Here is a 144,179-nt window from a genome sequence, read left to right as displayed (position 1 = left end):
TTCAACCTGGAACTTGCCTTCACTCCCTTCCCCTCACAATGAAAGAACCATTAACACAAGTACACTTATGCTCACCAAGCACGCGAACCTCACTTCTCAAAGACAAAGCAGACCACTCTCCTATGCTGACAAGCAAGAGTTGAGGAAAATCCTTAAGAAAATGGGAACTGGGCCATCATACCAGATGGGACTCCCACACCAAACGGTGTGAGGTCTAGTTGGGATTTCATACCGAGGTGATCCCCTGAATGTTGACAAGTCCAACACCATCAACACAGTATTTAGTTCATATTTATTTATAACCATATGAATCTAAATCTTTTACAAGTGTCCTATTAGCACTTAGTAATTCCTCCAGGTTGAGGATAGGAACCAAAAGGTAACCACAAACCAATATTTAGGTCTGGAAGCTAGCCCTTTCAAAGCTAGAGAGGGATCTATCTTATGACATAGTCTATATCTTAGGCTAGGTCTGTAGATTAAGGTAGAATAATTTTAATAGTTTTATGGTAGGGGAGAGGGAAAATGCATTTGTGATGAAGTCAAATTAAGCTAAATATTTTTAGTGTTATGATGAGAAAATGAAGAATCCATAGGCATGGGAAAGGTAGGAAATCCTTTATGGTGTCTCTGTCAAATTTAGTTGTAGATAGGTGAGTAGGGGAATAGTGGAATTGATAATATCTAAAACATATAGCTGAGGATGAATTTTAGATATTATGGTGGAGGAAAAAACATTGAAATGTTTAGTTACTTATAACAAGGCACCTGAACGTGAATTCTAAAATAAATTTGTTTAACTAAATACTAAAGACAAAACATTTAAGCACAACCATAATAGAAAATAAAAAACACAAACATGATATAAACATCATCATAAATGATTCACATAGGAATCCCTAAACAACTAGACTTCGGCCTTCACCATTCACTGAAAATTTTTAAATAGAACTGCACAATGCACAATCTTTTCTCTCTATCACATATCAACTCACTTCTCATCAAAATTTACAAAATATAAAGGAAAAAATATCTCCCAATCTAAGGAGGTCGAGTTCAACAATTTCTCCAAAGATAGAGTTAGTTACATTAAGATTTAGAACTATCTACTAGGAAATAGGGATCAAATTTATGGAAAATAGGGGTAAAATATTAGATCATATCTCTTAAATCATGAATATTGTTACAACACTAAAGGAGGTTTTTGTATAAGTTCTTGTTCTTGAGAAACAATCTCACTCAATTTTATAAATTTCGTCTATATCTCCTCGGAAATTGCACCCAAAGATCATGACTAAAATAGGAAATGACGAAATCTAAAAATTAGGTTGTAGCAATTCATTTGAATCTTCCAATATATGACTCATGTGAAGAAAATGAAGGAGGTTTTTGTTATTTAGCTTGTTTTTTACTAAAACCTCTTTTTTGTTTTCAAAATGTATCTCCATTTGGTAAGAAACCAATATTGAAGTTGACTGCTAAAACAGTAAAAAATGCAACAACACACTTCTTCAGAAAAAACACAACAAAAACGCAGAAAAATTTTCATTTGTGAAATTGATCATTTCCTTTAAATTTAATTGATCCAAATAGATTTTAGATGATTTCTGGAGCTTCATCAACCTCTTTAGGACCTTTAGACCCCTTAGTTTCTTTATGTTCTTTAAACCACCACCTTTTCAGCAGGAACACAACAAATCCCCTACAGTATAAATGCAACAAGCTCTCGTTTGATATCCAAGGCATCTCAAGAGGATGAATAAAGAACTTGATGGATTTTTGAAAGCCAAAACATGTCTTTATAACCCTCCATGCGGTCCAGAACTTTCTTTAAGTGTAATGATGAATTTTCACATTTAAAAATGTCCAAGTGTAGCACAAGGGAGAAGTGTACTTGCAAATGTTGACAAGGAGATAAAAAACAATCCGATTTAACTATGTAACTGACTGAGAAGACACCACTAATTTGTCCCAATGATGAAAAACTAAACCCACTATTACCTTTATCCATGACTTGGATGACACATTAACCCTAGACTTACTAAACCTAGACTTTTCATGAAATCGATGACTTGATGTCTTTCATCACTCAAAAACTTTAATATATCCTGTCCTAAATTGAAACTAAGAATTTAGCTCTATGAGATCATATCAAAACTTCACAAATTGACTACAATAATAAAAAGACCAAACTTCGCTTCAATTACTATAACATAAGACTCTAACATTCACTCCAATGGGGATGGTATCTTCCCTGTGAGGTGCCAAAGAACAACGTAAAATAGTAGCCTAATGCATTGGGTTGCTACAACTTGCAACCTGCAAACTTATCAATGACCAAACCTACTGAAAATAAAATGTGTGCATTGCTGCAAGCTGACGTTCGAAAATAGAGAAGTGCCATACTAAATTTGAAACTAAGAAATGTTTATAATGTCTACTATTGCAATTCAAAAATTGAAACCAAACTACTAAAAAAATGTTGCAAAACCAAACTTAAAGGATGCTTTCCCAACAAGCTTATTGCACACCATACTCTCTTATAATCTATTGAGGATAGCTGCAAAATTATGTGAAATACTCCTTCCAATGTACCCAATCAATCCAATAATTACTTGATTGGATTTTGCCTTCATTCTGCTCATACATAAAGAAAAATATAATAGATGACCTAACACCATGAAATCTGAACCCAAATTCAAATCTTTCAATTTTGAAAATCTAAATCCACTGAATAATTCCAAGAAGACTGCATATTTCTCATTCTCTGATTTTTGCAACAGAAATGAAAAAGAATCCAAAAAATCATGAATATGTCCTTGTTGATGAAAACAAGGAAAAATGGAAGATCCATCCATAACTGTTGGTTTTCCATGTTCTATGTAGTCAGCTTTAAGATCATTCTCAAATGAAATAACAACAATTTGTTTGATAGAATTATTCTCATCATACACAAAAAAGGACTTTGAATATTCTTGAATATTTTTCAAATGCAACAACTACCTCATGTATAACAAGAATGTCAAAAATTGATCCTTTATGTGGCTCAAAAACCATGTCATCTTGATTTTCAAGAGTTTCTGAATTTATAACTTCAAAAGGTGTGTATTCCTGAATAACACTTTCATCTTCAAAAAGATTTAATACAACAACCTCCTTTTGATTATTTTTCAACAATTCTAATTCATAATTTTCATGTATGGGCTCTGTCTTCCAGAAACTTTATGTTACACATTAATTCACTTATACATGTAGCTTTAGAGATTTGATTTTGGCAAGTTTCTTCTTGAAGCAAAGATTCAAAAAATAGATGGTATGAAGAACAGTTTGATTGACTATCTTGATCACATAAATGCTGACAAACTTGTTGCATCTCTTCTTCAATCTCAGGAGAAGGAACATGAATGTCTACATCAATATGCTGATCAGTTTTAGTTAAGGGAGAAATTATACTCTGTTGAAAATCATCCTGAGTGTGACAATTGACCTCTAATTTTTGTTCATGATGCTGAAAAGGGTTCTCATTCAAAGCCTCTAGTATCTCTTCGTCCATGAACTCTTCGTCATCATAAACACTTTCTAGATGTTTAATAAAAATTTCAAAATGATGACAACAGTCTTGAACCAGCAACAATGATGGATAGGATCCCTTAAAATGTTCAAAGAATATTGTGTGAAAATTCTTTAAGGAATATATACTAGTAGTTGGTAATCCTTCATACCAAGATCGTGCATCTTCTTCTAAAGTTCCATAAACATCTTCATTAAACATTGCTCATGAAATTCAACCTTAAATCTACGTACATGCATGTGAAACTTAACCAAATTAAGAGTGGCATCATCTCCTTTCTGATCTCTGAATTTTAGCAAATAAGTTTGTTAATCTACATGAGGCAATTTATTTGGAAAACCTAGAATATGCATATGATTTAAAGGAGCACATTGAAGATATATAACTCATCTTGAGAGAGTAGCGACTCCAGTGGAACATTGAAAGTTGAATTACAGATCTCGTTGAAAATGGAGTTGCCCAGCAAATAATGCATAGCCTTCTTGTGTCTGATCATTGTTCACCATCGGTAATCATATCTGAATCTTGATGGTTCTTTCCCAGGGAAGATGGAACCTTTCACTCCCCGATAGTAGCGCCACTATGTTAGCACTTTGTAATTCCTCTAGGCTAAGGAGAGGAACCCAAAGGTAACCACAAACCAATCTTTAGGGCTGGAAGCTAGCCCTTCCAAACCCAGAGAGGGATCTCTCTTATGAAATATTCTAGATATTAGGCTAGGTATATAGATCAAGGTAGAATAATTTTAATAATTTGATGGCAGGGGAGAGGGAAAATCCATTGGGCATGGATTCAAATTAAGATAAATATTTTTAGTGCTATGATGGGAAAATGAAAAATCCTTAGATAGGGGAAAGGTAGGCAATCCTTTATGGTGCCTTTGTAAAATTTCATTGTATAGATGTGAGTAGAGGAATAATGGAATTGATAATATATAAAACATCTAGTTGAGGATGAATTTTAGTTATAATGTTGGAGGTAAAAACACTGAAATGTTTAGTTACTTATAACAAAGCACCTGAAAGTGAATTCTGAAATAAATTTGTTTAACTAAACACTGAAGACATAACATTTAAGCACAACCATAACAAAAGATAAAAAGCACAAACATGAGATAAAAATCACCATAAATAGTTGACACAGGAATCGCTAAACAAGTAGACTTCATTCTTCATCATTCACTGAAATTTTTTAAATAGAACTACACAATGCACAATGTCTTCTCTCTATCACACACCAACTCACTTCTCATATAAATTTACAAAATATAAAGGAAAAACTATTTCCCAAGCTAAGGAGGTCGATTTCAACCATTTCCCCAAAGATAGAGTCAGTTACATTAAGATTTAGAACTACCTGCTAGGAAATAGGGATCAAATTTCTGGAAAATAGGGGTCAAATATTAGATCATATCTCTTGAATCATGACATCTATTACAAAACTGAAGGAGGTTTTTGTAGAAGATATTTTTCTTGAGAGAAAGCTCATTCTGTTTTTGCAAACTTTTCTCCATATCCTTGGAATATGTGCCCAACAAACATGAATAAAACAAGAAATCACAAAATCTAAAAAATAGGTTGTAAAGGTTCATTTGTATCATCTAATCTATGACACCTATGACGAAAATGAAGGAGGTTTTTTTATTTATATTATTTTTGACAAAAAAAAAAAATTATTTTCAAAATTCATCTTCATTTTTTCAGAAACAAATCTTGATGTTGATTCCTAAAACAGTAAAAAACATAACAACACACTTCTTTAGAAAAAACGCAACAGAAACACAGAAAATTTTTCATTTGTGAATTTGAGCATTTCCTTCAAAATAAGTTGATCCAAATAGATTGTAAATGATTTATGGAGCTTCATCAACCTCTTCAAGACCTTCATACCCCTTAGTGTCTTTATGTTATTTAAACCACCACCTTTTCAATAGGAACGCAACAAATCCCATGTAGTATAAATTCAACAAGCCCTCGTTTGATATCCGATGCATCTCAGGAGGATCAATAAAGAACTCGATGGATTTTTGAAACCAAAAAGATGTATTTATAACCCTCCATCCAGTCCAAAGATTTATTTAAGTGTAATGATGAATTTTCACATTTAAAAATGTCCAAGTGCAGCACATGGTAGAAGCACAACAACAACCTGTTGAAGCCCCGAAAATTGGGTCTACAACAATGGGGATACCCACCCGGTCCGGACCGTGGTTAGAAGCTCCTTTTCCGTTTGGTATAGTGGGTCCGACTGGGGATATGGGACCAATTTCCCAATTTGTGTGTGTGTGTGAAGGAATATTTCTCTTTCTAACAGTTTCTAAATGGAATACTTTTACTCTAACTCTAATATAATAATATAGAAATTGTATTCTAATAAGCAGAAATATCTAAGTCTACACTAACCTAGGGTGTAATCTTTCTTTTATGCGATCTAAAATGATTTCAAATAACAACTGGTAATAAAGATCATTCAACTGTTATGAGAAAAGAATTCAACAAATATGAACCACTTCGTCTAAAAAATTAGACGAAACAGTTGTGAAAAACATATCGCATAATAAGCTACTTATACATCAAGCATAAATAAATAGATATCATCGTACAAAAGTGCCAAATGATAACTCAGGCATTCATGCATCAATATATAAACAACTGAACATGAATATCACTTTAACACAAAGGGAGAAATAGTTAAGAGATAGAAGTACCATTTATAACTAGTCCTACTCATGAGCTTCAAGTGATAATAATTTATCTCTTCTTGATCTAACATCCACTAAGAGTACAAAAGTGCAACATCAATAGCAGATATCAAATGCAAATATCAATAAATCATGTTCCATTCATTCATCAAAACCTCCTGAGAGGGTACAAAAGTGCATGTTCTGGGGATGAGTTTTTGACAAATTTCAGGACCCTTCTCTAAATGCATGACAAGGGTTTAAATACTACTAACTAAATCTAAAAACAACTTATTACAAAAATTTACGATGCGGTTTAAATGACCATCCTCATTTCAGGTAAAATAAAATAAAAATTAAAACTAAAATTAAATCTAAAATTAAAACTACTTCTATATCTGCTCCTTGAAATCGCACGCATTCAGCATCTGTTTGAGAAGAGTCGGCTGGCCGACTTCTGATCTTAGTTGAGCTGAGAAAACAGAATCGGCAAGAGCTGGCACCATCTTTTCGGTCGAATTGATGATACACTTGAGAGTCATCTACTGGCTATGTGGCTTTACTAAATATGCCCAGTAATAATCCCAATTCAACTTGGTTAACCCTTGGATTGCTTCTGCCTTTTCTTGAGCCTTCTGTTTCCAGTATGTCTCTATCATTGCTATCTTGCAATTTTCGGGGCTTGCAGGTGACTGAGAAATTAGAAGCTTTCCTTTTCGAGAAATTTTTCTCAGCGATCGGAAACTACCTCCGTTTCTTGATTCGGGCTTCCTTGATGCATTTTTCGCCTTTTGCGCTTTTTCCTTTTAGCGGATAAAAAGTTCAAATTTTGTGAAAATAATGATTCCGTAAGCTCTTGACCTTGAGTCTTAAACTGTCTATTTCTGTTATCAGCGCTGTCCAGTATCCACTTAACCATGTCCGTGTATGGGAGAATTTTGGGCCTTGCTGCTATCCGGTGCAAGAATGAGCAAGCTAGCTCTGTGATGGATGCCTCAGAAGAACTATGTGAGCCCGCAGTAGCAGTAACTTCCATTACTATGGGATTCTCCTCCTCAAGCAGATTATACATGCCTTCCCTCGTAGAAATACCAGCGTCTCTATTACAGGCTGTGTCTGTATATAAGGGCGCCATTTCTTTCTCTTCAGAGCTCGGAGCTTTGCTTTTCTTTCCCATTTTATCCTGCATATTGCTTTGTATCGTTTTCTGTTCTCTGTTCCTGCAATTCACAAGTGAAGTGAAAATAATGGTAAGGTAGGGTGATGGGAAAGTTTTAAATGCCGAAGACGTATCAAATATACCACCTTACGTGAGATGATTTTTCGATAAGCACGAAACCATATTCCATTAATAACTGGCAACTAACTCATTTATTAGCATTAAAGCGCATAACCAAGTGTCGGTTTATGGAAAATACTTTTTTGAACAATGAGCCCAAAAGATCTGCGATGAAGCGATTTTGCGATTTGCTTCGCAATATCGCAAATCGCAACATCGCAGAATCGCAAGCTCGCTATATCGCATTATCGCATTGTCGCTGTGTTGCGAAATCGAAATATTGCAATATCGCAGATCGCAGGGACGTGATATATGACAATCTTTGTTAATCTATTCTGCGAAATGCGATTTGTGATATGCGTCATCGCATATCGGCAATTTAAGATGTTTCAATGTAAGTTGTGCTTGATGTATGCGATGCGACATTTGTTTATTATCACGTATCGCGATCTCACGATGATAGAATTTGGCTTGTAAGGAGGTATCCTATTATCCTTTTGCGATGTGATATTTCCTAAATAAAGATTTTGTCTTACCTTATCATAGAACTTAGATTTTTAGATTTTTCAAGCGGGTCTTCCTAAGTTTATGATGGTAAGTTTTATTAGGAAAGGAAATTTAAGCACTAATTGATCTTTTAAATTTTTAACTAAGGGTCCCCACTTATTTAGTATTAGGAATAACACTAAATAAGAAGGGGGGTTGTTGCTGGCCACAACAATTGGCGATTCACTTGGAAGAACCAGTTATCTCTGCTGTTCTTTTGAATTTTCAAAACTTCCAAAATAGAAAAATTTTCAGAAAATTGAACTTTATTATAGAAAGATTAAGTACATTATGCTTTTACCTATCATTGATATTTCATTTCTTCTTTTCTCAACTTTGATTATTTACTCCCTCAAGCTAGTCCATTTTATCTACATCAGTCATTACTTGGTTTATAAAGATAAAAACAAAGTCTTCTCTGTAAATCAGTTTTAAATATGCTCATTTGTCGTAGGTAGAGCCTCTACTGCCAGCAAGCGTTTATAGCTTCGACAGGGTTACCTATTATCCAGCAATGATCCTGTATCCTACTTAGAGAAATTTACAACTTTCAAAGGAAAATCCATTTCCACACTTTTCGCTTTCATTTTCTTTTTCTCCTTAAAGAACAATGTCTTGGTTTGGTAGCCAATTCATGACATAGTCATTCACTGATTTATTAACTTTGCTAAACAAGCTGGCTCGTGATGAGACCTCTTGTCTTTTGATTGTAACAATCTTGAGTCATTGCCCTGTTGTGGTATGTAGTATTGGCAAAGTTAGCAAACTATAATATCTATGATCATGAGAAGTCGGCTCGTGATGAGACCTCTTACTCTTTAAGTTAAAGTGTATCTTTGGATCATTCTCTGAATATTGTAGTTTCCTAGGTGGGGAGGAAGTCATTGTTTCCTTAAGACAGCTCTGGACGATAATGATAGAGTTTTTGGAAAGAGCTTTTCTACAGAGAACCTTCATTTTTGTTATTGATACCTTTCACTTGACTGAAATAAAACAATTTCTAATTAAAGGTAGCTTTTCATCAAAATTTATATAGTTGAAACTAATATCATTTCTAGGTCTAGAGTTTTTAACTATATCTTTCAATAGTAATGATTAATTTTTCAGAAGGAATTCTATTTATACAAGTGAAAAAACAAAATCTAAAAGAGAATTTGTGTCTTTTTCGTGAATCTCAAATGTAACCATCTACAACTGGTTTTATTATGAAAAATAAAAACAATTAATCTACAAACATATAAGAATGATCTTCTATGGAAAATATTTTTTGAGGATCTGACCATTAACAAGTAAAGAGTCTCTTTTTCCCTGTTAAATCCTGTAACATGAAAGTAGACAGACCTATGACTTCTATGATTTGAAAAGGACCAAGCCACATTCTTTGAAATTTTGTATGTTTCCCTTTTTCCTCATGAGCCTTTTCCCATTTTAAAACTAGATCTCCCATCTGAAAATCTTTTCTGGATATCATATTGGAATCAAAATAGGCTTTTACTAATGCTTGATGATGAGCATGAGTTATCTTAGCCCGTTCTCGTTGTTCTTCTAATTTAATTAATTCTAGCTACCTTAGTTGTAAGGAAGAAGTTGGTGCTTCATCAATATATTGAACCAAGGCTAAAGAGGGAATTGCCAAATGAGTTGGAAGAACCACTTCTTTCCCATAAACTAAATTAAAGGGAGAAGTGCCAATTGAGGCTTTCTGCGTTATTCGATCTGCCCACAAAGCATATATTAAAGACTTATGCCAATTTTTATGATTTTGGTCAATGGTTCGCTTAATGATTCTAATTAAGTTCTTATTTGTAGATTCAGCTAACCCATTCCCTTGTGGGTAATAATTGGTAGAGTATTTAAGCTTGAAACCCCTTTTGAGTGCAAATTCAGTCATTGCATTACTAGAAAAATATGATGCATTATCAAACATTAAAGCGGAAGGCAACCCAAACCTGGTGATTATGAACTGATCTATGAACTCGATGATATTTTCAGCGTTAGCCATCTTGAGTGGAACTGCTTCTACCCATTTAGTAAAGTAATCTGTTGCTGTAAGGATATATCTATGCTGTTTAGAAGAGTGAGGAACGATCTCACCTATTACGTCCAATCCCCACTGATCGAAAGGTTGTTCAATGGTAACTGGTTGCAGTGGCAAGGATGGTTTCTTTTGTCTCCCAGCAGCGGTTTGACAGACTTGACATTTCCTTACGTAGTTATGTGCATCTTTGAATAATGTGGGCCAATAATAGCCTGCGCATAAAATTTTGTGGGCAGTTGCATCTCCAGCATAGTGTCTGCCTGTTAGCCCATCGTGAAGTTCCTGCAAGAATTTTTCAGCTTCAGATTTCTCAAGACATCTAAGGAGAACAGAAACATAATTTATTCTAAAAAGAACATCGTTCACGAGTTGATATTGTTTGGATTTTGAGCTTAGAGCTCTTTTCTTGGTATGATCGAGGTTTGAAGGAGCATATCCATTCTTTAGATAATAAATAATATCAGCGTATAATGACTCAACATCGTTTAGGCTTACCTCGTACACTTGTACCTCTCCAGATGGATTTTCGGACATTAGCGATGCTCCTGCCAGCATTTTACAAAAGCCTTGAACTTTTACAATACTTGCTGGTTTGATTTCTATGTCATATTCTTGTAAGGCAGTAACCCAATTGGCCCTTTTCTCACCCACATCCTGCTGTACTAGAAGATTTCTTACCGCTGAAAATGGTACTATGATTTTGGTATGTGTTTTGAGTAAAAAAGTTCTGAAATATTTAATTGCTTTGAAAATAGCATAAGCTTGTTTCTCCACATCTGAATAATTCAACTTAGCTCCTTGTAAATTGGAACTAAAAAAAGCAATTGGGGCTTCCGCCTTTTCTTGATTTGCTTGAGTGAGTATCGTAGCATATGATCTATCTGAGGCAAATGTATAAAAAATAAAAGGGTTGGAAAAATTTGGAGTTGCTAAAGATGGAGCATTAATAATTGCTTGTTTGATCAGATTGAATGCCTCATGTTCGTCTTGGCCCCATTTAAAGTTTGCATTCTTTTTAATCATTGCTTGTAAAGGAGACACGATTCTTGAAAAGTCTGGAACAAATCTCTTTACAAAGTTAATCTGGCCAAGGAAAGATTGCATGGCTTTCTTGTTGTGAGGTAGGGGTACTGCAGAAATTTCCTTGATTCTGTCAGGATCAATGTGAATTCCAGATTTTGACACTATGAATCCTAGAAGTTTTCCTTCACTTAATGCGAAAAAGGATTTTTTCGGGTTAAGTGAAATCCCATACCTTAAACAATGTTGGAAGATTTGTTTTAAATCTCTGAGATGGTTGTTTCGTTTCTTGGAATAAACAGTTATATCATCCAAATAGATTACCACTGATTTATTAACTAACCCCTTGAATGCGATGTCCATGGCTCTCTGAAATGTGGCACCCGCATTAATCAATCCAAATGGCATCTTTTGATATGCGTATGTGCCCCATTTAGTTCTAAATGTATTTTTTAATTGATCATCGGGATGTACCAACACTTGATTGTATCCTGAGAATCCATCCAAGAATGACATTAATTATGAGCCCGCGACTACCTGCAGTATTTGTTCCATGGGGGGCAAAGGAAAATTATCCTTTTGGCAGGCCTTGTTAAGGTTTCGAAAGTCAATGCAAATTCTAATATCTCCGTTTTTCTTTCTAACATGTACCATATTGGAGACCCATTTAGAATGTCTCACGGGAAAAATTAATTTGGCTTTCAATAACTTATTGAGTTTAGTTTTGATCTGGTTTTCTAAATTGGGATGGATCTTTCTCAACTTTTGTTGGACAGGTTTTTCATTATCGATCATTGGGATAGAATGTTGGATGATGGAGGTGTCGTGTGTTTTGAGTTCATCGTAATTCCAAGCAAAGACACTTTTGTATTGCTTCAAGAGACGGATATACGCTATTTTTTCTTCAGTGGATAGGCCAAGGCCTAGGTTGATATTCTGCAGTTTGGCATCAGTTCCTAGATTTACTAATTCATAATTCAAAGTTGAACTTTGGAGTTTTGAATTGGTTGATCTTTTGAATCAATCTTTCAAATCATAAAGGTCTTCTAATTTGACTACTGATTTAGGTATAGCATTGTTAGTACTATCCTGTTGCAATTGTTGGTCATGTTGGTCTTCGTTAATTATTTGATTGGTGTACGATCCTTTAGATATGAGGAAGCTCACGATATCAGGATCGTCGTTGAAAATCCTCCAATTGGTAATGTTATCAGGAATAGATGGTCTAAAAATTAACTCAATTGAAAATCGGTTAGGGCTAAAATCTTCTGAAGGAATGAGCTTGGAAGCTACATTGGCTAAGAGGTCTGCACTAGCATTCTGGGGTCTGGGAATTGATGAAATATTAAATGCTATAAAGTGTTCAGTCAGATCTTGAACTAAAGATTGGTAATGCTTTAAATGACCTAATAAACAGTGTATAGTATTACGTATCTGTCTAATTACAATTTTAGAATCTCCGAAAATTTGCAGGTATTTGACGTCTAATCCTATTGCTTTGTATAACCCTTAGATTAAAGCCTCGTATTCTATGGTATTGTTGGTGCACTCAAATTCGAGTCTGCAAGTTAGCATAGTTTTATCTCCATCTGGACTTACTAACACGCATCCTGCTCCTGCTCCTTCGTTAGACTTAGAACCATCAAAAAATAATTTCCAAAACAAAGATTTATTTACAGGACTATCTATAAAATTAATACATTTAGAACTATCTGTTTGAGAGAAATTTTCTACTTGAGATAAAACAGAATGTTCTAAGTAAGGTGAAATATGAGCATTAAAATTTCCTAGGAAAGAATCTACTGAATAGTTGCCTATGATGTTAGAATTATATGCTACTGGTTCATTTTCTCCCTTGAGTTCTGTTACTATGTATTTCTGATGTCGTTCGCGCTCAACTTTTATTTGGTTTGGTTTACCATTGTAAGGGAGCCACATGTGGGACCAGTCAGTTGCAAAGTATCCATGAAGTTTTTCTGACCAATCTCTGCTAAGAATTAAGCCATAAAATTCCGGAATATCAGCAACTAAAATATCAATAACTTGACATACCTTTGGGTTGGATGACAGCCTTATGGTAACCTGATTTAATTCGCCAATCACGTCGACTTGTGACCGATCTAGCTGAACAATGCTTACAGCAGATTTTTGTGGTTGAACGTTCAATTTTGCACATATTGATCTTGGTAAAATATTCGATGAAGCTCCAGAATCCACTAAGCAATTATGCACGTTTTTATTGAAAATTTCATAAGTAAGGAGAAATGGGGGAGTATGAGATCTCGATCTTCCTCCAATTAAGGCGATATCGTTTGGATCAACCTTATTCATCGTATTAGTTGGAGGTCTTCCCATGTCATGGGAAGCTTGAGAGATTACAGCGGCTAGTAAAGGTGCAATTGGTACAGCATGTAATTCTTTCAAAAGTACTTTTTTCTGGTGTTTTAACTTGCTCAATTCGTAAAAAGTGATATTGGCCCTAGTATTTTTCATATCTTCTATGATATTATACTCCATTTCATCTGAAATGATTAGCGTTTTAGATGGAGTTGATGTGTCTATTTGGACTAGGCTGGTTTGAGTCGCTTTGGATGATGTTTTCTTGGCTGCGACTTTATCCTTGGTCATTGAGCTTGCGCTCTTTGGCTTAGGTGTAGGTTGAGGAGGATCAAGTTGATTTCTACTGCGAGTACTAACCGGGAATGCCTCTTGATCCTCTTCATCTGGGAGGATGAAATCCCACATACCTTGTAACTCTACAACTTCTTCTTCATCGGTATGTTCTTCAGTAGCGATTTCCTCCTCTTCTTCTTCTGATTCAGCACTTGTGATTGCGTTAGGCGGTTTAGAATCGGTTGAAGGATTTATTTTAAAAGGCCTGTATGGCTTTTTAGAAGAAGTTTCTACCACTTGTTTCCTAATGTCAACCATCTCATTAGACATGGTCTTCAAAACTTTTTGTAATCCTTCTAAATCGAATGGATCTTTCGATTATTTTTTCTTTGGATCTTCTTTGAAAGAAAACTTCTTAGATTTTCATTCTTCTATGGCGTTTTTCTTTTCTAGGGCCATAATACATTTCTCTACTGCTATTGCTTCTTTCATATTTTCAACTAAGGTTGTTTTGTTAGCCCTATCAACAAAGATTGCTATGTTTGATCGTAAAGCAGTGATGTACCATTCACTTCGCACTTCTTCACTAGGCTGGGAAGCAGTAGGAATTTTGTTTAAGATTTTATTGAAACGTAAATTGAAATCTTTGATAGGTTCTCTCGACTCAGCCCTAAGGTTAGACAAGTCGTTGATCAGTGTCGCCATAGACCTGTCATCATCGAACTTGGTCATGAATTATTCTTGGAAGATGTCCCAACTAGTAATAGATCCAGATGGTAATGAGAAATACCATGATCCAGCTGTTCCTTGCAGAGTATAAGGAAAAAGTTGAACAACAGCGTCTTTGTTGGTAACTCCATTGAGATTTATGGATAACATAAAGTTATTTATATGTTCTTTTGCTAGCATGCCTGCCTCAGGATTAAACTTAGGAAACCATTTTTCAGGATGGGCCGGTAGCTGACTCAAAGGTGCAGGCATTAAGACCGCCCTTGGGTTATTCCATGGAGATTGGGCCATCGTTGAACTAGTAATAGAGGAAAATGCAGAAGATGATCCCTGTAGTTAAGAAGATGAGGATATTATGACTCCAGATGGTTGAGAAGAAGTTGCGGAAGTTCCAGTGGGCTGATGGACAATGATCTGAAGTGGAGGAGTGGATGGTTGACTTTGTGGTGAAGAGGTTGAGATGGATGATGATGATGATGAAAGAGTCTCGCTATCAGAACCTTTAGGAGACTTCCTTGCTCTTTTACTTGTAGGTAGAGGTAACTCGGTTAGCTGAACACCAAAATTTTCGCTCTTTAATCTGGTAAGAGGATGAGCAAGGTTATATTACGAAGTCACGCTACCCTGAGATTTATCAGATTTTTGAGGAGATATAGAAAATCGCTGAAGTTTGTGAATCAAAGATTCAACTTCAGGAGGTTCAATAGTAGATTGTTCTGAAATATCAGGGTTTGTAGCAGCGGCTGTTGCTCCAGCGACTTCTGACTCTGGATTTAAAGATTCTAAATGCAATGGAGAAGTTGGGGGAGATGGTGAGGGTGATTTACTCTCAGAATGGTATTTAGATTTAGATTTGCTTACCATTCACAGTTCGGGCCCTCCTTCTAGCGCCAAATATGTTGAAGCCCCGAAAATCGGGTCTACAACAAGGGGATACCCACCCAGTCCGGACCTTGGTTAGTAGCTCCTTTTCCGTTTGGTATAGTGGGTCCGACTGGGGATATGGGACCAATTTCCCAATTTATGTGTGTGTGTGAAGGATTGATATTTCTCTTTCTAACAGTTTCTAAATGGAATACTTTTACTCTAACTCTAATCTAATAATATAGAAATTGTATTCTAATAAGCAGAAATATTTAAGTCTACACTAACCCGGGGTGTAATCTTTCTTTTATGCGATCTAAAATGATTTCAAATATCAACTGGTAATAAATATCATTCAACTGTTATGAGAAAAGAATTCAACAAATATGAACCACTTCGTATAAAAAGTTAGATGAAACATATGTGAAAAACATATCGCATAATAAGCTACTTATACATCAAGCATAAATAAATAGCTATCATCGTACAAAAGTGCCAAATGATAACTCAGGCATTCATGCATCAATATATAAACAATTGAACATGAATATCACTTTAACACAAAGGCAGAAATAGTTAAGAGATATAAGTACCATTTATAACTAGTCCTACTCATGAGCTTCAAGCGATAATGATTTATCTCTTCTTGATCTAACATCCACTAAGAGTACAAAAGTGCAACATCAGTAGTAGATATCAAATGCAAATATCAATAAATCCTGTTCCATTCATTCATCAAAACCTCCTCAGAGGGTACAAAAGTGCATGTTCTGGGGATGAGTTTTTGACAAATTTCAGGACCCTTCTCTAAATGCATGAGAAGGGTTTAAATACTACTAACTAAATATAAAAATAACTATTACAAAAATGTAGGATGCAATTTAAATGACCGTCCTCATTTTAGGTAAAATAAAACAAAATTAAATCTAAAATTAAAACTACTTCTATATCTGCTCCTTGAAATCGCACGCATTCAGCATCTGTTTGAGAAGAGTCGGCTGGCTGACTTCCGATCTTAGTTGAGTTGAGAAAACAGAATCGGCAAGAGATGGCACCATCTTTTCAGCCGAATTGATGATACACTTGAGAGTCATCCACTGGCTATGTGGCTTTACTAAATATGCCTAGTAATAATCCCAATTCAACTTGGTTAACCCTTGGATTGCTTCTACCTTTCCTTGAGCCTTCTATTTCCAGTGTGTCTCTATTGTTGCTTTCTTTCAATTTTTGGGGCTTGCAGGTGACTGAGCAATTAGAAGCTTTCCTTTTCGAGAAATTTTTCTCAGCGATGCGCAATTAGCGCTAGGCGCTAATCACGCATCAGAAACTGCCTCCGTTTCTTGATCCAGGCTTCCTTGATGCGTTTTTCGCCTTTTGCGCTTTTTCCTTTTAGTGGATATAAAGTTCAAATTTTGTGAAAATAATTATTCCATAAGCTCTTGACCCTGAGTCTTAAACTGTCTATTTCTGTTATCAATGCTATCCAGTATCCACTTAACCATGTCCGTGTATGGGAGAATTTTGGGCCTTGCTGCTATTCGGTGCAAGAATGAGCAAGCAAGCTCTGTGATGGATGCCTCAGAAGAACTATGTGAGCCCGCAGTAGTAGTAGCTTCCATTACTCTGGGATTCTCCTCCTCAAGCAAATTATACATGCCTTCCCATGTAGCAATACCAGTGTCTCTGTTACAGGTTGTGTCTGTAAACAAGGGTGTCATTTCTTTCTCTTCAAAGCTCGGAGCTTTGCTTTTCTTTCCCATTTTACCCTGTGTATTGCTTTGTATCATTTTCTGTTCTCCGTTCCTGCAATTCACAAGTGAAGTGAAAATAATGGTAAGGTAGGGTGATGGGAAAGTTTTAAATTCCGAAGACTTATTAAATATACCACCTTATGTGAGATGATTTTTCGATAAGCACGAAACCATATTCCATTAATAACTGGCAACTAACTCATCTATTAGCATTAAAGCGCATAACTAGGTGTCGGTTTATGGAAAATACTTTTTTGAACAACGAGCCCAAAAGATCTACGATGAAGCGATTTTGTGATTTGCTTTGCAATATCGCAGATCACAACATCGCAAAATCGCAAGCTCGCTATATCGCATTATCGCATTATCGCTGTATCGCAAAATCGCAAAATCGCAATATCGCAGATTGCAGGGACGTGATATATAACAATCTTTGTTAATTTGTTTTCTGTGAAATGCGATTTGCGATATGCGTCATCGCATATTGGCAATTTAAGATGTTTCAATGTAAGTTTTTCTTGATGTATGCGATGTGACATTTGTTTATTATTGTGTATCGCAATCTCGCAATGATAGAATTCGGCTTGTAAGGAGGTATCCTATTATCCTTTTGCAATGCAATATTTCCTAAGGAAAGATTTTGTCTTACCTTATCATAGAACTTAGATTTTTATATTTTTCAAGGGGGTCTTCCTAAGTTTATGATGGTAAGTTTTATTAGGAAAGGAAATTTAAGCACTAATTGATTTTTTAATTTTTTAACTAAGGGTCCCCACTTATTTAGTATTAGGAATAACACTAAATAAGAAGGGGGGTTGTTGCTGGCCACAACACAACCTTACACCTTTGGTACTTGCAAGTGGTGACAAGGATATGACATATAATATGATTTGATTATGTAACTAACTGAGAAGACACCACTAACTTGTCCCAATAATGAAAAAACAAACCCACTATTACCTTTATCCATGACATGGAAGACACGTTAATCCTAGATTTTTCATGAAATCGATGACTTGATGCCTTTCATCACTCAAAAAAATTAATATATCATGTCCTAAATTGAGACTAGGACTTGATCTTTATGAGATAATAGCAACACTTTACAAATTGACCAGAATAATAAAAAGGCCAAACTTGACTTCAATTACTATAACAGAGTACTCTAACATGTCCCAACTTATCTCAGTCTCGGGACACTCAAAATTCTAGAGGAACCTACTTCCCATTTTGTCCCTTGTCGTCCCCCCTTTTCATTACCTAATAAGGTAGTATCTGGTATTATTGTTGAAGTTGGGAACTCTGTAAATCAAATTGATAATCCATTTATCCAACCTACATTTTATCTTCATGGTCAACACTGTATACGAGAAGGCTTGGAATGTCATAATCAATACAAGCAACCTAAGGTGAAGACTAGTCGCTTGATTCCCCCATATCACATTAATGTACATAAACTAAATCTTGAATCTAACATCATTAAAAGTTTTGTTTCTTCAATGGACACTTTTCATCCTCTATCATCTACATATCATGACCCTTTGTACCTTAATCTGTTTGATCAATCTGATCCACTAGCTAGTCCTACGACCCTCTTTATTTTCAATTTGTTGGTACAAATGGTGAGCAGGTGCAAAATGGTCACATTCCATAGGTAGGGGGACAGGAGTATGAATATGATTTTAATATATCTTCACTCTTTCAAAATCCTCTATGTCAAGATGATGTTCCTTCATTCTTCTTTGATTTAGAATCTTGTGATCTTAGTAGTCAATCAAATGAAATCAAGATGCTTAACCAATGTAAAGCCCTGGGAAGCCATCATTTTTATGACGACTCTATTGATATATATGGTGATGGATTCCTAGTTATATCGATAGATTTCTTGATTTCTCAAGAACGTTTCGATTTGAAAGGTTGAAATCTAGAATCTAACCTGGTCAAAGAAGATTATTTTATAGACACTTCTTCTTCAGCTCACTATCTGTTATGTCCTACTACTTGTCATGAATTAACATGTGATGAAGATATGTGATTCTATTTGAATACACAATCCGATGAGCTGAATTTTGAATGGACACAAGACAATGAGGACATCCATGATGAAGAAGAAACTAATTAAATCATCAAGCATCCATCTCATTCTTTGCAAATTCCAGTCTTTCATCGGGATAATTCTTTGGTTCAGGTTTCTCATGAAATTTCTCCAATATGCACATCCTTAGATACGCAATCAGAAGAATCTTTGCTACAACATGAGGGAAAACTACCCGGTCCAGACCTTGGTTACTGGCTCCTTTTCCGTTTGGTGTAGTGGCCCCGATTGGGGATAATGGGACCAGTTTCCCAAAAGAGATTTTGATAGTGTTGATGGGGTGATATATGATGTAACGGAGGAATGATTAAGCTAAGTGTAATCTAATATAAACTATTTAAACACATGCATATATCCTAGTTTGAACACTATTAAACTATAACTATGCCCAGGAATAAAGTAAAGTATGCGATCTCCAATAATGTCCTACAACAATTAGTAATAAAGATCGTTCAATTGCAATAAGAAGTGAAATCGTTTAACAATAATTGTTTTGGATAAATAGTTAGCCAAAACGATTGTGAAAGATATATCACATATGGAATCGTTCATATATTCAGCATAAAGTTAAATCGAACACCATAAGAAAATGAAATAATGCTAACCGTAATTCAAAATTTCATACATAAAACAATTTAAAGAAAAGTTATTGCCTAATACATAAATAAAACATAATCATAAGATAAAAGTACCATATATGATAATTTTTGCTCATGTGTTTCAGCAATATCGACCTAATTCGAATCAATCCAACATCATCTAAGAGTGAAAAAGTGAAATTTCAGAAGAGCATGCCGGATATTCAAAAGAAAATAGATCATGTTCCATTCATTCCATCAGAACCTCCTCAAATGTATAGAAGTGCATGTTTTGAAGAATTTTTCTCTTAAAATTTCTGGACCCCTCTCTAAATGCATGAGAGGGGTTTAAATACTTAAACTATAGGTCCTAAAATAGATTATTACAAAAATAGCTAAGAAGGTTTAAATGACCTTCCTCAAATTATCCTAAAAAAACTAAAATAGAAATAAATCAAAGTGACTAACTCCTTTACATTTGATCCTTAAGATCACAGATATTTGTCATTGGCTTGAGTTGTGTCGGTTGGCTGATTACAGATTTCAACTGTCCAGTAAATATAGCATCCATCATTGCTAGCACCATTTTTTGTGTGGAGGTGGTTAAGAATCACAAGGTCATCCACTAGTTGTATGGTTTGACTAAGAATTGCTAGTATGCTTCCCAGCTCAGCTTGTTCGTTTGTCTGATCACCTCCTCCCTTTCCTTTGCCGCTTGCCTCCACTACTACTCTAGTTGATTGGCATTTGGAAGAAATTGGTATAGATTCTCCAACAAGGTTGGCACCATGTATATTTTCGTTTAACGCTTCAATGATGCTAGTTGTTGCTGCTGTTGCGACCGCCATTGCCCTTTATGCTTTCTTGAGCCAAGAATCCCAGTCTGTAAATAGATTTTTTTTATGTGATTCCTCTAGTTTTGGAAAATCAGCCTTCCTCCCATATTCTAATTTTTTCTAGGTGATAAAGTCATAAATCCTTTGATGGATTTCGTCATACTCAAGTCTCATGTCGATGACTTGGCTTGTTAGCTTATCACTGATCTCGCAATAAGGACTTATTTGCGAGATTTTCTGGCATAGAACTTCCTTTTGTTGCATTAGTTGGGAGTTAAGGTTGAGTGCTTCTTTTACGAACTGATCGATTTGCGAACTGTCTTTATACTTATCTGTCATAGCTTGTATCCATTCATCTCTTGAGTCTTTCTGCTAGGCTAGTTTGATGTTGTATTTGCACCTGTTCAAACTCCTGCTAAAGCTTGGCTACTTATAACTCTACTTGTTAGTTAGATTTTTCTTTCTCTAATTGTTGTTCCAACAGCAGAATTTTTTGTTCCTTTTCTATAAGTAGCTTTTGGACTTCTGTCTCTTTATCAATAGTTTCTATGGCATAGGCTCCTGCAAATCGCGACAGTCTCGTAAGGTTTTTAGATGGGTCCATGGGTGCATCTTTCCAGACAATGTCCATTGGTTCAATGTCGGGAGTGGTAATAGCTGCAACATCTAACTTTATTTTCTTCCTCTACCTTTTTATGATAGCTTTGTGGGTAGGGATATAAAACACATCTAATGGAGGAATTTCCTCAATTCTCAAAATAATTTCAGAAGTGGGGGTGGCAAGAGTGAGCTCCACATCCTGAGTGCTTACAGTTTTCTCCATTGTAATTTCTTGAATTGAGTTGTGATGTGGAGTCTGTATCTCAGATGTTTGTTCCTTTATATGGAGATTCTTATTAAAATTCTCCCATTCTTTTTCTAAATCAACAACTAGGGGTTTTGCCGACTGAGTGGAAGTAGAGTGAATTTCAGCCTGTTTCTTTGGCGAGGTTTGCTTGGCTGCTTTCTCTGTAGTTCTGGCTATTTACCTTTCAGACTCTCTGTTTTTATTGCCACCATTTTGAGGATGTTGTTGTGAGTTCTCTTACTCACGAGTAGACTTCTCCTGGGACTCTACTTCGGAATCTTCTTTGGAATTTTCTCTAGATCTTTCCTCTAATATTACATTGGGAGTTGGCTCCCTTATTGGTTCAATCTGTAGCAGGTCAAATGGGACCTTTGATAATCTCCTCTCCCTGTATTCTCAGAAAGCCTCAATATCATTTGGGGTAAAATGTAGTGATGCCATATACGTCACTTCTGAAAATGTCTCCTTTTGTAGGAAGAGGTCATCGAAGGCATCTTCCTCATGGGTGAATGGTTTCACTTTCACCATAGTAGTGAAGTCTTTTGTGGTGCCATTTGGGTCATACTGTCTTCTTGGGAATGTAGTTAATTTAAGAGATTTCATAATCTTTTCTTCTTTGCATGCATGTCCAAAATCGTGTAGTGCAAACAAACCTCATTGCAATGGAAATGTAGGCCAAATGGCCTTTTTTTGTTCCTTCAATCCTTTACTCAGCCCACCTTCCCCTCCTATTTGGTAGGCTATCTCCCTGGCCATTAAATTGTCTGGGACATAGTATGGGAGGACATGCAGTGAAGAAATGCTCCCAAATACTTTGATATATGTTAATGTCTCCTCCCCAAACCATCTGGCTCTAGGTAGGATATCTACTTTGGTTTCTCTAGAAAACCTAGGGGCATTTCTATTGTAGACTTGTTTATGGATAGGCAGCAAACTCCTTGAAATTTTTTGTAAAAATGGGGGTGAAACTGAGACTCCCACATACTCCTATGATATATATGGATAGGAAGCAGGTTTTGTGCAATCCACTTCCATCCCATGATAGGAAATTTGGAGCCAAAATAGATTGCGTCCATTACATAGGCACTCATGAAAAATGGAGGGTAAACCCTTGAGGAGATACTCCTCTTTCTCCTATACTCCATAATAGCTTTCGCCAAATTATCAGACAAAATTTGTGCCCAATTCATTATTGTTGCATTTACAGTTGCATCTATTAATGGTAGTCGTTCGGGGGAAAATTTGGTACTATCGGTCTTGCCAAACATTCTACATAGCATGGTTGTTGCAAAACTATGAGGGGGAGAGATAGATGTTGTAGATGCATACCTGTCTTACCCTTTTTGATCTTTCCTTCATTTTCTGTCCAAGTCCATGTGACGTCTGCTGGGTCTTCATTCTCCTTAGAAAATTTCTTGAGGAACTATTTATTGTAGAGATTTTGTGGCTCTAGTACATTATACATAAGCCAGATGTTGTTTGGTGAAACAGACCCCATAACATCCTTCCTTCTATTCTTGAATTCTCTATCCACGACATCCACCTGATAAATTATCCACTTAACCATATCTGTATATGGAATTATCTTTGGTCTTGTGGCTATGCGGTGCAGAAATGAGCATGCTTATTGGCTTGTTGGGGCCTGACCCAAGTTTAGAGATGATTTAGCCAAACAAATCCCGGTACTACTCGCTCTTTCGGCAACAGTCTGTGGAGTGCGGACTGAGGACTCACCCGAAGTAGTATGGGAGGGTGCTAGAACCAAGTTTCCACACCCTGGAGATGTCTGATGAGTTCAAGTGGTGCGCAGTTCAACCCTGTGCGCTCGTCGCTACGCGCACTTACCCGTACCTCTCATCCTGAGATGTTGCCTTCGTGCAGCCCTACTCGGGGGCCAAACTCTGTTATTACCCAAGTCCTTACAAGTATTCCACTATTAGTTTATTAACTTAACCTACTTGTATGCGTTAAGTTATTCTTAGCAATATAAATCATTCATACCAGTGCCCGTAGTAAATAAACAGTATAATTGCAATTTATATTAAACAGGTAATAAACCTAGAACAGATACACGGAATTAAGATAAAACTTCTCTTTATTATTATCTTCCTTAGTTACAAACTCAACTCCACCCTACGCACTCAGCTGCAGGGGTCCATACACTCAACTGCAGAATACTAGGCCTCTGCGCACTCAGCTGCAGAGCCTTTTCCTACTCTACGATCCAAGACACACTTTACACTTAGACTCTTGCTCTTCGCTTCTACTTCGCTATCTCATCCTTCATTAATTTTACACTTAGAGCCTCACTCTATTTATACAATCCCGTGGTTCGCGAACCATGGGTAGGCTGACATTACATATACAAGACTAGGGCGGACAACCCTATGACTCTATCATACATTTCGTGCTCCGTGCCCACAATTCGCGGAGACTTTACAACAATATTGGGTCAAAATTTGGGCTTTGAGCCCCAAAACATGCCTTGGGGAGATTCCATGCCCAAAATGCTCCCAAAACAAACATCGTGACTCGCCCTCGAGTCACTCTGTCAGTGCAGTGATCTTGGCACAGAGTTCCTCCAACTGTCCTCGAACCGTGCTGATGTCGACAACGCACTGAGCTGTTTCTTGCTAAATCTATTGCATCCTCTATTCTGAGACCTCCATGTCTAAATTGTTTCCATAAATATGTAGCGGTATCTACAGCATGTGTTTATAGTCTTGCACCTTTGTTCGGCTCCTCAGAGCATGAAGACTATGCTTCGGCCGGCTAGTTAAATAGCCGGCCCACCCATGTAGGGCTTCAAGCGGCTGCCATTCACTTTGCCTAGGAAGGGTTCTCCATTTAGTTTGACTATCCAGACCATGCCTCCATCTGTGACCTCCTTAACCACGTATGGTCCCAGCCAATGCACTTCGAATTTTCCTAGAAAATTTTCAAACTTGTTGTCATAGAACATCACTAAGTCGTTTACCTTGAAGGTGCGCAACTTAATATGGCGATTTTGCCAGGCCTTATCATGCTACTTTTGTACCTACTAATGAAAACCCACCAAGAATCATTCCTCCTCAAGTTATTCCAGTTGCGCGAGCCTTTCTCCAGAGCTTCGTGGTCCATCATTCCTGTGAGCACTGCTATGCACAGACTAGGGACGATATATTCCATTGGCATGACAGCTTCCACATAATAAACTAACTGAAAAGGTGTTTGTCTTGTCAGTTTCTTTCACGTTGTTCTGTAAGCCCATAGCACTGTAGGTATGCGTAGGTCCCCATTTCTTCGTTACGCATTGCACACTTTGGTCAGTGCAGTCTCCAGTATTTTGTTGAATGCTTCTACAGTCCCATTAGCTTGTGGGTGATATGGTGTACTTTTCTGAAGATACACCTGGAATTATTCTGTGAGCATGCTGATGGTTTCATTCAAGAAATGTGTTCCACGATCACTCATTAATATTTTTGGATAGCCAAATCGGGTCAACATGTTTTCAAACAAAAACTTTGCAGCCATAGCAGCCATGTAGTCTTTGACCAACTGCGCTTCTGCCCATCATGTCAGGTACTCCGTCGCGATGATGATGTAGCACGTGCCCGTATTTCCTTGAGGTTTGATAGGTCCCACAAAGTCAATTGCCCATTTCTCGAACGATTGTAGTTTCATTTGTGGATTCAATGACATCTCATCCCTCTGCGATGGTTTTCTAGTCCTTTGACATATATCGCAAGCCTTACAGTGTGATTTTGAATCCTGGTGAAGGGTTGGCCACCACAACCCTACGCGAAGAATCTTTTGTGTTGTCACACATCCTGCATGGTGTCCTCCTGCAATGCCCCCATGTGCTTCCATGAGGATCTGACTTCATTCAAATTCTAGTATGTATCTTAGCAATATCTCATCATTTCCAATTTTGTATAGGTGCCCCATGATGACAAAAAAATCCGCCGCACACACTACCAATTCCTTCTTCTATTGGATGGAGTATTCCTTTGGCGCAATCCCTTTTGTCAGAAAGTGGATTATATCTTCGAAGTGGCCATCTGCAACACGCATCGCAAAGAGTTGTGCATCAGGTAATCCTTCCTCCAAATTAGTAGGTTCCTCGCCCATCTCAATATGTGACAAGTGATCCGGTCCTATGTTCGGAGATCCAGGTTTTACCATGACCTCAAAGTCATATTCTTGGAACAATAAGAGCCACCTACATATGCACCCTCCCAACACAGGCTTATTGACCAAGTACTTTAGCGTGGAATGGTCTGTTTACATTTTGAAATGTCCTCCTAACAAATAATGCTAGTATTTTTGGAGCGCGTAGACCATTTCCAACCACTCGCGCTCAGTTGTGGAATATTTCTTCTTAGCTTTGGACAATCTACGACTTGCAAATGTGATAGGATGATCCAAGCCTTCTCCACCCTCTTGTGTGAGCACTGCTCCCAGCGTGATATACGACGCAGCAACATGGACATGAAACTCCACATCCCATTTTAGGAAGACTAGGATTGGAGTGGAGGCTAGTTTTCCCTTTAGGACATCTAGGCTCTTCATGTAATCATCATTCTAGCAAAATGTGACATCCTTTTTCAATAGTTTCTCCATCAGTGCATTGATTTGGGCATATATTTTGATGAAATTCCTGTAGTACCCTGTGTGTCCCAAGGTAGCACACAGTTATTTAACACGTCGTGGTGCTACCAAATTTAGAATCATGACAATCTTCGTGGGGTCTACCATCAGCCCATGTTTGCAGACCACATGTTCCAACAGGTTCCCAAAGCGAACAAGGAATGTGCACTTCTTAAGGTTTAGCACAATTTGGTGTCGTTGGCAAGTATCCGGCACCAATCATAAGCTTTCTACGTGGTGCTTAACCAATCCGAAGATAGTCCAATCATCTAGGTAGACCTCCAGGAACTTGTGGATGTATTCTTTGAATGTGGCAACAACGATGCGTGAAAAAATGGTTGGCACGTTCTTCAACCAAAACAGCATAACAGTGTATTGAAAGTAGCCCCATTCCGTTGCGAAGGTCATCTTGCTCCTGTATTTCGGCGTGATTTGATCTGGTGGTACCTTGAGAACCCATATGTAAAAAAGTATGCTTCTTGTTTGCCAACATTTTCCAATACTTCATCTGTGAATGGTGTCGGGAATGCGTTGTGTACATAGGTGTCATTCAACTTCCTAAGGTCCACACATATTCTTATTTCGCCCTTCTGCTTTTTCTCCTGCACTACCATAAGGCTCACCTAGTCGGATTCTTCCACTGGCTCAATAATTCTAGCTGCTACCATTTTGTCTAATTCTATGTGGACCTTTTCCTTATACTTCAGATTCAGGTGGTAAGGCCTCTGCTTGACTGGATTTGCGTCAGGTTTTAGGGTGATATTCATCATCCCTAAGTCACCAACAATCCCTTTTAAATCCATAATTTTTTTCGGTAATAAGTCTTGGTATTCACGGAGTAACTCAGTGACTTTATCCACCATGGCATCATCCCAATAATCACTGAGCGTTGCATACTTTGGTTTAGCCTCCATCCCAATGTTTACCTGCTTCATTTTTAGCAGCGCGGTGCTGTCGGGATCTTCAATCAATGGTCCTCGAACCTCATGACAACATTCAATTTTTGGAATGTTAATTTTCCGTAGATCCTCATCATCGTCCTCAATATTTACATTGTAACACTCTAGCGCGCAACTCAACAGGGTCATCCATTTTGGCTGAAGCACTTCCATTGGTTCCTGGGGTATTTTGAAGATAGCTGCTTTTATTGCTTGTAGCGCATCATCAACAGTATCCCACCAATGATCTTCAAACGTGAAAGTTAACAGGAATCCTTCGCACAAGATATCCCATTCTCTCGTGCCATGGTGGAGCTTTGTCTCAGTATACCAATTCATGGGTATGACATCCAGGGTATGACAGAAGAAGTGCACCCATTCAGGTTGTGGCTCTTCCCTATAGTCCTTGGTCCATTTTGCGAGGTGTGCACGTGGATCATCCTGTCTTTCATACTTGTCTGTTAGCTACATCTATGGTTTCCCAAATAGTAGGTGCATCATCCTTCTACATCCTCACCAGTCCTTAAAATTCCGCTGGTGTGTACCCCACCACCTTTCAGGTGTAGCGCACAGTGCCCATTTTAGAGCATCAAAATGCTGTTGTTCTGGTACTTCACTTTCAAATTTGTTTAGGAATTCATCCATCATTGTCAACTCGTCACACATAGACAGATCCCTTACCTCTATTTTCATGTAGCATAGTGATCTTACCATCATGTTGCAATTGAGCGTGGTTACCTCATGTAACCAGTTCTGCCATCGTTCTATTTCTTCATCCAAATCTGATGTGCAAGAGCTTTCACACTCCCACAAAAGCCTGCCATCCACTATAGGATTCACCCAGTCCTACTCCCACACGGTTATCTTATAGATACAGTCTAGATCATCATCACTCTCGTCGTCATGCACTGACTCTATGTAGCACAATCCTTCCATAGGGTCTAAAGGTACCACTACACGGAGTGACGTTTTCTCAAAAATCATTTTTTGCTTATTCAAATTTATCACTATGTTCATATCAATGGCCCAATATATTCCCAGTAGCACGGGATAGGGATTGATGTCATCAGCAATCTCTATCACTTTGAAATATGCAAGCGCGCTCGCACCTTCGATATCTACCATTATTCCCTGTAATATTCCCATCGGTAGGATCTTTTGTTGGTTTGCCAATCACAATTGAATAGGATACCATTACAACGCAGGCCTACCCATGCACTCCCATGTCTACTTTGGCAAGATGTTCACGTCTAATCCTAGATCCAGAATCACTTGATCAATTTCATATTGCCTGATTTTTGCAGTCAATCTCACCTCCCTTCCTGTTCATGTTGTGTGCTTCCCAAGCTTCTAGACTACGTGCAGTTCTCCTGACCTAGTGCACCTAGTGATGAGTTCCTGCAGTCCCTTTATAGCCTTACTGTTGCACAATAGCTTCATGCATGTCTCTAGAAAGGTAGTAAGCATTGATGGCTCCATCTCTAGTTCTAGTTTTCCTTTACTACCTGAAGTGGAGGCCTCCCTGAAGCTCTTGTTAGCTTCCATGAATGTCTCCTTTGCACGCTCCAAATCAAACTCTGGTTCCTTTGTAGGAGACTTGTGAACCCAATAACTCTCTTTGGGTTGCTTGCCCTTTTCATCTCCTGTCATGATACCACTTTAGGACACGATGTTTACATTCAGGTCCTCTTCGTGTGGCTCAAACATCATCATTTGCAGGTTCTAATTCGGGGGAGGTCAGAGTGTTCCTTTATCACACAACCTCGCTATCAATGTGGGGCAGTCCTCCATCTCATGATCAAACTTGGTACAATATAAACGTGATGCTCTCGTCAGATGTGTACAATCATGAGAATAATGCCTTGGCCCTCCGTAATTGTAACAAATCATCTATCTGCGACCCCTTCCTGGTCCCATTCCACCTTGTCTCATCCGTGCCCTTGAAATCTAGTGCGTGCCATCCCTGCATTTTGATCAAGGGCTTGCGTTTCCATCTGAACTCTATAGGTAGGATTCTGATCCATCATCATTTCATAACTTCTACAAGCGCACTCATCATGGCCTACTAATCTGCAAAAGTTACGAAACAACAGCTAGGACGTCTACGTATACTTCTGTAATAGGTGGTAGTTATCTGTAGCATGCTTTCCTCCTATCTGACAAATTGCGCACCATTATGCAGGCGCCATGCTCGGTCCTGCTTGGGCCTCTAGTCTCAATGGCATTGGCCCTCCTCCCGCCATGTAGTTTGCAAAAACTGGACAATGGTCCTCGTCATGTCCCTAGCCTTTGCACTTTATGCACTGTTCCTCCTCGCATGCTTCTAGGCGAGTTGTCCTGTCCTCTTTCAAACTTGCATCTCCAGACACAATTTTTTCAACTACGCGTGGATCTGTTGGACTCGTAGACTAGAATCTTGTATTAGGGTCTCATGCAGTCTCATCGTAATCTCCAAAGCTTCGGCCTGATTGGATAGCTTTTGTTGTGACATCACGGTCCTTAGATGCGGCATTAGTGATGCTACAAACCATATGCTGTGCTGCGCATCTGTTAAGGTCATGTTTGCTTTGCGAATCATACCCTTTAGTCTCTGATCCAACTCCCAAGGGGTCCCACCTGGAAGCATCGCAATTTCCTTAAACCCAATAATCGACTATGTCTCAGATTTTGGCCTGCTAAATTCCCTGTTCAGTGCAGCTTGGATATCTGCGATCCCCGTGTTTGGATTGTCATTAGAATGCTTAATGTACCACGTTAGTGTGCGATCCTGCAACATGCTTACTAGCATTGCCTTCTTTATGTTGTCATCTGTGACTCCTTGTGCTTCCCATACAACCTTTACCATGAACCAGAATTGGTTTGGATCTTCGTTCCCTACCCCTTTGAATACTGAAAACTTTATTGCGCTTGCCATATTGAACTGTGGTGGTGGCGGAGGTGGTGTGGGCGGAGATGGGGGTGAAGGTGGTGAAACTGGTGGTGGTGTAGGTGGAGGTGGTATGCACAGAATTCACTGCCTTATCAGGCCGATCACACTTCTTGGTGAAACTTTTGTGAGCTCTTCCTCACTTTCTCGCCAAGGCGAAATCAAGGGACTAGTTTCTATCTTTGCGCTAACTTCATTTCTATAGATACTCCCACTTCGCGTAGTCCCAAACATCAATTTATTCGCATAACCCACTTTTCACACGTAGCATTTTAATCCAAGAATTCGCCCCGACAATGAAACCATTTGTTGGCTTGTTGGGGCCTGACCCAGGTTTAGAGATGATTTAGCCAAACAAATCCCAGTACTACTAGCCCTTTCGGCAATACTCTACAGAGCGCGGACTAAGATCTCACCTAAAGTAGTATGGGAGGGTGCTAGAACCAGGTTTCCGCATCCTAGAGATTTCTGATGAGTTCATGTGGTCCGCGGTTTGACCCTCTGTGCCCGTCGCTACGCACACTTACCTGTACCTAGCAACCTGAGATGCTGCCTTCACGTAGCCCTACTCAAGGGCCGAACGCTATTATTACCCAAGTCATTACTAGTATTCCACTGTTAGTTGGTTAACTTAGTCTACTTGTATGCACTAAGTTATTCTTAGCAATATAAATCATTCATACCAGTGCGTACAATAAATAAATAGTATAATTGAAATTTATATCAAACAGGTAATAAACCTAGAACAGATACATGGAATTAAGATAGAACTTATCTTTATTATTATCTTCCTTGGTTACAGACTTGACTCCGCCTTGCGCACTCAGCTACAGGGGTCTACTCACTCAGCTGCGGACTACTAGGCCTCTGCGCACTCAGCTGTAAAGCCTTTTCCTACTCTACGACCCAAGACACACTTTACACTTAGACTCTTGCTCTTCACTTCTACTTTTCTATCTCATCCTTCGTTACTTTTACACTTAGAGCCTCACTCTATTTATACAATCCCATGGTCCGCAAACCATGGGTAGGCCGACATTAAATTTACAAGACTAGGGCAGACAACCCTATGACTCTATCATACATTTCACACTCCGCACTCGCAATTCGCGGAGACTTTACAACAATATTGGGTCAAAACTTGGGCTTTGAGCCCCAAAACATGCCTCGGGGAGATTCCATGCCCAACAATGTTGTCTCGAAGAAGGAGGTGTCAGAAGAAACATGACCATCAATTGTGGCCTTTGTTACCAGAGGTCTTGGTTTCTCCTCTTCTAATAAATCATACATGTCCTCCCATGTTGAGGTTCTTCCATCTTTCCTACATGTAGTGTCAGAGAATAGAGGGATCATTTCTGATTTTTCAGACGTGACTGTCTTTCCCCTCTTTGCTATTGCTCCCAACGACTCTTGTTGTGGATTGTTCATGAAAATGGAGCAAAGCAGAAGCTATCGGATAGACACTAGTAAAAATTAACATAAGAATGAATGATACAGATAACCTTGAAAAGGTGACAAGAAAGGATTTTTTGTTAAATGCGAGTGAGAAGATATCGTATCATGTTGAGTGACTTTTCAAACGTAAATGCCATTAACCTGTACTAAATTCCCACTAAGGGTTCCTTATCCCTCAATTTATTTGTCATTAATGTTTTGCATCGTAAGTCAGGAAATAAACTTATTAGGTTGGCAAGCTTTTTAACTGTAAAAATGCCGATTTTGTGATTGTAATGCAATATCGCAAATCACATTATTGTATTTAGTGTGTGCACTTTCTTTAACATTCCTTTGGATTCCGCGAGATTCAAAATGCGGGACATTCTTTATTAGTTTTCAAAGCATAGCTTATTTAATAGGAATTTCTTTGTAAATCTCTTTTCATTGCGCAATGGACTTGAGTGTTTTTTATAACATAGTTGGCAATCGGGTCCGGGCTTCCATCGCATTTCGCAATATCGCATAGTTGGTAAGGTTTCAAACCTTTCCTAAGGGTTTCCAATGCGATGCGATAAGGGTGACTGTGTCATTTCAATATATCATATCGCATGTTAAAGATACTTTGTGAGGGTGCGCCCTTTGTAAGTGGTGATATGTGATGCGAACCTTATTTGAATAAGAAATGCTTTAGGACTTGGTTCAAATGAAAAAAAGCCTAATGGTTCCGAGGTTAAGCGCGGTAATCCCTTTTGATCACTTTTTACGATTTTTGTTCATTATCAGGGATTTTGACACATTTGATTGTGCGATATGCAAAAAGGCGAGCATTTGCTAGCTTTTCAAATGGTTTCATCTTGATATCTTGCTTTATTGCAAAAATAACAAGAAAAATGCCTAAATTCTAAATTTATTTTTTGGCAGGATTTTGTTTAAGGGTCCCCATTTATTAAAACAATATTAGCTATTATTTTAACAGATGGAGGGGTTGTTGAATAGCACAACAATTGATGATTCATTGGAAGAACCAGTTATCTCTGACAATTTTTTGAAATCTCTAAAAACTTCCAAAATGAAGTAGTTTAGAAAATAAAATACATGAAATATAAGATAAGTAACTTTACTCTAAAAATAAAAACAACACCTACCTAACTATCATCCTTTTGATCATTCTTTTCAATATGAAAGTTTCTTTGTCTACATCAGTGATTACTTGGTTTTAAAGATAAAAATAGGGGGACTCTCACAAATCAGCTTTTGGATGTACTCAGTTGTCATTGGTAGAGCCTTTGCTGCCAGCGGGCGTCCATAGCCTCGACAGGGTTACTTTTTAACCAGAAAAGATTCAGTATCCCATATAGATAAGAATGCAATTTTTAAAGATAAGATCAGATTTATATACTTGTTATTATTTTCATTCTTTTCTAAACAATTCTCTTTTCTATAAAATTTTCATTTTACTCCTTAAAGGCCATCATCTTGGTTTGGTGACCAAAATTGACAATGCCATTCACTAGTTGTAAATTAACTGAACAAGCTGACTCTTGATGAGACCTCTTATCCTTTAAGTTTAAGCATATTTTAGAATTACACTCTAAAAAATGAAAACTTACTAGATGGGGAGAATCATTGACTCCTTAAGAGTTTCTGGATGACAAGTGTAGAGTTTAAATATGATTTTTCATGGAGAGACTTTGCTTTGTTACAGATACTTTTCTTGACTGATGGTAGAGCAAAGGTTTCTTTATAAAGTCAAGGTTTAGCAAAGGACAAATAATTTTAGCAGAGAACAAGCAATTTCAAAGTAATAGAACTTAACCCATGTTTCAAATGCGAGAGTCATCTTATTAGCCATCTCTACTTATACAAGCAAAAAGTCAAAATATATAAGAGACTATTATTTGTAAAGCCAAAAGTAAATGCAACTCAACTTATATTTTTCCTAAAAGGTAAAGGCAATAATATACCAGGAACATAAGAGGTTGTCTTCTACGAAAAATATTTCTTGAGGATCTGCCCATTAATAGGTAGAGATTCTCTCTTACCTAATAAATCTTGCAATAAAAAGGTTGATGGGCCTATTTGTTCCACAATCTAAAACAGACCAAGCCACATTCATTGGAACTTGTTCATACCTTTTTCCTCATGTGCTTTATCCCATTTCAATATTAGGTCTCCGAGCTGAAAGGATTTTGAACTTATAGAATTTGCATCAAAGGAAGCTTTGACTAACTGCTGATGATGTGCGTGTGTAATTTTGACATTTTCCCTTTCTTCTTTGAGCTTAAGGCTTTGTAATTGTCTCACTTGCATAGAAGAGGAAGGATTTTCTTCAATAAATTGAACTAGGACTAGAGAGAGAATAACTACATTTGTAGGGAGGACAACTTCTTTCCCATAGACCAAATTAAAAGGAGAACTACCTATGGAGGCCTTTTGTGTTTTTTTATTTGCACATAGAGAAAATATTAAAGACTTATGCTAGTTTTTCTAACTTTGATCAATGGTTCGTTTAATAATCCTAATGATGTTTTGTTTGTAGATTCAGCTAAGCCGTTTCCTTGAGGATAATAGTTAGCCGATTATTTAAGTTTAAAACCTCTTTTAAGAGAAAATTATGTCATAGCATTGGCTGAAAAATAAGATGCATTATCAAACATAAGGGCATATGCAAGACAAAATCTGGTAATAATAAATTGATCGATGAATTCATTGATGTTTTCAGAATTGGTTGCCTTAAGTGGAATGGTTTCCACCCATTTTGTGAAATAATCAGTTGCTATAAGGATATATATATGCTGCTTAGAGGAGTGAGGAAAAATCTCACCTATTATGTCTAGTCCCCATTTTTCAAATGGTTATTCAATGTTGACTGGTTGCAATGGTAATGCAGGTTTCATCTGTCTTCCAGTAGCTATTTGACAAACTTTACATTTCCTTACATAAATGTGTGTATCCTTGAATAAGCTTGGCCAATAATAGCCAACATGTAGGGTTTTATGTGTGGTTGTGTCCCCTCCAAAATGTCCACCAGTTGGTCCATCATGGAGTTCCTACAAAACCTTTTCTATCTCAGATTTTTCAAGACATCTAAGCAAAATAGAATCATAATTTATTCTAAATAACACATTTTTTATGATTTGGTATTGTCTAGCTTTTAACATCAAAGACCTTTTTCTTTGGTAACTTAGTTGTGTAGGGGCATGCCCATTTCTTAAATAAAAGATGATATCAGCATATCTGGATTCAGTGTCATTAAGGCTTACCTTGCATACCTGTATATGATCACCTGAATCTTGTAGCACTAATAATTTGGATGCTCCTGCTAACATTCTACAAAAACATTGACGTTTTATAATTTTAGCTCGTCTGATTTCAATGTCATATTCTTGCAGTGTCGTTACCCAATTTTCCCTCTTCTCACCTACATCCATTTGTATTAATAGATTTCTCACTGCTGAGAATGTGACTACTACCTTGGTGTGCGTTTTGAGGAGAAAGGGTCTAAAATGCTTTATTGATTTGAAAACAGCAAAAGCCTGTTTTTCAACATCTGAATAGTTCAATTCAGCCCCTTGTAAATTGGAGCTAAAGAAAGAAATTGGTGCTTTGGCTTTATCATCATTGACCTGTGTTAATATAGCTGCATATGATTTCTCAGAAGAAAAAGTATATAAAATGAAATGATTAGAAAAATTTGGAGTTGCTAAAGAGGGAGCATTTATGATTGCTTGTTTAATCAGATTAAAGGCTTCATGCTTTTTATGTCCCCATTTAAAAATAAGATTTCTCTTAATCATGGATTGAAGAGGTAAAAACAATTCTTGAAAAGTCACAGACAAATCTTTTGACAAAATTTATCTAGCCTAGGAAAGGTTGCATAGATTTTTTGTTATGAGGTAAAGGAATTTTAGAAATTTCTCTTATTCTATCAGGGTCAATGTGAATCCCTTCTTTGGATACAATGAATCCAAGGAGTTTTCCTTCACTTAAAGCAAAGAAATATTTCTTGGGATTAAGAGAAATTTTGTACCTCTGACAATACTCAAAGATATGTTTTACATCTTTCAGATGATTACTATGCTTTTTGGTGTATACAGTTATATCATCTAAATATATTACCACTAATTTGTTTACCATACCTTTGAAATCTATTTCCATGGCTCTTTGAAACATTGCACCAGCATTGATTAATCCAAATGGAATCTTCTAATAGGTGTAGGTTCCCCATTTGGTTATAAATGTAGTCTTTAGTTGGTCATCTGGATGTACTAGAATCTGATTATAACTTGAAAATCCATCCAGGAAAGACATTAGTTCTAAGCCTGCAACTGATTGCAATATCTGTTCCATAGAAGGCAAAGGAAAGTTGTCCTTCTAACAAGCTTTGTTAAGATTACGGAAGTCTATACATATTCAAATATCACCATTATTTTTTTGATTGGGACAAGGTTGGAGACCCACCTAGAATGTTTGATATGGAAAATAATCTTGGCTTTCAATAGTTTATTCAATTTAGATTTAATTTGGTTTTATAAATTGGGATGGATATTTCTCAATTTCTGCTGCATAGGCTTTTCATCAGATTTCATGGGGATGGTGTGTTGAATTAAAGAAGTGTCATATGTTTTAAGATCTTCATAATTCCATACAAAGACATTCTTATATTTCTTCAACAAATGTATGAAGGCTGATTTTTCATCTGACGTAAGACCAAGGTCTAGATTGATATTTTGAGGTTTAAGGTCAACTCCAAGATTAACTAATTCAAACCTCAAAGTTTAACTCTGAAGTTTTGAGATGGTGGATCTTTTGAATCTTTCCTTAAAGTCATATAAATCTTCCAGCTTAACCACAGACTTAGGTATGGCATTCATAGTTGCTTCTTGCTTAAGCTGGCTATCATGTTTATCTTCATCAATTATCTGGTCATCATAAGATCCTTTTGATGTAAAAAATCTTATGATATTTGGATCATTATTAAAGACTTGCCAATTGGCGACATTTTCGGGAATAGAAGGCCTAAAAATCAATTCAATAGAAAAGCGATCGGGACTGTAATCTTCTGGAGGAATGAGCTTGGAAGCCACATTAGCCAATAGATCAATGCTTGTGTTTTGGAGTCTTGTGATAGAGGAAATAATAAATGTTGTAAATTGAGAAGAAAGGTCTTGGACTAACGATTGATAATGTTTCAAATGTCTAGACAAACAATGTATAGTATTTCTTACCTGTTTTATCACAATTTTTGAATCTCCAAACACTTAAAGATGTTTGATGTTAAGGCTGATGACTTTATACAAACCTTTAACTAATGCTTCATATTTAGCAGTTTTGTTTGTGCAATCAAATTCAAGTCTGCATGCTAACATAGTTTTTCCCCTTCTGGGCTAACTAATATGGATCTTGCTCTTGCTCCATCGTTGGATTTAGATCCGTCAAAAAATAATCTCCAAAATAAATAGCTAGCTATAGGTTTATCTGTAAAATTTATACACTTAGAAGTATTTGTTTGAGAAAAGTTTTCAACTTGTGATACAATAGAATTTTCCAAGAAAGGTGAAGTATTTTCATTAAAATTTCCTAGAAATGAATCGATTGAGTAGTTTCCAATGATATTGCTGCTATATGTGACTGGTTCATTCTCTCCTTCTAGTTTTGTAACAATATACTTTTGATGTTTTTCACAATCAACCCTTATTTGATTTGGTTTTCCATTATAGGGAAGCCACATGTGAGACCAGTCAGTTGCAAAATAACCATGGAGCTTTTCTGACCAGTCTCTACTAAGGATTAAGCCATAGAACTCGGGAATATCAGCTACAAGAATGTCAATGACTTGACACACTTTAGGATTCGATGAAATTCTAATGGTAACTTGATTAAGTTCCCCTATAACTTCGACTTGGGATTGGTCTAACTGCACAATGCGCACCCCAGATTTTTGAGGCTGAAAATTCAATTTCACACAAACTGTTCTTGGTAAAATGTTAGATGAAGCTCCAGAGTCAACTAAACATTTGTGTAGATTTTTATTGAAATTTTCAAAAGTCAACATAAATGGAGGAGTATGGGATTTAGATCTTCCTCCGATTAGAGCAATATCAGTAGGATCGATTCTGTCTAGTGAGGTGTTAGGGGGCCTTCCCATTTCTTGGGCAGCTTACAAGACTACAACAACAGGAAGAGGCGAAGTAGGGACTGCTTTGAGTTCTTTGAGCAGCAAATTCTATTGATGTTTCAACTTGCTAAGCTCATGAAAGGTAATATTTGCCCTAATCTTTTTCATATCATCCACAATGTTATATTTCATTTCATCGGATACTATCAAGGTTTTAGCTAGAGGTGAAGAATTTGATTGAAGAGGAGCAGTATGGGTAGATTTAGATGAAGATTTCTTGTTGTTTTTTCCTTGGGAGTCAGATTTGATGGCTTCTGCTTTGGATTTGTTTGTGGGAAATCAATAGGGCTTCTACTCTAGGTTGCAACAGGTAGTTCGTCTTGTGTATCTTCGTTGGGAATTATAAAATCCCACATTCCTTGTAATTCGACCACTTCTTCGTCATCTGTTTGTTCTTCAGTTATTGAGACTTCATCTTCCTCCACATTGGATTAAACATTTGATATAGTGCTTGGAGGCTTAGGATCAGCGGAGAGATTCCTTTTATATGGTCTCAAAGATTTCATTGAGGAAGTCTCTGCTACTTGTTTCTTGATATCAACCATTTCATTAGACATGGTTTTGAGGACTTTTTCTAAACCTTCAAGATCAAAAGGATCTTTAGGTGGTTTTTTCTTGGATTCATCCCTAAAAGTCACTTTCTTGGATTTTCGTTCTCCAAAAAAAAATTCTTATGTAAGGCTAGAATTCATTTTTCTAAAGCTATTGCTTCTTTCATGTTTTCTTCCAAAGTTGGTTTGGCAGCTCTATCAATGAAAATAGATGTGTTTGAAGGGAGAGCAAAAATGTACCATTCATTTTGGACTTCATCGTTGGGCTTGGATGTCGTTGGTATTTTATTCAATAACTTATTGAAACGAGAATTGAATTCTTTGATCGGTTCTTTAGGTTCGGATTTCAAATTGGAGAGATCATTGAGAAGGGTAGCCATGGATCTATCATCTCCAAATTTGGTTAGGAATTGCTCTTGAAAGGCATCCCAACTATTAATAGAACCTGATGGTAATGAAAAGTACCATGATCCTACTGATCCTTATAAGGTATAAGGAAATAATATTACAACTGCATCTTCTTCTACTACTTCATTTAGGTTAATAGACAACATAAAATTGTTTATATGTTCCTTAGCTGGTAGGCCATTATCAGGATTGAACTTTGGTAGCTACTTTTCGGCATGGGTTGGAAATTGATGTAAAGGCCCTACCATCTGTATAGCTCTTGGATTTTTCCATGGCCTTGGAGGGTTTTGAGCCATCGTTGGTATCTTCGTAGAGGAAGATGTTCCAGTGGTTGAAGGTGATTGGGTAGAGGAGTCTTATGCTCCAGTACCTGTGTAAATCACGATCTGGACTTGTAAGGTGGGTGATTGATCTTTTAATGAGATGGATGGAATGAATGAGGATGATTGAGCTGATGAAGAGAGAACCTCACTATGGCATTCAGATGGTGTCTTCTTAGCTCTCTTACGGCTTGGTAGAGGGAATTCGAATGGGGTGATCCCAAACTTTTCACTCTATGCTCTAGCTAACCTTTGATATGAGGGAAACTGAGAAGTAACACTATCTTGGGATAACTCATATTCTTCTTGAGATATCGAAATCCCCTATAACTTATGAATCAAAGATTTGACTTTAGGAGTTTCTATAAAAGAAGAATGATCTGGCTTCTTTGGAATTTCAGTAGTGGATTCTAAGGGTTTCTTTACAACTTCTCACTTAGGATTCAGTGATTTGGAATGCGATCGAGAAGTTGGAGGTGAGAGTGAGGGAGTTTTACACTTAGAATGGCATGTTGGTTTGAATTTACTTACAATTCATAGTTAGGCCCTCCTTCTAGCGCCAAAATGTTGAAGCCTCGAAAATCATTGCCAAAACAAGGGGGAAAACCACCCGATCTGTACCTTGGTTAGTAGCTCCTTTTCTGTTTGGTGTAGTGGCTCCAACTGGGGATAATGGGACCAGTTTCCCAAAAGAGATTTTTATAGTGTTGATGGGGTGATATATGATGTAATGGGGGAATGATTAAGCTAAGTGTAATCTAATCTAAACTATTTAAACACATGCATATATCCTAGTTTGAACACTATTAAACTATAACTATGCTCAGGAATAAAGTAAAGTATGTGATCTACAATAATGTCCTATAGCAATTGGTATTAAAGATCATTCAACTGTAATAAGAAGTGAAATCGTTTAACAATAATCATTCATATATTCAGCATAAAGTTAAAATCAACACCATACAAAAGTGAAATAATGCTAACCATAATTCAAACTTTCATACATAAAACAATTTGAAGAAAAGGTATTGCCTAATACATAAATAAAATAGAATCATAAGATAAAAGTACCATATATGATAAGTTCCACTCATGTGTTTCAGTAATATCGACCTAATTTGAATCAATCCAATATCATCTAAGAGTGAAAAAGTGCAATTTCAATAGAGCATGCCAGATATTCAAAAGAAAATAGATCATGTTCCATTCATTCCATCAGAACCTCCTCAAAGGTACAGAAGTGCATGTTTTGAAGAATGTTTCTGATAAATCTTCTAGATCCCTCTCTAAATGCATGAGAGGGGTTTAAATACTTAAACTATAGGTCCTAAAATAGATTATTACAAAAATAGTTGAGGAGGTTTAAACAACCTTCCTCAGATTATGCTAAAAAAACTAAAATAGAAATAAAACAAAGTGACTAACTCCTTTGTGTTTGATCCTTAAGATTGCAAATATATGTCATTGGTTTCAGATGTGTCAGTTGGCGGATCACAAATTTCAACTGTCTAGTAAATATAGCATATGTCAGTGCGGCACCATTTTTTTTGTGGAGGTGGTTAAGCATCGCAAGGTCATCCACTAGCTGTATGGTTTGACTAAGAATTGCCAGTATGCTTCCCAGTTCAGCTTGTTCATTTGTCTGATCACCTCCTCCCTTTCCTTTGCCACTTGTCTCAACTGTTGCTCTAGTTGATTGGAATTTGGAAGAAATCCTAGTATAGATTCTACAACCAGGTTGGCGCCATGTAGATTTTCGTTTATGGCTTCAATGATGTTATTTGTTTCTATTGCCGCGACTACCATTTCCCTTTCTTCTTGCTTGAGCTGAGAATCTCAGTCTTCAAATAGAATTTCTTTATGCGATTCCTCCAGTTTTGGAAAATTAGCCTTCCTCCCATCTTTTGATTCTTTCCAGGTGATAAAGTCAGAAATCCTTTGACGGATTTCGTCATACTCAAGTCTCAAGTCGACGACTTGGCTTGTTATCTTATCACTGATCTCGCAATAAGGACTTATTTTCAAGATTTTCTGGCATATAAGTTCCTTTTGTTGTAGTAGTTGGGAGTTAAGGCTGAGTTCTTCTTTTACGAACTGATTGATTTTCAGACTATCTTTATACTTATCTATCATATCTTTTATTCGTGCTTCTCTTTTTGCTAGGCTGGCTTGATGTTGTATTTGGATCTGTTCAAACTCTTGTTGAAGCTTGGCTACTTGTTGTTGGGTGTGGAGCATGATTATTTAGAGGTCTTTGTTTTAGCCATATGTATACCCCAGGAAGATTGCACACCCCTCCACGCGTGGGGCTGCAAGGGGGACTTCTCCCCCCCGCGGGGGTCTGAGGGGGCTAATCCACATATAATATTAAGAAAAACACAAACACATAAAACTAGAGAGACACAGATATACATGGTTCACCCAGTTTAGGCTATTTCCACCTCGAACAGCCAGTCCTTCCTTTCTATTATCCAACAAAATGAAGAGACACAACCTACAGTAGATCCGCTGTAATATCCTCTGTTTTCTCTCACAGCCTCACCTATCTCTTTCTCGCTCTTAGAATACACATCTATTACATAGCCTCAATATAATACCATCATATAAAGAGAGGGGTTTCCTTCTAGGGAAAAAAACCCTAAACTAAACATAAGTTCTACCATCAGATCATCTACCTAATTAACGACCCAGATTGACTAGAAACTACTATACTTTTACAAGGCAATTTTACATCTATTTTTCAATCTGGGTCATTCATTAGGTGGATGATCTGATAGTAGAATTTATGTTTAGTTTAGGTTTTTTGGCCCTAGAAGGAAATCCCTCTTTTTGTATGAGGGCATTGTATTGAGGCTGTGGAATATGTGTGTATTCTCAGAGCGAGAAGCAGAGAAGTGAGACTGTGAGAGAAAACAGAGGATATTACAGTGGATTTGCTGTAGGTTGTGTATCTTCATTTTGCTGGATAATAGAAAGGAAGGATCGGCTATTCGGGGTGAACGTAGCCCAAACTAGGTGAACCACGTATATCTGTGTCTCTCTGGTTTTATGTGTTTGTGTTTTTCTGCATATTATATGTCTTGCATTGCTCTGTAATATATAATTTTCTAACACTTAACTTTGCTTATTGGTTACATTTTTCTTGCTCTAATTGTTGTTCCAACAACATAATTTTTTGTTCCTTTTCTCTAAGTAGCATTTGGACTTCTGCCACTTTATCAATAGTTTCCATGGCATAGGCTTCTGCAAATTGTGATAGTCTCGTAAGGTTCTTAGATGGGTCCATGGGCAAATCTTTCCAGACATTGACGGGAGTGGTAATAGCTGCAACATCTAACTTTATTTTCTTCCTCTGCCTTTTGATGACAACTTTGTGGGTAGGGCTATAAAACACATCTAATGGAGGAATTTCCTCAATTCTCAAAATAATTTTAGAAGTGGGGGTGGCAGGAATGAGCTCCACATCCTGAGTGCTTACAATTTTCTCCACTGTAATTTCTTGAATTGATTTGTGTTATGGAGCCTATATCTCATATGTTTGTTCATATGTATGGAGCATCTTATTAAAATGTTCCCATTCTTTTTCTAAATCAACAACTGGGGGTTTTACTGACTGAGTCGAAGTAGAGTGAATTTCAACATGTTTCTTTGCCGAGGTTTGCTCGACTACTTTCTCTGTAGTTCCAACTGTGTCCCTTTCAAACTCACTATTTTTATTGCCCCCAATTTGAGATTGTTGCTGTGAGTTCTCTGACTCACGAGTAGACTTCTCCTGGGACTCTCCTTCGGAATCTTCTTTGGAATTTTATCTGGAGCTTTCCTCTAAGCTTACACTAGGAGTTGGCTCCTTTATTGGTTCAATCTATAGTAGGTCCAATGGGACCTTTGATAATCTCCTCTCCCTATATTCTCGGAAAGCCTCAAGATCATCTGGGGTAAAAAGTAGTGATGCCATATGCGTCACTTCTGAAAATGTCTCCTTTTGTAGGAAGAGGTCATCAAAGGCATCTTCCTCATGGGTGAATGGTTTCACTTTCACCATAGTAGTGAAGTCTTTGGCAGTGCCATTTGGGTCATACTGTCTTCCTGGGAATGTAGTTAATTTCATAGATTTCATAATCTCTGCTTCTTTGCATGAATGTCCAAAATAGTGTAGTGAAAACACACCAGATTGCAATGGAAATGTAGGCCAAATGGCCTTTTTTTGTTCCTTCAATCCTTTGCTCAGCCCACCTTCCCCTCCTATTTGGTAGGCTATCTCCTTGGCCATTAACTTGTTGGGGACATATTATGGGAGGACATGCATTGAAAAAGTGCTCCCAAATACTCCGATATATGTAAATGTCTCCTCCATAAACCATCTGGCTACAGGTAGGATATCTACTTTAGCTTCTCTAGAAAACCTAGGGGCATTTCTGTTGTAGACTTGTTTATGGATAGGCAGCATAATTCCTTGAAAAATTTTGTAAAAATGGTGGTGAAATTGATACTCCCACATACTCTTATGATATATATGGATAGGAAGTGGGTTTTGCACAGTCCACTTCCATCCCATGATAGGAAATTTGGAGCCAAAATAGATTGCGTCCATTACATAGGCACTCATGAAAAATGGAGGGTAAACCCTTGAAGAGATACTCCTCTTTCTCCTATACTCCATAATAGCTTTTGCAAAATTATCAGAAAAAATTTGGGCCCAATTCATTATTGTTGTGTTTACGACTGCATCTATTAATGGCAGCCATTCTGGGGAAAATTTGGTACTATCGGGCTTGCCGAACATTCTACATAGCATGGTTGCTACAAAACTATGAGGGGGAGATATAGATGCTGTAGATACATACCTGTATTATCCTTTTTTTATCTTACTTTCATTTTCTGTCCAGGTCCGTGTGACGTCTACTGGGTCTTCATTCTCCTTAGCAAATTTCTCGAGGAACTGTTTATTGTAGAGATTCTATGGCTCTGATAGATTGTACATAAGCCACAAGTTGTCTAGTGAAAAAGATCCCATAACATCCTGCTTTCTATTCTTGAATTCTTTGTCCGAGACATCCACCTGAACAATTATCCACTTAACCATATCTATATATGGAATTATCTTCGGTCTTGCGGTTATGTGGTGCAGAAATGAGCATGCTGTCTCGAAGAAGGAGGCGTTGGAGGAAACATGACCATTGGTTGTGGCCTTTGTTACCAGAGGTCTTGGTTTCTCCTCTTCTAATAAATCATACATGGCCTCCCATGTTGAGGTTCCTCCATCTTTGATGCATGTAGTGTCAAAGAATTGAGGGATCATTTCTAATTTTTCAGATGCGGTTGTCTTTCCCCTCTTTTCCATTTCTCCCAATGACTCTTATTGTGGATTGTTCCTGAAAATGGAACAAAGCAGAAGATATCAGATAGACACAAGTAAAAATGAACATAAGAATGAATGATACAAATAACCTTGAAAAGGTGACAAGAAAGGAGATTTTATTAAACATGAGTGAGAAGATATCGTATCACATCGAGCGACTTTTAAAACGTAAATTCCATTAACCCATACTAAATTCCCAGTAAGGGTTCCTTATCCATAGATTTATTTCTCATTAATGTTTTGCATCGTACGTCAGGAAAGAAACTTATTAGAGTGGCGAGCCTTTTAACTGTGATATTTTGCGATTGCGATGCAATATCGCAAATCACGTTATCGCATTTCGTGTGTGCACTTTCTTTAACATTCCTTTGGATTCTACGAGATGAAAAATGCAGGACGTTATTTATTAGTTTTCAAAGCATAGCTTATTTAATAGGATTTTCTTTGTAAATCCCTTTTCGTTGTGCAACAGACTTGAGTGTTTTTTATAACATAGTTGGCAATCGGGTCTGGGCTTCCATTGCATTTCGCAATATCGCATAGTTGGTAAGGTTTCAAACCTTTCCTAAGGGTTTCCAATGTGATGCGATAAGGGTGACCATGTCATCGCAATATCTCATATCGCATGGTTAAAGATACTTAGTGAGGGTGCGCCCTTTGTAAGTGGTGATATGTGATGTGAGCCATATTTGAATAAGAAATGCTTTAGGACTTAGTTCAAATGAAAAAAAGCCTAATGGTTCTGAGGTTAAGCGCGATAATCCCTTTTGATCGCTTTTCGCAAGTTTTGTTCATTAACAGGGATTTTGACACATTTGATTGTGCGATATGTGAAAAGGCGAGCATTTTCTAGCTTTTCAAATGGTTTCATATTGATATCTTGCTTTATTCCAAAAATAACAAGAAAAATGCCTAAATGCTAAATTTATTTTTTGGAAGGATTTTTTAAGGGTCCCCATTTATTAAAATAATATTAGCTATCATTTTAACAGCTGGAGGGGGTGTTGAATAGCACAACAATTGGCGATTTGCTGGAAGAACAGGTTATCTCTAACAATTTTTTGAAATTTCTAAAAACTTCCAAAATAAAGGTAGTTTAGAAAATAAAAATATATGAAATATAAGATAAGTAACATTACTCTGAATAATAAAAACAACGCCTACTTAACTATCATCCTTTTGATCATTGTTTTCAATATGAAAGTTTCTTTGTCTACATCAGTCATTACTTGGTTTTCAAGATAAAAATAGGGAGACTCTCACAAATCAGTTTTTGGTTGTACTTAGTTGTCATAGGTAGATCCTCTACTGCCAGCAGGTATCCATAGCATCGACAGAGTTACCTTTTAACCAAGAATAATTCAGTATCCCATCTAGATAAGAATGCAATTTATAAAGATAAGTTAAGATTTATATACTTGTTATTCTTTTCATTCTTTTCTAAACAATTCTCTTTTCTATAAAATTTTCATTTTACTCCTTAAAGGCCATCGTCTTGGTTTGGTGACCAAAATTGACAATGCCATTCATTGGTTGTAACTTAACTGAACAAGTTGGCTCTTGATGAGACCCCTTGTCTTTTGATTGATACAATCTCAAGAGATTACCCTATTTTGATATGCAGTATTGGTAATGTTAGCTAGTTATTTCCTTATGATCGTGGTAAGCCGGCTCTTGGTGAGACCTCTTGACCTTTAAGTTTAAGCATATTTTAGAATTACACTCTAAAAAATGAAAGCTTACTAGATGGGGAGTGTTATCACTCAGATTTTCCTTGAAGTTGTTGGGAAGAGGAAAGGGATCCGAGGTAACCACAAACCAACTTTTAAGTATAGAATCTAGCCAATCTGTACCCAGAGAGGGCTCTCTCTTTAAGTTTTAGCTTTGTTTTGAATGATATTAGGCTAGTTATGAAGTTTAGGAGTTTTGTTTGAGTTTGGGTGGTGAAATTCAATAGCAGAGGGGTAGAACTGAGTAGTTTTAGGCCATTGGGCTAATGGAGTCAAAGAATATGGCTTCACTGGATTTGGTTTCTTAACAAGGGATGGTTTCACAGGGCAAGATAGTCAAATAGGGAACAAATAAATACTTAGAATAGATGGAATGGATTCAAAATGGGTGAAGGGCAGTTAAGAATCCTTCAACACATTCGAAAGAGGGAACTTGAATGATTACTAATAAAGATAATTTAAGAATTCTTTACTAAATAATCAAAGTGAATAAACATAAGAAACAGGAACAATTAAGAATTCACTATTTAACCTAATTCAGAGGAAAAAATTAAGAATAACAACAATTGAAAACAATTTGTACTTAAGCACTTTCCAAATTATTCTTTTTCGTTGATCATTCAGATATGAAACACAAATGATATAATAAACAAGGAAAACTTTAAAACATAAGATATAGAAGACTTATTGATCTAGTTTTTGACTCAAGAAATATGTGAAAAGTCCTTTGCATCAATTCTTTATCCAGCTAGCCATACAAAATTTTGTCCAACAACACTTTATTCCAAAATAATCAGTCTTACAACAATGTCTCTGAATCCACCCTCAATACTCCAATTGAGGGAGTATTTATACCAAAATTTTACAAAAAATATCTCATAACAGAGTGAGATATATTCTAGGATGACTATGAATAAGTTACAAGAAAGTAGAGACAAGTGGTCTCGTAAATAGGAGAAAAGGAAAACTGATGTTGTGTTGTTCCTATTCTTGTGAGTGTGCTGGAGGTAGGCCCTATGATTTGGCTTGTTGCTATATTCTTTGGTAACTCTGTGCTAGCTACCCTATTTTCAGTGACACTCTTTACCTGTTCTGATACATTTCGACCTGTTTGATCTCTGTTTATCTTCTTTACCATTACTTACTGCAGTAAATAACAAAAATTTAACTTTTACCAAGGATAATTTTACAAAATGTCTAACATTTCTTCCCACCATTGTGCTTCCGATATTCTAGTATTTTGAAGCTTTCTCAGGGTCTCATTAGTTTCTGTGTACCTAAAAAAGGTAGGCTAAAATGGAAACAAGTGCTTTATCTCATGCTCGACATAAAACAACTTCTCTAAACTATCATAGAGGACTCTGCCTGTAGGCAATGCTTTTGTTGTTGATGCACTTGTTGATGGACCTGCTTGGTTGCTTGCATACTTATTCAATTTATCCACATAGTCTTTATGACTCGTTAGTTTATCATGAATAACTAAAGGACTTGGCAACCCTTTACTCTGCAAAATCTCGAATCTCTTCATGAAAGCATTAATTTCTTCCTGCATATCATGGCACCTTCTTTTTAAGTTTTTCATCAGATTTCTCTTAGTAAAAACCCTTTTGACTTCCAAAATTGTCCCTGTTATATCTTGAAAGCCCAGCTCTTCAAGCTCATACTTGTTCCTGGTATTCAAAAACTGTATGAGCCTGCTGGCTTCCTCAGGCATATTTCCTAATTTTGCCCTTTCCTTTTGAACTTCTTCTTGAGCTAGCTTCACTAAATCAATTTGCTCAAAAATTATTTGAATTGATGGCCAAACATCATTTATTGATTGAGTGATGTTGGCCCAAATAATGTTCTTGATTTCTGTCAGAGGTTTCTGAAATGTGAGATTCTTTTCTAATGATTTTACTAGGTTTTCCAACCCTTTGATCTCTCTTATCTTTTCTGCAACATTTATCTTAGAGAGATCATACCTCTGTTCCAAGTTGGCATACTGTTCTTGCACCTTTTTAAGTTTTGAAACTTGTAGTTTCATGTCCTCCATTGATTTTATTAGTTCCTCTGTGCTCAAATTGACAGTATTGTCCTGTGCTGCTCATGTTGTTCTTGTTGTTGTAGCTGTAACCACCTCTGTTGTAACTGCTAGAACGTTTGGTGCTAGAGTTGCTCCAAGAGTTGAAGGGAATGCAGTCAAGACTACTGGTATCACATTGGGAGGCTGAGAGGTCGACTCTCCCTGCTTATCCTTTAATGCTTTTTCAAGTTCTTGCTCAGTCTCATTTAGTCGTTCATTAAGTTTTAAGAGCAAATCCATCAGCTCTTCTTCAGATTTTTTCTTTATAATCTCAGCAGTCTGTGGATGCCTTGAAGGTGGCAGCTTTAGTTGCTTCCTTAGGGCAGCAATATCTTCATCTTTATTTTTGATTAAGGCTTCTGTAGCCTTCACATCTTTGGGATCATGACCCAATCCAATAATGATTTCTTCTAAAGACTTTATTCTATTATCTTTGGCCTGGGAGGAAGCTTTCTCCAAACGTAGTTTGGAAGTTGTGTTATCCAAATAATTTTCCAGCCTCTGAGCCATCACAGCCTTGCTAGTCAATGTGGAATAAATCATTTCTCCAGTTTGTTTGTGCAGTTCAATCTGTTCCAAAGGATGAATATCCTTTGCCATGACTTCAAAATTGGTTTTAAGATAGTTTGCTGTTGTTTGAGGCTACTACACTTTAGGCTTGAAATAGCTCATGATCATCTTACCTACCTTGAGGTCATAGGATGACATCAATCTGTTTTGATTTGAGGGAGCCATTTTCAAAAATTGATTGTAGACTTGAAGCCTTAATGGATCATTTCTGGCTTTTATGTCAATAAATGTCCTTTTGATATCTCAAGTGTCCTTTACTAGTGGCTTGAAAGAGGATACCTTTGCACTTTGTTGTCTTTCTAGCTCCTTTCTCTGTGAGCTAGTAGATGTCTCCCCTACTGCAAAAGTTTTCTGGCTATCTACTCCTTCTCTCCTATGACTATCAGTGGTTTCTTCAACAGATTCTTCCTCTGAGAGGGGATTTAGTCTTTGTTGTTTAGTACTGGGCTATCTTAAAGGTCTACTGGCAGGGGTAGTTGTTTCCCTGTCTCTCTTTTTACTTCTTTCCTCATTTAGAGGAATTTGCAAAATTGGAGGTTATCCCACATTGCCCTGAGTGGGAGGAGTCTGCATTTGGGCCTGTTCTTTGGATGTTTCAGGCTGCTTTGACATTGTGGATTGCTCTGTGGCCTATGTATTGGTTTCTAGTTCCTTGCCTTTGGATTTTGGTGTGCTGGTTTCCTGTGAATGTTGCTAAGAGGTTCCAGCTATGGAGGGACCACTTCCTGATCTTTGTACCTGCCCAAAAGAATCCAGGTCAAGTGTTTTCTCAAGATCTCTCATAAAATTTTCAATATTGAACTGATCACTATCTTTTTCTACTAGGGTCCCTTCCACCCATTCATCCATATTTTCAAATTGTTCAATCTCTGGAATCCTATGGTGAATGTATGGTGACAACCTGTTCTTCATTCTTCTATCACATATAAAGCTGTGAGGGTCATATGGTACCCACCCAAAACTATTTTGCAACTTAAGATGATCTTCTAAAATTCTTTCTTCTTCTTTCCATGCATCCCTAGTGTTACAGACAAAAGGGCCTAACTGATTCTTGATTCTAAGCTGAGATTTCCTCTTGGCATTATAAAAATGGACCAGGACTGAATTTATCATTTACCTGAAATATTCTAATGCAAAGAGCCTCATTGGAACATACTTTGGTAGCTTAAAAGGGCAGAACTCACACCCATAGATCCTGATTTTTGTATGGTTCTTGTATAGGTACCAATCACCTATTCTGTATTGCTTGGAGAGCTAGAGGATCTTCTTCATATCACCATTGATTCTAGGAGGGGAAACTCCTGTTAACAAGGTGGTTGCTGGATGAACAAATAGGTCAATGAATTCATTGTAGGAGTAAGGGGTTTCAAAAGAACTGTGGAAGACTGTAGACCAGAAGATTACAGATCTTGGATTTCCTCTGGTGTCAAGTTTCATGACAGGGAAGGGGAATTTCTCTGACTGATAATACAACATAAGATGATAGATAAAAGAGGTGTATTTGAAAACTCCTTCATTGTCCAGTCTTAAGAACTGGTCATGAATCTTATTGGCAATGTAGGAGGCATAGTCATACCTAACAGCAGGGGGCTGTCCAAGAGTGAAAATTGACAACAACACTAGGGTTATCTCATCAACATACTCACTAGTGTTGAATCCCATGATCAAAGATATCATATCAATTATGAGTTGGCCCATATCTGTAAAGAAGGTTTGCATGTAAGGAGGTGGGCCATTAGGTTGATGCTTTGGTGACATGAAAGTCTGACAGATGCATTTTAGTTCTGACTGAGACAATTGAGTGGATTTCTCAAGCAAATATCCCATGGAAATGGGAGTGATAGCTTGGCTAGAATGGAATTGCAACATTTTGTTGATGGATTGAGCAATTATTGGAAAGAGGAAAGTTTGACTTGGGGGCATAACTGCTCTGAGGTTAGGGTCATAATTGGCCTGGAATTGGTGGATTATATCAGGGAAAACATGGACTGAAGGGAGAAAATACATGGGGAGGTTGGATTCCCACAGTCCTAGGATGTTAGAGCCATTCAGATAGTTATTCCTACTTTGGCAAAAGACTTTAAGGTGGTTTTTATTAGTGGATAAGTCTTTTATCTGAAAATCTTTATCCGCAAGAGGAAGATAATCCAAATCTTTATGAGGGGCATTCATGGGTGCAACAGACAAAGCCACATGGATTTCCATTTCTGGTTCTTGTGGATTCAGAAAGGAATTTGGGTTTTTAGTAAAAAATGACCAAATTCACAGGTGTGGGAACTTATATGGTAAAACAAAGACTGAATTTGCAGTGAATTTTGGTCTTTTATGCAGAATTACAGCGTAAAACGTGAATTTGTAGGGTTTTGGTGAAAATTGGATAAATACTAGTGTTGGGGAATGAACAGTTCGGAAAACGGGTACAGGCAATGGCTGACAAGTTCTGGATTGGTTCAGGTGCAAATTTCTTGGCAAGGTGGCAGTTGGAAATCTTCGACAGTTAACCTCAATGTTCTTTGCATGGAAACACTAGTATACGGTAAAAAACAATGAAAATGACATTCATTTGTTTTATTAACAAGGTCAAGGTTGGCAGGGTATTTTTTTTGGTTTTCATGGGGAATGACGCGTGTCGGGAATGAATTGACATTTTTTCGTATATGGAATAGCGGTAAGTGGTTTCATTGCACCGCTTTTGGGGACGGGCGGCATTTGGCTGAGAGCCAGCAATTCGATAGATCGTTTGATGCGTGGCAAAGGTACAGGAGAAAACCACTTAGCGATCATGCGCTAACGCGTGGTCACTAAGGGGTGCGCAATATTGATTAAGGCCGTCAGATCTGGAGAGTGTGATTGGACAACTGACGGGAGGCGCGATATGGTGTGGTTTGACAATGGCAAGCCCAACATAATTAGGTATTAGCTAATTATATCGGGGCTATATGATAGGTCGAGGAGAGTTATTAATTAATCCTGATGACTAATTAATCCTCATTAAACAGTGGCGGGGTCAGGTTCTTAATTAACTGTAGGTTAGTTAATTAATCCCAGTTTAAAACATATTATGGTTATAATTAACCATCGGGGTGGGATATATAGAAATTTGGGGTTTTAATATATTTATAATAATACAGGAAAGGGTGATTTTCTTTCATTTGGGAATTATATAATAAAAGTTAAGAGTTAATATGATCAAATGAATGAAAAGAGCGCTAAGTCTAAACATTCCATGTATATATTTAAAACTTAGGCTAAGTGGAAAATACACTTTGGAAAACTTTTATAAAGGGAATGAATGATTTATGGATGATTTTAAGTATTTAGGCTTTTAAATTATTGGGCCAAGGGTCTGGTCCCTCCAGAAGTCAGAAAAATGCTCTGAGCCCCTCTAATTTTCAAATGCCTTAGTACTTAGGGGGATTTAGTGAAAATTAGGGAAAGATGAGAAGGGAAGTTAATAATTTAACCTTATCTTGCTTGAAATGCTTCCAGTGTAATGTTTGCCTTGCATTTGTGATGAAAGTAGAGATTTAACACATTTAGAATCATTATCCATCACATGTAATTCTACAACATCATCTACCTACCCTAACTACTTTAACCTAACATTTTTTCTTCTTTATTTGGGTGCACTTAGACTAGCAAACCCTTATCACATTTTCTTTTCTTTTACATGTAGAAATCTATCTAAATCTAACCTTATTACATCCAAGGGCTCAAATTAAACTGTTGAGCTCCTTTTATTTACTCTACCTATCTACTTATCTGCCAAGATTAAACAATTTATTCAAATTTTATTCTCTATCTCTAAAACATGAAATTCAAATATGAACTAGTCAAGCTTAAGTTGTTCGATTGTCCATCAATTGTGGCATAAGTTACAAGTTGCACACAATTTGTTTATTACATAAGAGTAAAAAGTAATGGCATTTAGACTTGCACACTTTCCTTGGTCTTTCTTTTGGTGGGGTTCATTTTCTTTCACTTTTTTGACCATTTTATTCTTTTCACCATTTGATTTTTCTTTTAGGGTATACCCTCTTTACATTTTTTAAATTTTTTTATTTTTTGACAATATGGAAAACCTTTGCAACAAGGAAAGGTATGAACATATTCATAGCCCATCAAGTCAATCATGAAATATGACACCTATTGGTATAAGAGCATGACATTGGCTCCACTTGGGGATGGATTTCACTGGTGGAAAGTCAAGAATAGCAGGTCAGATGGCCTTTGAATGATTTTGACTAAACTATGGAATCTTCTTCGGCTTGTTGCTTTATTGTATGTATGACAGTGATACTTCTGAAGCTTAGGGCCTTCTCTTCGGGCTTCAACTCCAGCAAGTTACTATCCAATCAAAGCTGTGACATTACAAAGGATATGATATGTACATGTTAAGAATCAACATACATTAATATTCAATATCAAAGTAATGTTTCAACATCCAACCATTAACTGGCCCTTCTTCTGTTTCTGTGCCATCCAAGTTTTCCAGATAATATGTATTGTTTCCTTGTAAGGCATAGATAATATAAGGTCCTTTCCATATGAAGTCAAACTTCCCATGTTTTCCCTTATCCTCTGTCCTAGAATCCCATCCTAACACTTTGTCTCCAAGGTAGAAATCTTCTGCCTTGGTTCTTTTATCGAATATTTTCTTAAGCTTCTCACGCAACACTTGGGATCTTTGATACACTTCCTCTTTGGTATACTGCAGATTAATAGCCTGGTTTATCCTGCTTTGAATATCATTAGGTTCCACCTGAGCTTCTTGAAGTAATTTCATTACAGGAACTCCTAAAGATGAAGGAAACATAGCCTCCATGCCATAGACTAGCTCACAAGGACTAGTGCATTTGTAAGTTTCTTGTCCCAATTTTTCTTGTTCTCCTCTAATAATTTTTTAATAATATTAATAAGGCTCTTATTGGAAGACTCAGCAAGCCCATTACCTTGAGGGTAATAGGCTATGGAATGGCCTAAGTTGATATGGTATTTGTTACAGAAACTTATCATCTTCTTGGATTTGAAGGCAACAACATTGTCAGTTATGATTTTATCAGGACAACCAAATCTGGACAATATGTTGGTTTCTAAGAATCCTATGATCACTGTGGCATTGGCTTGTCTGGAAGGAATGGCTTCTATCCATTTGGTGAAATAGTCCGTGGCAGTGAGAATCCATTTGTGTTGGCCAGAAGAGGGAGGATGGATTTCTATAATGAAGTCAAGGCCCCATTGTTAGAAGGGTTTTTCAGTGGAAATTGGTCTCAGGGGTAAAGGTAATAGTTTTCTCTTGCCTTCAAATATTTGACATTTATGGCAAGCAGTGAAAAATTTATTTACTTCAGTGAACAAGGTTGGCCAATAAAATCCAGCCCTTAGGATCTTGTCTGCAGTTGATTTCCAGTAAAGGTGTCCACCAAAGTCTCCTGCATGAAATTCTTGGAGAGCCTTGTTGGCTTCTTCTTTTAATAAACAATTCAATAGAATACCTTCATGATTTTTCCGAAAAAGAGTATTATCTAAAATACAAAACTTTGAAGTTTTCATCTTTAAAAAACTTTTCTTTGTTCTGGATAACCCTGGAGGAGATTGCACGTTTAATAATACATAGATTATATTAGCATACCAAGGTGAATCTAAGAAGGCCTGGCTGATTTGTGGAGTCGCCATCTCCTGTTCGTTATCTAGTTCATTAATGTCCAGGGCTTGACAATTTGTTTCTGTCATGAGTTTGGCCAATCCCTGTCCCTTTATAAGATTTGTGGGTTTTATTTCAATATCATACTCTAATATGGTAGCAATCCATTTACCTCTTTTTCCCTCAATTCCATCCTGAGTTAAGATGTCTTTGACAACAGCATTTGGTACATAGGCTATCACATGAGAGTACAATATGTAGACTCTAAAGTCTTTGATGGCTTTTACAAGCGTAAAATCTTGTTTCTCCATGATTTTGTATTTTAATGGTGCATCCCTAAGTGCTTTACTAAAAAAGGCTATGGGTTTCTCACATCCTTGATCATCCTTTTGTAATAAAACAACTGCAATGGTGTATTCTGATGCAAATGAAAATATTATGAAGTCTTTATCAAATTGCGGACTTGTAAGGACCGGTGTTCTAGTTAAAGCCATTTTAATTTCTTCAAATGCTTGTTTGGCTTCTATTGTCCATTTAATACTTGAATCCTTTTTTAACATATTATTAAGAAATCTAATCAATTCAACTAAGTTAGATATGAATCTTCTCAAAAAAATTATCTTTCCTAAGAAAGCTTGAAGTTCTTTGACATTTCTGGGGTGAGGTATCTGCAGAATAGCTTCTATTCTAGCAAGATCAATTCTAATGCCATCTTTGGAAATGATATGGCCTAAGAGCTTGCCTTCCTCTAGACCAAACAGGGAATTCTTTGGGTTTAAAGAAATACCATATTTTCTGCATTTTAGGAACACTTGTGTGAGATGATCCAAATGCTGCTGATCTGATTTAGAAAAAATAGTTAAGTCATCTAGATATATAACCAGAAAATCATGAATTTCTTTTGCAAATGCTATGTCCATTGCTCTTTGGAAGGTTTCTCCTGCATTTTTAAGTCCAAATGGAATTTTGACGTACTTGAATGTGCACCATGGTGTTGTAAAAACAGGATTTTCCTGGTCATCAAGATGAACCAGAATCTGGTTATACCCTGAAAACCCATCTAAAAGTGAAATCCTAGAAGCACCTACTACCCTTTGTAAAATATGATCCATCTTGGGTAAAGGGTAATTATCCTTCAAAGAAACCGTATTAACATTCCTTAAATCAACACATAAACTAATATCCCTAGTTTTCTTCCTAGTAGGTACTAGATTAGACACCCACTCTGAAAACCTAATAGGAGCAATTATCCCTGCTTCATACATACGTTTGATTTCATTTTCAATTAATGGTAGCAGTACATGGTTAATTCTTCTGAGTTTTTGTTTGAATGGTTTCTAATTTTCTTTCAAAGGTATTGTATGTTGAATTATAGAGGTGTCATATGATTTCAAGTCCCCATAGCTCCAGGCAAAGACATCTTGGAATTCTCTCATTAGTTCAACATATTTTAGTTTTTCGTCAGGAGGCAAAGATTTAGATAACTTTATCATTTTTGGATTTTCTTCAGTCCCCAAGTTGTATTCCTCAATGTCTGCTTTTAGTGGTTCCATCTTAGGTTTCTTCGGAATATCATAGACTCAAAGAGATATTCTAGAGGAGTTAATCCTTTAGGCAAATGATTGTCTTTTAAATTAATGACTTTGGATTCTCCTTCAATAATCTCATCAACCTCCATTTGTTTAAGGTCTTGCATTTATTTATTGGTGAACTTTGTGGGATGAAACATTCGAATTGCACTTTCTTCTGAATAGTCATTTTTACTTCATTTGTTTGATCAAATTCAACAACTGTATCTACATCTATGTTACTGTTAGAAAATTCTTTATCTAAAGTCAAGAAATTGTTAATCTGCTCATCACTATCAAACACTTGCCAGTTCTTTAAATTGTTAGGTATGGCTGATCTGTGTCTAATCTTAGCTGTGAACTAATGATTAGGTTCGAATGGTAATTTGCAGGTGCTAGAAAACATTGCCAGACTATGGGCTTGCAAGTTATGTTTTCTTGGAATTTTAGCAAGCTGAGTTTTCAGAAATGTGTTGAGAATCTCTATAATTGTTCCTCTGTAGTATCTTAGTCTGGGATCATTTGTTAGATACTTCCCTTTGATTTGTTGAATGATTAAATCAGAATCTCCTATGAAAGATACTCTAATTGCCCCTAATCTTTTGACAAGTTTAAGACCTAGCAAAATAGCTTCATATTCTGCCATATTATTGGTGCACTTAAAGTTCAATCTGTAGGCATGGACCTCAGCATGGTCATTTTCAAGGTTGTACAACCAAACTCCTGCTCCTACTCCTAACTTGTTAACTGAACCATCATATTCTAAGTGCCAAAGAATTTCATGTTCATAATTGGTATCAGGATTCTCAGGAATCTGTTTAACAGTGAGATCTGGTTTTTTATTTTCTTCTGGCTTCTTTTGGGTATCTGATTTTTCATTGTTCTTAGAAATTTCCTGGATTTGAACACTAGACTTTTCTTTTATAATTTCTTTTGGTTCTGCTTCTAAAACTTCTAATTCATTTGAGGGATCACTTTCAACATTGTAAAGAATGAAAGAATCAATATCAAAGTGTACCGAGTAGATAGGGAAATTTTGGGGTTTCTCCTAACTACTTACTACATATTTCATTAAAGTTTCTCTGTATAGTTTCTTAGGTTGTCAGAAAATTGAAATAGTAGCATATGACATGTCCAATTGAAGAGATCCCTGAAGCTTTGCACCCCAAGATCTGGACAATAACATGCCATACTTTGGTGGAATATCTACTACTACTATGTCCATTAAGATTGTTTTTGCAAGGTATTGAACCAGTGAAACACACAAGTGTTTGATTAATCCTAAACATCTCACCTGACTCGAATCAAAAGAAAAGAGGTCTTTGTATGGCCTGGTGATGTCTAGGTCTAATTTCTCCATTATAGACTTGGGCATTAGGTTATGAGATGCCCTAGAATCAAACATGGCATTATGAAGTATTTTTTCATGTATGTTTAAACATACATAGAAGGGAGGAATTCCTCCATCTACTGGTTTTCCATTTACTTCAGGGCCAAAGATTAATTCAAGTTGGTCATCAAAAACATTTACTGAGTCTTCATTTACAGAGATTTTGAGTGATCTATTGATTTGGCTTCGGTAGACATCATGTTTATCTAATTCAGACAATGGAACAACTACTTTTAATTTTCCTACTTCAGTCTCCAGATTAAAAGGTTTTTCAGTCTGAGTTCTTGTATTTCGGGCAATTGGATTCTCTCTATCTTCTGTATTTTCTATGTTTTTCTCCTTTTCATGAGTGGGGTTATGGGCTGAAGTTGTTTCCAAATCAACTTCTGGAGGTTCTTCCACCTTTCCTTTGGGAGAAAGAGTAGTCGAAAGTTTTCTGTTGTTAGGTTGATTATCATATGCATATTCAATAATTAGAATAGTAGGATTAGGATCTGATCTAGAAAGAATATGTACAGGGGCGGTATTGGTCTTACCTTTGTTGGGCTGTTTTGTAGCTTTCTGTATGTTGTTTTCAGAGACATCAATTCTTCTGCTCCTTAGATTATATTGCTTGTGGGCTTCATAAATGGCTGTGTCATATCCCTCCCTGAAGTCAAATGATTCACCTGACTGAGTTTGGAATTTTTTGAGAATGTGAGCTTCTTGATCCTCTTGGGTCAAGAAAACTTGTTGTTCATTATTGAGTCCCATCAAGTTTATTTGAGTATCTTCTGATGGTTCATTAGAATTTGAGGCTTCAACATAATTTTTCTGGAATGGGGGCCTAATGTTTTGGTCGGGACCAGCGTTTCCAGCATTCTGGTTTTGATTTTTCTTGAAATTTGGATTTCTTTCAGTATTGCTCGGTTGACCATCCCAAGGGAATTTCCTTCCAATTGTTTCTACTCTATCTCCTAGCCTCTCCATCTCTTTAATAATAGCGTGCAATTTCTATTCAAAGGTTGAGGGTTCTTCTTTCAATGGTATCCTCCTTTCACTTCAGGCCTTGGCTCGTTTAGATATCAGGTTGGCTTCAACACTGACAGCTATACTTTGCATATCTTCTAAAGTTCGAGGACCTCTTTCCCTATGCTGGTATGCCATATCAGAATCAAATCCACTAGTGAATTTTATTAAAGAAAAATCTGGAGGAGGTCCGAGGTTTTGAGGAATAGCACTGTAAACATTATTGAACCTAGTGTAGTAATCTTGGACAGTTTCTTGTGTTCCTCTCTTCAGGTTTTCATATTCTGATAAAATTTGGAGAGGATCTTTCTTCTTTTCCCATATATTCAAGAATGTTCTATAAAGAGCTTCTAGGTCATTGATATTGTTTGCACGAAGGGCTCTAAACCAGGTTCTAACTTCTTCAGTCAGGCTTTGAACAAATATTCTCATTCTTACATCATCAGCATCTATTTCATAAATCTCAAAGTAATCAGTCATTTTTTGGTATGTTGTTGTGCAGTGTAAGTACCAGAACCATCGAAAGGAGTGATTTTACTTTGATATTCTTGGGGCATAGCCCCTGGATTGGCTGGTAATACCAAGGGAAAATATATGTTTGCCATTGCAGTAGATAGTGGTGAAACAATAGCTGGGGTTAGTCTTGGAGTGCTGGATGGAGGGGTAGAAGGGGTGGCTTGAGGTTGAGATGTGTGAGGAAATGATGATGAACTTGGGGAGGCAGTAGTGATCACAGAAAGGTTGGGTGTTCCTTCAAAGGTAAGCTTAGATTGTATGAAGTTCTACAAATGTCTATCAAGATGTGAAGTGACAACTTTAAGTTGCAAATCTTCAAGAAATACTGGGTCATGAGCCGAACGGGCTAACTCAGAGTCAGAAAAGGTTACAAATAAAGAGGTCTCAAATTGCTCATCAAAGGGTTCGTCCTCAAGGTAGATCCACTTCACAGGACAGGATCTTGATCTGTAGAGAGGCCGAGAACTAGCAGAACTTTCTTCGCTTTCCTGTCTCCTAAGAATTCTAGGGATCAAATTGGGATTTTCAAACACAGGTGGTGGATTTGGATCAAGATTAGCTCTGGTGTAATGAGTCCTTTCTGAAGCTAGGTTCCTAGGTGTATTTTTAGTTTTTCTCTAAATAGAATTAACAGTACAACTTCAACAGTTTCTTTAAGAGGCTTTAGATATTGGATTTGAACTTTCTTAAAGACTTATTTGACAAGAGGAACTGATCAAGTGTTTGAAACCAGATGTTCAATCCATAAACTAGACCGGAGATAGACTGAAGCAACATTCATTTACTTATGCAATTGCAAAGCAAGAGCAGTTCAAAGGCTACCTGGATAACTTCAGGCTTTGTCTGTAGTTTATAAAGTAAACAATAGTAACAAACAAATTATTCGATCTCCAGTGAAGTCGCCACTATGTTATCACTCAAATTTTCCTTGAAGTTTTTGGGAAGAGGAAAGGGGTCTGAGGTAACCATAAACCAACTTTTAGGTACAGAATCTAGCCAATATATACCCAGAGAGGGCTATCTCTTTAAGTTTTAGCTTTTTTTTGAATGATATTTGGATAGTTTGAAGTTTAGGAGTTTTGTTTGAGTTTGGGTGGTGAAATTAAATAGCAGAGGGGTAGAACTGAGTAGTTTTAGGCCATTGGGCTAATGGAGTCAAAGAAGATGGCTTAATTGGATTTGGTTTCTTAACAAGGGATGGTTTCACAGGGAAAGATAGTTAAACAAGGAACAAATAAAGACTTAGAATAGATGGAATGGATACAAAATGGGTGAAGGGCAGTTAAGAATCCTTCAACACATTCGAAAGAGGGAACTTGAATGATTACTAATAAAGAGCATTTAAGAATTCTTTACTAAATAATCAAAGTGAATAAACATAGGAAACAGGAGCAATTAAGATTTCACTATTTAACCTAATTCAGAGGAAAACATTTAGAATAACAATGATTGAAAACAGTTTGTACTTAAGTGCTTTCCGAATTATTATTTTTCATTGATCATTCAGATATGAAACACAAATGATATAATAAACAAGGAAAACTTTAAAACATAAGATATAGAAGACTTATTGATCCAGTGTCTGACTCAAGAAATATGTGAAAATTCCTTTACATCAATTCTTTATCTAGATAGCCATAAAAAAATTTGTCCAACAGCACTTTATTCCAAAATGATCAGTCTTACAACAATGTCTCTGAATCCACCCTCAATACTCCAATTGAGGGAGTATTTATGCCAAAATTTTACAAAAAAATATCTCATAACAGAGTGAGATATATTCTAGGATGACTATGAATAAGTTACAAGAAAATAGAGACAAGTGGTCTCATAGATAGGAGAAAAGGTAAACTAATGTTGTGTTGTTCCTATTCTTGTGAGTGTTCTGGAGGCAGGCCCTATGATTTGGCTTGCTACTGTCTTATTTGGTAAATCTGTGTTGGCTGCCCTATTTTCACTGATACTCTTTACCTGTTCTAATACACTTCGACCTGTTTGATCTCTCTTTATCTTCTTTACCATTACTTACTACAATAAATAACCAAAATTTAACTTTTACCAAGGATAATTTTACAAAATGTCTAACATTTCTTCCCACCATTGTGCTTCTGGTATTCTGGTTTTTTGAAGCTTTCTCAAGGTCTCATCAGTTTTTGTGTACCTAAAAAGGGTAAGCTGAGTTGGAAACAAGTGCTTTATCTCATGCTCGACATAGAACAAGTTCTCTAAACTGTCATAGAGGACTCTGCCTGTAGGCAATGCTTTTGTTGTTGATGCACTTGTTGATGGACCTGCTTGGTTGCTTGCATACTTATTCAATTTCTCCACATATCCTTTATGACTCATTAGTTTATCATGAATAACTAAAGGACTTGGCAATCCTTTACTCTACAAAGTCTCGAATCTCTTCATGAAAGCATTAATTTCTTCATGCATTTCATGGCACCTTATTTCTAAGTTTTGCATCAAATTTCTCTTAGTAAAAACCCTTTTGACTTCCAAAATTGTCCCTATTCTATCTTGAATGCCTAGCTCTTCAAGCTGGAACTTGTTCCTGGTATTCAAAAACTGTATGAGCCTACTGGCTTCCTCAGGCATATTTCCTAATTCTGCCCTTGCCTTTTGAACTTCTTCTTGAGCTAGCTTCACTAAATCAATTTGCTCAAAAATTATTTGAATTGATGGCCAAACATCATTTATTGATTGAGTGATGTTGGCCCAAAGAATTTTCTTGATTTCTGTCAAAGGTTTCTGAAATGTGAGATCCTTTTCTAATGATTTTACTAGGTTTTCTAACCCTTTGATCTCTCTTGTCTTTTCTGCAACATTTATCTTTGAGAGATCATACCTCTGTTCCAAGTTGGCATACTGTTCTTGTACCTTTTTAAGCTCTGAAACTTGTAGTTTCATGTCCTCCATTGATTTTATTAGATCCTCTGTGCTCAAATTGATAGTACTGTCCTGTGCTGCTCCTGTTGTTCCTGTTGTTGTTGTACCTATAACCACCTCTGCTGTAAGTACTGGAATGTTTGGTGCTAGAGCTACTCCAAGAGTTGAAGGGACTGTAGTCGAGACTATTGGTATCACATTGGGAGGCTGAGAGGTTGACTCTCCCTGCTTATCATTTAATGCTTTTTCAAGTTCTTGCTCAGTCTCATTTAGTCATTCATTAAGTTTTAAGAGAAAATCCATCAGCTCTTCTTTAGATTTTTGCTTTATAATCTCAGCAGTTTGTGGATGCCTTGAAGGTGGCAGCTTTAGTTGCTTCCTTAGGGCAGCAACATCTTCATTTTTCTTTTTGATTAAGGCTTCTGTAGCCTTTACATCTTTGGGATCACAACCCAATCCAATAATGATTTCTTCTAAAGACTTTATTTTGTTATCTTTGGCCTGGGAGGAAGATTTCTCCAAATGTAGTTGGGCAGTTGTGTTATCCAAAGAATTTTCCAGCCTCTGGACCATCATAGCCTTGCTAGTCAATGTGGAATAAATCATTTCTCCAGTTTGCTTGTGAAGTTCAATCTAATCCAAAGGATGAATATCCTTTCCCATGACTTCAAAATTGGAATAAATCATTTCTCTAGTTTGTTGTTGTTTGAGGCTGCTACACTTTAGGCTTGAAATAGCTCATGATTATCTTACCTTCCTTGAGGTCATAGGTTGACATCAATCTGTTTTGATTTGAGGGAGCCATTTTCAAAAATTGATTGTAGACTTGAAGCCTTAATGGATCATTTATGGCTTTTATGTCAATAAATGTCATTTTGATATCTAAAGTGTCCTTTACTGGTGGCGTGAAAGAGGATGCCTCTGCACTTTGTTGTCTTTCTATCTCCTTTCTTTGTGAGCTAGTAGATGTCCCCCCTATTGCAAAAGTTTTCTAGCTATCTACTCCTTCTCTCCTATGACCATCAGTGGTTTATTTAACACATTCTTCCTCTGAAAGAGGATTTAGTCTTTGCCGTTTAGTACCGGGTTGTCCTAAAGGTCTACTGGCAGGGGTAGTTGTTTCCCTATATCTCTTTTTACTTATTTCCTCATTTAGTGGAGTTTGAAAAATTGGAGGTTCCCCCACATTGCCCTGAGTGGGAGGAGTCTGCATTTGGGCCTGTTCTTTGGAAGTTTCAGGCTGCTTTGACATTGTGGATTGCTCTTTGGCCTGTGTACTGGTTTCCAGTTCCTTGCCTTTGGATGTTGGTGTGCTAGTTTCCTGTGAATGTTGCTGAGAGGTTCCAGCTATGGAGGGACCACTTCCTGATCTGTGTACCTGCCCAAAAGAATCCAGGTCAAGTGTTTTCTCAAGATCTCTCATAAAATTTTCAATATTGACCTGATCAGTATCCTTTTCTACTAGGGTCCCTTCCACCCATTCATCCATATTTGCAAATTGTTCAATCTCTGGAATCCTATGGTGAATGTATGGTGGCAACTTTTTCTTCATTCTTCTAACACATATAAAGCTGTGAGGGTCATATGGTACCCACCCAAAACTCTTTTGCAACTTAATATTATTTTCTAAAATTCTTTTTGCTTCTTTCCATGCATCCCTAGTGTTACAGACAAAAGGGCCTAACTGATTCTTAATTCTAAGCTGAGCTTTCTTCTTGGCATTATAAAAATGGACCAGGTCTGAATTTATCATTTGCCTGAAATATTCCAATGCAAAGAGCCTCATTGGAACATACTTTGGTAGCTTAAAAGGGCAAAGCTCACACCCATAGATCCTGATTTCTGTATGGTTCTTGTATAGGTACCAATCACCTATTATGTATTTCTTGGGGAGCTGGAGGATCTTCTTCATGTCACCATTGATTCTAGGAGGGGAAACTCCTGTTAACAAGGTGGTTGCTGGATGAACAAATAGGTCAATGAATTCATTGTAGGAGTAAGGGTTTTCAAAAGAACTATGGAAGACCACAGAACAGAAGATTAAAAATCTTGGATTTCCTATGGTGTCAAGTTTCATGACAGGGAAGGGGAAGTTCTCTAACTGATAATACAACATAAGATGATAGATAAAAGAGGTGTATTTGAAAACTCCTTCATTGTCCAGTCTTAAGAACTGGTCATGAATCTTATTGGCAATGTAGTAGGCATAGTCATACTTAATAGCATGGGGCTATCCAGGAGTGAAAATTGACAACAACACTAGGGTTATCTCATCAACATACTCACTAGTGTTGAATCCCATGATCAAAGATATCATATCAATTAAGAGTTGGCCCATATCTTTAAAGAAGGTTTACATGTAAGGAGGCGGGCCATTAGGTTGATGCTTTGGTGACATGAAAGTCTGACAGATGCATTTCAGTTCTGACTGAGACAATTGAGTGGATTTCTCAAGAAAATATCCCATGGAAATGGGGGTGAGAGCTTGGTTGGAATGGAATTACAACATTTTGTTGATGGATTGAGTAGTTATTGGAAAGAGGACGGTTTGACTTGGGGACATAACTGCTCTGAGGTTAGGGTCATGTTTGGCCTGGCATTGGTGGATTATATCAGGGAAAACATGGACTGGGAGAAAATACATGGGGAGCTTGGATTCCCACAGTCCTAAGATGTCAAAGCCATTCAGATAGTTATCCCTACTTTGGCAAAAGACTTTAAGGTGGTTTTTATCAGTGGATAAGTCTTTTATCTGAAAGTATTTATCCGCAAGAGGCAGGTAGTCCAAATCTTTATGAGGGGCAGTCATGGGTGCAATAGACAAAGCTACAAGGGTTTCCATTTCTGGTTCTTGTGGATTCAGAAAGGAATTTGGATTTTCAATAAAAAATGGGCAAATTCACAGGTTTGGGAACTTATATGGTAAAAAAAAGACTAAATTTGCAGTGAATTTTCGTGTTTTATGCAGAATTACAATGTAAAATGTGAATTGGCAGGGTTTTAGTGAAAATTGGATAAATACCTGTGTTCGGGTAATGAATAGTGCGGAAACAGGTACAGGCAATGGCTGATAGTTCTGGATTGGTTCGGCTACAAATTTCTTGGCAAGGTGGCAGCTGGAAATCTTCGACAGTTGACCTCGACGTTCTTTGCATGGAAACATGGTATACAGTAAAAAACAATGAAAATGACATTCATTTGTTTTATTAACAAAGTCAAGGTTGGCGGGGTTTTTTTGTTTGGTTTTTGGGGGGAATGACGCACATTGGGAATGAATTGATATTTTGTCGTATATGGAATGTTGGTAAGTGGTTTCATCACACCACTTTCGGGGACAGAAGGTATTTGGCTGAGAGCCAGCGATTCGATAGATCGTTTGATGCATGGCAGAGGTACGGGAGAAAACCACTTAGTGATCATGCACTAACGCGCGGTCACTAAGGGGTGCGTGATATTGATTAAGGTCATTAGATCTGGAGAGTGTGATCGGACGGCTGATGGGAGGCGCGATATGACAGGGTTTAACAGTTGGGGCCCAACATAATTAGGTATTAGTTAATTATATCGGGGGCGATATGATAGGTCGGGGAGAGTTATTAATTAGTCCTGATGACTAATTAATCCTCATTAAATAGTGGTGGGGTCGGGTTCTTAATTAACTACGGGTTAGTTAATTAATCCCAGTTTAAAATGTATTATGGTTATAATTAACCATCGGGGCGGGATATATAAAAATTTGGGGTTTTTATATATTTATAATAATACGGGAAAGGGTGATTTTCTTTTATTTGGGAATTATATAATAAAAGTTAAAAGTTAATATGACCAAATGAATGAAAAGAGCGCTAAGTCTAAACATTCCATGTATATATTTAAAACTTAGGCTAAGTGGAAAATACACTTTGGAAAACTTTTATAAAGGGAATGAATGATTTATGGATGATTTTAAATATTTAGGCTTTTAAATTATTGGGCCGAGGGTCCGCTCCCTCCAGAAGTTCTAGAAATGCTCTAAGCCCCTCTAATTTTCAAATGCCTTAGTACTTAGGGGGAATTAGTGAAAATTAGGGAAAGATGAGAAGGGGAGTTAATAATTTAACCTTGTCTTGCTTGAAATGCTTCCAGTGTAATGTCTGCCTTGCACTTGTGATGAAAGTAGAGATTTAACACATTTAGAATCATTATCCATCACATGTAATTCTGCAACATCATCTACCTACCCTACCTACTTTAACCTAACATTTTTTCTTCTTTATTTGGGTGCACTTAAACTGGCAAACCCTTATCACACTTTCTTTTCTTTTACATGTAGAAATCTATCTAAATCTAACCTTATTACATCCAAGGGCTCAGATTAAACTGTTGAGCTCCTTTTATTTACTCTACCTATCTACTTATCTGCCAAGATTAAACAGTTTGGTCAGATTTTATTCTCTATCTCTAAAACATGAAATTCAAATATGAACTAGTCAAGCTTAAGTTGTTTGACTATCCATCAATTGTGGCATAAGTTACAAGCTGCACACAATTTGTTTATTACATAAGAGTAAAAAGTAGTGGCATTTAGACTTGCACACTTTCCTTGGTCTTTCTTTTGTGGGGTTCATTTTCTTTCACTTTTTTGACCATTTTATTCTTTTCACCCTTTGATTTTTCTTTTAGGGTATACCCTCTTTACATTTTTTAAATTTTTTTATTTTTTGACAATATGGAAAACCTTTGCAACAAGGAAAGGTATGAACATATTCATATCCCATCAAGTCAATCATGAAATATGACACCTATTGGTATAGGAGCATAACACTGGCTCCACTTGGGGATGGCTTTTCCTGGTGGAAAGTCAAGAACAACAGGTCAGATGACCTCTGAATGATTTTGACTAAACTATGGAATCTTCTTCGGCTTGTTGCTTTATTTTATGTATGACAGTGACACTTCTAAATCTTAGGGCCTTCTCTTTGGGCTTCAACTCCAGCAAGTTACTATCCAATCAAAACTGTGACATTACAAAGGATATAATATGTACATGTTAAGAATCAGCATACATTAATAAGCAGGATCAAAGTAATGTTTCAACATCCGACCATTAACTGGCCCTTCTTCTGTTTCTGTGCCATCCAAGTTTTTCAGATAATATGTATTGTTTCCTTGTAAGGCATAGATAATATAAGGTCCTTTCCATAGGAAGTCAAACTTCCCATGTTTTCACTTATCCTCTCTCCTGGAATCCCATCTTAACACTTTGTCTCCAAGGTAGAAATCTTTTGCCTTGGTTCTTTTATCAAATATTTTCTTAAGCTTCTCATGCAACACTTGGGATCTTTGATACAGTTCCTCTCTGGTCTGCTGCAGATTAATAGCCTGGTCTATCCTCCTTTGAATATCATTAGGTTCCACCTGAGCTTCTTGAAGTAATTTCATTACAGGAACTCCTAAAGATGAAGGAAACACAACCTCCATGCCATAGACTAACTCATAAGGACTAGTTTCAATAGATTTCTTGGTGGTGAGTCTGTTTGCCCATAGTGCATTTGTAAGTTTCTTGTGCCAATTTTTCTTATTCTCCTCCAATAATTTTTTAATAATATTAATGAGGCTCCTATTGGAAGACTCAGCAGGTCCATTACCTTGAGGGTAATAGGCTGTGGAATGGCCTAAAATGATATGGTATTTTTTATAGAAACTTGTCATCTTCTTGGATTTGAAGGCAGCAGCATTGTCAGTTATGATTTTATCAGGACAGCCAAATCTGGACAATATATTGGTTTCTAAGAATCCTATGATCATTGTGTCATTGGCTTGTCTGGAAGGAATGGATTCTATCCATTTGGTGAAATAGTCTGTGGCAATGAGAATCCATTTGTGTTGGCCAGAAGAAGGAGGATGGATTTCTCCAATGAAGTCAAGGCCCCATTGTTGGAAGGGTTTTTCAGTGGAAATTGGTCTCAGGGGTAAAGGTAATAGTTTTCTCTTGCCTTCAAAATTTTGACATTTATGGCAAGCAGTGACAAATTTCTTTACATCAGCGAACAAGGTTGGCCAATAAAATCCAGCCCTTAGGATCTTGTTTGCAGTTGATTTCCAGTAAAGGTGTCCACCACAGTCTCCTACATGAAATTCTTGGAGAGCCTTGTTAGCTTATTCTTTTAATAAACAATTCAATAGAATACCTTCATGATTTTTCCAAAAAAGAGTATTATCTAAAATACAAAACTTTGAAGCTTTCATCTTTAAAAACCTTTTCTTTGTTCCGGATAACCCTAGAGGAGCTTGCACGTTTAATAATACATAGATTATATCAACATACCAAGGTGAATCTAAGAATGCCTAATTGATTTGTGGAGTTGCCATCTCCTATTCATTATCCAGTTCATTAATGTCCAGGGCTTGACAATTTGTTTCTGTCATGAGTTTGGCCAATCCCTGTCCCTTTATAAGCTTTGTGGGTTTTATTTCAATATCATACTCTAATATGGTAGCAATCCATTTACCTCTTTTGCCCTCAATTCCATGCTGAGTTAAGATGTCTTTGACAACAACGTTTGGTACATAGGCTATCACGTGAGAGTACAATATGTAGACTCTAAAGTCTTTGATGGCTTTTACAAGCACAAAAGCTTTTTTCTCCATGATTTTGTATTTTAATGGTGCATCCCTAAGTGCTTTACTAAAAAGGGATATGGGTTTCTCACATCCTTGATCATCTTTTTGTAATAAAACAACTGCAATGGTGTGTTCTAATGCAAATGAAAATAATATGAAGTCTTTATCAAATTGCAGACTTGTAAGGACCGATGTTCTAGTTAACGCCATTTTAATTTCTTCAAATGCTTGTTTGGCTTCTACTGTCCATTTAATACTTGAATCCTTTTTTAACATATTATTAAGAAATCTAATCAATTCAGCTAAGTTAGATATGAATCTTCTCAAAAAAATTATCTTTCCTAAGAAAGCTTGAAGTTCTTTGACATTTTCGGGGTGAGGTATCTGCAGAATAGCTTCTATTCTAGCAGGATCAATTCTAATGCCATCTTTGGAAATGATATGGCCTAAGAGCTTGCCTTCCTCTAGACCAAATAGGGACTTCTTTGGGTTTAAAGAAATGCCATATTTTCTGCATTTTAGGAACACTTTTCTGAGATGAACCAAATGCTACTGATCTGATTTAGAAAAAACAGTTAAGTCATCTAGAGATATAACCAGAAAATCATGAATTTCTTTTGCAAATGCTATGTCCATTGCTCTTTGGAAGGTTGCTCCTGCATTTTTATGTCCAAATGGCATTTTGACGTACTTGAATGTGCCCCATGGTGTTGTAAAAGCGGTTTTTTCCTGGTCATCAAGATGAACCAGAATCTGGTTATACCCTGAGAACCCATCTAAAAGTGAAATCCTAGAAGCACCTACTGCCCTTTGTAAAATATGATACATCTTGGGTAAAGGGTAGTTATCATTCAAGGAAACCTTATTAACATTCCTTAAATCAACACATAATCTAATCTCCCCAGTTTTCTTCCTAGTAGGTACTAGATTAGACACCCACTCTGAAAACCTAATAGGAGAAATTATCCCTGCTTAATACATACGTTTGATTTCATTTTCAACTAATGGTAGCAGTACAGGGTTAATTATTCTGAGTTTTTGTTTGAATGGTTTCTGATTTTCTTTCAAAGGTATTGTATGCTGAATTATAGAGGTGTCATATGATTTCAAGTCCCCATAGCTCCAGGCAAAGACATCCTGTAATTCTCTCATTAGTTCAACATATTTTAGTTTTTGGTCAGGAGGCAAAGTTTTAGATAACTTTATCATTTTTGGATTTTCTTCAATCCCCAAGTTTTATTCCTCAATGTCTACTTTTAGTGGTTCCATCTTAGGTTTCTTCGGAATATCATTAGAATCAAAGAGATCTTCTAGAGGAGTTAATCCTTTAGGCAAATGATTGTCTTTTAAATTAATGACTTCAGATTCTCCTTCAATAATCTCATCAACCTCCATTTGTTTAAGGTCCTGCATTTCTTTATTGGTGAACTTTGTGGGATGAAGCATTCGAATTGCACTTTCTTCTGAAATGTCTGTTTTTACCTCATTTGTTTGATCAAATTCAACAACTGTATCTACATCTATGTTACTGTTAGAAAATTCTTTATCTAAAGTCAGGAAATTGTTAATCTGCTCATCATTATCAAACACTTGCTAGTTCTTTAAATTGTCAGGTATGGCTGGCTTGTGTCTAATCTCAGTTGTGAACTGATGATTAGGTTCAAATGGTAATTTGCAAGTGCTGGCAAACATTGCCAGACTATGGGCTTGCAAGTTATGTTTTCTTGGAATTTTAGCAAGCTGAGTTTTCAGAAATGTGTTGAGAATCTCTATAATCGTTCCTCTGTAGTATCTTAGTTTGGTATCATTTGTTAGATACTTCCCTTTGATTTTTTGAATGATTAAATCAGAATCTCCTATGACAGATACTCTAATTTCCCCTAATCTTTTGACAATTTTAAGACCTAGCAAAAGAGCTTCATATTCTACCATATTATTGGTGCACTTAAAGTTCAATCTGTAGGCATGGCCCTCAGCATGGTCATTTTCAAGGTTGTACACCCAAACTCCTACTCCTGCTCCTAACTTGTTAACTGAACCATCAAATTCTAAGTGCCAAAGAATTTCATGTTCATAATTGGTATCAGGAGTCTCAGGAATCTGTTTAACAGTGAGATCTGGTTTTTTATTTTCTTCTGGCTTCTTTTGGGTACCTGATCTTTGATTTTTCTTAGCATTGTAAAGAATGAAAGATTCCATATCAGAGTGTACTGAGTAGATAGGGAAATTTTGGGGTTTCTCCTGACTACTTACTACATATTTCATTAAAGTTTCTCTGTATAGTTTCTTAGGTTGGCCAAAAACTGAAATAGTAGCATATGACATGTCCAATTGAAGAGATCCCTGAAGCTTTGCACCCCAAGATCTGGACAATAACATGCCATACTTTGGTGGAATATCTGCTACTACTATGTCCATTAAGATTTTTTTTGCAGGATATTGAACCAGTGAAACACACAAGTCTTTGATTAATCCTAAACATCTCACTTGACTCGAATCGAAAGAAAAGAGGTCTTTGTATGGCTTGGTGATGTCTAGGTCTAATTTCTCCATTACAAACTTGGGCATTAGGTTATGATATGCCCCAGAATCAAACATGGCATTATGAAGTATTTTGTCATGTATGTTTAAACTTACATCGAAGGGAGGAATTCCTCCATCTACTAGTTTTCCATTTACTTCAGGGCCAAACATTAATTCAGGTTGGTCATCAAAAACATTTACTGAGTCTTCATTTACAGAGATTTTGAGTGATCTATTGATTTGGCTTCCGTAGACATCATGTTTATCTAATTCAGACAATGGAACAACTACTTTTAATTTGCCTAATTCAGTCTCCAGATTAAAAGGTTTTATCAGTTCGAGTTCTTGTATTTCGGACAGTTGGATTCTCTCTATCTTCTGTATTTTCTGTGTTTTTCTCCTTTTCAGGAGTGGGGTTATGGGTTGAAGTTGTTTCCAAATCAACTTTTGGAGGTTCTTCCACATTTCCTTTGGGAGGAAGAGTAGTGGAAATTTTTCTGTTGTTAGGTTGATTATCAGATGCATCTTCAATAATTGGATTAGCAGGATTAGGATCTGATCTAGAAAGAATATGTACAGGGGCAGTATTGGTCTTACCTTTGTTGGGTTGTTTTGTAGCTTTTTGTTTGATGTTTTCAAGGACATCAATTCTTCTGCTCCTTAGATTATATTGCTTGTGGACTTCATAAATGGCTGTGTCATATCCCTCCCTGAAGTCAAATGATTCACCTGACTGAGTTTGGAATTGTTTGAGAATGTGAGCTTCTTGATCCTCTTGGGTCAAGAAAACTTGTTCATTATTGAGTCCCATCAAGTTTATTTGAATATCTTCTGATGGTTCATCAGAATTTGAGGCTTCAGCATAATTTTCCTAGAATGGGGACCTAATGTTTTGGTCAGGATCACCCTTTCCAGCATTCTGGTTTTGATTTTTCCTGAAATTTGGATTTCTTCCAGTATTGCTCGGTTGGCCATCCCATGGGGATTTCCTTTCAATTTTTTCTACTCTATCTCCTAGCCTATCCACCCCTTTAATAATAGCATCCAGTTTCTGCAATGGTATCCTCCTTTCACTTCTGGCCTTGGCTCGTTTAGATATCAGGTTGGCTTCAACATTGACAGCTATACTTTGCATATCTTCTAAAGTTCGAGGAGCTCTTTCCCTATGCTGGTATGCCATATCAGAATCAAATCCATCAGGGAATTTGATTAATGCCAAATCTGGAGTAGGTTTGAGGTTTTGAGGGATAGCATTGTAAACATTATTAAACCTAGTGCAGTAATCTTGGACAGTTTCTTATGTTCCTCTCTTCAGGTTTTCATATTCTGATAAAATTTGGAGAGGATCTTTCTTCTTTTCGCATCTGTTCAAGAATGTTCTATAAAGAGCTTCTAGGTCATTGATACTATTTGCAGGAAGGGCTCTAAACCATGTTCTAACTTCTCCAATCAGGCTTTGAACAAATATTCTCATTCTTACATCATCAACATCTATTTCATAAATCTCAAATCAGTCATTTTTTTGGTATGTTGTTGCGCAGTGTAAGTACCAGAACCATCGAAAGGAGTGATTTTACTTTGATAGTCTTGGGGCATAGCCCCTGGATTAGCCGGTAATACCAAGGGAGTATATCTATTTTCCATTGCAGTAGCTAGTGCTAAAACAATAGCTGGGGTTGGTCTTGGAGTGTTGGATGGAGGGGTAGAAGGGGTGGCTTGAGGTTGAGATGTGTGAGGAAATGATGATGAACTTGGGGAGGCAGTAGTGATCAGAGAAAGGTTGGGTGTTCCTTCAGAGGTAAGCTCAGATTGTATGAAGTTCTACAAATGTCTATCAAGATGTGAAGTGACAACTTTAAGTTGCAAATCTTCAAGAAATACTGGGTCATGAATTGAACGGGCTAACTCAGAGTCAGAAAAGGTTACAAATAAAGACGTCTCAAATTGCTTATCAAAGGGTTCGTCCTTAAGGTAGATCCACTTCACAGGACAGGATCTTGATCTGTAGAGAGGCCGGGAACTAGCATAACTTTCTTGGCTTTCCTTTCTCCTAAGAATTCTAGGGATCAGATTGGGATTTTCAAACATAGGTGGTCAATTTGGATCAGGATTAGCTCTGGTGTAATGAGTCCTTTCTGAAGCCAGGTTTCTAGGTGTATTTTTAGTTTTTCTCTAAATAGAATTAACAGTAAAACTTCAACAGTTTCTTTAAGAGGCTTTAGATATTGCATTTGAACATTCTTAAAGACTTCTTTGACAAGAGGAACTAATCAAGTGTTTGAAACCAGATGTTCAATCCATAAACTATACCGGAGATAAACTGAAGCAACATTCATTTACTTATGCAATTGCAAAGCAAGAACAGTTCAAAGGCTACCTGGATAACTGGATAACTTCAGGCTTCGTCTGTAGTTTATAAAGTAAACAATAGTAACAAACAAATTATTCAATCCCCAGCAGAGTCACCACTATGTTATCACTCAGATTTTTCTTGAAGTTCTTGGGAAGAGGAAAGAGGTCTGAGGTAACCACAAACCAACATTTAGGTACAGAATCTAGCTAATCTGTACCCAGAGAGGTCTCTCTCTTTAAGTTTTAGCTTTGTTTTGAATGATATTAGGCTAGTTATGAAGTTTGGGAGTTTTGTTTGAGCTTGGTTGGTGAAATTCAATAGCAGAGGGGTAGAACTAAGTAGTTTTAGGCCATTGGGCTAATGGAGTCAAAGAAGATGGCTTAACTGGATTTGGTTTCTTAATAAGGGATGGTTTCACAGGGCAAGATAGTTAAACAGGGAACAAATAAAGACTTAGAATAGATGGAATGGATTCAAAATGGGTGAAGGGCAGTTAAGAATCCTTCAACACATTCGAAAGAGGGAACTTGAATGATTACTAATAAAGAGCATTTAAGAATTCTTTACTAAATAATCAAAGTGAATAAACATAGGAAACATGAGAAATTAAGAATTCATTGTTTAACCTAATTCAAAGGAAAACATTAAGAATAACAACGATTGAAAACAGATTGTACTCAAGCGCTTTCCGAATTATTATTTTTCGTTGATCATTCATATATGAAACAAAAATGATATAATAAATAAGGAAAAATTTAAAACATAAGATATAGAAGACTTATTGATCCAGTGTTTGACTCAAGAAATCTGTGAAAAGTCCTTTGCATCAATTCTTTATCCAGCTAGCCATACAAAATTTTGTCCAACAACACTTTATTCCAAAATGATCAGTCTTACAGCAATGTCTATGAATCCACCCTCAATACTCCAATTGAGGGAGTATTTATACCAAAATTTTACAAAAAATATCTCATAACAGAGTGAGATATATTCTAGGATGACTATGAATAAGTTACAAGAAAATAGAGACAAGTGGGCTCGTAGATAGGAGAAAAGGTAAATTGATGTTGTGTTGTTCCTATTCTTGTGAGTGTGCTGGAGGTAGGCCCTATGATTTGGCTTGCTACTGTCTTCTTTGGTAACTCTATGCTGGCTACCCTATTTTCACTGATACTCTTTACCTGTTCTGATACACTTCGACCTGTTTGATCTCTGTTTATATTCTTTACCATTACTTACTACAATAAATAACCAAAATTTAACTTTTACCAAGGATTATTTTACAAAATGCCTAACATTTCTTCCCACCATTGTGCTTCTGGTATTCTGGTTTTTTGAAGCTTTCTCAAGGTCTCATCGGTTTCTGTGTACCTAAAAAAGGTAGGCTGAATTAGAAACAAGTGCTTTATCTCATGCTCGACATAGAACAAGTTCTCTAAACTGTCATAGAGGACTCTGCCTGTAGGCAATGCTTTTTCTGTTGATGCACTTGTTGATGGACTTGCTTGGTTGCTTCCATACTTATTCAATTTCTCCACATAGTCTTTATGAGTCATTAGTTTATCATGAATAACTAAAGGACTTGGCAACCCTTTACTCTGCAAAATCTCGAATCTCTTCATGAAAGCATTAATTTCTTCCTGCATATTATGGCACCTTCTTTCTAAGTTTTGCATCAAAGTTCTCTTAGTAAAAACCCTTTTGAATTCCAAAATTGTCCCTGTTCTATCTTGAATGCCCAGCTCTTCAAGCTGGTACTTGTTCCTGGTATTCAAAAACTATATGAGCCTACTGGCTTCCTCAGGCATATTTCCTAATTCTGCCCTTGCCTTTTGAACTTCTTCTTGAGCTAGCTTCACTAAATCAATTTGCTCAAAAATTATTTGAATTGATGGCCAAACATCATTTATTGATTAAGTGATGTTGACCCAAAGAATGTTCTTGATTTCTGTGAGAGGTTTCTGAAATGTGAGATCCTTTTCTAATGATTTTACTAGGTTTTCCAACCCTTTGATCTCTCTTATCTTTTCTGCAACATTTATCTTTGAGAGATCATACCTCTGTTCCAAGTTGGCATACTATTCTTGCACCTTTTTAAGCTCTGAAACTTGTAGTTTCATGTCCTCCATTGATTTTATTAGTTCCTTTGTGCTCAAATTGACAATACTGTCCTGTGTTGCTCCTGCTATTCCTGTTGTTTTTGTACCTGTAACCACCTCTGTTGTAACTGCTGGAATGTTTGGTGCCAGAGTTGCTCCAAGAGTTGAAGGGACTGCAGTCAAGACTACTGGTACCACACTGGGAGGCTGAGAGGTCGACTCTCCCTACTTATCCTTTAATTCCTTTTCAAGTTCTTGCTCAGTCTCATTTAGTCGTTCATTAAGTTTTAAGAGCAAATCCATCAGCTCTTCTTCAGATTTTTTTCTTTATAATCTCAGCAGTCTGTGGATGCCTTGAAGGTGGCAGCTTTAGTTGCTTCCTTAGGGCAGTAATATCTTCATCTTTCTTTTTTATTAAGGCTTCTGTAGCCTTTACATCTTTGGGATCATGACCCAATCCAATAATTATTTCTTCTAAAGACTTTATTCTGTTATCTTTGGCCTGGGAGGAAGCTTTCTCCAAATGTAGTTGGGCAGTTGTGTTATCCAAAGAATTTTCCAGCCTCTGGGCCATCATAGCCTTGCTAGTCAATGTGGAATAAATCATTTCTCCAGTTTGTTTGTGCAGTTCAATCTGATCCAAAGGATGAATATCCTTTGCCATGACTTCAAAATTGGTTCTAAGGTAGTTTGTTGTTGTTTGAGGCTGCTGCACTTTAGGCTTGAAATAGCTCATGATCATCTTACCTTCCTTGATGTCATAGGTTGACATCAATCTGTTTTGATTTGAGGGAGCCATTTTCAAAAATTGATTGTAGACTTGAAGCCTTAATGGATCATTTCTGGCTTTTATGTCAATAAATGTCCTTTTGATATCTGAAGTGTCCTTTACTGGTGGCCTGAAAGAGGATACCTCTGCACTTTGTTGTCTTTCTAGCTCCTTTCTCTGTGAGCTAGTAGATGTCCCCCCTACTGCAAAAGTTTGTTGGCTATCTACTCCTTCTCTCCTCTGACTATCAGTGGTTTCTTCAACAAATTCTTCCTCTGAAAGGGGATTTAGTCTTTGTCGTTTAGTACCAGGCTGTCTCGAAGGTCTACTAGTAGGGGTAGTTGTTTCCCTGTCTCTCTTTTTACTTCTTTCCTCATTTAGAGGAGTTTGCAAAATTGGAGGTTCTCCCACATTGCCCTGAGTGGGAGGAGTCTGCATTTGGGCCTGTTCTTTGGAAGTTTCAGGCTGCTTTGACATTGTGGATTGCTCTGTGGCCTGTGTACTGGTTTCTAGTTCCTTGCCTTTGGATGTTTGTGTGCTGGTACCTATGTCGCTGAGAGGTTCCAGCTATGGAGGGACCACTTCCTGATCTTTGTACATGCCCAAAAGAATCTAGGTCAAGTGTTTTCTCAAGATCTCTCATAACATTTTCAATATTGACCTGATCACTATCTTTTTCTACTAGGGTCCCTGCCACCCATTCAGCCATATTTTCAAATTGTTCAATCTCTAGAATCCTATGGTGAATGTATGGTGACAACATGTTCTTCATTCTTCTATCGCATATAAAGCTGTGAGGGTCATATGGTACCCACCCAAAACTCTTTTGCAACTTAATATGATCTTCTAAAATTCTTTCTGCTTCTTTCCATGCATCCCTAGTGTTACAGACAAAAGGGCCTAACTGATTCTTGATTGTAAGCTGAGCTTTCTTATTGGCATTATAAAAATGGACCAGGTCTGAATTCATCCTTTGACTGAGATATGTTGGAAATAATACCGAGAGGGGGGTGAATCAGTATTATCAAGTTCTTTTAACAAATCTTCCTTATTTATACTTTGAATTATTTTTGCATATCAGTACCATAAAATAATGAGCATGAACAAGAAAAATAGATAGTCAAACCAAAGAACACCAGATATAAGGTGGAAACCCAATGTGGGTGAAAACCACCTGCTGCAATATGTCTCTATCTTCTTTCAAATTAGAAAATGATTTTGTACTGGTGCAGTCCTTTACCAGTACACAGGCTGCAACCTACAGAGAGCTACAACTCTCTCTCGTTTTCCAGTCTCTCCTGGAAGGGAGCTACAACCCCCTACTTCTTTTCTTACAAGGACCACTTTTCATAAACATCAAATGATCATCAAGTACATGTAAATTACACAGTCAACTGCAGTAACCAGATCAACAATAACAGAACTAAACCCAGAACACCTTATCAACAGAAATATTCAGTCAACAGAAGATCTTAAGACAGATACGCAGTTTTTCTTTCTCTGGCCTACGTCGCTACGCACTTCACCTTCTGCTGCACCGCGTGCCCACGCACAGCTTCTTCAATCGCGCTGCGTACTGTTACAGTAGGTACGCACCCAGAGACACTATCGCGCCACGTACTGTTACTGTAGCCACGCACTCATAGACACTATCGCGCCGCGTACCTTTACTGTGCGTACGCACCTGAACCTCTGTCGCGCTGCGTACCCACGCAGTTCTCCTTCTTCTGCTCTGCGTACCCACGCAGCTCTCCTGTTTCTCCTCTGCGTACCCACGCAGCTCTCCTGTTTCTCCTCTGCGTACCCATGCACTTGCATCGTTAGTCACCTGCGTACTTCTGATTAGGGCCGAATTGGCAATTCACCAGTGTGCCACAGTTAGTCAGATGCCCAGATCTGATCATGCGCTCGAGATATCACCCTTCTCAGATTCGCTTTCAACCTCTCTTTCATATAGATCAAGCTTTTTAAATAATAACCCAATATTTCAGATCTTAAGATATTCAATTGCAAAAGATGCATAGCCAAATGATCTCCTTTGCTTTATATAGGCAAGCTCCTCCTAAAATCATGGATCAATACCATAGATAACCAATACAAGGGGCCCAAAAACATGGGGCTCAATAATAATAATAATATAAAACAATACCACGGGCCAAAACCATAGAATCAAGAGCGGCGGGCTAAATACCACGGGCCAAACATAGGAAACCCCACGTGAATGCGCTTCTCTGCCTTGAAGTAAGTGAAACTGGGGGTACGCACCCTCTGAACGGGTGACCTGCGTGGGTGGCCACAGTTCCTTCACGGTGTACCTGCCTGTACGCACCTTCTGAACTATTCTCCTGCGTACTTCTTAATTTTCAACCTTTTGAGAGCCTGATCAGAGCATTGCCACTTGAGGGTGTTGCCATCAAGTGCAACATCTGTAGCATGGAGCCATACCAGAAACATAATGCCAACAATCTCCCCCTTTGGACTTGATGGCAACCTCAAAATCCTCAAAATCTTCAGCTTCATTCTCCCCCTTTGACATCAAGGGCAAAGGGTTATGCTCCCCCTAAGAACATGCTCCCCCTGAATATGAACCAGATCTGCAAAGAAGAACCATAATCCACCACAACACCATAAATGACCATGAAAGAGATAGAGACATATTGCAGCTATGTACATCCTCCATAATGCCAACAATGCATTATATGCTTCCCCTAAACCTGTGCCATTCAATCTTCAACCAATCCGCAACCCAGCACATGTACGCATATACCCCAGATGAACCATGCATACAACCATCAATCAGAAGAGTTACAACAATAAGATGATGCATCAACAACCCCCAGCTTTTGCCTGAGGTATTCAAAAGTCTCCCTGGGCAATGGTTTGGTGAGTATATCAGCAACTTGTTCCTTAGAATGAACATACTCCAACTTGACCTTCTGTTCAAGCACTTGTTCTCGGAGAAAATGATATTTGATTGGTATGTGCTTGGTTTTTGAATGCATGACAGGATTATTTGAGATGCTGATTGCACTTGTGTTATCACATAAGATGGGGATAGGTGGTGTACAAGTGATTTGAAAATCCTGCAAAGTCTGCATCATCCAAAGGAGTTGAGTGCAGTAAGATGCAGCAGCAACATATTCCGCTTCGGCTGTAGACAAGGCAATCGAACTCTGTTTCTTGCTGAACCAAGATACTAGTCTGGAACCCATAAAGAACGCACCACCACTTGTGCTTTTCCTGTCATCCACACTTCCGGCCCAATTTGCATCTGTATACGCATGAAGTGTGAGATCTGTATCTCTAGGATACCATAAGCCATAATTTTGAGTCCCTTGAAGATATTTGAAAATTCTCTTCACTGCCTGAAGATGAGTCTCTTTCGGATTTGCCTGAAATCTTCCAACTATTCTAACTGCATGCATGATGTCCGGTCGGGTACCTGTCAGATAAAGTAAGCTTCCAATCATTGATCTGTAGGTTGATTGATGCACTGCTGCAGATTCATCGTTTGCATTGAGGCTACATCTTGTGACCATGGGTGTACATACTGGTTTTGCATCTTCCATGCCATATTTCTTCAAAATCTGTTTGAGATACTTGGTTTGAGACAAAAAGATCCCTCCTTCTTTTTGTTGGATTTGCAAACCAAGAAAATATGTCAGCTCTCCCAGCAATGACATTTCGAATTCTTTCTGCATCACTAAGGCAAAGCTTTGACTCATAGCTTCTTCATTGCTGCCAAAGATAATGTCATCTACATACACAACAAGTATTAGCAATTTGTCATTTTCAACTTTTATATAAAGATTGCTATCTGCTGATCCTTTTGAAAAACCTTGTTGATGAAGATATTTGTCCAAACGATAGTACCAAGCCCTTGGAGCTTGTTTGAGACCATAGAGAGCCTTTTTTAATCTGCATACAAGATTTGGATCATTTCCAAGAATGAACCCATCTGGCTGCTCAATGTATACTTCTTCTTCCAAGTCTCCATTCAGGAAGGCTGATTTCACGTCCATTTGAAATACTTTGAAGTTTTGAAAGCTTGAGAGAGCAAGGAACATTCGGATGGCCTCAAGTCTTGCAACGGGAGCAAAGGTTTCTTCAAAATCTATTCCTTCTTGCTGCACATACCCTTTACAAACAAGTCTGGCCTTGTTTCTAATTACTTCTCCATTTTCATTCAATTTATTTTTGAAGACCCATTTTGTCCCTATAACATTCTTATCTTTTGGTCTAGGAACCAACTCCCAAGTGTTATTCTTTTCGATCTGCTCAAGTTCTTCATCCATTGCTTTGACCCAACATTCATCTTTGCATGCCTCTTTCACATTTTGTGGTTCAGTGGAAGAGAGTAATGCCAAATAGCTTGAAGCTTCTGCAATTGTTCTTCTTGTTTGTACACCTGCTTCTTTCTGTCCCACAATCTGAGATTCTGGATGATTCTTCTGAACATATCTGGATGGAGTCTTCTCTTCTATTCTTGTCTGCTCCTCTGGTTCTTCTTGAGGTTCTTCTTCTTCATCATTCTGTCTTTGAGGGTAGCCTTCATCTTCTTCGATGTCTTCATGATGTACTTGCTTAGGAATGTATCCCTTCTCATCAACCACTATATCAATGCTGTCAACAATTCTGCCAAGTCTTTTATTGTAGCACTTGTATGCTTTGCTATGTGGAGAATAACCAAGAAGAATGCCTTCATCTGCTCTAGGTTCAAGTTTGCCAAGTTGTTCATCAGTATTCTTAATATAACATTTGCTCCCAAAGATTTTGAAGTGCTTTACCGAAGGAGTCTCACCACACCAGAGCTCATGAGGGGTTTGAGTGCTGTTCACCCGGACATTTGTTTTGTTGAGAATAACAACCACAGCATGTGCAGCTTCACCCCAGAAAGTTGTGGGAGTTCCTGACTCATCAAGCATAGCACGAGCCATTTGTTGGACTGTTCTGTTCATTCTTTCCACAACTCCATTTTGCTGAGGAGTTCTAGCTGTAGAGAATTCTCTTCTTATCCCATGTTCTTCACAGAAATCGAAAAATTCATTTGAGGTAAACTCCCCACCTCTGTCGGATCTGAGGCACTTAATTTTGTGTCCTGATTCATTTTCAACCAAGGCTTTGAAGGACTTGAATTTTTCGAATGCTTCATCTTTGTGCTTCATAAGTCCTAACCAGACAAACCTGGAGAAATCGTCAATGAATAATATTAAGTATTCTTCTCCTCGAGCTGTTCTTTTCCTAAATGGACCACATCCATCTGTATGTACTAGCTCAAGAGGCATGCTAGCTGATCCTTCCTTCTCTGGAAGGTTAGTTCTGGTTTGCTTTCCAAACTGACATGATTTTCATATGGTGTTGTCTGGAATTTTGATATCCGGAAGATCGTGAACTGCCTGATATTTGCATGCTTTCCTTATTTGTGAAAAGCTTAGATGCCCCAACCTCCGATGCCATAACCAGTGCTCATCATCCTTGCTCAGATAGCATTGTTGTTGTCCTTCTTCAAATATGTATAGATTATTTGGAGTTCTTTTACCTTTGATCACTATTTTACCTGTATCAAGATCACGAACAAGACATCCATTTGATCTGAATATCACCTCGGTTCTTTGATCACACATCTGGCTGACACTTAGAAGATTATGCTTCAATCCATCAACATACAAAACATTTCCAGCCTTGACCTTTTCTTTTAATTGCGCAATGCCTTTTCCTTTTATAGTTGCAGGAGTATCATTTCCAAAAGAAACTTTCTTTCCTTTTTCTAGAGCAGAATATGACTCAAGTTTTTCTTTATCACCTGTCATATGCTTCGAACATCCACTGTCAATGTACCATAGATTTTCTTGTCCTTCTGCATAAAATGCTATCCCACATCTTTCTGTTTGTGGTTCCTTTATTCTCCATGTTTTGGTGCTTGAGGCTTGTTCCTTTGTCTGCTGAAACCTGCTCCTGCATTCAGAATCTTTATGACCAAAGTTATTGCAAATAGAACATTCAACTTCATTTTCAAGAGCCGAAAAGTTGTTATAGGTCCTTTTTGTAATCCCGGTCATACCTCTTTGTTTTTGAGCTTCTCTAGTCATGATTGTTTTATATGCAACACATTGAGCTGCTTTGTGACCAAAGTTATGGCAAGAGAAACATTTTCCATTGAAGAAACTTCTGCGGTTATCAAATCTATCGGCCAAATGATTGTAATTTCTATTGTCATCCATTCTTGAACCAAATTGAGAAGATTTTACCTGTGGCTAGTTGTAGCTTTTGTTCACCCTTAAGATGGATTGCCCCTGATAGTCTCTGTTTGCAATTCGTCCCTGCTTTACCTGATGGTCTCCATTGTGCTTTTGCTCATTCCTTCTTGCTGCATCAAGATAACTTTTTGAGGTGGATGCTTGAGAAGTTTCTCCATTATAGCCCAGACCTGTCTTGTTTAGTGGAGAACGCTGTACATTGATAATCTCATCCAAAGTTTCAGATCCTTTGACAAACTTAAGATTAATAGCTTTTGTTTTCTCAATCTCTTTTCTAAGACCAACAATTTCACCTTCTAATTTTTCAAGATGTTTTTCCTTTTCATCAATTTGAAATTGTAGAGTATCAATGATCATATTCTTTTCTTCTATACATCTCTCGAGTTTAGTAATTTCTTCATAAAGGCTATCCACATCTATAGCATCCATATAATCATCATCTTCAAATTCCATTAACAGTTTATAGTCATTACCTCGTTCATCTTCATCACTATTTGATAGACCATCACTATCTTCATGAGTGTAGTAACTTTTCTTATTTGCACTCTGTTTCCTGTTCCATCTAGCAGGTTCCTTTCCTTTATCCTTATAAGGACATTTTGCAGCATAATGACCTACTCTTCCACAAGCAAAGCATTTAAAAGGTAACTTACCTTTGAACCTTCCAGAACCCCTTTGAAGATTTCTGACAAAATTTGATTCTTCTTCTTCTTCTTCTGGCACGTGACTTGCTTCATAATAATTTCCTTTGCCTGAAGCCTTGAAAGCAGCTTCTCTTCTGTCTGATGGACCTCCTTTTCTCATTTCATAAGCAGTTAGAATTCCGTGTAGCTGAGACATAGTAAGAATTCGTAGATTTTCCTTTTCTTCTATTGAAGACACTTTAGATTCAAACTTGGGGGACAATGATCTTAGAACTTTTTCAACCACAGTAGCCTCTTTTATTTCTTCACCCAAGTTTTTCATGCAATTAACAATCTCATCTACCTGAAGAAAATAGTTAGCCACACTTTCATCATTATACATCCTGAGATTCTCATACTGAATCCTGAGAGTTTGAAGTTTAGCACGCTTTACCTGTTCATCTCCTTCGTAGCTCAAGACAATCTTGTCCCATATTTCTTTTGCGGATTTATATTGCATAACCTTTACGAATTCTGTTTGAGATAAGCATCCCAGCAAAGTATTGACTGCTTTAGCATTTGTTTCATATTTCTTCTTTTCGGCCGTATCTGTAGGAGTAGCTGAAGGAAAAGTGTAGCCTGTATCTATGATATCCCAAACTTCTGTACCAAGAGATTGAAGATAGGCAGTAACTCTTACCTTCCAATAATTGAAGTTTGTCCCATCAAAAATTGGTGGCCTGATTGATGCTTCCCTCTCGTAGTTGCTCATGATGAATGATCTTCCTTCAAGCGATCAAGCTTCTCTGAAGGACCTGCTCTGATACCAATTGTTGGAAATAATACTGAGAGGGGGGGTGAATCAGTATTATCAAGTTCTTTTAACAAATCTTCCTTATTTATACTTTGAATTATTTTTGCATATCAGTACCATAAAATAATGAGCATGAACAAGAAAAACAGATAGTCACACCAAAGAACACCAGATATAAGGTGGAAACCCAATGTGGGTGAAAACCACCTGCTGCAATATGTCTCTATCTTATTTCAAATTAGAAAATGATTTTGTACTGGTGCAGTCCTTTACCAGTACACAGGCTGCAACCTGCAGAGAGCTACAATTCTCTCTCGTTTTCCAGTCTCTCCTGGAAGGGAGCTACAACCCCCTACTTCTTTTCTTACAAGGACCACTTTTCATAAATCCATAAACATCAAATGATCATCAAGTACATGTAAATTACACAGTCAACTGCAGTAACCAAATCAATAATAACAGAACTAACCCAGAACACCTTATCAACAGAAATATTCAGTCAACAGAAGATCTTAAGACAGATACGCAATTTTTCTTTCTCTGGCCTGCGTCGCTACGCACTTCACCTTCTGCTTCCCTGCGTATACCCGCAGAGAGCCTTCTGCTGCACCGCGTGCCCATGCACTGCTTCTTCAATCGCGCTGCGTACTGTTACAGTAGGTACGCACCCAGAGACACTATCGCGCCGCGTACTGTTACTGTAGCCACGCACTCATAGACACTATCGTGCCGCGTACCTTTACTGTGCGTATGCACCTGAACCTCTGTTGCGCTGCGTACCCACGCAGTTCTCCTTCTTCTGCTCTGCATACCCACGCAGTGCCCCTTCTTTTTCTCTGCGTACCCACGCAGCTCTCCTATTTCTCCTCTGCGTACCCACGCACTTGCACCGTTAATCACCTGCGTACTTCTGATTAGGGCCGAATTGGCAGTTCACTAGTGTGCCACAGTTAGTCAGATGCCTAGATCTGATCATGCGCTCGAGAGATCACCCTTCTCAGATTCACTTTCAACCTCTCTTTCATATAGATCAAGCTTTTAAATAATAACCCAATATTTCAGATCTTAAGATATTCAATTTGCAAAAGATGCATAGCCAAATGATCTCCTTTGCTTTATATAGGCAAGCTCCTCCTAAAATCATGGATCAATACCATAGATAACCAATACAAGGGGCCCAAAAACATGGGGCTCAATAATAATAATAATATAAAACAATACCACGGGCCAAAACCATAGAATCAAGAGCGGCGGGCTAAATACCACGGGCCAAACATAGGAAACCCCACGTGAACACGCTTCTCTGCCTTGAAGTAAGTGAAACTTGGGGTACGCACCCTCTGAACGGGTGACCTGCGTGGGTGGCGCAGTTCCTTCACGGTGTACCTGCGTGTACGCACCTTCTGAACTATTCTCCTGCGTACTTCTTAATTTTCAACCTTTTGAGAGCCTGATCAGAGCATTGCCACTTGAGGGTGTTGCCATCAAGTACAACATCTGTAACATAGAGCCATACCAGAAACATAATGCCAACAAGATATTCCAATGCAAAGAACCTCATTGGAACTTACTTTGGTAGTTTAAAAGGGCAGAGCTCACACCCATAGATCGTGATTTCTGTATGGTTCTTGTATAGGTACCAATCACCTATTCTGCATTGCTTGGAGAGCTGGAGTATCTTCTTCATATCACCATTGATTCTAGGAGGGGAAACTCCTGTTAACAAGGTGGTTGCTGGATGAACAAATAGGTCAATGAATTCATTATAGGAGTAAGGGGTTTCAAAAGAACTGTGGAAGACTGCAGGCTAGAAGGTTACAGATCTTAGATTTCCTCTGGTGTCAAGTTTCATGACAGGGAAGGGGAAGTTCTCTGACTGATAATAAAACATAAGATAATAGATAAATGAGGTGTATTTGAAAACTTCTTCATTGTCCAGTCTTAAGAACTGGTCATGAATCTTATTGGCAATGTAGGAGGCATAGTCATACTTAACAACAGGGGGCTATCCAGGAGTGAAAATTGACAACAACACTAGGGTTATCTCATCAACATACTCACTAGTGTTGAAACCCATGATCAAATATATCATATCAATTATGAGTTGGTCCATATCTGTAAAGAAGGTTTGCATGTAAGGAGGTGGGCCATTAGGTTGATGCTTTGGTGACATGAAAGTCTGACAGATGCGTTTCAGTTCTAACTGAGACAATTGCGTGGATTTCTCAATCAAATATCCCATGGAAATGGGGGTGATAGCTTGGTTGGAATGGAATTTTAACATTTCATTGATGGATTGAGCAGTTGTTGGAAAGAGGACGGTTTGACTTGGGGACATAACTTATCTGAGGTTAGGGTTATAATTGGCCTGGCATTGGTGGATTATATCAGTGAAAACATGGACTAAAGGGAGAAAATACATGGGGAGGTTGGATTCCCACAGTCCTAAGATGTCAAAGCCATTCAAATAGTTATCCCTGCTTTGGCAAAAGACTTTAAGGTGGTTTTTATCAGTGGATAAGTCTTTTATCTGAAAGTCTTTATCCACAAGAGGCAGATAGTCCAAATCTTTATGAGGGGCATTCATGGGTGCAACAGACAAAGCCACAACTGTTTCCATTTCTGGCTCTTGTGGATTCAGAAAGGAATTTGGGTTTTCAGTAAAAAATGGGCAAATTCATAGGTCTGGGAACTTATATGGTAAAACGAAGTCTGAATTTGCAGTGAATTTTGGTCTTTTATGCGGAATTACAACGTAAAACATGAATTTGCAGGGTTTTGGTGAAAATTGGATAAATACCTGTGTTCGGGGAATGAACAGTGTGGAAACAGGTACATGCAATGGCTGACAGGTTCTGGACTGGTTCGGCTGCAAATTTCTTGGCAAGGTGGTGGTTGGAAATCTTCAACAGTTGACCTCGACGTTCTTTACATGGAAACACTGGTATACGGTAAAAAACAATGAAAATGACATACATTTGTTTTAATAACAAAGTCAACGTTGGTGGGGTTTTTTTTTGGTATTCGGGGGGAATGATGCGCGTCAGGAATGAAATGACATTTTGTCGTATATGGAATGGTGGTAAGTGGTTTCACCACATCGCTTTTGGTGACGGGCAAGATTTGGCTGAGAGCCAACAATTTGATAGATCGTTTGATTCATGGCGGAGGTACGGAGAAAACCACTTGGTGATCGTGCGCTAACGCGCTGTCACTAAGGTGTCCGTGATATTGATTAAGGTCGTCAGATCTGGAGAGTGTGATCGGATAGCTAACATGAGGTGCAATACAGTGGGGTTTAACAGCGGCGGGCCCAACATAATTAGGTATTAGTTAATTATATCAGGGACTATATGATAGGTCGGGTAGTCATTAATTAATCCTCATGACTAATTAATCCTCATTAAATAGTGGCGGGGTCGGGTTCTTAATTAACTATGGGTTAGTTAATTAATACCAGTTTAAAACGTATTATGGTTATAATTAACCATTGGGATGGGATATATAGAAATTTGGGGTTTTTATATATTTATAATAATACAGGAAAGGGTGATTTTCTTTCATTTGGGAATTATATAATAAACGTTAAGAGTTAATATGACCAAATGAATGAAAAGAGCGCTATGTCTAAACATTCCATGTATATATTTAAAACTTAGGCTAAGTGGAAAACACACTTTGGAAAACTTTTATAAAGGGAATGAACGATTTATGGATGATTTCAATTATTTAGGATTTTAAATTATTGGGCCAAGGGTCCGGTCCCTCCAAAAGTCAGAGAAATGCTCTGATCCCCTCTAATTTTCAAATGCCTTAGTACTTAGGAGGAATTGGTGAAAATTAGGGAAAGATGAGAAGGGGAGTTAATAATTTAACCTTGTCTTGCTTGAAATGCTTCCAGTGTAATGTTTGCCTTGAATTTGTGATGAAAGTAGAGATTTAGCACATTTAGAATCATTATCAATCACATGTAATTCTGCAACATCATCTACCTACCCTACTTACTTTAACCTAACATTTTTTCTTCTTTATTTGGGTGCACTTAGACTGGCAAACCCTTATCACACTTTCTTTTCTTTTACATGTAGAAACCTATCTAAATCTAACCTTATTACATCTAAGGGCTCAGATTAAACTGTTGAGCTCCTTTTATTTACTCTACCTATCTACTTATCTGCCAAGATTAAAGTGTGTTTGGTCATATAATATTCTCTATCACTAAAACATGAAAGTCAAATATGAACTAGTCAAGCTTAAGCTGTTTGACTGTCCATCAATTGTGGCATAAGTTAATTTGTTTATTACATAAGAGTAAAAAGTAGTAGCATTTAGACTTGCACACTTTCCTTTGTCTTTCTTTTGGTGGGGTTCATTTTTTTCACTTTTTTGACCATTTTATTCTTTTCACCATTTGATTTTTCTTTTAGGGTATACCCTCTTTACATTTTTTAATTTTTTTGATTTTTTGACAATATGGAAAACCTTTGCAACAAGGAAAGGTATGAACATATTTATAGCCCATCAAGTCAATCATGAAATATGACACCTATTGGTATAGGAGCATAACAGGGAGAATCATTGACTCCTTAAGAGTTTTGGATCACAATTGTAGAGTTCAAAGATGATTTTTCATGGAGAGACTTTGCTTTGTTATAGATACTTTTCTTGACTGATGGTAGAGCAAAGGTTTCTTTATAAAGTCGAGGTTTAACAACAGACAAATAATTTCGGCAGAGAACAAGCAATTTTAGAGTAATAGAACTTAACCCATGTTTCAAATGCAAGATTCATCTTCTTAACCATATCTACTTATACAAGCAAAAAGTCAAAATATATAACAGATTGTTATTTGTAAAGCCAAAAGTAAATGCTACTCAACTTTTAATTTTCCTAAAAAGTAAAGGCAATAATATACAAGGAATAGAAGAGGTTATCTTCTACGAAAAATATTTCTTGAGGATCTGCCCATTAACAGGTAGAGATTCTCTCTTGCTTGATAAATCTTGCAATAAAAAGGGTGATTGGCCTATTTGTTCCACAATCTGAAACAGGCCAAGCCACCTTCATTGGAACTTGGTATGCTTACCTTTTTCCTCGTGTGCTTTATCCCATTTCAATACCAGGTCTCCGAGCTGAAAGGATTTTAAACTTACAGAATTTGCATCAAAGGAAGCTTTGACTAACTGTTGGTGATGTGCATGTGTAATTTTGGCATTTTCCCTTTCTTCTTCAAGCTTAAGGATTTGTAATTGTCTCACTTGCACAAAAGAGGAAGGAGTTTCTTCAATAAATTAAACTAGGGCTAGAGAGGGAATAAATACATTTGTAGGGAGGACAACTTCTTTCTCATAGACCAAATTAAAAGGAGAAGTGCCTATGGAGGCCTTCTGTGTTATTCAATCTACCCATAGAGCAAATATTAAAAACTTATGCCAGTTTTTCTGACTTTGATCAACGGTTTGTTAAATAATCCTTATGATATTTTTGTTTGTAGATTTGGCTAAGCCATTTCCTTGAGGATAATAGTTAGTAGAGTATTTAAGTTTAAAACCTCTTTTAAGAGAAAATTCTGTCATAGCATTGCCTGAAAAATAAGATGCATTATCAAACATAAGGGCAAATGGCAGACCAAATCTGGTAATAATAAAATGATCAATGAATTTAATAACGTCTTCAGAATTGGCTGCCTTAAGTGGAATGGCTTCCACCCATTTTGTGAAATAATTAGTTGTTGTAAGGATATATTTATGATGCTTAGGGGAGTGAGGAACAATATCACCTATTATGTCCAGTCCCCATTGTTCAAATGGTTGTTCAATGTTGACTGGTTGCAATGGTAATGCGAATTTCCTCTGTCTGCCAGCAATTGTTTGACAAACTTTACATTACCTTACATAACTGTGTGTATCCTTGAATAAGGTTGGCCAATAATATCCCACATGCAGGATTTTATGTGTGGTTGTGTTCCCTCCAAAATGTCCACCTATTGGTCCATCATGGAGTTCCTAAAAAGCCTTTTCTGCCTCATATTTTTCAAGACATCTAAGAAAAACAGAATCGTAATTTATTCTAAATAACACATTTTTTATGATTTGGTATTGTCTAGATTTTATTAGCCTCAAAGCCCTTTTTCTTTGGTAACTTAGTTGTGTAGGGGCATACCCATTTCTAATACGTAAAAGATGATATCAACATATCTGGATTCAGTTTCATTAAGGATTACCTCATATACTTGTATATGATCACCTGAATCTTGTAGCACTGATAAGTTGGATGCTCCTACTAACATTTTGCAAAAACCTTGACCTTTTACAATTTTAGCTCGTCTGATTTCAATGTCATATTCTTGCAGTTCCATAACCCAATTTTCCCTCTTCTCACCTACATCCCTTTGTATTAATATATTTCTCACTGCTAATAATGGGACTACTACCTTGGTGTGGGTTTTGAGGAGAAAGGGTCTGAAATGCTTTATTGATTTGAAAATAACAAAAGCTTGTTTTTCAACATCTGAATAGTTCAATTCAGCCCCCTGTAAATTGGAGCTAAAGAAAGAAATTGGTGCTTTAGCTTTATCATGATTGACCTATGTTAATATAGCTACATATGATTTCTCGGAAGCAAAAGTATATAAAATGAAATGATTAGAAAAATTCGGAGTTGCTAAAGAGGGAGAATTTATGATTGCTTGTTTAATTAGATTAAAGGCTTCATGCTCTATATGTCCCCTTTTAAAAAGAGATTTTTTATTAATCATGGATTAAAGAGGTAAAACAATTCTTGAAAAGTCAGGGAAAAATCTTTTGACAAAATTTATCTGACCTAGGAAATATTTCATAGATTTTTTGTTATGAGGTAAAGGAATTTTAAAAATTTGTCTTATTCTATTAGGGTTAATGTGAATCCCTTCTTTGGATCCAATGAATCCAAGGAGTTTTCCTTCACTTAACGTAAAGAAAGATTTCTTGGGATTAAGAGAAATTTCGTACCTATGACAGCGCTCAAAGATATGTTTTAAATCTTTCATATGATTACTACGCTTTTTGGTGTATACAGTTATATCATCTAAATAGATTACCACTGATTTGTTTACCAAACCTTTGAAAGTTGTGTCCATAGATCTTTTAAATGTTGCACTAGCATTGATTAATCCAAATGGAATCTTATGATAGGCTTAGGTGCCCAATTTGGTTCTAAATGTAGTCTTTAGCCAGTCATCTGGATGTACTAGAATCTAATTATAACCTGAAAATCCATCCAGGAAAGACATTAGTTCTAAGCCTGCAACTGATTGCAATATCTGTTCCATAGGAGGCAAAGGAAAGTTTTCCTTCTGACAATCTTTGTGAAGATTGTGGAAGTCGATACATATTCAAATATCACCATTCTTTTTTCTGACTGGGACAAAGTTGGAGACCCACTTGAAATGTCTGAAAGGGAAAATAATCTTGGCTTTCAATAGTTTATTCAAGTCAGATTTAATCTGATTTTCTAAATTGGGATGGATCTTTCTCAATTTCTGCTGCATAGGTTTTTCATCAGATGTCATGGGGATGGTATGTTGAATTATATAAGTGTCATATGTTTTAAGATATTCATAGTTCCATGCAAAGACATTATTATATTTCTTCAACAAATGTATGAAGGCTGATTTTTCATCTGACGTAATACCAAGGCCTAGATTGATATTTTGAGGTTTAAGGTCAGTTCCAAAATTAACTAATTCAAACCTCAAAGTTGAACTCTGAAGTTTTGAGTTGGTTGATCTTTTGAATCCTTCCTTAAGGTCATATAAATATTCCAGCTTAACCACAGACTTAGGTATGGAATTCATAGTTGCTTCTTTCTTAAGCTGGTTGTCATGTTGATCTTCATCAATTATCTAGTCATCATAAGAGCCTTCTGATGTCAAAAATATTATGATATCTGGATCGTTATTAAAGACTCGCCAATTGGTGACATTGTCAGGAATAGAAGGCCTAAAAATCAATTCAATAGAAAAGTGATCGGGACTGTAATCTCCTGGTGGAATGAGCTTGGAAGCCACATTAGCCAAAATATTGGCGCTTGCATTTTGGAGTCTTGGGATAGGGGAAATATTAAATGTTGTAAAGTGAGAAGTAAGGTCTTGGACTAATGATTGATAATGTTTCAAATGTCCAGACAAATAGTGTATAATATTTCTTACCTATTTTATCACAATTTTTGAATCTCCAAACACTTGAAGATGTTTGATGTTAAGGCCGATGGCTTTGTACAAACCTTGAACTAATGCTTCATATTCAACAGTGTTGTTTGTGCAATCAAATTCAAGTCTGCATGCTAACATAGTTTTTTCCCCTTCCGGGCTAACTAATATGCATCCTATTCCTGTTCCATCGTTGAATTTAGATCTGTCAAAAAATAATTTCCAAAATAAAGAGCTAACTATAGGTTTATGTACAAAATTTATACACTTAGAAGTATATGTTTGAGAAAAGTTTTCAACTCGCAATACAACAAAATTTTCCAAGAAAGATGAAGTATTTGCATTAAAATTTCCTAGAAATAATTCGACTGAGTAGTTTCCGATGTATTGTTGTTATACGTGACTGGTTCATTCTCTCCTAGTTCTGTAAAAATATACTTTTAATGTTTTTCGCGATCAACCCTTATTTGATTTGGCTTGTCATTATATGGAAGCCACATGTGAGACCAATCAGTTGCAAAATAACCATGGAGCTTTTCTGACCAGTCTCTACTAAGGATTAAGCCATAGCACTCACGAATATCAGCTACAAGAGACTTGACACACTTTAGGGTTCGATGAAAGTCTAATGGTAACTTGATTAAGTTCCCCTATAACTTCGACTTGGGATTGGTCTAACTGCACAATGCGCACAATAGATTTTTGAGGTTGAAAATTCAATTTCGCACAAACTGTTCTTGGTAAAATGTTAAATGAAGCTCCAGAGTCAACTAAATAGTTATGTAGATTTTTATTGAAAATTTCAAAAGTCAACAGAAATGGAGGAGTATGGGATCTAGATATTCCTCCTATTAGAGCAATATCGGTAGGATCGATTCTGTCTAGTGAGGTGTTAGGGGGCCTTCCCATTTCTTGGGCAGCATGTGAGACTACAGTAGTAGGAAGAGGTGAAATAGACACTGCTTTCAGTTCTTTGAGCAGCAACTTTTGTTGATGTTTCAACTTGCTAAGCTCATGAAATGTAATGTTTTCCCTAGTCTTTTTCATATCATCAACAATGTTATATTTCATTTCATTGGATACTATCAGGTTTCTAGCTAGAGGTGAAGAATTTGATTGAAGAGGAGCATTTGGCTAGATTTAGATGAAGATTTCTTACTTGTTGTTTTGTCCTGGGAGTCGAAGTTGATACCTTTTGCTTTGGATTTGTTTGTGATAAATCAACAGAGCTTCTACTTCGGGTTGCAATAGGTAGTTCTTCTTTTGTATCTTCGTTGGGAAGGATTAAATCCCACATTCCTTTTAATTCAACCACTTCTTCATCATCTGTTTGTTCTTCAGTTGTTGAGAGTTCATCTTCCTCCACATCAGATTCAACATTTGACATAGTGCTTAGAGGCTTAGGATCAACAAAGGGATTCCTTTTATATGGTCTGAAATATTCCTTTGAGGAAGTCTCTGCTACTTGTTTCTTGATATCAACCATTTCATTAGACATGGTTTTGAGGACCTTTTGTAAACCTTCAAGATCAAAAGGATATTTAGGTGGTTTTTTCTTGGATTCATCCCTAAAAGTCACATTCTTGGATTTTCGTTCTTCTAAAGCATTTTTCTTATCTAAGGCTAGAATTCATTTTTCTACAGTTATTGCTTCTTTCATGTTTTCTACCAAAGTTGGCTTGGCAACTCTATCGACGAAAATAATTGTGTTTGAAGAGAGAGCATAAATGTACCATTCATTTTGGACTTCATCACTAGGCTTGGATGTCGTTGGTATTTTATTAAATAACTTATTGAAACGAGAATTGAAGTCTTTGATCGGTTCTTTAGGTTTGGCTTTCAAATTGGAGAGATCATTGAGAAGGGTAGTCGTGGATCTGTCATCTCCAAATTTGGTTAGGAACTACTCTTGAAAGGCATCCCAACTATTAATAGAACCTGATGGTAATGAAAAGTACCATGATCCTGTTGATCCTTGTAAGGTATAAGGAAATAATCTTACAACTGTATCTTCTTATACTACTTCATTTAATGGACAACATAAAATTGTTTATGTGTTCCTCAGCTAGTAGGCCATTATCAAGATTGAACTTTGGTAGCTACTTTTTGGGATGGGCTGGAAATTGATGTAAAGGCCCTACCATCCGTACAACTTTTGGATTTTTCCATGGCCTTGGAGGATTTTGAGCCATCATTGGTATCTACATAGAGGAGGATGCTCCAGTGGTTGAAGGTGATTGGGTAGAGGAGGTTTGTGCTCCAGTACCTATGTAAATCACGACCTGGACTTGTGAGGTGGGTAATTGATATTGTGATGAGACGGATGGAATGAATGAGGATGATTGAGGTGATGATGAGATAACCTCACTATGGGATTCAGATGGTGTCTTCTTAGCTCTCTTATAGCTTGGTAGAGGGAATTCGAATGGGGGATCCCAAACTTTTCACTATGTGCTCTAGTTAACCTTTGAGATGAGGGAAACTGAGAAGTAACACTATCTTAGGATAACTCAAATTCTTCTTGAGATATCGAAATCCCTTGTAACTTATGAATCAAATATTGGACTTCAGGGGTTTCTATAGCATAAGAATGATCTGTCTTCTTTGGAATTTTAGTAGTGGATTCTAAGGGTTTCTTTACAACTTCTCGGTTAGGATTCAGTGATTTGGAATGTGATCGAGAAGTTGGAGGTGAGGGTGAGGGAGTTTTACACTTAGAATGGCATGTTTTTTTGAATTTAATTTCCATTCGTAGTTAGGCCCTCCTTCTAGCGCCAAAATATTGAAGCCTCAAAAATCATTGCTACAACATGGGGGAAAACCACCTGATCTGTACCTTGGTTAGCAGCTCCTTTTCCGTTTGGTGTAGTGGCTCCAACTAGGGATTATGGGACCAGTTTCCCAAAAGAGATTTTGATAGTGTTGATGGGGTGATATATGATGTAATGGGGGAATGATTAAGCTAAGTGTAATCTAATCTAAACTATTTAAACACATGCATATATCCTAGTTTGAACACTATTAAACTATAACTATGCCCGAGAATAAAGTAAAGTATGCGATCTACAATAATGTCCTATAGCAATTGGTAATAAAGATCATTCAATTGTAATAAGAAGTGAAATCGTTTAACAATAATAATTTTGGATAAATAGTTAGCCAAAATGACTGTGAAAGATATATCACATATGGAATCGTTCATATATTCAACATAAAGTTAAAGCCAACACCATACAAAAGTGCAATAATGCTAACTGTAATTCAAACTTTCATACATAAAACAATTTGAAGGAAAGTTATTTCCTGATACATAAATAAAATAGAATCATAAGATAAAAGTAACATATATGATAAGTTCTGCTCATGTGTTTCAGAAATATCGACCTAATTCGAATCAATCCAACATCATCTAAGAGTGAAAAAGTGAAATTTCAGTAGCATGCCATATATTAAAAAGAAAATAGATCATGTTCCATTCATTCCATTAGAACCTCTTCAAGGGTACAGAAGTGCATGTTTTGAAGAATGTCTCTGATAAAATTTCTGGAACCCTCTCTAAATGCATGAGAGGGGTTTAAATATGTAAACTATAGGTCCTAAAATAGATTATTACAAAAATAGTTGAGGAGGTTTAAACGACATTCCTCAGATTATGCTAAAAAAACTAAAATAGAAACAAAACAAAGTGACTGAATCCTTTGCATTTGATCCTAAATATCATAGATATTTGTCATTGGTTTGAGCTATGTCGGTTGGCCGATTGCATATTTCAATTGTCCAGTAAATATATCATTCGTTAGTGCTAGCAGCATTTTTTTGTGAAGGTAGTTAAGCATCACAAGGTCATCCACTTGTTGTATGGTTTGACTAAGAATTTCTAGTATGCTTCCCAATTCAGCTTGTTCGTTTATCTGGTCACCTCCTCCCTTTCCTTTACCGCTTGTCTCGACTGCTACTCTAGTTGATTGGAATTTGGAAGAAATCCTGGTATAGATTCTGCAACTAGGTTGTTACCATGTAGACTTTTGTTTATGGCTTCAATGATATTGCTTGTTGCTGCTTCCATGACTGCCATTGCCCTTTCTGCTTGCTTGAGCCGAGAATCCTAGTCTACAAATACAATTTCTTTATGCAACTCCTCCAGTTTTGGAAAATCGGCCTTCCTCCCATCTTCTGATTCTTACCAAGTGATAAAGTCATAAATCCTTTGATGGATTTCATCATACTCAAGTCTCATGTCGATGACGTGGCTTGTTAGCTTATCACTCATCTCACAATAAAGACTTATTTGCTAGATTTTATCGCATAGAACTTCCTTTTGTTGCATTAGTTGGCAGTTAAGTTTGAGTGCTTCTTCTACGAACTGATCGATTTGAGGACTGTCTTTATACTTATTTGTCATAGCTTGTAACCACGTATCTCTTTATGCTAGGCTGGCTTGATGTTGTATTTTCATATGTTCAAACTCCTATTGAAGCTTGGCTACTTGTAACTTTTCTTGTTGGTTAGATTTTTCTTGCTCTAATTGTTGTTCCAACAACAAAATTTTTTGTTCCTTTTCTCTAAGTAGCATTTGGACTTCTGTCACTTTATAAATAGTTTTCGGAGCATAGTCTCCTGCAAATTGTGACAGTCTCGTAAGGTTCTTAGATGGGTCCATGGGCGAATCTTTCCAAACATTGTCCATTGGTTCATTGCCGGGAGTGGTAATAGCTGCAACATCTAACTTTCTTTTATTCCTCTGCCTTTTCATGAAAACTTTGTGAGTAGGGCTATAAAACACATATAATGGAGGAATTTCCTCAATTCTCAAAATAATTTCAGAAGTGGGGGTGGCAGGAATTTCCTCTGTATGGAGCTTCTTATTAAAATTCTCACATTCTTTTTCTACATCAATAACTAGGGGTTTTGCTGACTGAGTGGAAGTAGAGTGAATTTCACCCTATTTCTTTGTGGAGGTTTTCTCAGCTGCTTTCTCTGTAGTTATGGTTGTGTCCCTTTTGGACTCTTTGTTTTTATTGCCCCCATTTTGAGACTATTTCTATGAGTTCTCTAACTCATGATTAGACTTCTCCTGGGACTCTGCTTCGGAATCTTCTCTGGAATTTTCTCTAGAGCTTTCCTCTAAGCTTACACTAGGAGTTGGCTCCCTTATTGGTTCAATCTGTAGTAGGTCCAATGGGACCTTTGATAATCTCCTCTCCCTATATTCTCAAAAAGCCTCAAAATCATCTGGGATAAAATTAGTGATGCCATATGTGTCACTTCTGAAAATGTCTCCTTTTGTAGGAATAGGTCATAGAAGTTATCTTCCTCATGGGAGAATGGTTTCACTTTCACCATAGTAGTGAAGTCTTTGGCAATGCCATTTGGGTCATATTGTCTTCCTAGTAATGTAGTTAATTTTAAAGATTTCATAATCTCTGCTTCTTTGCATGCATGTCCAAAATCGTGTAGTGAAAACGCACCACATTGAAATGGAAATGTAGGACAAATGGCCTTTTTCTGTTCCTTCAATCCTTTGCTCAGGCCACCTTCCCCTACTATTTAGTCGGCTATCTCCCTGGCCATTAACTTGTCCAGGAAATAGTATGGGAGGACATACGGTGAAGCAATGCTCCCAAATACTCTGATATATGTAAATGTCTCCTCCCTAAACCATTTGGCTATAGGTAGGATATCTACTTCGGCTTCTCTAGAAAACCTAGTGGCATTTCTGTTGTAGACTTGTTTATAGATAGGCAACATAACTCCTTGACAAATTTTGTAAAAATGGGGTTGAAATTGAGACTCCCACATACTCTTATGATATATATGGATAGGAAGCAGGTTTTGTGCAGTCCACTTCCATCCCATGATAGGAAATTTGGAGCCAAAACAGATTGCATCCATTACATAGGCACACATGAAAAATGGAGGGTAAACCATTGAAGAGATACTCCTATTTCTCCTATACTCCATAATAGCTTTTGCCAAATTATTAGACAAAATTTGAGCCCAATTCATTAATGTTGCATTTAGGAATGCATCTATTAATGGTAGCCATTTTGGGGGGGGGGGGGGGTCAATTTGGTACTATCAGGCTTGCCGAACATTCTACATAGCATGGTTGCTGCAAAAATATGAGGGGGAGAGATAGATGTTCTAGATACATACCCATCTTACCCTTTTTGATCTTGCCTTCGTTTTCTATCTAGTTCCGCGTGACGTCTGCTGGGTCTTCATTCTCCTTAGAAAATTCTCAAGGAACTATTTATTGTAGAGATTATGTGGCTCTGGTAGATTGTACATAAGCCATAGGTTGTCTGGTGAAAAAGATCCCATAACCTCCTACCTGCTATTCTTGAATTCTCTATCTGAGATGTCTAGCTGATCAACTATCCACTTAACCATATTTGTATATGGAATTATCTTCGATCTTGTGGTGCAGAAATGAGCATGCTGTCTCAAAGAAGGAGGCTTCGGAGGAAACATGACCATTGACTGTGGCCTTTGTTACCAGAGGTCTTGGTTTCTCCTCTTCTAATAAATCATACATGGCCTCCCATGTTGAGGTTCCTCCATCTTTGCTGCATGTAGTGTCAAAGAATAGAGGGATCATTTCTGATTTTTCAGATGCCACTGCCTTCCCCTCTTTTCCATTACTCCCAACGACTCTTGCTGTGGATTTTTCCTGAAAATGGAGCAAAGTAGAAGCTATCGGATAGACATAAGTAAAAATGAACATAAGAATGAATGATACAGATAACCTTGAAAAGGTGACAAGAAAGGAGCTTTTATTAAATGTGAGTGAGAAGATATCGTATCGCGTCGAGTGGATTTTCAAATGGAAATGCCATTAACTTGTACTAAATGCCAACTAAGGGTTCTGTATCCCTAGCTTTATTGCTCATTAATGTTTTACATCGTAAGTCAAGAAAGAAACTTATTAGGGTGGCGAGATTTTTAATTGCGAATGATTTTACGATTGCGATGCAATATCACAAATCACATTATCGCATTTCATGTGTGCAATTTCTTTAACATTCCTTTGGTTTCTGTGAGATAAGAAATGCATGACGTTCTTTATTAGTTTTCAAAGCATAGCTTATTTTATAGGATTTTCTTTGTAAATCCATTTTCGTTGCGTAATAAACTTGAGTGTTTTTTATAACATAGTTGGAAATCGGGTCTCGGCTTCCATTGCATTTCGCAATATTGCATAGTTGGTATGGTTTTGGATCTTTCCTAAGGGTTTCCAATGCTATGTGACAAGGGTGACTATGTTATCGCAGTATCACATATCACATGGTTAAATATACTTTTTGAGGGTGTGCCCTCTGTAAGTGGCAATATGCAATGTGGCCTTATTTTAATAAGAAATGCTTTAGAGCTTAGTTCAAAAGAAAGAAGCCTAATAGTTCTGAGGTTAATCACAGGAATCCCTTTTGATCGTTTTTCGCAAATTTTGGTCGTTAACAAGTCTTTTGACACATTTGATTGAGCGATATGTGAAAAGGTGAGAATTTGCTAGATTTTCAAAGGGTTTCATCTTGATATCTTGCTTTATTCCAAAAATAACGAGAAAAATGCCTAAATGCTAAATTTATTTTTTGGAAGGATTTTTTAAGGGTCCCCATTTATTAAAATAATATTAGCTATTATTTTAACAAATGGGGGGTTGTTGAATAGCACAACACCTTTTATCTATGACTTGGATGACATGTTAATCCTAGACTTACTAAACCTAGACTTTTCATGAAATCGATGTCTTGATGTCTTTCATCATTCAAAAAATTTAATATATCATGTCCTAAATTGACACTAAGACTTGATCTCCATGAGATAATAGCAATGATTTACAAATTGACCTGAATAAAAAAAAGACCATACTTGAATTTGATTACTATAACATAGGACTCTAACATGTCCCAACTTTTCTCAGTCTCAGGACACTCAAAATTCTAGAGGAGGAACCTACTTCCCATTTTTTCCCTTGTCATCCCCCCTTTTCATTACCTAATAAGGTAGTCTCTGGTGTTATTGTTGAAGTTGGGAAATCTGTAAATCAAATTGACGATCCATTTATCCCACCTACATTTTATCTTTATGGTCAACACTATATACGAGAAGGCTTGGAATGTCATAATCAGTACAAGCAACCTAAGGTGAACACTGGTCAGGCTTGATTCCCCCATATCACATTAATTTACATAAACTAAATCTTGAATCTAACATCATTAAAAGTGTTGTTTCTTCAATGGGCACTTTTCATCCTCTAACATCTACATATCATTACCCTTTGTACCTTGATCTGTTTGATCAATTTGTTACAACAACTAGTCCTTTAGGCCCTCTTTATTTCCAATTTGTTGGTACAAATGGTGATCAGGTGCACAATGGTCACATTCCATAGGTAAGGGTACAAGAGTATGAATATGATTTTAATATGTCTTCACTCTTTCAAAATCCTCTATGTAAAGATAGTGTTCCTTCATTCTTCTTTGAATGAGAATCTTGTGATCTCAGTAGTCAATCAAATGAAATCAAGATACTTAACCAATGTAAAGCCCCGGGAAACAATCATTTTTATGACAATGAATCTATTGATATATATGGTGATGGATTCCTAGGTATATCAACAGATTTCTTGATTTCTCAAGAGTGTTTCAATTTGAAAGGTTGAAATCTAGAATCTAACCTAGTCAAAGAAGATTATTCTATAGATACTTCTACTTCAGCTCACTATCCGTTGTGTCCTACTACTTGTAATGAATTAACATGTGATGAAGATATGTGATGCTACTCGAATACACAACCCGATCAGCTAAATTTTGAATGGACACAAGACAATGAGGACATCCATGATGAAGAAGAAAGTAATTAAATCATCAAGCATCCATCCCATTCTTTGTAAATTCTAGTCTTTCATCAAGATAATTCTTTGGTTCAGGTTGCTCATAAAATTTCTTTGATATGCACATCCTTAGATATGTAATTAGAAGAATCTTATGACTTGAGTAATCTGTTTTAAAATATGAGAAAACAATTGATGTAAATGGTTTCCATCTTGATAATAGTGATCTTATTGAAATAACTGATAGTGGTTTCCCACAAGCAATTCACAATTTGACTCAACTCTCAAAATGTAATTATTCAATATTTGAAAGTTTTAGGACTTATCAGGGAGTCGAGGTACTTCAAATTTCATTTATGGTTATGTCAGGTTCTCGTGATCTTGGTGAGATCTCCGAAATAGGTTAGATCTTGATTTTATCGCAAAATTATTTTCTTCAAATTGTTTCATTAGATGTAAACTCCTCCTTGAAATATTTTCATTGTTTCCAAGTTAATTTTTCTAACTTTAAAGATCTAGTTTTTTATCAGATAGAGAGTTTTGCTTTGGTTGAGTCATCATCATGAAAATATGTTGTATCGAATCCAAGATTGGAATGTATACCTTTCATGGATGCATCGAGCTATGAACCTGATTATTATTCTCATGACAAAGATTTTCATCAGTCGAAGGATTCACATTTATCAAATTCTTATGTAAATGATCAACTCTTGATTTATCTTGTGAATAGCGTAATGCTAAGCATTTTCATTCTGGAACAAGATATCCTCTTGAGTGTTGGTGAATTCTTAAGTTATTTGGTGAGTCAAATTACTCATCTTATTTGGTTAATTTCCAAATTTGATGCAAAGGTTGAATCTAATTACACACATGGTGATTTGTTGTATCTTGACTAGTATCTTGTATTTGATATACCTTTTGATTTTCATGATGTTGGTTTAGATTGTAATTAGATACAAGGTAGTGATTTTTTGTACCCAACATACGAGGAGGAGGATTATATTATTCAAAGAATTTGTGAAACTTTTTAAATCAATCCATCTTTATTTTCATATAAAGGAGAATCTTATGCCTTAACCGATCCATTTAATCAAAACATTGGGTCTAACATATGTCTTACAACTAATCATTTTCCCACTACTATACCAGATGATAGTTGTTTTACATCAATTGATCTTTTCGAACCAGTTGATCTTCATGGTTTATCATCTCACTATTCAGATACTTGTCAAGCAGTTGAGGAACTTTAGAATTTATTAAGGGTTACGTCAAATTCTCATAATCTTGACAAGCCTCCTGAACAAGATCAGACTAATTTTCCTTCACAAGATTCACTTTATAATCCAATTGAGTTAATTGAAAGTTCATTTTCCCAAGAATTTCAAATCTCTCAAAAGGATTGTTTTGAATTCCATGATCAAATTTATGATTGGCTAGAAACATCTTACTTTGCAAGCTTTATCACTAATAATAAGTTTTGATCTTTGTTGACGTTTTCTAAGACTTCAAACACGAATGAAGATACATTCATAAGAATCTTTCAAGGACTGTATGACTTTTGTTCTAATCGAAAAGGTATGATTGCAAGCTAGTTAAAGTTAATTTTTATGGAACATCTTTCTACTGGTAGGAAAGATCTTCAATTTCTTATGCAAGATATTCAAGTTGGTATCTTGACTTTTGCACATTTCTTTATGTTGATTTTAATTGCTCGCAGCTTTGTACTTGCAAGTCAAGAGAAACTTCTGTGGGTACATTGGAAATTTCACTTCACTTAGCCCTGATCTTCTACTCGATTAGGTTAGGAGTAGGTCTATCTGATGAGGCTCATCAATAGGTAAATTATATGGACCTTAATGCCACTCTCCAACTTATTAAAATCAACTTTTCCCACATTTATTTACATATTTTATTATATTTTTATTAGTAAGAAGGGTAAAGATGAGATGTTATGTCATGTGGCCTAATGTGCATTAATTGCGGGATTTGGAGCAATTTTGGCTAATCTAAGTGCAAGAACTTGAAGTGGACAAGCGAGAGGTATTTTAGGAGATTGTATCTCCCTCCTTAACTCCTCAATCACTTGAATATTCCTCCACTAGATCTCATCAACTCGAAGTTACAAGCAACCAATCCCACTGAGGTCATTGGCAACCAAGCTAGTGATAGTTAAAGAAAAGTTGATCTCAATTTGGGAGCCAAGCCTCCCTAATTTTAAGGAAGTTGTTGATAGCTTCAGTTGTATAAATAAGAAGGCCTAGGGTCTCATTAGGATTCTACCTTTTTGTTGTATCCAAGAGGCACTTTCGAGATAAGTCCTTATGACTGATAACTCTTATGTATTTTTGAAATTTTGATAAAAATGAAAAGCATTCCCTTGATCCAGCATTGAGTTGACTCAAAGGGCTAAAGCTATTGGGTTAGGTCCCAACCCTATCAACAGAGGTTCCTATTTTTGTACATGTATGCTTAGATTACATTCATAGTTAGCGACTGAAGTGATTTTGGTTTTGTTTAATTTGCAAGAATTTGGATGATTACTTAGTTTGCTTCCATTTGTGGATAGATAGATCAGTGGGACAATAGTGACAGTAAACACTTCAAAAAATATTGAGGTAGTGGCCTTTTCCTCATCTCCCTTATGGGATCATGGTTTGAGGGTTCCACTCACACAGCCCCAAAAACAAATTTATTGTTTGATCATTGCATCACCTAGGGTTTCTTGTTGAATAGATCATTGTTTTTAAATTTTTTGGAAGTACTTGCAATTGTCATTTTTGTCTCTTGAGTTTTTTATGGTTTAGAAGCACTTCCATTCATAAACTTAGCCATTAGTTATTAATAACTCTGTCTTTCCTAAATTCAACTCAATTTTTCCATACATAAATGAAGTTGTGCATAAATGAAGAAAAGAATATATGTTGTTGCAGGAGATTCTGATCTGCAAGGAGACCTCATCTAGCCAGCCTCATCCAAGTCTTCTCCACCCAAGCTACCAAAGTCCACCAAATCTTAATCTGAATTCCTATTTTATAGCAAAGTGGACATTTTCCTTAAGAAATTCCAACCATCTTGAAGCCTTGGACTGAGCCTTGGGTAGGGTGCACCTACTCTGTGCCTCTTTCCCCCTTAGACACCTTTCCCACACTTCATTCTACCTTTACTACCTCCCTATAAGCTTTTGTCCTGTTTCCTGTAGTAAAACAGGGCATCCTATAGTAAAACTAGGACATCCTGTAGTACTACAAGAAACCCTATAGTATCTTGTTTTAAGCCTGAATTGAGCAGAAATGGTCATCTAAGCTTAAGTTAGGCCTCCACTTGGCTTCCATACCCTCGACATCATTCTAGACCTATTTGCCCATACCTGTCTCCCTTGCCAAAGAACAAATTGGTTAAATTAGCATTTCCATTCATAAAACTAAAAATCAAAAAGGCTTTTTCTGCAATTTCTAGTTATCACATGCATGCAACATTCACAATAGTTCTTAGATAAATTTCCATGCTCATTTAGTCCATATAATTAGATGTTATATGCAAGGTTATGTTAGGTCTATTTTGCAATAAATATGTGTAGATGCTTAGCTAGACGATTTCATGTCACTTTCTAACACCTTCCAGTGCAACACTTTCATTTCCTAGAGTAGGCAACATTTCATTTCTGCATTTAGAGTAATTTTCCCTTTGCTAGTTGGTAGTCAGACTCCTTCTAGTCAACAAAATATTGGTTTCAAAAACCTTAGTGGTCTATTTCCCGAATTGAAAAGTGACAAGAGTAGACCATTGCATCTACTGTGTATATAACACTATCACCTCCAAGTTTGTACGAACCCCGGGTTGATGAAGTAAATTTGTGTTGACAGTGCTGGACCCACCAATATTCAGGGGATCACCCTGGTATGAAGTCCCAACTAGAACTCACACCATTTGGTGTGGGAGCCCCATCCTGTATGATGGCTCAACTACCATTTTCTTAAGGATTTGCCTCAACTCTTGCTTGTCAGCACAAGAGAGTGGTATGCTTTGTCTTCGAGAAGTGAGGTTCATGTGCCTGGTGAGTGTAAGTGTCACTTGTGTCAATGGCTCTTTCAATTTCAAGGGAAAGGGTGAGAGCGAGTTCCAGGTCAATTGGGAGTAGTCCCAACACTGATAGGAAAGCACAACACAATAGGACATGCACAGCTTCTGGAGGAGCAGTCCACATGGATGCGGTAGTCACAAATACAAGGTAAGATAACATGTACAACACTCACAGATCAATCTGAATGAGTGCAACGGTTGTTATAGCAAGCTTCATATGAAAGGTTTGTCTGATGTCCAGGTGAGTAGTCCACACGGGTGAGACAACATTAACAACATATACAACACATTTCCATTAACAGATTATGCATTACAACAAATGAAACAGTTCAAATGTAGAACACAGGTTAAAGCAACATGCATTAGAAGTGTTAAAGATCAGTCTTACAATAGATACAATAAATGTGTGAAAACGTACTGGCATGTTAGCAGTCTTCTGAATTAAGCGAAAGTTCCAAGACACATCGTTACACCATACATCACTAACCCTGAGTGCAGGGCATTGGAGCCACTACTTACTCCTCAAAGAAAAGATTACAGACTCTCTTGGCTATGTGGGAGGAGATGAGGTGAAAAGTCCTTTACATGTACAAATGAGGGGGTATTTATAGCCAAGGGTGAAACTGACCCTTGTGGTTGTTCAACTACACTCATGACCTTTTGACTTCCATGACTTTTTGACTTACATGACTCTTTATTCAACAAGTGGGTCTATTGGACTTCCACGTTACATCACATTGATTGACAATAAGCCCATAGTGGAGATGTCGGCGACATGACTCATGACGTGACTCGACATGAGTTGAGATGACAATGCTGGTAACTTCGTGTTGCTACTGGAGTGCATGTCGAGCTATAGTGCTGCTGGGTGATGGATGTCTTCATGGTGTATCATAGCTTCACCTCCATATGGCGAAGTGCACGGAGTCTTTGATGGTCCTTGGTTCACTTGATGAGGCTTTAACATGTTGTTCCTTGCTTGCATACTAGAAGGCTTGATAGGCTCATTTGTTTACGAACGTTCATGTTTGTCACATTCATTCACTTCACATGCTTCATTTGTTCACCTATTGGTGAACCTGTCATTTTGCATGTGCTTCCTCCATTCATCCCATTCATCATCTTGCCATGTTTGTTGGTGTACCTGTGTACCTGCAGTCACTCATGACGAGACAACATCAAATCCAAAACCTCCTAGTCTACCATGACACATGTTCATTTAGGATGTAGGTGACTGGGAGAGGCAACAAGGTTGTGAAGTGGGATGATGGCTCTAGGCACTGCTGATGAAAACTACACAACAGTCACTGAGTGATGGAGACGGTCAAACTGAGACGACAGTGACTGTCTGCGAGGACTGACATGGCTAGGAGGTAAAATTGCGCAAATTTTGGGAGGGAAAGTATAGACTGCTGGAAGGCAAGGTAGGCATGATTTGCACATTTTTTAGAATGAATGGTCAGCGGAGCTCGACAGCGAGATTTGCATAATTTTCCAAAGGAACGGGTTGGGCTGCATGAAGGGTCAGTAGGCAGGGATTGCGTAGTTTTTTAGGGGAACTACCTGAGAGACTAGTAGCCAAAAATGCACAATTCCCAGAGGGAACTTCCGGTTTTCTGCTAGGACAATGGCAACCAAAACTACGCAATCCTATAGGGAACTTCCAGTTGTTTGCTGGAGTCACTGGCAACAGAAACTGCACAATTTCTGGAGGGAATTGGTAGTCTGCTACTAGGGGCTGCTGACAGGGAAAACTGCACTGAGGATGAGAGGTCGGCTTGATGATCATCTCTGCACAATTTTTGAGTTGAGCCAACTCATGGGCAATAGAAGGCTTGCTCATGAACATTGCACAATTTTTTAGATGAACAGTTGGTCGACTATCGGGATCACTGATTGGGAAAATTGTGCAATTTTCTAAGGGAAACAGGGACGGGCACTTGGTGTCTATCTGGCCTATCTATGCAATTTCGTCAGTCAATTGAGAGGGTTAGGTCAGTGGCCTCTATGAAATTTTGAGGGGAGTCAGTCCCAGCATGAGAGTTTATTGAATTACTTGCGGGCAGCACAACTTGAAAAGACTAGATTGGTGCTTCTGCATTTTTCTAGTTAACAGTCGATCGAGTCAATGGCAGGGTGATGGTCCAGCTGACAGAGGGGAGTCTGGTCATCTGAACTTCAGTAGAAATGGTTAAGTGTGTGAACAATCAAAAGATGCATAGGTGATCATACGAACACACACTCACATAAATTGATGACGAAATGACCAAACCATCCAAACACACATGTTCAACATGACTGATCGACGATGTAAGTGAAAAGAGTGACACTCGTGATTGATTGTTCATTGATCGAGACAACTCTTGTACGACAGTGAATGTGACTCCATGTGTGAGTGTGACAGATGCTTTCATAGTGAACACAACAAGAACATACGACGCGAAGACTTTGAGCATAACTAGAACATGGTCGCAAGCATGACTTAGACATCACCATGCAGAGACTTGAATGTAATGAACAAGCAAGGTGGATGTAAAGACTCACACAAGATCACGGAGTGAACCCAAGTGTGTGCAATCATCAAGTGACACTCTTTAAGGGAGGCTCTGAAATTGGTTCTGGCCAAAATTTTAGAGGGTGGTTGTAGCCTCTGGAACACTTGGTGACACACTGGTAGAACTCCATCTTCTCTGTTTCGATTCATTGCTAGCACAGGGCCTTGGTCTTTCGAGGAGTATTGAATCACTGTGCAGGTTACTTTGATATCCCCACTTACCCTGTGGACATACATGGTTCACCCTTTGCCACTGAGTCAAACACAATCAAAAGTTCATCTTAGATCTCAGTGTTTCGAATCTGGGAAGGGTAGTTTAGCTCGTGAGTTGAAGATTTTCAAAGTATAAGTTTTCATCTCTAGTGTTGCTTTGCTACCAGCAAGCCTAGAGAATACCCCAACAGAGTCACACAGGAACACATACATTGCTCCATTTCCAACGAGCCTGGTCAGTACCCCGATGGAGTTGCATGCTTCACCTCTCTGCGCAGGAGCCTTTTTCTTCTTTCCCCTTTGTATTTTTCAAGAGGACTATTGTTACAGGGAAAAGTGTCTATTTAGAACTGCTCTATCCTACTAAGGTGTGACAGCTACCTTAGAAACAAATAGAGAAAAACTACTTTTGTATTTCCTTTATGAACTATAGATAGAGAGGAATAGAAAGAACCAACCTGTGTCTTGCACTGATCCTTTAATCCAATCCCTCTCTTCTTTGATAGTCTCCAGCTACCTGCTCCCTTACTTGCCCAGATTCACAAAGTACATGTAAGATCACAGAAGAAGAACACTATACAAAGACATGGATCTATATTCATAAACAACCTAGGATCATATTTAAGTTAACCATACAAATGTAACAAGCATCAATGATACAAAAGCATGGAGGAAAAACTCAAATAATTTTTATTGATAAACAAGAAAAGATCCAGGAGGAGTTACAACCGGTGGTTCCTGACCCAGCATCAACCTCCCAGCAAAGAAGCCCCTCTTCACCTCAAACAAAGCATAGATCACCCAATGCTCTGATGTTTGTCTCAAAAACCAACAACAATTCCTTACAATATGCAAAATTCCAGTTTCTAGATCTCTGGGATGAGGGATCCATATATAGATATGTGTAAGGAGGATGAGTCAGCTTGTGATTTGATTAGTGTCTTATCTCTGTCAGTTATTGCTTCCACTTGGAGACTGAGGGCCTCTTACTCATCTTTGGTCGAATTCAGTGAGGCAAGTGTCATAGGAGAAGATTCTGGAAGCTTCCATTGCCTCTCCACCTCGCGGAATGACACTGCCATTTGTCATTTCTCGCCCATCGCACCCTACAGAAGGTATTTTTGAAATGCAACGCACCCTCACAGTGTATTTAGGTGCAATGCAACGCACTTAGCTAGTGGAGCAGCTAAAATGATCCTGTTTTGACCAATTCTGAGCAGTTTCTGGTGGAGAACTTCTGGGAGAAGCTGTAATCTGTTGACCTTGTTCCTTTAGGGGTTAGAAAAACACTTTTAGGGACTTAGGAGCCCTTGGTTTATGTACATTTCATGCTTGGAGTTGTAAGGCACAAAAATTTCTATAACAGTTGCCCCCTAAAGTATGAGGCCGTTAACCTTTTGGTGTCGGGTGAAATGCTTTATTATGAGGATCCGAAGTTCTTTCAATGCTGGGAGGAGACCTGTAATAAGATACAATACAACACATTATCTTCATACTGTTTTCATGATCTAGCTGAGGCGGGTATTCCCATGCTCAGCTTTATAAATTCATTTTCATGTACATAGGACAGACAATCGTCTGAGGGTAGACTGATGATTCTGATAGAGCCATCATCCTTTTGGTAGGATGATTATCTGTGCTGCAATGCTGTACATTTGATGTCTTTATTTCCCTGAATATATATCGCAGCCCGGATGGATGAAACTAGATCCGGGGTCTTCAATCTCGTCTGATCTTCACTCGAAGTACAAGTCGATCCATGTGAGAAATGTTTTGAAGTCGAACATGGAAAGACATCGCTTGATTACCGGTCAATGATGTAAACCGTTAACAAGCGCGAGAGGAATCACCGATAATGATAATGACCCTCAAGGTACTGCAACATAATTCACGTGGTGTGAATAGAGGACTTGGTGTCGAACACCACGCAAAATCTTTCGGTCGAAGGCCATTGATGTAAACCTGTCGCCGGAAGTGAGAAACTTGCCATTGAGGCATGCAAGCTTCAAAGTACTGAATGGGTTGTTCCTAGATCAACTTCTTGGATAATGAGCTGATGTCGACAAGAAGTGATCTGTCACAGGAGGGCCTTAATGAATCCCACATCAATGACACGGAACAGAGCAAATGATTTTGATGGAGGTGAAAACGATCTGATGATATAATGTTTAGGGTGGCGGTCATGAAAGAATGGAGTATAATGTATGGTAGTGCGTGAGACACAGGTGACTTCTCTGGATGACTTCTCTTGAACATATCGGCGACACTGATGTGATGGATTGGTAGCACTAACCCCAAATGTGGATGGTATGGCGTGACCATGGCGATGTGACCGGTGAATGAAACAACCCAACCCGACTCGAACACGGAGTGGAAGTGTCATGTTCAAGAGCGACTTGCTACCAATAAAGTTTCTTTGAGTTTTCTTCCCAATTTTTCCCCAGTCATTGCTGACCAGTACCTCTTTATTTTTGTCAAGCTTGAGGAGGATAACATATGCTTGTTCTATAATTTGCCCTTCGGGCAAACCCATCGCTATGTTTTAACGAGCCTAGCGATAGTGAAACTCATTCTCGTCTATAGACAAGTTTGTCGCTATTAATCTTTTTAACGAGTTTAACAACAAAGATAACTCGGTCCTTTTCAATTTTAGAGAGTCTGAAAATGAACATAAAGGTAACTCCAAAATTCCTTTTTCGTCATCTAATCCCTTAAGTTCAAAAAAGTATAAAACAATACAGAAGGGATGAATTTTCGATAGTTTTAACGAGCCGAACAAAACAAGCGCTCGATCTTTTTGTGTAATAATCCCTCAGGTCCAAAAAGATTAAAATCTAGATGAGGGATAGCACTTCCTGTCCCTTTAACGAGCTGGAAGGCCAAGGACTCGGCAATCTTTTCATATTTTACGAGTCAGTTGAAAAGAGCTTAAAGGAGACTCGTCTTTTGAGGAACGAGTGATAAAACGGGTAGCAGCTGATTCCAGGTAAGGTTTGGAATTTTCCAATCACGGCAGTGTCACAAGGATGGCTAGTGAGATCACTCTTCGCAGCTGTTCCTCAAAATGGGTAAACAATCAAATGGAGGTGAATGATCGGCCAATGAAAAAGTGGAGGTGACGGTGCAAACACAACCAAGGCTTTAATGGCTGAAGTACTACATTCACGGTGGTTATTTACCGAGGAATAGTTCATTTTTTAACGAGCTTAAACGCGGGTGGAAACATTTTCTCATGTCTTATGTTTATTTTTTAACGAGCTTGAACTATGTGCTAAAACTGCTCGATGCGGGTTTATTTTTTAACGAGCTTGAACCTTGCGGTAACACTGCTCGATGCGGGTTTATTTTTTAACGAGCTTGAACCTTGCGGTAACACTGCTCGATTAAATGGTCCCTTTTTTATTTTACCATAAATAGCTTAGTTCTTTCAAAGATCGTACTGTATTTTCAACTGCTTCATCAAACTAGTCAGAAATGAACATTATATGCTTGAAAACGAGTTAGAACACTAATATTTTACTTCGAACTACGTAAAAAGTAATGAAAAAGTGTTTTTACCTCTCATTTTACCATTTCATTTGAACTTTGGTTTGTTGGAGCTTTGGAGGTGCTTTTCCCCCTTGATTTCACCAGCTGATTTCGGGAGATTCTGTGGACGATTCTCGGCGCTGTCTGGACCAGGTAGGAGCTAAACCTGAGCTCTTTCATTTCATGGTTTCCATTTTTCATTCTGAGCTTGATTCCTGGTTTTTCTGAGCCCCTGGGGTTTGAAAAACTCGTTCTGCCTTCAGCGCACCCTCTCTGTATCAAAAGGTGCGTTGAATGTTGGCCATTGTGAAGGCCATCTGATATGCAATGCACCCAGAGTACTACTGTAGGTGCGATGGGCGCAGAGAAGGAATTCTATGCACAATTTTTGATGGAAATTTTGCCTATTTCTTGCCAAAATCAGGATCTAACTCTTCTCTTGTTTGTTTCTCAGAGATCTTTGGAGCAAGATGACCATTACATGGCGAGAACGTGAGCATGAAGAAGAGGACATGCTTTCCCTACATGATCCAGTTACAGTAAACACACTGCGGAACTGTGGCTTGCTGAAGTTTTTTCGCATTTCTAGGATGAGACAACAGATCAACTTACTGCAGTATTTGCTCGATGCTTGGGATCCTACCAACCAGGTTTTCCAGATCAGGGGAAAATCTATCCCCTTGACTGTGGTAGACATCTATTTCTTGACCGGCTTGTCGAGGTGGGGTGCCACCATCTCTTTATCAGGTTTGGCCCGAGGAGGTGACTCGGTGAGAGACTATGTTCGCCGGTACTGCAGAGAAGGATCTCAGCCAAGTAAAGACGGCAAGATCATCATCCGTGATGTTACTGACAGGTCCCTTAGGACTATTCTATTTACTTTTGGTAGGATGGCCAGTGGTGCGGCTCTTCATGTCGCCAACCGATCTTATATGCAGTATGCCTTGGAATGCCTCCAACCGAAGGTATTCAACTGGTGTGATGCAGTACTTCTTGTGATGAAAGAATAGTTGACCAAGGTAAAGAGTGGGAGGTTGAAGAACTTTGGGTATGGTTCTATTTTGACCGCCTTTGCCTTGGAGAAGATACCACTGATGCAGCCACAGTACATTGCACTCGATTTACCTTCTCCTACTGAACCACGTATGCAGAGATGGGTTGACCACATGTCTAGGCATGCTGGCCAGTCTCAGATTTCATTTTCTGATACCTTCTTCGGGTGGTTCGACCGTCAGGAGATGGTCTATTCTGAGTATCCATACGCTGGCATGGATTTCCGGGGTGATCCAGATTTGGTACTGCCGGATGGTGAACAGTGGGGCGTTATTGGTAAAATTTCTGACCATATTCCTGTTTATTGTTTTTGCTTATAATGTCCTTGTGCTTTACTCTATCAAGACTTTAATCAAACTCATGTGTACATGCAGATGTTGGTCCTGTTCGTCCAACAGTTCGCCTGAGAGTACCAGCTGCTGCCCCAGCAGGAGAGGCCGTCGGAAGGGCTATCTTTCGTGACCTCGACGTGGCTGAGACTCTCACAGCATTATAGGAGCAGGTTGAGGGCCTCACTCTTGGTATTCCAGATGTGAGGACTGACGAGCTACCCTTGAGGCTACAGCGGCATACTACTGGTGTGCCAAGACGATGGACTCGTCTCTTGCGCATGATCGCACAGGCTGTGACTTGCTATCAAAAGCATCATTAGACTAGGGTGCCCCCCAGCATTTTGAGTTTTTTGGTCATTTGACCGATTTTGTCTTGGTTACAGAACATTATGTGTAAACCATAAACAGTTATATATATTTTTTATTTTCGGAGTTTTATTTTGGTTAAGTTACATGATCCAAATACAAGCATTGATGGAATGTTTCTTTTTATAAATGTTGCAAATGTCTATCTAACACATAATTTGCTAATGAGTCAGTTAATGTGTTTAAGTTTCTGGAAATATGTTGATATTGAATAGAATCAAATTGTCTTTCCAAAATCTTAACTCTTAGGAACATGCGATAAATAGCTGGATTTCGAACAGAATAGATACCATTGAGTTGTAGTATTACGAGTTGTGAGTCTAGCCTGACAATTAGTCGGCGTATACCATGTGTGATGGCATCAGAGAGAAGTTCTATCAACGCGCTATATTCAGCGATGTTATTCGTTGATCGACCAATACATACACCTCTGAAACTTACTAACTCGCCGCTTGGATCAAAAATAGCCCAGGCTGCGGAAGATAGGTTCCGCGAACTACGACTCGCTCCGTCAGCATATCCAACACATGACTCCAATAGGTTTGACATCTGCAACAAATGTAAAAGGTGGATTACTTGACCAAAATAAATACTTTAGCGAAAACAAAAACATAACAAAAGCATACAGGTTACCATTACGCATAGTAACGCTTGAGGTACAACCCATTACGAGGTTGCACCAGTGGAATTCCGTCATAATCCATTAACTCGTAGGCTCCTTTTGCTAACACTAGTTTAACAATATAGGGGCCCATCCATAAAGTCTTAAATTTACCTGCTCCCAATTTATCGGATTCTTGGTCGTAAAGTAAGACCAAGTCACCTTCTGAGAAGACACGGGGTTTGACATTTTTGTCGAACTATGCCTTGACTCGTTTCTTATGGGCTTCGTTAGCCAGAGCGACGTCATGACGGGTTTCATCCAATTGGATTAATTCTAAGAAACGAGCCTCTTCTTCTGAAGTTCCGGGGAGGAGATCAATTGCGAGTTTGAGGGACGAGATTTCACACTGGATTGGTAAGACTGCTTCCAGGCCATATACCAGTTGGAAGGGTGTGAACCCGATTGCATTCCTTACCGATGTTTGGTAAGCTCTCAAAGCTGAGTACAGGATTAGGTTCCATCTTCTTTTGTGAACTCCGATCATCCTTTGCAGCATGCGTTTCAGGACATTGTTGATTGCTTCAACCTGTCCGTTGGCTTGCGGATAATATGGAGTAGAGTTGTCATGAGACAACCCTAGTTTGGCAGCTAATTCGACCATCATGTGATTGCGAAAATGCGATCCATGATCTGTGACTATAGCCTGTGGTACGCCGAATCTAGCGACTACATGATTGAAAAAGAAGAGGGCAGCTGTTTCACCAGTATTATCTAATGTAGGCATCGCCTCGGCCCATTTGGTAAAATAGTCAACTGCGACTATGATATACCCATGCCCCCCGGTCGAGGTGGGGTTACATGTCATGAAATCGATGCCCCATTTGGCGAATGGCCCAACAGCAACTATTGGCTGTAAAGGTGCGGGTGGTCTTCTGGTTTTGCTATCGAAAATTTGACAAGCATGGCAACTTCTGACTGCAGTTATGCAATCTTTGAATATTGTTGGCCAGAAGTATCCTGCTCGTAAGATTTTTTGCGCTGTAGCATATCCAGATTGATGCTCCCTACATGCGCCTGAATGACAGTCATTCAGGACTTTTTCGGCCTCCTCATGGGTGAGGCACCTCCTCAGAACTGTATCGATACCACGACGGTAGAGTGTATCACCGACGATCATGTAGTCTTTTGCTTGGTATCGAATACATTTTTGTTCGGAATGGGAGGTGTTTGGCCTATATTTTTGAGTTTGGAGATAAATGATTATATCCCCATACCACTCATTGCTTGCAGATATCAGAAACAAACTTTCATCCACGATTGTTTCTTCTGATGTTTCATCATTAGAGGACGTTGGGAGATCGCACAATAATTCTGTAAAAACTAGAGCTTTCTTTGATTTTGATTTTCCAAATTCCAGATCAAACTCTTGTAGGATTGCTATCCATTTTGAATATTTGCCCCCCAGCAACTGTCGCGACAGTATATAAGTCATGGGGTTACAATCTGACAGAATGGTAGTTTTCCGAAAGAGGATATAGTGTCGAAATCTCTGTATCGCTTGAACAGCTGCGAGTGCTAGCTTTTCAACGTAAGAATATTTGTTTTCTGTATCATTTAAGTTTTTGCTTAAATAATATATAGGATGTTCAATTCCATCGACTTCTTGAACTAAAACCATTGCAATGGTCGTATCTGCTGCAGCCAGATACAGGTTAAAATCTTTTTGATAATCAGGGGCGTACATTAATGATGCTTTCATTAGGGAATCTTTCAAAGCATCAAAGGAAGCTTGCGCAACCTGATCCCAGACAAAGGGTACTTCCTTTTTCAAAAGACGTGTATAACCTTTAGCAATTTCGGCATAATTTGGAATGAACCTCCTCAGAAAGTTTGCTTTCCCTTGGAGCTTCTGAATCTGAAGCAAATTCGAAGGTGGAGGCAAATTTATGATTGCCTGGACCTTACATGGGTCGAGACTAATCCCGTCCTTGGAGACTACAAAGCCAAGTAAACGACCAGAACTGACGCAAAATACACATTTGTGTGGATTGAGTCATATCTTGTAGTGTCGGCAACGTAGAAATATCGCGAATGAGCCGGAAGGTCGTCGAGGTATGGTTGAACGATGTTTTTGATGTCATGGAAGGCATAATTCATTGCCCTCTGAAACGTCGCCCTTGCGTTCTTTAAACCAAAGGGTAATTTTCGATATGCGAATGTGCCCCACGGACAAATAAATGTAGTCTTTGACTGGTCCTGTGGGCGGATATTTATTTGATTATACCCGGAGAATCCATCCATGAATGAAAAGATTTCGCATCCGGCGCATTCATCAATTATCTGGTCAATGAAGGGTGTAGGGTAGTTATCTTTTGGACAAGCTTGATTTACATCCCTATAATCGACGCACACTCTAATTGTTCCTTGTTTTTTCATAACAGGGACAATATTCGATACCCAATTGGTTAGAGGAACCAGGTAGATGAAACCAGCATGGAGAAGTTTTTCAACTTCTGCCTTAATGGCAGCGGCTTTCTTGGGGTGCACCTGCCGTAGCCGTTGTCGTACTAGTTTGACATCTAGATACATCTTAATTTTGTGTTCAACGATACTCAAGTCAATGCCTAGCATTTCATCATATGACCAAGCAAAGACATCTCTGAATTCACGAAAAAGAGCGTTATATATCTCTAGTTCTGAAGGAGAACAACATTTGCCGACATGAATATTCTCTACAATATCTGTTTTAGTCGAGATATTTATGGCGATAGTCTCTTCAATATTGGACAAGTTTCGCTTGGAATCCACCATGTTTACAGTATTTGATAGGAATTCAAAAACTGAAGGATGATATAGGTCATCTTGATTATCTTCTCCACAATCCGAAAGAAGGGAACGATGGTGGGAATCATTCCATGGTGTCCCTTCAATTACCATAGATTGGACAATTCCTTCGTCGGTGACATGCACTCGCGACCAAGGATCTGAAGGGGTACCATATTCTCTAGACCTATCTATCCAAACGCTTGATGAGCGTTGATTTGGGTTTGCCTCCCATGCTAGGAACATTGATTGCTACAATATTTCCGTTGGGCTTGGGGGCAAAACCACTGCATGATCCATGTCGATATCGTTTTCTGAGATCTTTTTAGAAGATATCATGTTGCAGGTTCCTATCGATGCTACTTCCGCCAGATTGATTGGAAGTGGAAGAGCGAAAGTTCGCATTAGTATAGGATCCTTTAGTAGGCCTACTCCGATATTCTGAAGCGAATGGGGGCTTCCATGGATCATGGGAATGCTTCCAGCAACTTGAGAACCATTGGGGAGGAAGTTTTGTTGATCGACGATTGTAATCCCTCCTTGAAAGGGAAATGCAATATTTCTAAAATAGGTCGACACAACAGCTGCCATGGCATATATCCATGGTCTTCCTAGTAGGATGTTGTAATCAAGATTTCCATCAATGACTTCAACATCTATTTCTACCGTTTTTCCCCTAGTTCAACTTTCAAGTTACTTAGGATACCATATGGGGTATATGTCCTTCCATCGAATGCTTTTAATGTCGTCGAAGATCGCGACAAGGTTGGAGATCCTAAAGTTTTCCAGCAACTCATCGACATAATACATGTAGATGCTCCTTCATCAATAATCGTTCGATGAACAGTTTTGTTGAGGGCTTTCACTTGAACAAGGAAAGCTAGTTGAGCTGGTAATTGGGGATCGTATCCTTTATGATCGAAGGATACAAGATTGGAATCCTTTGGGTCAATCCCACCAATGGCCGATAATAAAGCCTGCCTTTGGGATGGGAAATTTTGTAGTACTTCAAGAGTCGACATAGCGGATGGCGATTGGGCCAAATCTTCCACTATGTTGTAATGTTGTGCCGCTCTAGCGCGGGGATTAAATGTCGACTTGTGTACTACTCCCTTTGGCGGTTTTATCGTCAATTCAGGAATGGTGGGTGGCACAACTTCTGTTGAAGTTGTTGTCGAACTACTTGGTTGATCTTTATCCTTGTTGTTCGACAGCTGTGGATTCCCATAATCTTTGTTCCTTGTCGATATCAAAGCATCATTTTGCTGTTTTGAGACCGACAACATTAGCACTTGAGACGGGGAAGCATTTCCACTTTCAACCAGATTTGTCCCTGGATTTGGAAACGGATCAGTTAACACTGCTGAGGTTTTCGAATTCTTAAAGAATTTCTTAAGCTCAGCTCTGTGTGGACAATTCACGGTCCAATGATCCTCATCGCATATAAAGCATGGATTTTTGGGTTTCCTATCTCCAAGAGGGTTTGAAGAAGATTTTTCAGGTGATGATTCCTCTTGTTTCTTCTTCTTCCCTTGACATTTTTTCTTGCTCCCTGGTTGTTTGGTTTCTTTGCCTTTATCTGTTGATACAGAATTTACTTCCGAAGCAAGAAGTTCGTCTTTTGCATTTTGACTTGAAATCTTATGGGCCTTTTTGGATGTAGCCTTTGTTGATTTCGTGTCTGTCGTGCTAATCACGCCATCGCCGGCATGAGAGTCATTGTTTGATTTAGGAGGAGGAGGAAATGAAAATTTCGGTCTAGGGGCGTCAGGTATTTTATCGTAGAGCGTGCCAGACTGAGTGTAAATCAAGTCCAGATATTGCACACGAGCGATAACTTGCTCTTCTGTTACGACTCCCCCCTTTGCCACATCTTCCGTGATGGAAGGCAATAATGACTTGATAAACCATTCAGCTAAGAGCTGATCGGGGACGTACGTTTTTACCATCCTACGACGACGTCGCCACTCATGTATATGATCAGATATGTGAGTGGCCGTTGTCTGTTTGAAGTTGGTAAGAAGTTTTGTTCCCATTTCGTACCTTATTGGTAACTGAAAATGGGTTAAAAAGGTTGTGGCTAAGGTACTGAAGTTGTCGAACGAAGCTCTAGGCAATTCAATGTACCATTTTGCCGCCGGACCCGTTAACGTCCTTTGAAAGAGGCGAAGTCTTATCGAATCATCATTTAAGGTGTTTGATGAACACCATAGATGAAAGTTCATCACGTGATTCGATGGATCTTCACCCGGATTTCCATTAAATTTAGGAATATCTGATGGAAGTTTATGTGGAATCGCTGGCCACCAAGGGGCATAAGCAATTGGATCGTTTGTTAACCGATTTAAATCAGGTAACTCTAAAGTTGCCACAAAGGGTAACTGTTGATTCAGGTTAGGTGAAGCATACCCAGGATAAGATGGGATTGCCTGAGCAGTTAGTCTTTGCATACCGGCATAATGCATCTGATGCTGGTATGTTTGGTAAGGTTGGTGGACATGACCATTGTAAAATGGTTGATTTTGACCGTTTTGAATGTACGGATGCCCACTATTAGCAAAGATTTGTTGCTCATAACCTTGGTATACTTGTTGGAATTGCAGTTGTTGGTATTGCACCAACCATGGTTGTGAAGCCATGTGTTGTTGCCCTATACTAACAATTTGACCAAGGTGAGGGGTAATTGTACCCGTCTGGACCCATGTTGCTCCACTAGTCGGCGATTGTGGTTGAGTCACAGGGTCAAGGGGCTGTTGCATTACAACCTGAGAAACCTGAGGTTGGCATACAACAGGCAGCGCTTGAACTTGCGACACCATCACAATAGCTGGCGTAGTCGGGATATTCGACATAGGTACACAATGTTGCATTGAGTACACAACTCTTGGTTGTTGAGGTAGTATAGGTACCCAGCCGCTTGAGGTAATTCCAGTATAACCTGAATGTTGTTGTGAAATCACGTATGGATATCCTCCCGGAGGGGATAATGAAAGGGTATACTGCCCCCCATACGGTGGTAATCCAGAGCTCAAGGGAATGGTTTGCCCTTGGGGGCCGGACTGCCCAAATTGACTTCCAATTGGATCAATTTGTTGAGACTCAACATAAGAGTTTCCGGATATTATTCCGGATGAACAAACAGGAACAGACCACACTGTCGAAGTAGCCCCTGAGTGGGCTCCTTCTAGCGGTTTAGAGCTAGTCGGGACAGGTGGTATACCAGCGAACATTGTTGGAGTGATAGCAGGGAGTTCTGTCGTCATTGTGTCAGACGACACAGTCCTAGATGTTGACGGTTGTTCAGACATTTGTAGTCTATCCAAAAGATTACCTAGTGATTCTACAGGAGCTTCCGCTGGTGGTAGACTAACTTCTGACGAAGAAGGATATAGAGTGATCCCTACTCCAAAGTGCGTTGGAGTACTTGTTTGAGGATCTTCTACAATTTCTTCTATTGCAATCAGACCAGGTGGAAGGGGAAGACCGTCAGGTCCGTAAAATATTTCTGGTGCCGAAGAAGGTGTGAAATCGGCAGCGACAGATGTTTGAAGAGTAAGACTCTCTGAACCGGTTGTAGATGGAACTGGTTCGGTAACACAAGTGTTTACTCTCAGACTAGGATCAGTATCATTGTCCTTCTGTGGCTGTTGAACTTCTTCTGTAGAGGCAGGGATTCCATAAATGTTTGGAGTAACCGGAGTCTCTGATGTTGTTGGAACACTTGTTCTAACTTTGATAGGAGATTTGGAACCGGTTAAACGAGTTCGCTTTGTCCGTACTGGTTTCGATTCCAGAGACAAAGACGGTTGACTCATAAGCCTCCGTGAACGACGGGGTTTCAATTGACTTTCTTCCATGATTGTGGATTACTCGATCAACTAAAATAAAGGGGAAGTATGTTTCCGAATTAAATGAATTTTAGACGCTTCGACACAACTTGTTTTTCCAGTTTTTAAGAGTCGAGAAAAAACAAAAGATGACTCTAGTCACCTTCGATTTTTAATGAGCCTGAAGTGACAAGTGCTCAGATGGACCTTTTCCATTAAGGAGTCTCAAAAGTAACGAAAGGGACTGCTCTGGAAGTCTAGGTAGAGGAAGTACCAAACCAATCGCAAAACTGCAGAATAATTTTTACGGTATGGCAGTCAATCTTCCCGAATGTTGTGTTCAGTGCATTGCGATCGATAGAGCGACAGACACGGCTTCCTATGGATAAAGGATTTAAGCCTATAGGGGTCTCCCAAAATATACTCGACGGTACGTGGGAGCACAAGTCCGTACTGGCACTTATCGTCTCAAAGTGGAGGAATCACCCAACCATCAGTGAGAACAACAGTTACCAGGTTTTACAACGCCGGAATACGTCTCTAGCCTAGACCTCTAAATGTTGTGTGTTAAGTTCCAAAGCGTTGTTAGATTCATTGAATTTATTTTAAGTTGATCTTGTTTATGAAGTTTTCCTTTCGGGTTCACCACGAGATGTAGATGTAATTCCTAAAATGCAATCTAAAGATGATAAACAAAATTTTATCTCTTTTGTGCAATGAAAATCCTAGCTACTAGGGGAAAAGAAAGACACAATCTTTTCACAAAGAGCAAAGAGCACACCGTAAATGCACTTTCCTAAATCAAGCCAAACAGACTGTCTATATGCAAATGCACATGCATGTATTTGTTTTCAACTTTCTTAGTATATGGATGCTAAAAAGAAAGTTGATGCACAAATCTGAATTTATTTTCAAGCGACAAACACAAACAAGCTTCTTTTCGAAATCAAAAGATAGAGACGATTACGACACCTTACGATTTTGAAATGAATACTCGTTTTTGACACTAGAAAATCACAAATTCAGACCAAAAGCAATAGTAACAGTATAATCAACCATCAACAGCAATCAAACTCTTTCCTACGATTGAAATCGACACTTACGATAGATTCAAATCAAAGGACGACAGTACGATTACGTTACTTTCGCTAAGGAGAACTGTAAATGACTCAACAAACACACAAAAACATCTGCAGTTCTTTTGTACAAAGGAGGCGGAATAACAGCAAGGAAAAGGGGTTTCAAACAGACATATACTGATCACAGGCAGCAAAATGCAGAGATAGAACTGGAAAGAATGAAACACAAGAACCACAGCTGCACAGGGCTAGTCTGATCAGCGCACCTGTAACACAGAGAATCTGAAATGCAGCACAGGTTGCCCTTTCGGGAAGTGCGCTGAAATTCAGGATCTCTTAACAGTACCTGCGCTGGGCCAGAAATGAGAATCTGTCCGGGTTCCGGGTCATAGTTTGCAGTTCAGTCTTTGGTTTTTGGCCGAGTAAAAGCAATCAGTAATTCAACAATCAGGGGTAGATCTAAGGAGGATCTAAGAGCTATCACAAGGGCAATCAGATAGTTTGTGAATCAGTTGTTCAAATCATAAACAGATCCAGTGAATGGATTGAAGCAACAGATGTCTACTTTGCATTTGTTATGGCAAATGCAGTTCGAATGCCACTTATAAGTTTATGAAACAAACAAACAAAGAATGATAAACAAACAAACTAATTAGCTCCCCAGCGGAGTCGCCATTTTGTTACAGGGAAAAGTGTCTATTTAGAACTGCTCTATCCCACTAAGGTGTGACAGCTGCCTTAGAAACAAACAGAGAAAAACTACTTTTGTATTTCCTTAATGAACTATAGTTAGAGAGGAATAGAAAGAACCAACCTGTGTCTTGCGCTGATCCTTTAATCCAATCCCTCTCTTCTTTGATAGTCTCCAGCTACCTGCTCCCTTACTTGCCCAGCTTCACAAAGTACCTGTAAGATCACAGAAGAAGAAAACTATACAAAGACATGGATCTATATTCATAAACAACTTAGGATCAGATTTAAGTTAACCATACAAATGTAACAAGCATCAATGATACAAAAGCATGGAGGAAAAACTCAAATAATTTTTATTGATAAACAAGAAAAGATCCAGGAGGAGTTACAACTGGTGGTTCCTAACCCAGCATCAACCTCCCAGAAAAGAAGCCCCTCTTCACCTCAAACAAAGCATAGATCACCCAATACTCTGATGTTTGTCTCAAAAACCAACAACAATTCCTTACAATATGCAAAATTCCAGCCTCTCGATCTCTGGGATGAGGGATCCATATATAGATATGTGTAAGGAGGATGAGTCAGCTTGTGATTTGATTAGTGTCTTCTCTCTGTCAGTTCTTGCTTCCACTTGGAGACTGAGGGCCTCTTACTCATCTTTGGTCGAATTCAGTGAGGCAAGTGTCAAAGGAGAAGATTTTGGAAGCTTCCATTGCCTCTCCAGCTCGCGGAATGACACTACCATTTGTCATTTCTCACCCATCACACCCTACAGAAGGGAGTTTTGAAATGCAACGCACCCTCACAGTGTATTTAGGTGCAATGCAACTCACTTAGCTAGTGGAGCAGCTAAAATGATCCTGTTTTGACCAATTCTGAGCAGTTTCTGGTGGAGAACTTCTAGGAGAAGCTGTAATCTGTTGACCTTGTTCCTTTAGGGGTTAGAAAAACACTTTTAGGGACTTAGGAGCCCTTGGTTTATGGACATTTCATGCTTGGAGTTGTAAGGCACAAAAATGTCTATAACAACTATGCATAGGCACTTATTTATTTTTGGGGCAGAATAGGGATCCCAACTTATTGAGAACAGAAGAGGTTGATCCTTTAGAGAAGCATGTAATACCTCTGACATATGTTTTCTCATTTATATTTTCCCCTTCTTTGCTTCTATTAGTTGGATGTGCTTGAAAACATAGAGCAAAAGGCTGAGTACAGGCATGGGGCTTCCGAGTGCAGACACAGGTTCATGGTTGGACTGAAACTTCCCTTGCAAATGGTTTGTATTTTCCTTCACAACTTCATTGGCTGAAAGTTATAACCAACCACAGATAAGGCAGACACAAGATTGACCAAGTGCTGTAGTATCACAAGTCTCTTCAAATTTTAGCCACATACTCTATTCAAAAGCCAGAGTGAAGTAGTTGGCATCACTTATTTTCGAAAACAAAAATAATAATATATCGACCAAACAAAACAAACGTAAACAAAAATAGCAAACAGATTCAAGCAAAGTGAAAACACAAGGTAATAAGCAAAAAAACACAATACAAACAACAAGTAGCAAGTAGAATATGTAGTGGCCCAGCCTACTGAAAATAATGCTTGAGATCTTGGCCGTTGACAGGAAGGTTTTCAATCCTCTTTTCGAGTGATTGCAAATGATACGTGTATGGACCAAGCTTCTCATGAACTGTGTACGGGCCAATCCATAGGGACTGGAACTTCGTATGTTTGCCTTTGTCTTCATGGGGCTTATCCCATTTCAAAACTAAGTCACCCATATCAAAGCTAGCTTTCCCTATAGACTTCTTATCGAACCACCTCTTGATACAGTTCTGGTGGAGTGTGAATTTTTCTTTTTCTTTCATCCTTTCTTCCTGAAGCTCATGGGGGGCATCCATCCTACGCCAAACTAGCTAGCAAGACTCGCCTTGAGATTCCAAGGAAAGCTGAAGAGCAGGAAAGTAGATATTTGGTGGGAGGATGGATTCTTTACCATAAACTAGGAAGTCCGGTGAGGTATTTAGAGAGATTTTAGGTGTTACATGGTCAACCCATAGTGCATTCGTCAGGGCAGTATGCCAATTACGCTGCTCAAAGAAAATGATCTTCTTGATTATACAAATGAGGTTTTTATTCGTAGACTCTGCTAGACTATTTCCTTGCAGATAGTAATTTGATGAATTCTTTAGCACAATACCATTTTGTAATGCAAAGTCATAGAGTTTCAAGGACAAAAAATAAGTTGCATTATAAAAAACAAGTGATACCGGAACGTCGAACCGTGAGGTGATATTTTGCTGGAGGAAGTTGGTGACCTCCTGGTCGTTCACTTGTTTGAGAGGAACCACTTATGTCCACCGTGTAAAGTATTCAGTTGCTCTTAGGATATAGTGGTGTTGTTTCGACGAATGAAGAAAAATTTCCCCAATGATGTCTAGGCCCCACTGTTGGAATGGTTCAGTCACTACAACAGGGTGTAGTTGGGCTGTTGATCTTCGTGTTCTGTTAGTGCATCGCTGACAGACTAGGCACTTGCGAGCATAGGCATGCGCATATTTGAACAATGTGGGCCAATAAAAACTAGCTCGCATAACCTTGTGTGCAGTGGTATTTCCCGCAAAGTGACCCTTGGCAGGTCTGTCATGCAGATCTTGAAGTACCTTCTCTGATTCCTATGCCCCCATGCACCTGAGAAAAACTCCATTATTGTGCTTTCTGTAAAGCACTCCATGTACCAACTGATATGCTAAGCCTTTGAGGCACAATTTCCTCTTTTGTCTAATGGAAAAGTGAGAGGGTATGGTGCCATGCTCAAGGTACTGGCATACATATGTGTACCAAGAGGTTCTGTTTTCCATGGGTGTTGCCTGCCTTATGTCATACATTTCAATCTCCTGCTCCCAACTGGCGAGCTCTTCTTCGTTCTCCGGAGCGTGCACTACTTTAGTTGCAAGTCTGTAGAGCCCATGTCCTTTGATTGTGTGCACTAGCTTGATTTCAAGATCATATTCTTGCAAACCTGTCATCTAGTTCGCATGTCGTTCTCCTAGCTCTTGTTGTACTAGAAATGTACGGACTGCTGGGTGGGGGACAAAGACTATGCAGTGGTTCTTCATCAAGTAGGGCCTGAAGTGTTTTACCACCTTGTAGATTGTATAATCTTGTTTTTCAATGGTGGGATATTTAAGCTCTGGTCCCTGCATTCTTGCACTCATGAAAGAGATGAGATGTTCATCATTAACTTCATATTTCTGAGTGAGTACTGCAGCTAGTGAGTTATCGAAAGCGAAGGTGTATAGCAGGAAATACTTTTTGAAATATGGGTTGTAAAGTGCACATGCTTTGGCAATGGCCTGCTTAATCTAGGTGAATGCATTCTTTTCTTTCTTACCCTAGGTGTACAATACATCTTTCTTGATCATGTCCTACATGGGCTTGACTATTTGCTCATAATCCGAGATGAATTTCCAGAGGAAGTTTATCTTGCCCAAGAAGGACTTCATGGCCTTCTTGGGATTGGGTGAGGAATCCATGTGATGGCTTGGACCTGGTCTGGATCCACCTTGATCCTGCTCTTGGCAACGATGTGTCCGTGGAGGTTCCCCTCTGACACGGCGAATACGCTCTTCTTGGGATTCAAGGAAATCCAATATCTTCGACATCGCTCAAAAATTTTCTTCAGATGGCGTATGTGGTCTTCTTGTCATCTGGACAACACAGCCACATCATCGAGGTATACCACCATGCTTTGCCCAATGATTCCTTGAAAGGCGATGTCCATAGTGCACTGAAATGTTACACCTACATTTACAAGCCCAAACGACATTCATTTATAAGCGAGCATACCCCACTTGGTACAGAAAGTGGTTTTGAGTCTGTCAAGTTCTATTACTAGAACCTAATTGTATCCTGAGAAACCGTCAAGGAGAGAGAACATTTGTGCCCCAGACGTTGTTTGAAAAATATGGTCCATAGACGACACGGGGTAGTTGTCTTCATCTGAGGTGCGGTTTACATTCTGGAAATCGACACACAAGTAGATTTCCTTGTACTACTTTCGTAGAGGCACAAGGTTGGAGACCCAAGTGGAATGCCAAACTTTATATATGATCCATGCATCTAACAATTTAGTAAGCTCTTTCTGTATGATGCGTTCAAGTGATGGATGTACTTTTCTCAGCTTTTGTTGATACGGCTTGACCCCTTCCTTGATTGGAATGATATGTTGTATGGTCCGTGTGTCATAAGATTTCAGGTCATCATGCGTCCATGTGAACACATCTTGATACTGTTTGAACAAGCAAATGAAGGCTTGTCGTTCTTGCTGTGTACACCATGTACCAAGATTGACAAACTTTGGATCCTTTTATGTTCCCATGTTTATCAGTTCATGCCTCATGGTGGAACTGTGGGTCTTGTTGTTCCTTGGCCCTTGTAACCATTTTTGCAAGTCATATAGCTTTTCTAATGATGGCACACCTTTTGTGATAATGTGGCCTTTCATGTCACCAACTTCTTCTTGCAGAGAGTGCTCGTGCTTGTCATTATCTATTGCTGCATCTTTGCAAGCGTTAGAGTTGGCCATAAAATGTAGTATCTGTTGATCATCATTAAACACATGCAAGTTAGTTATGTTGTATGGGATAGATGGTTTGTACAAAATTTCAATAATAAATCTATCCCTAATCAGTGACATTCTTGAGGCTGCATTTTCCAGTGCATTGGTAGCTGCATTATGCGTACGTGGTACAACAACGATATTAAATGCTTGGAAGTTTGAGATTAGTTGTGATACCTCTTCTTGGTAAGTTTTGAGATGTGGTGATAAACAGTGAATGGTTTTACGTACCTACCATACCACTATCTCTGAATCACCTACCACTTTGAGCATGACCACATTGAGGCTGATGGCTTTCTGCAAGCCCAACACGAGTGCTTCATATTTTGCTACATTGTTCATGCACTCAAACTCCAAGCAGCTTGACACCAGATGCTTCCTGTTGCAAGGTTCAATCAAAACACACTTGGCTCCAGAGTTTTCCTATGTCTTTGATCCGTTGAAGTACATATTCCACAACTCATCTATACACGGACCACTTGATGTGCTAGTACTACTACTACTACTGCTACTATTGGTACAATATGTTGTACAAGTTTCATTACCATCAGTTGGGCAATGGAGGAGTCCCAACTGTGCATCTAGTGGGGTTGGAGCTAGACGTACAGGATAACATCCCAACGTTGTGTCAAGGAGGCAGTTGTCGAACATGAGTTCTGCGAGAACCAATGATTCATTCTTGCCATTGATGGGAGTGACATTATGCTTCATGTACCTCTCAGATTCTACCCGGATTTGGTTGCACTTGCCCTTGTGTGGAAGCCACATGTGAGACTATTTTGTAGAAAAATATCCATCAAACTTGCTAAACCAATCCCTACTAAGTAATAGACCATATTCTTTCGGGATGTCCACAACCACTATGTTGATGCATTGGTGGACTCAATGGTCACGAGATAGTTGAATGATCACATCTCGTAATTCACCAATGGCTGGTACCATTGTTCTATCAAGTTTGATGATTCACACGGATGTCTCGCTCCATTGTGCATTGATCCTTTTAGCGATGGAGAGCAGCATGATGTTGGTTGTCGTGCCAGAATCAACCAAACAGTTGTGATAATTACAGTAAAAAATTTCAAAAGATAGCAGGAATGGAGGGCAACCTAAGTTTGCTTCTACCATCCGGAGTGTATTAAGAATAGTTGAAAGTGATCCGGGAGGTGTGCTTTCTCCCTTACTAGTAGAGGTTGTGTTGTCTGTGCTATCTGTCCCAATGCACGTAGTAGGATATCTCACTGACTCTAAATATTAGCCAACTTGAACAGACTAATGTTTGCTCGAGTTTTCTTCATGTCATAAAAAATGTTGTAATCCAGAGGTGGTAGACTCACCGAGGTGTCCGAGGTGAAATGAGTGTTCGTGTAATCCAGCGGAGTGTTTTGTAGCTTGTTGCTCATGGATTTTTTTTTGTCCTTTGTTGTCCTCCTAGGCTTGTTTTTTTTTTTCTGCTTTGGGTCGGCCAATGGATCGGTCTTCCTTATCAGCAGTCTGATATTTTCTTGCATCTCCCCCAGTGTGGGGGGAGCCCCTTTACATATAAGATTGTAATGGTCAGTTTTCTTTCAGGGCTACTTCTCGTTGTTCATCCTTTCCATTATTTGTGAGCACTGATACGTGTTCACCACGTGCTCAAAGCTTGATGGCTCATTAGGTGAAAACTATTGGTCATTGTTCATGTATTTTGGTTCTTCCTGCATATTTCTCCCCATCTCGAGTGTACGACTGCAAAAAGCATTTGTGACTCGCATTTGTGAAAGAGTAGAATTTCGGATCTGCACACTACTTGAGCTGGAACACATGCTTATGTACAGTTTATGGAATGAGCTGGCTGCTTCTTGATGCACTAATTGTCTATCTCTACCTAGGCAGGTGACTGCTTGCAAATGTGTCTGATCTACATTTTTTGATTTTGGACATCTCAATGGACAAGCTCTTGACAAGACGAGTGAGGGTCTCAATGTCGGTTTCTTCCTTTTCTCTACCCTTGCTCGTCGTTGCTTGGGATTTCTTGCTATCGTCCTTGGAGTCCTTCGTTGATTCATCATCCTTGATGACACCGATTGCATGTAGGTATTTCTCAATAGTGATAGTCTCTTCATATTTTTCCAATAGTGTTGGTTTCGCAGCTCGCTTGACAAACTGCGCAATGCTGGTTAGCAGTGCGAACATGTAGTAATCAGTGGTGATGGAGTCATGAGGCTTAGTTTCTACTGTGAACTTGTTCAATATACGTGTAAACCTATGATTGAAATATTTCACTTTCTATTTTCCCTCCATCTTGAGGCTTCCCAACTCTTTAAGTAGCATGGCTGGGGTCTTGTCGTTAGCGAACTTCTCAAAGAACATGCATTTGAATGCAACCCAATTGTGTATAGAGTTCGGTGGAAGGCTGTGATACTAAGCAGCTGCATGACCGACCAAGGTACATGGAAACAATCTACATGCGACATCATCATAATGTACCTCAAGGGTCTGTAGTTGTAGCTAGAAGTTATCTAAGTGGTCTTCCGACTTTACCGTGTTGTCAGGGTCGAACTTGACATTCATTCTCTCTGCTTGCCTTAGCATCTTGTGCAAGATGGTCGAGAGAGTCAATGGTCCCTGAGTCATCCATTCAAGATTTGGGTCAACCATTTCTTTGCCTTCTTCATCCTCTTCTTCTCCTTTGAAGTCTGATGGTTCTAACTTTGAGTCTGTTGGTTCATCTCCACTTCCACCTCCTCCATTGCCTTCCCCTCCACCTCCTACACTGAATTTTGATCCCAATATCACAACAGTGCCTTGTTCACCTTGCCATAGGATTCAAGGTTTTCCATCTTCAATAGCTTCTTCCACATCTTCAAGAGTGGCAAGGACTGCTTCTTCCACCGATGATACAAAAACTCCTGTGGGAGTGGCTTTTGGCTTCCTCGCTGCGTGTGGAAGATGTTGTCTGTATGGGATCAGTGCAACTTCTTTTGCGAGATGGTGAGTGATGGGGCGAATGGAGTGAAGGTTCTGATATGAAATCTTGTGCTCAGCACTGGCAGGTGAGGAGTAACCAACCATAGAGGTGCGTGTGGGTGAGAGGGAGTGTGAATTATTTCCTTAACCAGATGTTTGTTGAATGAGTGTGAGGAGAATTTTAGACATGTACAACTGGTTGCCCTCCTTATAACGCCAGAAATGTTGATGGTCCTGGATTTGCCAACATTCAGGGGATCACCCCAGTATGAAATCCCAACTAGACCTCACATCGTTTGGTGTGGGAGTCCCATCTAGTATGATGGCCTCATTTCCATTATCTTAAGGATTTTCCTCAAATCTTGCTTGTCAGCACAGGAGAGTGGTTTTATTTGTCTTCGAGAAGTGAGGTTCACGTGCCTGGTGAGTGTAAGTGTCACTTGTGTCAATGGTTTCTTCACTATCGAGGGAAAGGGTGAGAGTGAGTTCCAGTTCGATTGGGAGTAGTCCCAACACTGTTAGGAAAACGCAACACAACAAGACATGCACAGCTTCCGGTGGAGCAGTCCACACGGATGCAGAAGTCACAACATACAAGGTAATATAACACGTACAACACTCACGGATCAGTTTGAATGAGTGAAACATTTATTATAGCAAGCTTCATGTGAAAGGTTTGTTTGTTGTCTCGGAGAGTAGTCTACACGGGCGAGACAATGTTAACAACATATACAACACATTTCCATTAACATATTATGCATTACAACAAATGAAACACTTCAGATTTAGAACATAGGTTAAAGCAACGTGCTTACAACAGATGCAATACATGTGTGAAAATGTGTTGGCCTATTAGCAGGCTTCTGAATTAAGAGAAATTTCCAAGACACATCATTACACCATACATCACTAACCTTGAGTGCGGGGCATTGGAGCCACTACTTACTCCTCAAAGAAAAGATTACAGACTCTCTTTGCTATGTGGGAGGAGCTAAGGTGAAAATTCCTTTACATGTACAAATGAGGGGGTATTTATAGCCAAGGGTGAAATTGACCCTTATGGTTGTTCAACTACCCTCATGACTGTTTGACTTCCATGACCTTTCAACTTACATGACTCTTTGTTCAACAAGTGGGTCTCTTGGACTTCCACGTTACATCACATTGATTGACAACAAGCCCATAGTGGAGATGTGGTTGACATGACTCATGACGTGACTCGACATGACTTGACATGACAATGCTGGTAACTTCGTGCTGTTGTTGGAGTACATGTCGAGCTATAGTGTTAGGTGATGGATGTCTTCATGGTGTATCATAGCTTCACCTCTGCATGGCGAAGTGCACAGAGTCTTTGATGGTCCTTGGTTTGCTTGATGAAGCTTTAGCATGTTGTTCCTTGCTTCCATGTTGGAAGGCTTGATAGGCTCATCTGTTGTTCGTCGTGTTTTTCTGCTTCGCATGCTTCATTCATTCATCCGTTGGTGAACCTGTCATTCTGCATGTGCTCCCTTCATTCATCGCATTCGTAATCTTGCTATGTTTGTTAGTGTACCTGTACTTGCAGTCACTCATAACAAGACGACATCAAATCCAAAACCTCCTAGTCTACCATGACACATGATCATTTCAGATGTAGTTGACCGGGAGAGGCAGCAAGGTTGTGAAGCGGAATGATGGCTCTGGGCACTGCTGATGAAAACTATGCAAGAGTCACTGAGTGATGGAGATGAGCAATCTGAGACGACAATGACTGTCTATGAGGTTTGGCTCGGCTAGGAGGTAGGATAGAGATGGACTAAACAAAACTAACTGATATAAAAGACTAAATGGAACTAACAAACTGAGCCCAAACCTTATCTCTGCTATATCATAGATGAGATACATTCTCCTTTGCTTGTAATGATGGAACGGAACGAACCCTGCCTGTCTAATTAGAAAAATTGCGTAAATTTTGGGAGGGACAGTCTGGGGTGTTGGAAGGAAAGGCAGGCATGCTCTGCAAATTTTTCAAAACAAACGAGTAGTGGGGCTAGACAGCCATATTTGCACAAATTTCCAAAGGAACGAGTTGGGTTGCATGAAGGGTCAGTAGGCAGGGATTGCGCAGTGTTTTAGGGGAACTGCTCGAGAGACTGGTAGCCAAAACTGTGCAATTCCCATAGGGAACTTCCAATTGGTTGCTGGGTCACTGATAGCCAAAACTATGCAATTCCCAGAGGGAACTACTAGTTGGTTGTTGTAGTCACTGGCAGCAGAAACTGCGCAATTCCTGGAGGGAATTGGCAGTGTGCTGCTACGGGCTACTGGCAAGGAAAGCTACACTGAAGCCGGGAGGCCGGCCTATAGATCATCTTTGTGCAATTTATGAGCTAAGATGATTGATGGGCAGTGGAAGGCATGCTCATGAACACTATGCAATTTATGAGATGAACAGTTGGTCGACTGCCAGGATAATTGACTAGGAAAACTACACAATTTTTTGAGGGAGATAGGGACAAGAACTTGGTGTCTACCTAACCTGTTTGCACAATTTCCTCAGTCAGTTGAGCGGGTGAGGTCAGTGGCCTCTGCACAATTTTTAGGGGAGTTAGTCCTAGGGTGACTTCCAAGTCCGACTATTTGGGTGGCTAGCATGAGAGTTCTGGTTGACAGTCAATTGAGTTGATGGGAGGGTGATGGTCCAGCTAACAAAGGGGAGTATGGTCATCCGAAGTTCAACAAAAATGGCTAAGTGTGTGAACAATTGAAAGATGCATAGGTTATCATATGAACACACACTCGCAATGACTTGACGATGAAACAACCAAACCATCGAGACACACATGTTCAACATGACTGATCGATGATGTAAGTGACAAGTGCAGCACTCATGATTGATTGTTCAATGATCGAGATGACTCTTGCGGGACAATGAATGTGACTCTGTGTGTGAGTGCGATAGATTCTTTCATAGTGAACACAATAAGCACATACGATGCAAAGACTTTGAGCATAACCAAAACATGGTCACAAGCATGACTTAGACATCACCATGTAGAGACTTGAATGTAATGAACAAGCAAGGCGGATGTAAAGACTCACACAAGCTCACAAAGTGAACCCGAGTGTGTGCAGTCATCAAGTGACACTCTTCAAGGGAGGCTCTGAAATTGGTGCAGGCCAAAATTTTGGAGGGTGGTTGTAGGCGCTACAACAAGTTGGTAACCCTAAGAGTTGCAGCATTCTTGCTGCAATACTGGAACTCATCATTTTTTGGCATCATTTATGGGGAGGTGTCCAAGTAGATGTAATTTTTTCTTTCCTTCTAGTTCCATTCAGAAGATAGTTGCAATCTTTGCTTTCTTTCCAATTCTGCGAGTAGTTCCCTTAAGAAAATAGTGTAATCTTTGCTTCCTTTCCAATTATACAAGTAGTTCCATTCAGAAAATAGTCGTAATCTTTGCTTTCTTTCCATTCTGCAAGTAATTTTGAAAAAAAAAAACCATGAAAAAAATCTAATTCCTTTCATGCCTCGTAAGAGTAGAGACAACTTAGGAAAAAAAATTCTAAATGACTGCATCGCATCTAACAACCAACCTTCTCTCTTCTTTGATGGCTGTGAACTAGAGGACCCATTAGGCGAAAAACCATATATATTTGAGGAGCCTATTGGGGAAGAAGAAGAGACCATTCCACCAAGCTACACCATGGCTGAAAATAGAAATAGGATTGAAAAAAGAGAAGGAGCTAAAAATAGAGTTGAGGGTGATTTTCCCATCAGACAAACTAATGGAGATTCTAGTATGAAAAACATAAGCCCCTCTTCCCTTCCTCACTTCCATGGCTTAACCTCAGAGGACTAGGATACCTTTTTGTTTTAGTTTGTTGTCATATGCAAAAATTATGATTATACCTTTGATGACCAGAAGTCGAAATTGTTTCCATCCACCCTCAAGGATGCAGCCTTACACTGGTTCATGGGTTTACCTAGGGACAACATCACCACCTTGGCTCAAATGGAACAAGCCTTTAACACTAAGTACAACAATTATTGCAAGTCCAAAGATACTAAAGAGGAAATTTTTAGAATGATCTTGGGACATGATGAGTCTTTGAAATATTATGAGGAAAGGTTCCAACTCAGCTACAAAAGGGACAGGTGCACACTCAATCCTGAATCACTTAAGCTAGTCCTTATTAGAGGGATCAAGGAAGATCTCCTAGAAACCCTAAGCATGTTGTCAAGAGGGGACATCTATTAGTTGCCATATGATGATATCAAGACAGTTTTCAAAAATCATTTTAGGACAGCCAGAAAGAAGGGTAGGGCTAGCCAAGCTTTGGCCAGTTCATCCTCCTCCAACACATCCATAAAAAGTAAAATTGGGAACTATGAAAATTTTTGAATGTAACAAACCAGAAATCATACTATGGTAAAATGATTTGCATTACCTACTTGTATTCTTCATTTTAACAAGTTATTTCCAGAAATATTCAGAAAATAGTAATGCAAATACACTGCAACCTACACCAATATATAGATCAAGTACTGAAAAATAAATGAGACAATCACATAAAGGACACACTTACTTTTGGACTTAACATCCTTGGAAAAACCCAATGGGGAAAACCAGTGCAACATCTCTGAGGGTTTTCTATTATTAAGAAGTAGTTCTAAATACAAATGTTGGTTTCCCTCTCGGAAAACCATTGACATAGAAATACAATGGCAGAAAAACTAAGTGGGTTTTACCTCACTTCACCCAGAAGATTCTGACTAATCCAACAGCAAAATTGGCTAGCCCCGACTACAATTGCGCTGCCCCTTCACAGTAGTTGTGTGGAGGTCTCTGAGACTCTGCATCAACTCTGTGTCAAATATTCTTCCCACTACGTCAGCTTTCCTAGTTGTTATGGCAGTTCCAGTTTTCTGCGTGGAAGGCATCTCTCTCCCTCTGCGCTGGCCCTTCTAGCTTTGCGTCAAGGTTGCTTGGTCCCAGACTAGCCCAGCACCAGCTCTCCTGGCTACTATGTTGCCTCCACAAGATGCTCTCCACTTCTTTGTTAGTATTCCTGAACTATCCCTGCCCCTTAGCTGCAAGATCTCCCCAATGGATTTTCCTCCTGAGAACTTCTCACCTCAGAAAATTGATTTCCTCAATCTCTCTATGTGTTTTCTCCAACTGACCCTAAGCCTTCCTTTACACTTTTCATGTTGATAAATCAACGGTCGTGATCTAATCTCTAATCAATGTCTTATATTAAATTAGACTTGATCTTCGTCTCTTATAAGCTTCTCACCCATATCTTTATTAATACCCATTAATATTTTAATTTTCCTAAGTTTAGACTTAGGAACCCCATTAAAAATATTGATTATTTTAATAAGATACAATCTGGGTGGAATTTATCAAAATGATTTCTAGTTCTTGGAGATCTCATGTGCTCTAGCCTCTCCAAGAATTTTTGGAGCTAGAGAACATTCGATGCTACCAAAAATCAACACTCCTTCTTAGTGAGGAATGTTCTCTAACAATACTTCCCAACAAAAGTATCACATTGATCCATGACATCGGTTCTCTGCATTGTTGATGCTCAGTTTGCTACCCCTCATCCACTATGTTGTTGCAATCTGTATTGATGCCCATGACATTTCCATTGTCATTGCTACATATATACTATAGCTCCCTCTCAATATGCTGCATCATGCTACCCATAGCACTACCACTGCTAACTGTTGCACTTAAACTCAGTTTCTCTCAAGTAAGCAACTAAAAAGTCACCCAAGAGCTAACATCCTCGTCAGTCTGGATGCCCCGTGATGTTGAAGCTGCCTCTACTACTAATCTATGTTGACCCTGTGATGCTACTGTGCTGCTGTTGTATCTTCTCGGTGCCTCCTGCACTACTGCAACACTCCATTGTGTTGCTTCAAACTTTGGCACTCTAGCTCTACCACTGTTTCTCCATCATCCCTTGCACCAACTGACTCACATAATTTTTCTACTATCATTAAGGGCTCCCATAGCCGTATGTGATCTAAGATTTTGGGCACCTCAAGGATCCTGCCCTCACTGTAGTCCTACTGACTAAAGCTCAATATCACCCCACCTCTTCTCTAGAGGTACATGAGCACTCATGGTGTAATCATCATCATCGTCCTCTCCGTCAGCTTTCACTGCAGCAGACTTTGAGTCATACTTCTCTTCTTTGCCCTTCTTTCGAGGGCACCGTGTGGTGAAATGACCCATTTATCCACATCTGAAACATCTGACTTTGGATATGGCCTTATTCTTTCATTTTTGCTTCCCTTTTTGTCCCGTGAATGTGAGAATTGCATGCTCCTCTTCCTCCTTCTTGACTTTGATCCCTTTGTTGCTGCTTCTTTCCTTGGTAAACCATCTGATCTCTTTCTATTGAAGAGTTTCCAACATCTCCTCCCAACTGGGAAGAGAATCCCTTGCCAAAGATGCTTTTAACAAAGGTTTCCTAGTCTTCACTGACTGCATTCAGGGCAGTCCTAACCATAAATTTAGGATCTTGTGTAGCCCCTACAGAAGTTAGCTGGTCACAGATCCTTTGCAATCTGAGAAGGGATTGATTTCTTCTCCCATTTGCATCTGAAATTGTCCTAGTTGACTCTTAAGAAACATATTCCACTGAACTGAAGTTCCCTCATACAATGTGGTTAAGGCCTCCCACATTTCCCTTGTTGTGTCCTTCTCAACAATATGTGGGATAACATGATCCTTGACCCCATCCAAGATCATGCACTTTGCTTTTTCCTAAGCCTCCTCGTATTTCTTGAGAGGGTCAACATCAATCGGAACAACAACTATCCTCAAGGCATAATTCTTGATGCGATTTTTATCCAAACCTGCCAAGATCCTAGCATTCCAGATGATGAAATTTGATGCTCCATCCAACATTTCCTGATCCCTCAGTCCATTAACAACCATCTCTGCTCAAATGAATGTCGAACTGGTTCTCTTCTCCCTCTTTTGTTGTTGCCCTAACAAAACTTGGATCTAGATTTTTTTGATGCTAGAAATGCTCTAAGGAACAAGCTCCCTCTAAATTTCAATTTCCCTCACAAAAATCCTTATGCCAACCACTGTCGAACCACCCCTCTCTGATCTCTCTTTGTTGCTACTTAGCACTAGATCTATATTTCTTGGCAAGAAATCTTCTGAGGAATTGATTCCCTCTACTTTGCTTCTACCCCACTAGGTATTGTTCTTCACCAATAGAATCAACACCCCACTAGTAACTCCAGATGAAATCTGCATTGCACCTCTAGCCAAAGCAACCAGAAAAATGAGACTCAACAGTCTCTGCACTGGCCCAGTAACCACAACACTTCCCTCTACAACAACAACATCACCCAATCAGGCTAACGTAAGCTTTGTGTCAGCCTCCCTTGGTGATTACATCACCCCTCCTCTGCTCTCTTGGCCAGAAACTACGCTGTCTCTCGAGACCGCTGCCTTCACACACAGATTTTCCTCTGTCCTTTCGCTGATGGCTTTAGTCCTCCTTTAACTGCAATCACTCTGATACCATATGAAAATTTCTAAACCTAACAAACCAAAAATCCTACTACGGTAAATTGATTTGCATTACCTACTTGTATTCATCATTTTATAAAGTTATTTTTAGAAATATTCATAAAATATTAATGCAAATACACTGCAACCTACACCAATATACATATCAAGTACTAAAAAATAAATGAGATAATCACACAAAGGGCACACTTATTTTGGGACTAAACGTCCCCGAAAAACCCAATGCGGGAAAACCGGTGCAACAGCTCTGAGGGTTTTCTATTATTAAGTAGTAGTTTTGAATACAAATGTTGGTTGCCCTCCTGGAAAACCAGTGATAGATAAATATAATGGCGGAAAACCTAAGTGAGTTTTACCTCACTTCACCCGGCAGATTCCGACTGATCTGACATCAAAAATGGCAAGCCCAGGCTACAACTGTGCTACCCCTTCGTAGTAACTGCATGGCCCTATGTGGATATCTCTGAGACTTTGCGTCAATTCTTCTATCCACTGTGTCAAATTTCCTAGTTATTCTGATAGTTCCTGATAGTTCAGGCTTTCTGCGTGGAAGGCATATTCCCCCTGTTGGCCATTCTGGCTTTACAACAACGCTGCATGGGCCCAGACTTGCTCATCATCAGCTCTCTTGGCTATTGCACTACCTCCATAAGCTTTTCTCTTCCTCTTTGTTAGTATTCCCAAACTATTCCTCCCCTTAGCTGCAAGATCTCCCCAATTGATTCCCCCCTGAGAACTTCTCACCTCAGAAAATTGATTTCCTCTATCTCTCTGTGTGTTTTCTCCAACTAACCCCAAGCCTTCCTTTATACTTTTCCCATTGATAAATCAATGGCCATGATCTAATCTCTAATCAATAGCTAAGATTAAATTAGACTTGATCCTTGTCTCTTAGAATCTTCTCACCTATATTTTTAGTAATACCCATTAATATTTTAATTTTCCTAAGTTTAGACTTAGGAACCCCATTAAAAATATTAATTCTTTTAATAAAATACAATCTGGTTGGAATTTCTCCAAATGATTTATGGGTCTTGGAGATCTCATGTGTTCTATCTACTCCACAAAATTTCAGAGCTAGAGCACATTCGATGCTACCCAAAAATTAACAAGAACATGTTGGAAGACTTCAAGAGTGAAATGATGCATACCCTTACTCTACAAATGGACACCATGCAGATCAAGAGGAAGCAGAAGGAAGTAGAAAGAGCCTTAGCTACCTTCTACCCTAGATGCACCAAAAGGAACCCCATAAATGAATTTCCATTGAATCTTATAGAGATCTGCTCAGTCTGTGAGGAGAACCACTCCACAAACAAGTGCCCTTCTCTGCCTGGATTGAAAGTTGTGTATTAAGGAACTGAAGGGGTGAATGAAAAACACTACAATATCAACCAAAGGAGGCCTCAAGGACCTTGAACATACTAACAAGGCATGCAAGGGGAATCCTATTCATATTACACCCCTAACCAGAATTCATCCATTCCCCCTTGGTTCCCTCCTACTCATCCTTCGTGGTCCACACCTTCTCCCTGGTTTTTTTCACCTCAATACCATTCCGAACTTGCTAATCAATCATTTCATCTATATACTCCTCCACAACTCAGTGGAATGCACTCTCCTAGGCGTGGAGACCCCCATACAACCAAGTCAATCCTTAATGCCTCCACCTCCATCTCAACCACAGCTCCTTCACCCTGCTCCACCTAAGAAACCTCAAATGCCTTCTCAACCAAATCTGAACCCGAACAACAAACAGGCACAACAGGTCTACAGTGGGGAAACATATTACCCTGCCTATGTTGTGGAAATTCAAGAAATCAACCTCAGGTCTGGAAGAGTGCTTCCAGATAATCAACCTCCATCTCCACCTGAGGAGCTTGAAGAGGAAAAGGAGGAGAGTGTTCCTCAAGCCAATCCACCTCCTTTTCCTGAGAGATTAATCCATCCTATCCAGCACACCCCAGAAGAGACTAAACTTCTAGGTGAATTGAAAAACTTGTGTGTTAAAATCCCACTCCTCCAAGCTATCAAGGATGTCCCCATCTACAACAAGTTAATCAAGGATAAATGCTTCAAACATCTTTGGAGGTGAAAGAAATACACCCCTACCATTAATGTCATTGGACAACTATTCGACTTAATGTTGGGGCGGGTGATTTTCCCAAAGTATCTAGACCCTAGAAGTCCTATGTTAGATGTGCACATTGATGGTATCATTGTCCCCTGTACCTTGATCGATATTGGGGCTGCCATCAATGTGATGACTAAGGATACTATGCTTAAACTGAATCTCCAAGGATCATTAAGAAAGATCACAACAGTCTTGCAGCTTGCAAACAGGTCCAAAGTAGCTCCTGAGGGAGTTGTTGAGAATGTGTTGGTCTCTCAATATCTAAGAAAGGATTGCAAGTGGACCCAAATAAAATTGGTATCATAAAGAGGGTCCCTACTCCTCAGAAGTAGAGGGATGTAAGAAGTTTCTTAGGTTTAGCTAGATACTATAGAATATTCATAAAAGACTTCATCAAAGTAGCCTCACCTTTGTTTGGACTATTGGCCAAGGACTTTGAATTTTTATGGTCAAAAAGTTTCCAAGAGGCCCTAGAACCCCTAAAGGACAGGTTGACTACTGCACCTATACTCTAAGGCCCAAATTGGGCTCTTCCTCTCCACATCCATGTTGATGCCTCTGACAAATCTATAAGAGTAGCTTTAGGCCAAATAGATTACAAGTTACCTTATGCCATTTACTTCATCAACAAAAAAAAATTCAAGGCTGAATTGAACTATATTGTGACTGAAAAAGAGCTCCTAGCTATTGTCCATTCCTTGAATAAATTTAGACATTACATCACTGGTTACTAGACCTTTGTACATACTGACCATGTTGCTATTAAATATTTCATGAACAAGCTTGATGTGAATTCCCGAATTATTATATGGTTGCTTTTGTTACAACAATTTCATATAGCTATCATTGATAAGCCTGGTAGAGAAAATGTAGTTGCATATTTTTTGTCTAGACTGGCTTTTTCTGTAGGTGAGGAAGGAATGGTTGATGATTAGCTGCCATATCCAACTACTTAGCGGCTGCATAGTTCCCTCCAAATCTGTCCTCGAAGGAAAAGAGAAAAATTATAAAGAAAAGTGCACCATTCACTTGGATTGGGGGCAATCTCTTCAAGCTAGCCGTGGATCAAATTTTGAGAATATGTGTCAGGGAATAGGAAGTTTTTGACATCCTTCTAGCTTGTCATGATGGGCCTTGTGGAGGTCACTTTGCAGCCAAGAGGAGAGCCTTCAAGGTACTACAAGCTGGCTACTATTGGCCCACTCTCCAACAAGATGAAAGAAGATATACCAGCCAATGTGACCGGTGCCAAAGAATGGGGAAACCCACTCCCAGGGATGAAATGCCTTTGCAACCTCAAATGACTTTTGAGCCATTTGAAAAGTGTGGAATGGATTTCATTGGGCCCATTGATCCACCAAAAGGACATAAAAAGTACATAATTGTGTGCACTGATTACTTGACAAAATGGGTTGAAACCAAGGCTGTCAAGGTAGCCACAGAAGAGAAAGTGTCTAAGTTCTTGAGGGAGGATGTGTTTTACAATTTTGGGTACCCTAGAGAGCTAGTCACTAATCAGGGCACTCAATTCACCTCACACCTAATTGAGAATTTGTTGAGCCAGCATAAGATCAAGCATAGAAAATCAACTCCTTCCCACCCTCAGGCCAATGTACAAGTAGAGGCTACCAACAGAGCATTGGAAATAATTCTCACAAAGGTGGTTAGCAACAACATGAAAAATTGGGTTGATAGACTACTAGAGGCCACTTGGGCCTATAATACAACTTGGAAGACAACCACTGGCTTTAACCCTTATGATTTGGTCTATGGGAAGAAGGATCTGCTCTCCATTGAGTTTGAGTACAGCACTTTAAGAATGGTAGAATAGTTGGATTTGGATGTTACAAGGGCACAACAAGAGAGGTTTCTCCAGCTCAATGGGATAGATGAATTCAGGATGCAGGCCCTCCTACACACATAGGTGACTCAAGTATAAATAAAGGTTTGACATGAAAAAAATATCAAAGACAAAGCTTTCAAGAGGGTGATTGGGCTCTGCTATATGATTCCAAGTTCAAGGATTTCAAAGGAAAATTGATGACCAGATGGTTGGGCCCATATGTGATATAAATGTGTCATGACAATGGGGTTGTTTAGATAAGAACCTTTGATGAAGAAGGTATCCCCTTACTTGTCAATGGGTACAGATTGAAAGCCTACAAAAGACCTCTGTCAAAGGAAGATTTTGTCAGTAGTATCAGTAAGGCAGTGATGGTGATTGGAGGTGTCTCAGCTTCCACCTCACCGAATTCTTGAAGATTGTTTTATTTTTGAAAAAAATGAAAAAAGAGAAAAAAACAATAACAGACCTAGGTGAAAACCTCCCTTCAGGTGCCTAGGGCAGGCAAACAGGTTTAAAACCTCCTTTGAGGCGACCTGTGTGTCTTTAAAACTATATATATATATATATATATATATATATATATATATATATATATATATATATATATATATATATATATATATATATAGATATAGATATATAGAAAACAAAAATTCTATGGGAGGTACCTCAAACCTGCCCACTAATAAAAGTCTGTGATTTTTGTAGGTTTTCAAGTCAATAAAGGACACCTAGTTCAAAGGGAAGAAAGCCAAGAAACACCCCATTCTCCCTTCATTCATTTCATATCTTCCAATACCACCATGTCTCCAACATCCATTCTCATCTCCAAACATAAAAAAAAACCAATTTGCAATCAATTCTCTTACTTCTAAAGGATATCTTGTAGTTACTACAAGAGTTTCCTGTAGTACTACAAGAGTTTCCTATAGTACTACAGGATGTCCTGAAATTCTACAAGAATGGAATCTCGGTTGAGAAATAATAATGCAAGCCTATTATGGGTTGAAAGAGGAGGAAATTGACCTCAACACATCTCACCCAACACTAATTCATGACCATGCCACCCTTTGTGTCCATCAAAGAAACAACTCAAAAAAAAAGAGAAAAAAGAAAAACAAAGAAAAGTTCAAGGGTCATACCATTAGTGGCCTACCTCACCTATCACTCCATCTTCCCCATTTCCACCCCTTCCACTCCTACTTCAACACCTATTCCTCCTCCAAGGAAAAAAAAAACAAAAAAGTAAGAAAGAAGCAGCTACAAGATTTCTTGTAGTACTACAAGAAACCCTGTAGCAACATGTATTATGGCAACAACAATCTCCAAGCTCCTCCTTCAACATCCATGCAGAAAAAGAGTATCAACAACCCTGCAGGCACTATGGCACCTATCCAAAGCTCAACAACAACAGACGAGGCCAGCACCTGTACTTCAAAACGAAGAAGACAAACATATCATCTAGGTGAAATCAACAAAACAAGAGAAAAAAGATAACATGTACCTGAACAAGAAGAAGTGCAGTAGGGCCACCCTCCAACATGCATCGACCGAGCAAAGGAATCCATAGGTGTGGAACCTCATCCACACTCTTTCCTAAGTACAAATATTATAAAAGTGTAAGAATATGAAAAGGTTGGTTTTATAAGCTGAAGGTGGCCAGTTAAATTGGCCACCCTCAACCCGAAAACGAAAAGTGAAGCGCTAGTCAACAAGCCACATGGAAAGGTCACATTAAAGAAAATAAGTTAGAAAGGTGGTCGAGTTAATTTGTACAGTAGTGGGTGATGATTACGAGAAAGGGCTGTGTGATAACTAATGGTGGGCCAATGGTCCAAAAGGAGAAATCACGTACCCTGCCAACTAGCACATCGCTCCAAGGAATCGACCATAAATAGAAAAAATACCTAACTTTCATGCACACATCGTTAATTTCGAGATTTAGAGAACTAGGACCACCTGGAGGAGCCATCGAAGAAGAAATCTAGTCTTGACCATCCTACAGTGAACACCTACAGGAAAAGCAGAACAACTATAGGAAACAACAGAAATTATCAAAAAACTCTACAAGGGGGTGCCTAGGGCCCAGCTATTTAGGGATTCTCCTCAACTAGGGAATTACAATGAAAGATAGGTGGCCCATATCCTCTATTTTTTGACTTGATAGATGGAAAAGAGAAAAGGAAAAGAAATTTTCAATTTTTTCCTAGTAATTACAGTGTGTATAGGGATGAACAAAATTGTGTGGAGAAATTGTGTGGGGATAAAGGAATAATTTTAGTCATCACCCTCCTAAACTCTAAACTCTCATTCACCTTGGAAATATCTAAAGCTAAAGTCACCAAAATACCTACAATGAGCTTGAAAGGGAGAGAAAATGACAGGAGGTTTCAACATAAGGGAGCCCACAAGGACATCTATAATACATCTCCATCCCCCTATGGTAGAGATATTTAGGAGGCATCAATGGTTGGGATTCTTCGATCTGCTTAGAGGATATGATGATGATGTAGCTCAGGAATTTTCCATGTCATTCACACCTCAGGCTAGAGTCAGTGCCACTTCTGTGGTGAGAGGATTGTCAGTAACAATTACCCCTGAAAGCAATAGTAGAATCACTACACTTCCTCTAGGTTTATAGTGGAGAAAAGAGGATAAAGATAGCAACACTTATGCCAAGAAGAAATTTTTCTTGAGAGATGAGGAGCCAATTCAGGACAAAAATTGGATTAGAAGGGAAAGCATTCCCTCTCCTTAGGATGAAGTAAGCTATCACATTCTCAAGTATATTTCTTTTGAGGGAAGGCTTAGTATAGTCTATGATTACTATTTTAGACTCCTCCATGAGCTGATATTTGGAGAAGAGTTACCCCTTAACAGAAGACTTAGTGTGCCCTACTTCTTGCTGCAATCAATAATAGACATGAGCATAAAGGTACAGGAAGGAAAACATCAACAGTTGGCACATCGTGGACTAATCAAGCTCATACTAGAAGATGCCCTAATCCAATTAAGAGCCCCTATTATATGGTCCACATTTAGGGACATGGATAGGGAGACTGTAATTGAAGATATTGAGTATGAAAGAGACCTAGCCTCTAGTGGTGAGGACGAAGAAGAAGAGGAGGAACCTGAAGAGGAAGAGGAAGAACTAGAGGAAGAAGAGGAGGCAAAGACAAATAAAATGGAGGGAGAAAAGAATAGTGGGGAAGAAGCACAGAAGGATGGGGAAAGCCCTGAAACACATACCAAGGAAGGGGAGGAATCTCCAAGAGGGTCTCCTGAACCCATA

The sequence above is a fragment of the Pinus tabuliformis genome, chromosome Q (assembly GCF_031772625.1).
Source record: "Pinus tabuliformis cultivar Carrire ecotype Pingquan chromosome Q, CPIR1, whole genome shotgun sequence".
Classification (NCBI taxonomy): domain Eukaryota; kingdom Viridiplantae; phylum Streptophyta; class Pinopsida; order Pinales; family Pinaceae; genus Pinus; species Pinus tabuliformis.
This window is presented reverse-complemented; position numbering follows the sequence as displayed.